Source organism: Aulonocara stuartgranti (genome assembly GCF_965226115.1).
Source record: "Aulonocara stuartgranti genome assembly, chromosome: 4".
Classification (NCBI taxonomy): Eukaryota; Metazoa; Chordata; class Actinopteri; order Cichliformes; family Cichlidae; genus Aulonocara; species Aulonocara stuartgranti.
The window spans coordinates 32,797,369-32,912,695 of NC_138942.1; the positions used below are offsets into that span (position 1 = coordinate 32,797,369).

Consider the following 115,327-nt stretch of genomic DNA (forward strand, 5'->3'; position numbering starts at 1 on the left):
TTCTGTTTTAAGGAGGCCTGCAACAGTGAATAACGGCGCTGAAAATTATCGGGAAGAGCAAATATAAGGGGGGCTTTCCAGATTACAATTGGCTGAGGAGAAAGCTACCTGTAAAAAGGATTTTATGCGAGTCAATCCAGTCCAAAAGCATAAAGAAATATTTTCCTATGGAAAATAAAAAATGACTGAGCTCATTTTGCTGAGGGTGGAGAATCTGACGCGGGAAGCTCCACTATTAGCAAAAATATGGAGTGAATGTGTGAGTGAATGCGAGGATGAATAAATGTGGACAAACAATTTGTTTTTACCAGAGAAAATTTCTGTTTTGTTTTATTAAGTGGGGTTAGATTATGGGATTATAGTATATTGTTGGGAGAATGACAAATGCTAAAGGGGAAATATTTTTTGATGTAACTCAGTTACCATTAATTGAAGAAACACATGACTGATAACTGTTCTGTTTTAAGTTTATTTTTATGACATAGATTGGATCATGAGTGGGGAAACTGAGCATTTTTAAGTTTTGTATAGTATCTTGACACATGAAATGTATCAAGATAAAGGGGGGTTTAGGGTTTAATAATTTAATTGTTTAATAATTTAGGATCATTTTAGGACCTTTTGGGTTTTTGATCATTTGGATATGGTAAAACTGAAACTGTTATTTTTAAGTTAAGGTTAAAGGATTAAAGTGAACTTGTCACGGTTTGCGGGGCAAGCCGTGTGGAGTTGTAGAAAAGGACCCAAAAGGCGGCAGCTCTGGTGCAGGTGAATATTTATTTACAACGGTGGGCACAAAACAGCACTGGTGGAAAAACAAGAAACCGGAAACCTAAACTGGGTAAGCTAATAACACAAACCAGAAACGAGGATGTAGGGAGGTCCGGGGAAATACACAAGAGACGCAGGGAGACCGAGGGGAAACAACACAGACGAACCAGCAACTACCATAACAGAAGACACAACTTAAATACACCCAAAGAACATAGGGAGATTACACACAGGTGGGGAACACAGGTGACACTGATAAACATAACGAGACAGGGCAGGAGTGAACACAACATTACGCATACTGACGAGAGACTGTCAAAGTAAAACAGGAAGTACACAGAGGTTCAGACAGGAGGAGAGAGAGCACGGGGAGAACACAGACATAACAGGCTGGGGGAAACATGGAATAAACACAAAGAGAGACGAGAGCTCATAAATACACAGAGGGGCACAAGGGGGTAAGAGTCACAAAGGGAAAAAAAACACTTAGGGAACACCACAACAGGACACCTCAGAAAACCTGGCCTAAATAAGGAGCGAAAATACAAGGAACCAAGAATACTGGGCCAACATGGCCCAGGACTATGACAGAACTGAATCCTGTTTAGAAGATACAATGCCGGTTTTTCAAAGCTGTGAATAATTCTTAGAGGGAAAATTAGTGAGGGTTGAAGGAGTAGAACAGCTTTGATTTCTTTTTGATTTCTAGAAGTAGTGGTTATAATGTAGGCTTACACATACAGATATTACATAGGAGGTATTTTTAGGATAAAGGGGAGAGCTTGTAAATAGAAATGATTTTTATACATATTGCATTTTTTGATATGAGTTATTGAAGTTATTGAAGGATTGCACACGCTTACAGACACAGAGTTAAGAAACACACATGACAGTATTGATTCCAGGCAAAAGGCCTCAAATTCATTTAGCTTTTTGACTGAACTTAAAGAAGGACCAAAGAGGAAGGAAAGCATATATTTTGGTTAAGTCTGATAAATTAGAATTAGAAGGTATTGTTACATTAAAGGGAGCAAATGAAATAAAAAGGCTATACCAAAAACAGGTGATAACATAGGAAATGTGAGGTTTTAAAATGAAGTTAGTGTTAACACACAGGAGTTGTTTCAAGGCAGCATTTAGCTATGATGAAATGTATACAGGAGTAATTGCTTATATGCTTAAACTTAATTGATTAAAGTCAAACTCAGGATCTAGCAGTAGATATAATCATCAGTAAAACCACTTTTACTCACTCCCAGCAGAGGGCAGTGCAATATAGGTGGAGTTTAAGTGCCTCTCTCGCCTGTTATCTTTACTATGAGGCTTTAATGCTAATTCTACAGTAATTTAATGAAACATGTATCAATGCTAAGCTGTTTAGAACTACTTACAATAATCTCCAAAAAGTTGATTCTGTTCATCTGGACGTAGCGTTTTGTGGGTGAAATGTTTCGTCACTCATCCAAGTGACTTCTTCAGTCTCAGCTGACTGCAGGTTTTCAACCTTATAAACAGGACATTTGCATAATGACTGAAACCAGCCCACTGAAGGAACAATGGGCTGGGAGGTCAGTTCCTTAATTTTAATTATGCAAATTCTCATGACCATTGATCAACAACCACTGACCAAAACCCACTGATCAAAGCCCACTGATCAAAGCCCACTGATCAATGGCCATGAGTACCATTCACAGAGAGTTGGGGAATGGCCACTTGGATGAGTGACGAAACGTTTCTCCCACAAAACGCTACGTCCAGATGAACAGAATCAACTTTTTGGAGATTTACTTTCCTGGATGATTGAGAATGCATCAAGATACTTACAATAATCTATCTACTTGAACTTAAACCTGTTTTGAAGATGAATGGTCCACCTGTGATAACTAGTAACTTAGTAACTAGTAAATTTAAACACATTATTTTAACACATTTTCTGCCAGGTTGATACTTTTTTCCCCCGCCTATCCTGTTTGGTTCTTTTGCCATCAGAATTATTGTCTAAAGGCCGAGAAAGATGCCCAACGGATTTACTTTACCAAATGGACCATCCTGGGCTTGCGGTATTGGTGCATTTGATTGACCTTTGTTTTTATTGTTTGTTTTATTTTATTTTCACTTGCTACACACGGGACAGACATGACTGGGGGAAAGAAAAGGGAGAAAGAAAGAGAGGTAGGGAAAGAAAACAGTGGGGAAGAGGGACGGTGATAAAGGGCAAAAAACAAAAACAAACAAAACAAACAGACAAAAAATACATCTATCAATCACCTGGATCAGCTGTTGAGAAAGACAAAAGAGAAAACATGCAAAAAAAGAGAGCAATATAATAAACAACATCATCGTGACAATCTATGTGAATATAACAGTAAATACTAAATATTGAATATTATTGTGCAGCATGTAAGATCGACTTGATACTTTATTTCTATTGACAACGTTCAAAATCCGGTTGAACTCAGAGCTGCACTTGCACATCCATAGACTCTACAAATTTCATAGAGTTATTCAGAAGTTCTGCGTGGAAGCCCTGCAATCTGTGACATAACGAATGAAACAGTCCCCCCCTTCTCTCTAAGTAGTGAGTATCCGTCAGCTGGCTGTGTGACTGCGTCACTAAACCAAGATTGTCCATGACAATGACGTACGATCCTACGATGTCCATGGGGTAGCAACAGACAGTGTTGGGGAGTAACGGAATACATGTACCGCTGTTACGTATTTAAAATACAAAATATGAGTAACTGTATTCCGTTACAGTTACCATTTAAAAAGGTGGTATTTAGAATATAGTTACTTTGTTGAAATAAATGGATTACATGGCGGTATTTTCCTGTTTCATATTGTCGCGGGTCAGGACTGTTTGACTTTTGTTTGACAGCATGTCCTGTTGTTCCAGGCGGCAGCGTTGCGATTGCCATGGTTACAGGGTGATGCGCGCTCTGCGACTGTGTGTTTCCTGGGTGAGAGAGCACCTTTTTGTTGTTGTTGTTGTGCTAAGCTACAGAATGCTACAGGCATAGCCCTAAAAAAATGTAGCCTCATGGGCAGTGTAGTCCGTGCTGCAGGGAGAATGGACTGCCATACCCGTTATGTGTCTGTGAGCACCAGGGAGGGAGGAAAAAGGAGAGTGGAAAAGTACGAGTTGTCACCGAGCAGAAACGGGAGATGGAAGCATGTAAATATAATAATAACCACTGCAGCCAAACAGAGTGCCTGACGAGCCCAGTTGTAAGTAAGCTATTAAGACTCAAGACTTTCTATGGTGAAAAATTCCATGGGAATGTGACACAGAGAAACCTGCCAAACACAGCAGAATGTGATGAAACGTATTTGTTGATTTCACAGTTCAAGTCAAGTTAATAGGAAACCTTGTCTGTGCAAGTTAGCCAAGTGGAAAAGATACCTGAAATTCATTACTTATGATATATGACTGTCTCTCACTCTCTTCTTCTGCCTCACTGCATCAGGAAGATCCAAACCTGAGCAGTAACTCGACAAGGTGAAAGCAAAATGTGGAAAAACAGTAGTAATGTGATGAAATTATGACTATTAATTATCATGTCACATGATATGATGAGTGACAGTGGTGTAGCACAGACTCTAATGTTCAGTATGTTTCTGTTTGTTAGTTTAATTCATTTCAATTAAGTTCAACTTTCTGTATTTTCTGTATTGTCAGAGAATTCTCAGCTGTATAAATCCAAAATGAAATAAACTCAAAAACAACACTAAATTTTTGCTTCTAACACCTACGAATTGAATCCTCAAAGCTGTCCAGCTCTTACACTGCCCCAATTTAGCATTTGTTGAATTGTTCCTTCAATCCAAAAACCATGGACACTACAGTTTAGAAACCATTTTATGCAAAATACAATTTCTGGAGAATTTTGTTATTTATTTGCTAGTGACATAGAATCACTGCCATTTAATGTTTTGCCCATTTGTTTGTTTACACAGATAGTCCCATTGAGACTCAATGTCTTTTTTATAACAGAGACCTGAAACAACTGTCTGAAACAATTGCATTGTAATTCAATTCAATTCAATTTTATTTGTATAGCGCCAAATCACAACAAAACTCACCTCAAGGTGCTTTATATTGTACAGTAGATACAGAGAAAAGCCCAACAATCATATGACCCCCTATGAGCAAGCACTTTGGCGACAGTGGGAAGGAAAAACTCCCTTTTAACAGGAAGAAACCTCCGGCAGAACCAGGCTCAGGGAGGGGCGGGGCCATCTGCTGCGACCGGTTGGGGTGAGAGAAGGAAAACAGGATAAAGACATGCTGTGAAAGAGAGACAGAGGTTAATAACAGATATGATTCAATGCAGAGAGGTCTGTTAACACATAGTGAGTGAGAAAGGTGACTGGAAAGGAAAAACTCAATGCATCATGGGAATCACCCGGCAGCCTATGTCTATTGCAGCATAACTAAGGGAGGATCCAGGGTCACCTGGTCCAGCCCTAACTATATGCTTTAGAAAAAAAGCTTTAAGCTAAAGTTTGAAGCCTAATCTTGAAAGTAGAGATAGTGTCTGTCTCCTGAATCCAAACTGGAAGCTGGTTCCACAGAAGAGGGGCCTGAAAACTGAAGGCTCTGCCTCCCATTCTACTTTTAAATACTCTAGGAACAACAAGTAGGCCTGCAGAGCGAGAGCGAAGTGCTCTAATAGGGTGATATGGTACTACAAGGTCATCAAGATAAGATGGGGCCTGTAGATTGTATTGTCATTTTAATTAAAAATAATAATTGCAACAATAAAAGAAACATTGAAGGTTAGGTTAATTGAACAATCTAAATTGCCCATAGGTGTGAATGCGGGAGTGAATGTGAGTGCGACTGGTTGTCTGTCTCTGTGTGTTGGCCCTGCGACAGACTGGCGACCTGTCCAGGGAGTACCCGCCCTATGACAGCTGGGATAGGCTTCAGCGCCCCCCGCGACCCTGAAAAGGATAAGCGGAAGCGAATGGATGGATGGATAATTGCAACAATAAAAGAAACAATACTGTCCCTGATGTCCAAGCTTAGTTGAATAAACATTGGGTGCCTTGAGGGTTAAAGGAACTTTAACCATTTTTCAATGGCCAAACCACCCATCTGATCTTAACATAATAAAGCAAGCGTTTCAGTTATGAATTTTAAAAAAAACTTAACTCAGGAAGCATCACACACAAGCAGCTACTCATGGTGGAGAAAACAGCATCTGGTAATGTCCATGTTTTCTAGACTAGACATCATTTTGGACTTCAGTTAAGTTCATTTTTATTTCTATTTTATTTATGTATATCACCATTTGTGTAATCACAGTGGTTGTTCTTTAATAACAATAAGTACTCTGTTGGGATAATATGGTACTATAAAGTCACATTTCACAGAGCGAGAAAATATAAGTTAAAGTGTGACACTCTGTGATGGAGAAAGATGTAAGAAGAAAAGGAGAAGCCAATGAGAGATTATTTTCAAAGGTAAATACTGCTCATCAATGGACATAATACTCATAATATCCCCAAAAGTTATTTGTTTCTGGATTATGATTTTATGAAGTGTCTGAAAAACAAATTTGAAGTAACATAATTAAGTGTTAATTACAGGTTGCATGAAAACTGGGGAGTTTAGTATGCTTACAGGCTGAAGAGGTATAGTGGCTAAGTTTACAGTAATGCACAGCAATGCTGAACTGATGGACAGTAGGCTCTTGTGTTCATGGTCAGTGTGAAGTTACAAGTGTGGAGACATCAAATTCAATTCAAAGGGCTGATGCTCTTAATGTTCAGTCAACCAAATTAGCTATAAGCTTGATGGCGTCTAGAATTCTGTTAACTAAATCCAGAAAGATCATTAAATCTTAGAGAAGCACAGGTCAGAGTCAGGTAGTGGTCAAGTGACCACAGACATTGGGTTTAAAAGGGAGATGAATCACCTGTTCTGCGCTCAAACATTGGTTCCTTCATGTCAGGAGCACCAAAACCTTTGCTTCCGTCAGCCACCGCTCGCCTCAGGTGCCATGAGTGTTTTACTCATTCAGCTTTGTTCATTCTTGCATCCTGGTTCACAGAGGTGGGACCAAGTCATTGTTTTGCAAGTCTCAAGTAAGTCTCAAGTCTTTATCCTCAAGTCTCAAGTCAAGTCTCAAGTAATGTCAGGCAAGTCAGAGTCGAGTCTCAAGTCACTGGTGTAAAAGTCCGAGTAAAGTCACAAGTCTGAAATTTTGAATTTCAAGTCCTTTCAAGTCTTTAAAAAAAAAAACGAAAAAAGAATGTTGCAGTTATGCTAAATGTAAATATTAGACCATGTAATTTTTAAATCTGTGTTTTTCTCAACACATGACGAAATAGTGAACTTAGAAAATATACACAAATTGTGAAATTGCACCTCTTTAGAATGCAGCTCAATTAAACTTAGCTCCAAGAATAATTTTCACCGACAGTTCTGAGATAAGCTGCATGTTATTCTTGGATGCGGTTGTAGGACCGGCTTTAAAATCGCATGACAAACATATCATATACATTAAAAAAACTGCATCACCAACGTAGCCTGGACAACATTTGCTAGTTAGATGAAGTCAGCTATCTCATCGTAGCATATTTATATGCATATTTATAATCATACGGTTCTTGGAGTGAGTGCATACACTCATGAAGTTTAGTAACTTCAGGTCACTGCAACAAGCCCAGGTACAGTTTACCGCCGGATGGGTGCAGGACCTTGAAATGCACCGTGTAGAACGAAAGACCATCGTACGTATCATAAGTTTACCAGTCTCACAAATTGTCTTCATAAATACACATTCATTAACCGTTTATTAATAGGACCTTTGAGCTCAACGGTAATTAATTAGTAGTGGAAATAATTTCTGGTAGCATCACAGAAATGTAGCAGTGACAATAATATTGTATGCTGTAATCGTACTGGGCAATTAGTGATACAAAACAACTGTTTTATCCTGTGAATAAAAGTATATGTTTTTGTCAATGTACCATGGTAATAACAGAAGCGAAACACAATATTGTGTCAGGACAATTCACTATTTATGCACAATAAACAAAGGAGCATAGCGCGACAATTTCTGTTCAGCGCCAGACTTGCTTGTAACCTATATCACCAATTATGTTATGAAAATGACGTATTAACTACAACAGCAGACTGACCTTTGTGGAAATGCTTGGAGCAGACTAACCTGTGAGCTGGAGTGTTCTGGGACGTTATATTTGGTCTTTGAATGGCTGCAATCCAGGCCACCCGTCGCCTCTTTGTTACTTCGGAAACATGGCTCGAACAATTTCTCTTCAACGACGTAATCCGATAAAAACGATCTCTTTACCCGTCGGCTTCCCGTGGCTGTCATGCGACCGGCTATTGCAGTTAATAATACAACAGCTTCTTGACATTTTTGTGTTTCTTTTTATCGCTGTGTGACTGATTTCAATTGAAAGCCTGCGTGCGCTAGTACCTCTTGCCATGAGTTCCCAGAATCCTTTGCGGTTTTACCCCTGAATGACGTCACATTTTCAATCTCTATATAATATGCATGTTAAATTTTATATTTGGGGTGAAATATCAAGTATTTTCAAGTAAACCGGTTCAAGTCCAATTCAAGTCCCAGGTCATTGGTGTAAAAGTCCAAGTCAAGTCACAAGTCTTAGAACATTTTTTCAAGTCAAGTCTAAAGTCATAAAATTAATGACTCGAGTCTGACTCGAGTCCAAGTCATGTGACTCGAGTGCACACCTCTGCTGGTTCAGCCTGTGGACCAGTCGTAACACCGGTTGCGAAGCCGCGGTCAGCGCACCAGGTGTTACTAAAGTAAGTATGTGCCTCTTCCAACCCATCACTAGCCTTTGCCGCATTTTGGTCTAGCCAGCACGCTACATGGGCACGTCGATTTATTAAGAATAATCAGTGTGTGTTTCCCTGATCGTGGCAGTCAGCTGATCAAAACTTGCTTACAAATTAAAATCTAACTCTCACAATAGAAATTATTATGTGACTTATTTCTAATTGTCAGGGGGCGACCGTAGCTCTGGGGGTTGGGAAGCGTATCTGTAACCGGAAGGTTGCCGGTTCGATCCCCGGGCTCTCTGTCCTGGTCGTTGTGTCCTTGGGCAAGACACTTTACCCTACCGCCTACTGGTGTTGGCCAGAAGGGCCGATGGCGCGATATGGCAGCCTCGCTTCTGTCAGTCTGCCCCAGGGCAGCTGTGGCTACAACTGTAGCTTGCCTCCACCAGTGTGTGAATGCGAGAGTGAATGAATAGTGGCATTGTAAAGCGCTTTGGGTGCCTTGAAAAGCGCTATATAAATCCAATCCATTAATTGATTCTTTTCTCCATGCTGTACTACTACTGCTGATCTTAGTGTTCTGCCACCATTACTCTGGGTAATAATTAAATAGATGTGTTCATGAGGTCATACATATAAATGTATTCATGCAGTTACACAGGCAAAAAGTCTCTAGTAATGCAAATTATTACTTTTTTTTAGAGAGTAAAAGCTTATGTTTAGGTTAGCGTAAGGGTCTCCACTAACCTAAACCTCAATTTATAGGCAATAAGGGACCTACAAGTTAATAAAAGAATCCAAGTTAAAATGAGTTAAAGTTCAACATTATTTGTGTGAACGTTAATGAACTGTTAAAGTCAAATTTACGTAAAAAAGTGGGTGGGGAAATGCCACTAACAAAACCAGCCGATCAAGCCGTTGTTTTGAACTTCTGGAAGTTCTCTGCAAGATCTTCACACTGGAGAACATGGACACTACAAAGGAAGGTAAGCCAAAAACTTTATGATCTGATGTGTGAACATGAACATTGGTGTTTGTCTGTGTAGATTCTCTGTCATCCAGATCATGGTAGTCTAAAGAGCTTGGAAAGAAGGTGACTGGAGTTTCTTTAAGATGTTTCACCTAACGCAGCGGTCCCCAACCTTTTTTGCGCCACGGACCGGTTTATGCCCGACAATATTTTCATGGACCAGCCTTTAAGGTGTCGCGGATAAAAACAACTAAATAAAACTAGTACCGGTACCGAAAAAAGAAAATTTATTCATAACACATGTGAAAAGACCCAAGAAAACAGAGTAAACGATAAAAACGATAACAAAATAACACTGAAAACCAATAAAAACCCTGAAAACTATACATTTCACACCTGAGCCTCAACTCTCGCGGCCCGGTACCAAACGACTCACGGACCGGCACTGGTCCGAGGCCCGGGGGTTGGGGACCGCTGACCTAAAGGTAGGAAAGGAGGTCGGAGAACAGAAAATACTGTCATCCATTATGTATGTAGCAGGTTAAGATAGTAAGATGGCGCTGGAGTGACGTCAGCCTTTCCAAGTAACTCTGCAACACCGTACTTGTTTCTTAACTTTTAACTGTTTTAGACTAGTCTTTCAAACTTTTTTTTTTTTACCTTCCTTTAGTCACTTTACTTTCTACCTCTTAGATATACAGTAGTATGGATAACGCACTTTTTAAAACTTCTGGAACCAGCTCCTTCATCTACTCAAGAGCGGAGCTGCTGGCACTTAACACAAAGTAGTTCGATTCGTGAACGAATCGTTCAATACTCGAGAATCACTTTACTGACTTGTGAATCATGATTCACAAGCCCAACTGACTCACTGACTCATCCCTGTTGCTGTTAGCAAACTAATTCCATTAGTAGAAATATATCTAGCTTATAATTAAAATTGTGGGGGGGGGGAAACAACAGCCAGTTTCTTAACAAAAGCATTTCTGCTCTGAACTGGAAGAAAAAACCCTGAGTAGAAGCTCACATCAAGAAAATAGCTCCTCGGTTCACAGTAGCATCACTCTGCTAACATGCTAACAGCACATTTGAGCTACTCACCCCCTCCCTTCCTGTGCTGAATCGTAAGCGTAAGCGAATCACTGGCTGTATCCCAATTCAGGATCTGCAGCCTTAAAGTACGCATTTCAAGGCCGATTACGTCACAGCGGCGCGCCGAAGGCTGTCCCAATTCAAAGGCTGCTCGAAATGCAGCCCTGAAATGTGTCCTTCATTTCCCTGAATTTTAAGGCTGTGGCAGTGTAGTCTTCGTGGCCCAACATATCCCAGAATGCATAGTGCGGCGGTGGGTGTGGATAATTCTGCCGAAAAAAAACGGCGGACGAGGGGCGACCGAAGAGTAACTTAGTAAACTAAGTGCTGAATATTATGTCACTTATTTATGTGCAAATGTTTAATAACGCAGAACATTAAAACATTACTGTTGGCCACATGTCGGCAAAGTTATGTGACATTAGTTACGTTTGTACTAGCTTGGTTTTAAAGCCTTTACTTTAAAATATACGCCGTTCAATAGCTGAGCTTAATCCTACAGAGAATGATCAAAGCTCATGTAGAAAGAAACAAACAAATGAACAAAAGATTTTCTCCTTCATTTATGTTAAACAAAGCTGTATGACACGTTTCCAGCTGTTAGTATCATGGTTGATAGGCAACCTGGGCAGCGCAACGGAGGCTAGACCATCCCATTTCACAAGCCTCGCACTTCCGGCCTTAGCGGTCTTTAAGTACGCGGCCCTTGAGGATCGTTGAGGCTGCGTACTTTAAGGCTGCAGACCCTGAATTGGGATACAGCCACTCACTCACTCACTCACCCCCTCCCTCCTGGCGAACAGCTTCCTCTTCTTCTTGGTTGGCAACCAATGTTAAGGCGCATTACTGCTGCCTGCCTCACAGCTCAGTGGACATTTAGATGAGAAAATATATATTTGACACATTTAAGGAAAATACTAATAAAATACAAATAAACACAATAAATGTTTATTAAGCAATTTTGATAGGAACTTGCTTAATTTTAGAAATGTTTTTGCTCTTTTTTGCTCTATAAAATAGTTTTTTTTAAGAATCATTCATCTTAGCAGTAGTATTTACATGAAAAGAGAAACAAATTTGAGTGAAAATGTACATTTTTTGCACTCTCTGGTCAACTGACTCAGTGAATCAAATGACTCAAAAAACCCGATTCACTTTGGTGAGTGACTCATTAAAACTCGATTCAGTAAAAAGAATCAAATTTACCATCACTAATTGACACTAGCAGTAAATTAAGTGAATAACTCTGTAATTGGCTTATATTCTTCTGGTTTTCTCTTTCAGAAGTGTCAGGCTTGACACATTGAACAAGTAGTCCAGCAGCCAATCTCAAGTGTCAGACTCAGTACCTTTTCTCTCTTTTTTTGTATTTTATTTATTAGCTTACTTTGTTAAGTAGTTGTTAAATAGTGTCGGCTCTATTTCTGCAACACATTGTGCGTTCAGCATATCCACGTTTATGTACAAGCTTGGGAACCTCCAAGCCATACTACATATCAGTTGACTTTTCAAGAGAAAAAGAGCAAATACACACCTACAACAAACAAGCATTAAAATGAGACTTTCTTTACACAAAAAACACTACCAGTTACAGCAAGTTAGGGCCCCATGCTTAGTGTGTCACCTGGTGAGGTACACATGACTAATGCTGCATCACCATCAGTGGTAGCCATCTGAGAGAAATATTTATAAACAGACATGGTGAATTGTACCACTACATGCAGATCATGACCATTTATGATGATCAGAAGTGAAAACATAAGTACAAGTAGACGTATACAAACACTTGGGTAGGACTGCTTGGTATAAATGCACTGGGTACCTCAAACAGCAACGCCTTCCTAAACCTAACGCAAGCATCTAATGAAAGTAAAACTATGCACTGAATGAATCTAGATTCAAAATGTGGCATCAAAGTTCAGTCTCATGATTTATGCTCCCCCACCAGCTTGTTGATAGCCACATTTAAAGCTACTATAAGAAATATAATTTGTACTTTTGAACAGCAATCTAGATCTATTGTGGACTTCCGAGTACAAACTTTTCTGTGTTGATTTTTGCTGGACTGGTCTTTGATAATAATCATCTGAATTTACAGCAAACACGAAGTGTCTTCATAGACTGAATGAAGAACCTGTTGTGTGTAATGAGAGCTTTATTGTTGTGTGACATAAGCTCCACAGTGATTGTCTATCTCTGTAGAGATACTAACAGAACAAACTTAACATATGAATTGTTTGGTGTATTAACAGAAATGGGAAGAAAGAGCATTTTGTGTGTGTGCATGTCATTTACTGAAGTCGCATATGCCAGGGGCCTCTAACCAAATATTGATAGAAAGACTAATATTACTTGTGGTTCCTGGGAAATTTAAAAGTAAAACGGCAGGCAGAGCCTTCATCTTCCAGGCCCATCTTCCATGGAACCAACTCCCAGTTTGGATTCAAGAGACAGACTCTATCTCTATTTTTGAGATTAGGCTTAAAATATTTCTAAAGGTTATAGTTAGCTGGACCCTCCCTTAATTACACTGCAATAGGCTAGGAAGCTATGCTGCTTGAGGTGACTGTTGTTGTGATTTGGCACAAATAAAACTAAACTGAATTCAAAATTCAAAACATCATCCAGTGCCTAATGAGCTGACTTCAACAGCTATTCTTTCTATTGCAGGCACTGTATCCAATAACCAAACAGTTAGAGTTTGGCTTAGATGACTGGGAAAACATCTACGCCAAACAAAGTCAAATGCAGCAAGCTTGTAAAACAGAGACGTTATTAGAGGGTGCAAAGAGAAGTAACCAGCATTTAGACAGAAAATGTCTCTCATGATGTCAGCAGGTACTTTTGACTGATTCAGTCTTTTATTGTGTATTATTTACATGGATAGCATATGATTTATGATTAGCATAATACCGTGTTTTAGCATCATCGATCAGCTGATAAAGCACTAGGTTACTTTTCACATACAGTATACAAGCACTCCTTTCCCATCAGCACTGCTTTGGTGGAGAAGACGTGTGACCAATGTGTAAAATTTTGATTTTATTCACAGCAGAACACAGGAAACATGTTGAATGTTTAAACTGAGAAAATCTGTTTATCCAGCACATCCCACAGATAACTGGGTTGAGTCAACACCTCAATCTCATTGCTGTGCTCCTCAAACCATTCCTGAAGCATTGTGTATTCTGACACCTTTCTATCAGAACCAGCATTATCTTTTTCACCAGCAGCTCGTCTGTTGGATCAGACCACACGGTGCCACTCAAGCCTCGGCCACTCATCACCCTGTCCCTGGTTTACCACTGTTCTTTCCTTGGACCACTTTTCATAGATACTGACCACCGCAGACCGGGAACACCGCACCAGAGGTACAGATTTAGAGATGATCTGACCATTCCAATTTGACCATAATTGAACAAACTCACTCAAATCCTCATGCTTGCCCATTTTTCCCCGCTTCTAACACATTGAGGATAAAATCTTCAGTTGCTCCGCAGTGTGAGATAGTATGACTCAGTTTGAACACTGTTTCTGTGTTCTGTTGTGAATAAACATGGTTTTATGAGAATCATAAATATCTTTACATTGTTTTATTTACATAATACACAGAGTGATGAAGCTATTCTGGCAGATCTTGCAGTGTTAGTGATTCATGAGTCAATCAATTGTCAATAAAGTCAATAAACTCAAAACGTACGGTTACGTTGTAACCTTGGTTCTCTTAGTGAGAGACTATCTCTCCACACCGTTACATATTCCATATGTACGGGGTACGACCCCCCTCTGGTCGTGGCGTGTGGATATTTCTTTAAGACACTCCGGCACGCCCGGCTACGCCCCACAGCTACGTATAAAACAGCTGTGCAGACGTGACACCGGTGATCGTTTGATCGGAACGCGTCTCCGAGTGGCCTCACGGTGGAGAGATAGTCTCTCACTAAGAGAACCAAGGTTACAACGTAACCGTACGTTCTCTAGCATATCGAGACTATCTCTCCACACCGTTACATATTCCATATGTACGGGGTAACTCTGTAAGACACCCCGCGAGGAGACAGTGCAACCGAACCGCCGAGAGTGAAGACCAAAGAACTATATACAAATACACATATGTACACACCACCCCGGTCAGGGCCAAGCCAGACGCGAAGGCCAAGCCGGGGGGTGGAGGTGCAGTCCGCAAGGTGCAAGACTGGCCTGAGCTGGTCCCGCGCAGGAACCGCAACAATCGGCCGCTCCCGGGCAGCCAGCAGGAGCTTGGCAGGCCGGGGCAAGGCTACTGCCGAAAGGCACCCAGCACCCGGTCCCCGAAGGACGGGCTGGAAGCCACTTTCAAGCGGTAGAACCGCGTGAAGGTGGAGGCCGAGGACCACGTCGCTGCCTCACAGACAGAGGAGAGGGAGGCGCCTCTCCACAAAGCCCAGGAAGTGGCCACACTACGCGTAGAGTGGGCCCGAACGCCCAAGGGGAGAGGGACACCGGCTGAGGCATAAGCCTGGCGGATGGCCTCCACGACCCAGCGGGACAACCGGGGCTTGGACAGGGGCCTGCCAAGCAACCCAGGATGGAACGAGACGAACACCTGGTCCGTGGAACAAAACGGCCGAGTACGAGCAATGTACAGCGCCAGTGCACGAATGGGGCACAGGGCCCGGAGACGCTGCGCCGACTCCTGATCCAGACCGCCAGTGGGGGCTGACCGCAACTCAACCGACTGGGAGAGGTGAAAATCGGAGAGGGACTTCGGCAGGAAGGCGGGGTTAGGCCGAAGGACCACCCCTTGACCGTCCGGTAGCCATCTGCAACAGTCACGATGGACCGACAGGGCCTGCAGCTCGCCGATTCGTCTAGCAGACGTAATAGCGAGGAGAAAAGCGGTCTTGAGCGACAGCCACTTCAACCCCGCTTCGTGCAGAGGTTCGAAGGGAGGGTGCGCAAGGGCACCAAGGACCAGGTCCAGATCCCAAGGGGGGACCGCGGACCCTGGCGCACGAGCCGTGAGGCGACGGGCGCCTCTCAGGAATCGGGAAATCAAGACGGCATCGGCGTCACTAATGGCTGAGCGACCGAGGCGAACAGCCTTAATGGCAGCCACCAGGCCACGCAATGTGGCGGCAGCCCTGCCAGCCTCCAGCTGGGACTGCAGGAAGCTCAGGATGACGTCCACCGTCGCGCCATGGGGGTCCTGCCCGCGGGCCGCGCACCAGGCGGCGAACAGTCCCCAGCAGTAGCAGTAAGCAGCCCTGGTGGAAGGCGCCCGAGACTCCTGCATGGTGTCAATGACCGAGGCAGGGAGGCCTAAGGCGCCGAGCCCCTCCCTCTCAGGGGCCAGGCAGTCAGCCGCAGCCCTGCCGGGAAAGGATGGAACAGAGCCCCCTCGGCCTGCGACAGGAGGTCCCTCCGAATCGGGAGCGGCCAGGGCACGCCGTCCAGGAGGGGTGGAATGGCCGAAAACTAGGGCATGTGAGGCCATAGCGGGGCCACCAGAATGAGCCGCATCTCCTCGGTCTGAACTCGATAGAGGACCGAGTGGAGGAGGGAGAAGGGGGGGAAGGCGTACAGGAGGACCCGGGGCCAGGGGTGTGCCAGGGCATCCCAGCCCAGGGGGGGATCGTCGGCCTTCAGGGAAAAGAACAGGGGGCAGTGGGTCAAAGTTCTTGAGGCAAAGAGGTCGACCGCTGCCCTGCCACACCGGCGCCAAATCCCGACCACCACCTGCGGGTGGAGTCGCCACTTCCCAGGGCACGGGCCCCCCCTGGACAGCATGTCCGCTGCCGTGTTCAGGGGTCCAGGCACGTGGACCACCCAGAGGGAGAGAAACCTGGGGTGGGCCCACAACCACAGTCTGGTGGCCATGTTGCAGAGGGGAGGAGAGCCCAACCCACCCTGGCGGTTGATATAGGCAGCCGCCACGGTGCTGTCCGTCCGGACAATAACATGAAACCCCCGCAGCCGAGGCGAAAAAAGCTGAAGTGCCAGGAACGCGGCTCGCAACTCCAGGACATTGATGTGTTGGGACAACCATGGGCCCGACCAGCGGCCGCTGACCCCGCAACCCTCGTGGACCGCCCCCCAGCCGACTGGGGAGGCGTCTGAGAAGACCACGAGCCGGCGAGTCACAGGACCCATCGCCTGACCCTGTCGAAGATTGACAGGGTCCCTCCACCACCGCAGGGCCCGGGCCAGGCCCCGGGAAACCAGCACGGTGGACAGGTGTGACCGCTGCGGGCAGAGGCCGAGAGACAGCAGGCAACGCTGAACCGGTCTCATGTGCAGGAGAGCCAATGGGACCACCTGCACTGTAGCAGCCATCAGGCCCATGAGGCGGAGACACAGTCCCCAGCGCACCCGAGAGTGGAGGCTGAAGGAGGCCAGGCACGCCCTGAGGACCCTCCGGCGATCTGCCGTCAGGGAGACCAAGGCCTTGACGGAGTCCAGGGACATGCCCAGAAAGGTGGTGGTTTGGGACGGCTCCAACCTGGACTTCTTGAGATTCAGGCGGAGTCCCAGAACCTGAATGTGCGAGACCAACAGGGCAACATGGCTGCGACACTGCTCTTCCGAGGAAGCGCAGATAAGCCAGTCGTCCAAATAATTGAGAACCCTGACACCCCGCAGCCTCATAGGAGCAAGGGCGGCATCCATGCACCTGGTAAAGGTACGGGGCGCCAGGGAAATCCCAAAGGGGAGGACGCGGAACTCAAAGATCCGCCCCTCAAACCCAAACCTGAGGAACCGCCAGTGACCCTGCCAGATAGGGATCTGGAAGTAGGCGTCCTTCAGGTCGATGGTGGCAAACCAGTCCCCCGCAGCGATGGCCTGACGCACCCTGGGGACCGTGGGCATCTTGCACTTCAGGGGCCGGAGATAGCGATTGAGGCCCCTGAGGTCCAGAATGGGACGGAGACCCCCATCCCACTTCGGGACCAAAAAGTAACGGGAGAAGAACCCCACCCGGCGGTCCCTGGCGTCCACCTCCCGTATGGTGCCCTTCGATAGAAGGGACCCCAGTTCCTTCCTCCCAAGGGTCTGCCCCCAGGGCCGACCAGGCAACCCTACGCTGTTCTGTAGCCAGGGAGGCGGGCAGGACGGCCTGGCCCGGGGAAACGTCAGGAAGGAGGGGGGCGGCCAGAGGACGACTGGCCCTTGGCACCCCGGCCCCCTCTCCGAGCCTGAGCGCGGCTGCCGCACCTACGAAAGGCCTCCAGCTGGGTCCGGAGATCTTCAGGACCCCAAGTAGGAGCAGCAGGGGCAGGCGACACAGAAGCACGAGCCCGCCCCACCCTGACCGGACGCTTGCGTAAGCCCTGCGACATCTCCTGCGTAGCACGGCGAGTCTCCGTAGCCTGCTGGAGGAGCAGAGCCGCACCGGGGCCAAACATGGCCGCAGGGTCGACCGTGAGCCTCATGAGGCAATCCTGGTCATCCGAACGGAGCCGGGACTGAGACAGCCAGAGATGGCGACGCGCCACCCAAAAAGCAGCCAAGGAAGAGCCCGTGGCAATAGCCTGATGTTTCATGAGTGAGGCTAGGAGAGAGGACGTGGACAGCAACTCACTCACGCCCTCCAGATTGCTCGAGGTAGCCTGCAATCGACGGGCCAAATGCCGCAGATGAAGCGATAATATGGCCGACGAATTAGACAGGCAGGCTTGGGTCGCCATAGACCTATGCAGCCGAGCCAAGAGGCCGTCCATGGTTTTCACATCCCTATTAGGGCACGCCGCCCGCCCCAGGAGGGAGCCCGAAGGGGCAACCAGGGGGGCCAGGGACGGATCAACCGGGTTAAGGGACCCACAGGCAATGCGCTCCCGGCCATGCATGGCCGAAAAGCGCTTACAGGCAAGGGACCAACGGTGCAGGGCCGCGGGGGCCTCAAACTGTGTGCACACCAGGTCCTGAAAATCAGGCAGCAGCGGCACCTGAGATAAGGAGCGCTGAGGCCGTGAAGCGTCATCAAACCGAGAAGGCGCCGAGACCGGCACCTCAGGGAGGGACAGCTCAAGCGCCCGGCACGCCCTCTCCAAAAGCTGAAAGAAACTCAACTGGCCAGACTCCGTGCCAGGGGAACCAGCAGGGGGCACCTCGGGAGACAGGGGGGAGGCATCGGAGGAGAGGACGGAGGCCTGGTCAACGTCCGCCTCCCCATAGTCCACATTCAATGGCACAGGCCCAGGGGCGGAGTCACAGGAGGGAAAGGCATGGGAGGGGCCTGCAGGTCGACAAACGAGGAAGGGGACCCGGCCCATGGAGCTGCGGGACCAGAGTCTACGTCAGCAGCAGCTATCTTCCGCACCTGCGCCTGAGAGGCCTGAGATGAGGGAGGTGCGGGTCGCTTGACAGAAAAATACCAAGCACGAGCGTCCCTAGTCCGTTCGGGCAGAATAAAACAATTCATGCACGAGGCAGGGGCTTCCCTAGCCAGCAAAGCATGCTCAGGACCCAGACACAGCACACAGTGCTCGTGCCCATCCTCCAAAGGCATAGGAATGCCACACTCAAGGCAAGTCGGGGAGGCGTGGCCCGCCATACAGCGTGGCTAGCAAGGGGCGGGGCCACACACCAACGGGGAAGTGCCGCCCTAGCCTGAAACCCAAACCCACTGTTAATTCCCGCAGGGCAGGCAAGCGATCTTCCTTACACACCTCACTGTCAGGGAAGAGTGGGACACAGCCTCTGCTGGCGGCGTTTATGCACACAGCCGCAGCAGAGCCAAGCGAGCAGGCGATGGTGTAACAGCAACGCCGAGCCGCGTGACCCCTATGTAGCGTGCCACAGCAGTTAGCCGATAGCAACACTGAAGCTGTTTACTTCCTGTTAGGTATTTTAGCACCATGGGAGCATTTACTGGATATTGTTTTATAGTGACATTATGCAGGAAAACTCTGTCATTCAATAAGACCCCTTTGTTTTAGTTATTTTTCTCTTTGACCCAAGAATTGATGTGTGAGAATCACAGGCTGGTACAAGGTTGAAATACCACAGAGATCACTCCCTCAGCTACATTAGTTTCTTAATCTTTTAGGAGACGCCTGTTGAGGCCAAATGGTTTGTTTCAGATTTCACTAATGTAAGAACTCTGTTTTGTGCCTTGAAAATATGTCGCTGAGATAATCACAATTGTAGCTGAACTGATACACTACACAAAGGATGCTTCTTCACCCAAGGGCAGGAAGACGCTGCCTTATCTTGGTCTGTACTGGTTTAAACTGATAAATCTGCTGTCTCATGAATTTTACCCTCTATATAAACTGTTGTACTTGTGAATAAAGTTGAGTCACTTTGGGAAGACAATCTAAAGCAGTCTGTTTTCTTGTTCTCCCAAGCTGCTCCCGAGCTCGTACTAACACGCTGAATGGCATGCTTGAATATTACTTGAGAATATATTTGACTGTGTTACAGACTAAGGGACATTCTCTGCTGATAGGTGAAGGTACATTCTCTGCTGATAGACGTCCACGCCTCGGAGGAAGTCGATCCACGGATTAGGCCTTGGAAACCGTTTCCTTTACTTCCCGTGACTGTTTACCCCTATGTGTTATGCTGTCACAGCAGCCTAGCCGACGGCACACGCTAGCGATGCAAAGCAGTGTCCCCACCGGGATCAAGCAACACAGCAGCCCAGCTGACAGTAGTCACACAGCAAGCCGACACCGCGAGCCGCCGCGTAGCCCACAGGCTAAGCTACCCAGCGCCCAGGCGACAGCACCCGCTCCGAGTGCCGAGCCTCCCCGCAAGAGAGGCCAAGGAGAGCGGGCCGCAGCAAGCCGACAGCCGGACCAACAGGCCGGGGACACCAGGGGACCGGGGACACCAGGGGAATACCGGGGACACCAGGGGAATACCGGGGCTACCAGGGGACCTAGAAGGGAGAAATACATCGCCCACGGAGGATGCCGAAGCACGCTCCAAGAGACGCGCACACACACAGCACTCTCAAGGTAAGCACTCCTTCGCACACACACACAACAAGTGGAGATCAACGATCACCGGTGTCACGTCTGCACAGCTGTTTTATACGTAGCTGTGGGGCGTAGCCGGGCGTGCCGGAGTGTCTTAAAGAAATATCCACACGCCACGACCGGGGGGGTCGTACCCCGTACATATGGAATATGTAACGGTGTGGAAAGATAGTCTCGATATGCTAGAGAACAACACTGGTCAGCACAGTCACATCACAGCATGGTTGTGCATGTCATCTACCAGAGCTCTGTGCGTTCTGCATCATCTGATTCTAGGACTACAGTCTTCTCTGATGCTGTGCCTGAAATCTGCCAGAGCCACTCTTTCAGTTTGGGGTTTACAGCTCCTAATTTTCCTATTAACACTGGGATCATATTAGACTAAGGAAACACATTGAATTAAAAAAAAAAAAAGAACTTGATAAAGAGATGAACAATGAAAAAAACAGAAGGTCTGTTTAGACAGAAAAGTTTTTAACTGCAGCTAAACAGAGGAGGTTCTGTTCCTGAACACTAGGGCCACACACTGCAGGCCTCGGTCCTCTCAGTTTTCTGAGGAAAGACAGCGAGCAGCAGTGTATTTAACAGGAAGCTGAAATATTTAGTCTGGAGCTAAGATAAGATAAGATAAGATAACCTTTATTAGTCCCACACGTGGGAAATTTGTTTTGTCACAGCAGGAGTGGACAGTGCAAAAGTTATGAGGCAAAAATTAGAATACAATAAGAATAAATACAGTACACAACTGTACAGAATAGAATAAAATAAAATACTATATACAGTAGAATAAAATAAAATAAATATACAATAAGATAAAAATAGAATACAAATACAAATACTATATACAACTGAGTAAAAATACAACGATGACAGAAAGGATTATTGCACTTAGTATTATTGCATATGTATGGATGTGTGTGCTTGATCAGTTAAAGTCTTTATTATGGAGTCTGACAGCAGTGGGGAGGAAAGACCTGCGAAATCTCTCCGTCCCACACCGTGGGTGCCGCAGTCTCCCACTGAAGGAGCTGCTCAGTGCTGTCACAGTCTGCTGCATGGGGTGGGAGATGTTGTATGCAAGTATGAGAATTTCAAAAGAAATTCTAAAATAAACTGGGAGCCATCATAAAAACAATAAAATCAGCGCAATGTGAACTTGCTTGCTATAGTACGTTTGGTGTCTGGTTGCAACATTTTTTCTAGCTTGTAAAAGCGACAGTTTATCTGAGTTGGTAAACGAAGGATTACAATAATCTTGACACAACGACACAAAGGACCAGTTTTCCCCAGTTCAGAGGGGCAGACTGTAGCTTGCAATCTAGAAATGTTCCTTAAATGAAAGAAACAGGAACATGAGGTAGATTTCATATGTGATTAATGCCCAGAGAGGAAGCATACATTACACTAAGACGATAGTTACACCATTGTGTAACTATCCATCTGCAAATGCTTTGGTTTTTTTATATAAATAGCATTGCGTGTGTAAATTGCATAATATCCTTTTCACCTTTTATCACTTTGATTTGCACCAAAGCAGTTAAAATGTATGATTTTTTTTTCCTAACTGCACAGACTGAGATCCTGGCTTCCTGTTATACTGTGATGATGGATTAACATCAACAATAAACAATGGATTAACCTTAGGGCAAGTCAAAAATTAGCTTGAAGTTATGTGTGCACGGTGTTCTTAGCGATTGGACAGAAGTAGAAGGTATTCTAGCTTGTTTTCATACCTCAGCAGATTCCTATATAAGCCTGTAGGGGGCATCTCTTCCTGGTAAGTCTGCTACCTGCACCGTCACTCAGCGCTAGTGATGTGCGATACCACTGATTTCCTTTCTGATCTGATACCAAGTAATATTCAGGGTGGTATCGACGATACTGATCCGATACCGATACTTTGTACAAAAACTCTTTTTATTTATTGTATCTCAAATTATAGCGTCATAATGATTATATCAGAATCAGAATCAGAATACTTTATTGATCCCTGGGGGAAATTATTTGGACATCATTATTTGGACATAGGTCATCAGATTACTTGTTCTTATCACTTAATAATGCAGAGTTCATCATATAGAAATAAAAAAACTTAAGTTGTGCGCTATTTGAACACCTTGCCTGCCTGCAGCACTAAAGGACTTCGTGAGAGACGTCTGTGTCGCCCTAGCAGCACCTGTCCCTGTCCTCCTCTTCAGTTCGTCTCAACATACACTTGTCATATCCTGTGATATGATTTAGGGGAGACCGGGGATAGCTGTAACATTTTTGACATTTCTGTCTGTAAATTGGAGCTCTTTTAAGGTAGTGGATTCAAAATGTAATGCAAAGTATTTACATGTCTCTGCTATTAAATAGTGCAGCTATTTTCTCTGCAGCACAATTACCCATTGCATGGTATGGTCTCAAACACAAAGAGTGAAATGTTACAATTAACCCCATAGTCTGGGTTAGTTGTAACATATCCTGGGGTAAAATGTAACACAATGAAATAAGGGTACTAACAAAATATTAACAAGTAATCTTTGTTTATTCAACACACGAATGCACTTAGAGCCGTGTGTGTGTGTGTGTGTGTGTGTGTGTGTGTGTGTGTGTGTGTGTGTGTGTGTGTGTGTGTGTGTGTGTGTGTGTGTGTGACAGAATGCAGAAATCTAGCTTTTGAACATATTCCAACCCCCCAAAAAAGACAAGTTATGGAATTTTCTGCAACTGAATATTTCATTAATTTTGGTTGGTCTTCCTTGAGTTTGGCCTCATTGGCTCAGTGGGCATTATAACCTACAACTCTTGCACCAATTTTGAACATAACAATGAAGCTGAAAAAATGTAGTTGTTCACCAGCATCGCAATTCCATTAGTTTTTATCATGGCTTACCTTGGTGTGGTTTGCAAAGTGCTTCAGAAAGATGAGGAAATCTGTTTCTTGCACCCATCCTGATTTATTTCCACTACCAGTACTTCCTACTGGTCCATCTCTGACACAGTGGTCTGCATAATGTATGTGTGGGAACACAAACAGTGGAGGAATTGTGTTGCCAATGGCATTAACCGCATATACAAATGCGACCAGTGAAGCTCTCTCTGCTGATGTCGTTGCCCCAACTTGTTTAATATAAGTTAAAGTAATAGTGTGGTAAGTTGTAACATCTGCATTATTGTTACAACTAACCCAGACTGTTGCTGTTACAACTGACCCAGACTCCTATAGCCATGAACTAACTAACATTACAGCCAACGGCTAAAACATTAGCACTAAAGACCTACACAGAATATATCCCCATAGACATACAAATAACATAATTTAAGTTTGATGAGTTTAACTGCAAAGCAGATAATGCTATTACAAATTGAAATAAAGTAGAAAAACTTACTTTTTGGCATACAAATTACTTTTTTTCGTGTTAAATTGTCTGTGTTTGACAAAATGTGCTGATTTTTCACATGTGATAGCAGAACTGAGTTGGGCATGCACAGGATGAGTCACACCATTTGAAACTTAGCCCTGATTGGAGAAATTGGAAGTGTAACTGACCCACGTTACAACTATCCCCGGTCTCCCCTACTCTGAGGTGTTTGACAAGGTTAGTGATGTTGCCACAACCATACATCCCAACCCTCCTGATTTTTCCGGGAGAATGCCGAATTTCAGTGCCCCTCCCGAAAATCTCCCGGAGCCACCATTCTCCCGAATTTCTCCCGATTTTCCACCCTGTTAGGTATTTTAGTACCATGGGAGCATTTACTGGATATTGTTTTATAGTGACATTATGCAGGAAAACTCTGTCATTCAATAAGGCCCCTTTGTTTTAGTTATTTTTCTCTTTGACCCAAGAATTGATGTGTGAGAATCACAGGCTGGTACAAGGTTGAAATACCACAGAGATCACTCCCTCAGCTACATTAGTTTCTTAATCTTTTAGACGCCTGTTGAAGGCCAAATGGTTTGTTTCAGATTTCACTAATGAAAGAACTCTTCGTTTTGTGCCTTGAAAATATGTCGCTGAGATAATCACAATTGTAGCTGAACTAATAAACTACACAAAGGATGCTTCTTCACCCAAGGGCAGGAAGACGCTGCCTTATCTTGGTCTGTACTGGTTTAAACTGATAAATCTGCTGTCTCATGAATTTTACCCTCTATATAAACTGTTGTACTTGTGAATAAAGTTGAGTCAATTTGGGAAGACAACCTGAAGCAGTCTCTGTTTTCTTGTTCTCCCAAGCTGCTCCCGAGCTCGTACTAACACGCTGAATGGCATGCTTGAATATTACTTGAGAATATATTTGACTGTGTTACAGACTAAGGGACATTCTCTGCTGATAGGTGAAGGTACATTCTCTGCTGATAGACGTCCACGCCTCGAAGGAAGTCGATCCACGGATTAGGCCCTGGAAACCGTTTCCTTCACACCCGGGCAACAAAATTGAAAAACCATATCGAGAATTCATAGCAGGCGCAGCCAATTCCAGTTTCCAACAACGGCGGCAGCTACTTAGTTTTAATATTACTCTTATTTCTCTTTCTGGGTCGCAAAGAAACTTTTTTTCTTTTCTTTTTATTTTTTTTGTGTCCCGTTTGGATCTTTAGCCATCAGAATTGTTGTCTTAAGGCCAAGAAAGATGCCAAGCAGATTTATTTTACCAAGTGGATCATCATGGCCTTGCCATATTGGTCCATTTGATTGAAAACCAAAGGGGAGAAGAGACGGTGAGAAGGGGGGGAAAGAAAAACCCCGCAAAACACCTGGATCACCTGTATGGAGGGAAAAAAACAGAAGAGAAAGCAAACAACAAAGAGCAACATAATAAAAATTTAAAAAAAAACTTTTAACATATTTTCAGGTTTCAGGTTTTCAGAATGTAGCTGTGTAAACTTCAAATATCTGAGCCGACCGACGCATCGTCTTCAAACCCCCGCGGTCTTTCACTACTCGGGTTAAACATGATATATAAGTCACTTTGATAATTTAAAAATGTTCTTGTTTGGCTTTTTCAGTGTTTTATTTGTTCGTGAGTAAATCGGTTTGGCTGAGATTAAAGTTATTAGATTAGATTAAATTAAATTTAACTTTATTAATCCCTCGGGAGGGTTCCTCCGGGGTTTTCACACAGCTGAATAAACATCAAGCAGAAAACTGATTAAACAGAAGAGTTTAAGTCAGCGCCCGGTTATATTTTAGACAGCAAGGAGCAGACGGCAGAGTTTCACTCCACCGAGGGAGCTTGTGACGGCTTTCTTTAGACCATGAAGGCCGGTCCTCAGGCGGAAGCAGCCTCTGAATTTGGACACCCCCGCTGTTTCTGGGCCAGCCAATAATAACGGTGACATTTAACGTATTTTCTCCGATAAACACTGTAAAATTTATTTATCACTCCCCCCCAACAGCCCTTTTGAATGTCTTCCTAATTCTGAGGTCTCAAGGTTGGCAAGTATGGCCACAACACCTCACTTTTTTGCCAAATGTATCGCAAACCACATCTCAGCTGTTTGTGGAGGTAAAATACGTCCGCACAATTACGCTCAGCCATTGTTGTGAGCGCGCACGCCAAGGGGCTGCGAGACATTTATACAGCCGTATTTCGCACATGACTATGAAAGGCGGAAGAGGAAGTAGTTCCTTTGAATGTAGAAAATCCGAATGTTATAGTTTCTTTCCACTGTGTTCCTGTTAATGATAAACTACAATTTACCCTAAATTACTAAAATATCGATATTTTAATGTGAGAATCGATTCTAGAACATAAATGATTGGTATCGGAGGAATCGATATTTCAGGATCGATCCGCACATCACTACTCAGCGCTGGACTTCAGCCTTGTACGACCCAGAGATGAGGCCGCTTCCACATGTCTTTTTCCATCTTCAGGTTAGGTAAATGGTCCAGACAAACACGGGCAATGCACACCTCCACTATACCAGCGGTCAATGTTGCTTTTGTCCGGAAGTAAACAGTGCTTGTAAAAGTCTTAAGCCTTCCCTGTATTTGCTTCCAAGCTCTCCTAAACAGGACTCCTGCAGGCTTTGTGAAGTGCTTTTTCACTCATTTTTGGCCCAGTCCTTTCATTGAACATTTTCCGAGGGATTTGTAAGCCATTTAATGACCTGTGGCTCTTTAAACAAAAAACAAAAAAAGACAAACCAATGGCGTGTCTACACATAACAGACATCTTGGCACAGAACTCATTTTAAATTGTATGTTTAGGCCCTGTTGCAGAAACTCACCTATTCAGTTAAAGCTACAAAAATTCCAAAGATAACAGTTTAACAGGCATAAAGTTGTATTTTACACCAGCAAAGTGATTCTCAACAAGCTATTAGCCCAGATCTCGGTGTTCAGTATGTCCTTTACAGAGCATGTTGCTCTGTAAGGCTGGAAAAGAGTTACTGTATCAATCAAGTTAAGCCTCTCTGTAGTCAGGCAAAAATATAAAAATGTTAATACCACAGTCCTGTCATTAAGACGTGAGAGACTGTTGATGTTTAGAAGTACCAAAGATGGTTTTAGTTTTATTTCTTTCAGCCTCAGTGGTGTATTTAAGACACAGAGAATTGTGACACTTAAAAACTGCAGCCCCTCCTACTTATCAGCACACAGAGGTCTGATGGATGTGATTCATCATTAGTCAGTGATTTCATAGCTGTTAATTAGGCAGCTTTACAGGATGTGTTACCTGGTCTTGTGGTCTCATTCCTCATCTGATGCATTGACTTCAGGCTGAAAAATTGGACTAGCTGACTGAAAACAGCTCAGATTAGTTGCAGCAGCGTTTCCCACTAAATTTTGTCTATTTTGGTCAGGGGAGAGGCATCTGCACACCTGTATGTGTATGCTAGTAATGGAGTGGAACTTCTAATACTATCAGATCCCCACTCTGGGCTACATGGTTTCAATATCTGCAGCTTTGTTTTTACAGGTTTGCTTTTAGTTGGAGTAAAGCATCATCTTACAAGTTGATGTTTTCTGGGGTTTTTTAAGATACAGCCTTTTTTTGTAGAAGCAGATGTATGCAATAGATTAAGTTGTTGCTCCTCATTCACTTACTGTCTCACAAGCACTCTGGACTGAATAGCAGCCTGTTTCTAGAGTAATTTCCTCATTGTTATTCACAGGAAGTGCAATAGCTCTTCCCAGGCAGTTGAGTATTTATTTACTTTTTTGCAACATAATTGGTAATCATTAGTGAGTGTCTCGTCCTGTGGACTGCAGCTGGTTCTTCTGGTGAACTTCGTTCTCTGAGCAGAAGGCGAGGGCTTTGCCTGCTAGTAAAACGAGTCGGAGTGCACTCCAGTTGCTGTAAGCACACACTGTGTCACTGTTACACCCCGGCCTAGGCAACCGGAGTGCAACACGAAAAAAGTAAAAATAAAGGAGAGGAAAAAAAAACCACACACAATGTTACGCCCCGGCCTAGGCAACCGGGGGAGATCGCGACCATGACACACTGAAACACAGGGTTTAAATACCTAGAGGGAGCAATCAGGAAAATGGACAACAAGAGGGAAACACAGCTGGGGCAACTCAGAACTGACGAGACAGGGAAACGTAAACTGAAAAGACTAAGATAACACAGACTTTCAAAGTAAAACAGGAAACACATAACAGTCACGCCAAAAACAACACACTGACAACACCGAAACGTAACAGTCACGTCTCTGTGTGGGAAATGCCGCAGAGACGCGGCTCTTATCACCAGTAACGTCCTTTCACACAGAGAAGAGTTCAATTTGACACAGATTCATATTTGCTCGCTATGCAGGTGCAGGCCTGCGGTGGAGTGGCCAGCGCAGGACTTCTGGGGAGCATAATAAAAATATAGAAACCTGAGAAATGCTGTTTTGCTGTAAGAGCATGCCACTGTTTGTGCCAGGTGCTCAGGGAGTAAGTATGCACCCAGAGGACAGGCCATTGTGGGTCTGGGTGCTCAAGGTCAAAATGTCTTTATTGCACATGTTCACACAGGATTCCCAGCACAAACTTATTTTCACTGCCTGTTTATGCTGGCCTTCTGTGGCATATTTGATGAGTCAGGTAAAGTTGTAAAACATGAGGGGCTCCTGATTTTCATCTCCCAGCGTAGTCATTGCATCATCACTTTTTCATAAAGTTATTGAAGCTCCTGTCTGTGGTACCCAGCAGTCTTCAGATGTCCATTAGCCCATCGCTATTGTACCATTGCAGACGTCAGTGTTATACTACTGTGTATTTATACCTAGCCCAGCAGATGATTTCTCTTGATGATACTTTAAAGATGTAACAGGTTTTCAGGTCACCTTATACAAACATGAAAAGCATAGCTTTAAAAGTAAGACATGAAGATTTTTTTTTATTTGAAGAATAGTTCAAAGGCCAAAATAATGTCATTTTTAACATCCTTGTATCATTCCCTCTATGCCTATGTTGTCATCATACTTATAAGAGTCATAGTTATAAGGCTTTATATTATTTTTTGACTGATAAATCATTCGAGTTGATCTTGATGACCTTGGTGGATTATAATAGATTGCAGGAGTGCTGAGTTGGGTCATGTTAACAAAGTTTTACATTACATTGAAAACTTGCTGCTGTCATGTTTAGAGACAGAATGGCACGCACACATGGAAACACTACTGAAACGTACCCTCACGGGCTGTTCCCTAGTGTAGTTAGTTTAGAGACATATTGACATTGCACAGGAAAAAAAATAGTATTGCAGGTTTTGTAAAGTAAATACTACTGATGTTCTTTGTTTTGGGTTTTTTTGGGGGGGGTTTTTTTGTTTTTTTCCTTAAAGGTAGGTGGAGAAAAGTCTGTTCTCAGCTAATAAAACACAGCACACTGAGTATCTGTTGGACTGAATCCTTGTCAAGTGTGCCTGCATAGCTAGAAAGCCCTGCAAACACACTCGGGCCTGTTTGAAAATAGCTTATATAGCTTTGTTGGTTTCTTTTTTCCACTGTATGGAGAACGTTTCATCCTATGGTAAGAAAACAGGGGGAAAAACTTAATTTGATGTTTTGGTTTTTGTGAATGAAGTTGATTCTTGTTTACGAATCTAGACCTTTTTGCCTTTTCCTGCTCCGTGTCTCCTCCAGCACCTGAAACTACAAATGGATCAGTCATGCATGATTTGTCTCTTGAGAGGAATCCCATTGAAATATTAGAGACTGGAAGGAGCATCAGTGACATCATTGATGGCAAGATTAGACAGCTGTATTCGGTGGTGAGCATCAGAGGCATCGTATCATTCAAATTCCTTAATTTTGTCCAAATGTTCTGAGATGGCTCTCAAAATATTGTATGATTATGAAGAGGTCTCCAAAAAATGCATCTTCTAGGGCAGCGAGGAGCCTTTCTATGTTGTAAATCTTGACAATATATTAGAGAGGCACCTGCAGTGGATCAGTCTGTTGCCTCGGGTGAAACCCTTCTATGCAGTGAAGTGCAACAACACAACAGCAGTTTTGAAGATGCTAAGCGCTCTGGACACCGGATTCGACTGTGCCAGCAAGGTACTGATGGAATATCTTAAAATAATGAGGATTAGTTTGTGTTCTTGAGAGTCAGCTCTTGTATAAATACATCTTGGTCCCACGCAGGCTGAGATCGAGCTGGCCCTATCGCTTGGCGTGAAGCCCGATGACATCATTTACGCCCACACAACCAAACCGCTGTCCCACATCAGATACGCCTGCGCTCACAGAGTGAATCTGATGACTTTTGATAATGAGGAGGAACTCTTAAAAATCTCTCTTGTCCATCCCCAAGCCAAGTAAGTGAGCAACCGCTACTATGTTTCAGCATTTGGTGCAGCTTCCTTTGAGAGGATTGATTTCAGAATCAGAATCAGAATCAGAAAGGGTTTTATTGCCAAATGTTGAGCAGGTTTACAACATTAGGAAATTGCTGCGGTGCTTCAGTGCAAACATACTGTCATAAAAATATAAAAATAAGAATAAGAATTAAAAGTGCTAAGTGGATAGATATATACATGATATATACATGATATATACATGATATATACATGAGTGCAGGTGGTGATCAGTGCCAAACATGGAATGATGCAGTGAACACAGCGTAGGGTCATGTGTTAGTGGTGGGAACAGTCGTACGTTTATTGTTCATGTGTCCGACAGCAGAGGGGAAGAAACTGTTCTTATGGCGAGAGGTTCTGGTGCGAATGGACCGGAGCCTCCTGCCTGAGGGGAGCAGGTCAAACAGACTGTGTCCAGGGTGAGAAGGGTCAGCTGAGATCCGAGCTGCACGCCCCAGTGTCCTGGAGGTGTACAGGTCCTGCAGAGATGGGAGTCTGCAGCCAATCACCTTCTCAGCAGAGCGCACAACACGCTGCAGTCTCTGTTTGTCCCTGATAGTGGCTCCAGCGTACCACACGGTGATGGAGGAGGTGAGGATGGACTCGATGATTGCAGTGTAGAATTGCATCATCGTCCGTGTTGGCAGGTTGAATTTCTTCAGCTGCCTCAGGAAGTACATCCTCTGCTGGGCTTTCTTAATGACGGAAGTGATGGTGGGCTCCCACTTCAGGTCCTGGGTGATGGTGGTACCCAGGAAGCGGAACGAGTCCACAGAGGTGATGGGGGTGTCAGTCAGGATGATGGGGGGGAGTGGGGCTGTGTGCTTCCTGAAGTCCACAATAATCTCCACTGTCTTCTGGGCATTCAGCACCAGGTTGTTGTGGCTGCACCAGGACACCAGACGTTCAACCTCCCTCCTGTAGGCAGACTCATCCCCGTCCGAGATGAGTCCAATAACGGTGGTGTCATCTGCAAACTTGATTAGCTTGACAGACTGGTGGGTGGAGGTGCAGCAGTTGGTGTACAGGGAGAAGAGCAGAGGAGAAAGAACACAGCCCTGAGGGGAGCCGGTGCTGATGGTCCGGGAGTCCGAGACATTCTTTCCCAGCCTCACGTGCTGCTTCCTGTCCGTCAGGAAGTCAGTGATCCACCGGCAGATGGGATCAGGCACATTCATCTGGGAAAGCTTGTCTCGGAGATGGTCTGGAAGGATGGTGTTGAAGGCAGAGCTGAAGTCCACAAACAGGATCCTGGCGTAGGTTCCTGGGGAGTCCAGATGCTGCAGGATGAAGTGTAGGGCCATGTTGATGGCGTCATCTACAGACCTGTTGGCTCTGTATGCAAACTGCAGGGGGTCCAGGAGGGGGGCCGTGAGGGTCTTGAGATAGGAGAGAACCAGGCGCTCAAATGACTTCATGACCACAGATGTCAGAGCCACGGGTCTGTAGTCATTTAGTCCAGTGATCATAGGTTTCTTGGGGACAGGGATTATGGTAGAGGACTTGAAGCAGGCAGGCACATGACATGCCTGCAGTGAGGAGTTGAAAATGCCAGAAAACACTGGGGCCAGCTCGTTTGCACAGTGTCTGAGGGTGGCAGGAGACACACCGTCTGGGCCGGGAGCTTTTCGAGCATTCAGACTCTTAAACTGCTTCCTCACACCTGCTTCATGAATATGAAGAGTTGTGGTCGGAGGAGGTGGTGTGAAATCCTCTTTTGTGTGGGGTGAGGAGGGGGGTGTTGCAGGTGAAGTGATTGAAGGTGGTGATGGCTCTATGGAGGGGGGAGAGGTGGGGGAATGAGTGTCCAAAGTGTCTCTATTGTTGGGGCCGTTGGAGGTGTGAAGGCTGCCTGATGGCTCGTCAAAACGGCAGTAAAAGTCGTTGAGGGTGTTGGCCAAGAGCAAGTCGTCAGTGGAGTGGGGGGTTTTAGGCTTGTAGTTGGTGATATTCCTAAAACCTTTCCACACAGAGGCCGAGTCATTCTCTGAGATCTGCTGCTGCATCTTCTCAGAGTGCTGATGTTTAGCAATGTCCACTTCTTTAGTGAACCTGTACTTGGCCTCTCTGTAGCAGTCCCTGTCTCCGCTTCTGAACGCCTTTCTCTTTTCCAGCCACAGCTTTTTGAGTTTAGGAGTAAACCAGGGTTTGTCATTGTTATAACTCACCCTGGTGCGTGATGGCACAATGCTGTCCTCACAGAAGTGGATATAGGAGGTGACAGTGTCCGTAAACTCGTCCAAGCTGTTAGAAGCAGCCTTCATTGTGTCCCAGTCTGTAGACTCCAAACACGTGCGAAGCTCCTCCACAGCCTCGTTGCTCCACAGTTTTTTGGTCCTCACGACAGGTTTGGAGAGCTTCAGCCTCTGTCTGTACGCGGGGATTAGGTGGATCATGACGTGGTCAGAAAGTCCGAGTGAAGCGCGGGGCACCGCGCGATAGGCCCCGCTGATCGTGCTGTAACAGTGGTCTAATGTCCTCTCCTCTCTGGTCGGGCATTTAATATACTGCTTGTATTTGGAAAGCTCATGGCTCAGATTGGCTTTGTTAAAGCCCCCAAGAGCAATGATGAGAGAGTCCGGGAATGTCCGCTCCATGTGCAGTATCTGCTCCGCGAGTGCGCACTGAGCTGCCTGCGCATCCGCATCTGGCGGGATGTAAACAGCGGCCAGGATGAATGAAGCAAACTCCCGCGGAGAATAAAACGGTTTGCAGTGAATGAAAAGGTATTCCAGAGAGGAAGAGCAGTGCTGAGCAATCACTGTTACATCTGTGCACCAGCCACTATTAATGTAGAAGCAGACACCTCCACCTTTGGTCTTACCAGAGAGAGAGGCCTGCCGGTCAGCGCGCAGCAGATGAAAGCCCTCCAGCCTGAGCGCGCTGTCCGGGATGTCCTCACAGAGCCACGTCTCCGTAAAACATAACACACAGGAGGAGGCAAAGTCTCTGTTCATGCTTCTCATCAGGGCCAGTTCGTCTGTCTTATTCCTGAGTGATCGTACATTGGAAAGGAAGATCCCAGGAAGAGCAGTTCGCAGTCCACGTCTCCTCAGACGCACGAGTGCGCCGGCTCGCTTACCTCTCTTTCGGCGTCTCACTTTCCTGATCAGAGTCTGCAGTAAATCTGCCGCGGATGCGACAAATATTGGAAGTAAATCCACAGGTGTTGTAGTCCTGTGGTTAAGAAGCTCTTCTCTGGTGTAAGAATATCCAGAGGAGTGCCCAGACACAGAAGTTATGCACAAAAACAAGACAGAAGTAACGCACTGAAGCACCAGGGCATCCATACGCGGCGCCATCTTGGATCGAATCGGTGTTATTTGCAATAACACCTTTGAATCACTTTGCAGGCTGGTAATACGAATTGCAGTGGACGACTCCAAATCGATGGTAAGACTCAGTCCAAAGTTTGGAGCCAGACTGCCCACAGTTAGACAGTTGCTGGGCCGTGCCAGAGAGCTGAACTTAGAGGTGGTCGGCGTCAGCTTCCACGTGGGCAGCGGCTGCACCAGAAGCTCGGCCTTCAGGCAGGCCATCGAAGACGCTCGGCGCGTCTTTGACGTAGCGGTGAGCCATTGTGACATAAACGCAACAATAATTCCTGTATTGTTTATTTGCAGCTCCAGTATGCAACACTGATCTCTTTCAGAGTGTTTTGGGGTTCCAGATGAGACTCTTGGATATTGGTGGAGGATTTTCTAAGATTGGGGACTTCCAAGAGAAGTTTGAAGAGGTAAAGTCTCTGCTTTAGCATTGTCTCCACCACATTATATAAGTCCTGTTTCTAATCACCAGCTCTGGCACATTAACTCCCCACAGGTTGAAAGGATTTGTTTCTTAGAGTTGTGTATGAAAAGTCAAAAAATATGCAGTATACAATCAGTTCTCACTCACTTGCAAACAACCACAGCCTCAAACACAGTTTATGATGGATGGATGGTAAACAAGGATCTCTAGCCTGAGATGGCAGTTTGGGAAATGCCTCCTGAGGGTCAGTGAGCTCCCAGCCTGGTGCCAACCAGGGTGACAAAATGTGGGGAAGGAGTGTGGGGCAGTTGCACTTATAAACGCACAGAAACCTTAAAGACGTTCACCTGATGGTCATCCTTTATTTATCCAACTAAAAGTCTCACTGAAATAAAAATGTCTAGAAGAAGTTACAACAAATACAACATGTAACAATATAACAAGCAAAGAAGCGATGCGTGAACACAAACGTGACTCTGATGCTTTCACTATCAGTTGGTTTGCTTGTTTTTCTTGATGGTTCCCGTTGAGAGCATTCACGGTGTTCTTCTCGCTGCAGATGATATTTGGAATCTGTTTTTCTGCCTTTGTAGTTCAAAGCAGAGTGAAAGGAGAGCAGTGGCCACATGATGGTGCTGTTGGTACATTTGAGATTCCCAGGGCGTTCAGAGGAGCTGAAAATTATTCTGTCATATCATTTTTATTGATTATGAAGAAGAAATTTCATTTAAAAGGCTATAGGGAGGAAAAACCACTCTTACACCAGCCAACACACATGTTTGTGTGTTTAGTTTCTCCCCCACGGCGACAGCAGACTGGTATTCAGGGGAGCGTGCTGTCATTCAGCTCTGTCTTTGCTCTACTTGTCTGGATGTCCTGAACCCAGTATCTGCTGGAATGCAGTAACCTGTAGAAGCTCGTCTTCTCTTCTTCTGAATAAAAGTGAATTTTGTCTGTAGCACAAACAGTAACGGCATCACAGTCATTTGAAGACTGCATGTAAAATGGGCTCGCCAATGGTAAATAAAGAGTTGGAGTGTGTATGTGTGTTCTGAGATGAGCTTTTTGTCTGCACTCTCACGCAGACACCGGATCGTTCAAGCATAACTCAAGTTGTGGAGGAGCCTTTAAATATAAGATCTGCCTTATAGTGCAAGTTAACCACTGCAACACTATCCATCCATTTTCTCCCACTTATTCAGTGCAGGGTCGCAGTTGGGCTGGATTCTGTCCCAGCTGTCATGGGTAAAGACACACAGGTACAGGTTGCCTGGATATCGCAGGTTAACACACAGACAGAGACGGGCAACCATTTATTAACCTAACTCGCACATCTTTGGACTGTGGGAGGAACCCACGCTACCACAAAACACCCCCGCCTTTTTTTTAAAGAGTAAGTATTGTGAGCAGAGGCATAAGGCCATGGAGTCAAGTTATTAACCGTGTGTGTTCCTAGTTCTCGGAAGTCATTAACGGATCGCTGGATGAATTCTTCCCACCTGTCAGTGGGTTGGAGGTGATTGCAGAGCCGGGCAGATACTACGTGGAATCGGCCTTCACGCTGGCAGTGAACGTCATCGCCAAAAGAGTCGTCGTGGAGGACAGAGCCAATAAATGCGCAGGTGTTGCAGTGATATGTAACTGTTCGACACACCTTAGCGTACAGGGTTGTAGTTTCTGAGCATCTCAGCTGCTGTTATGCTAACCATCATTCCTCGTTTGTGTTCTCCAGACGGAGCAGGAAGCTGCCCCGAGAGGGTGATGATGTACTACATTAACGACGGTGTGTACGGCTCCATGAGTTGCATCACCTTTGACCCCGCTCACAGCAAACTTGAACCGTACCCTCACAGGGTAAATATCAACAGCATCCCTATAAAAGAATTTCACCGTTTTATTTATTTATTTATTTTCCTCTTCACATCTGGTGAAAAGTGCTAAACATCCATGCTTTCAACAGCAGCAGTTTCTGCATGTTTAGGCCAGTGACATCATGTGCTAAGGTTAGAATCAAGGACTGTGGTAACGCCTGCTGGAACCTTGAGCATAGTGTTAGTTCAGACAGGTTGTGGGTTTTTTTTTTAAAATATATCTCAGTTGATAACCTCTCTGCAGGCTGTTAAGAAGAGCGAACCGAGATATTGCTCCGTCATCTGGGGTCCAACCTGCGACAGCATCGACAAAATAACCGAAAGCTACTGGATTCCTGAGCTGTACGTGGGCGACTGGCTTCTCGTCGACAACATGGGCGCTTACACTGTCAGCGTAACCACCGACTTCAACAGCTTTGAAAAGGCACACATTTATACTGTTGTGACAGCTGAGACTTGGCACAGCCTAAACCTGTCTCCTGCCTACGATATTGTCCATTAATGAGGCGAGCACTTATACTTAACTTCACTGGCCTGTTGTGAATAGCGTGTCTTTTGTCTGTTGCACTGTAGAATGTTTTCCTGCTTTTAAAATAGCCTCTGTGTTAAGTCTATTAACTTAGCAGAAGCAAGCCATCCACTGCAGAGCTTCTATGAATGTATTGTGAGGTTAATGATGTCCTTGTCTCATCAAATTTAAGTGGGGTGAAGACCAATCCGTTACCTAACCTTAATTACAGTGTTATGTGACGCCCTTTTTAAATACGAGACATATGCCAGTTTATTTTGGCCACTTAATGACTGTAACTAGTTAATATGATCTGCTGTCTGCCAAAGGAAGTGAAACTCGGAGCTAAAGTGTTATGAAAAAACTGCATATAAAACTGTATGCTGCTATAAGAAATTATTTATTGTCAGTCTCTTACAGTCTACAAATGTTGCAAGACTAATTGTCATTCTTTATTTTAGCGTGTGTGTGCATCTCTTCCAAAAAAAAAAATGGTGGGAGGAGAAGAGGTGTTTTTATAGAAACAACAAAAAAATACTTTTATTTGCTGGTGTAAATTCTTCTTCTTCTTCTTTTGTTTTTAACATGCAAGTAATATTGATATATTCCTGCTGTGTTTTGCCATATAGGCAGACCTTTACTGATTAGTAGAGTTGTAGAGAGCAGCTGAAATTACCACACCAGTCAAGCATTCTTTGGTAGAGTTTGTTTTTTCTCCAATGCCTCTACTTGATTCTGATGATAATTTGCAGTAAATTTTGCAGAAATTTTAAACCTTGAAACTCAGTGTGGTTTTTTTTTTCCTTCCAGAGGTGTGCCCCTTATTGTTTTTCTTCCAAGGTGCCAGACATGTTTCATATGTAATCAGTTCTTAGCTCTCTGGGCCGTTTGAAGGTTCTTTGAACACTGGCCTGTTTTTCACTCCTTTTTAGTCCAGTACTTGTACCTGACCATTTTCAGAGGAATCGTTTTGTTTGAGCCACTTAAAACTGACCAATGTGTCATTCAAGACAAACAAAACAGGAATCTAACTCAAGGAATGATCAAGTGTTATGTGCAGACACACAGCACTTGCACAGGGCTTGCTGGTTGTTCATCATACAAGGCTGAAAACGACAGGTGACAACTTTTGTAACGGTGCCCCCCAGACTCTGGAACTCTCTCCCTTTGAGCTTGAGGTCTGTGGACTCTGTGGTCTCTGATTCCCAAAGAGGTATTAGATGAAAATGTGGCACATCTCTGCATGTTGTGCAGCATGTACATCATTTGGATGTCTTAAAAATTCCCTCAAAAGCCTTCAGTTGATTGAAGATGCTGCAGCAAGCGTACTGATAGGGTCTAGCTAGAGACAACATATTTTTCCCACACTGGTTTCTCTTTATTGGCTGTCCGTTAAATCCAAAATCACATTTAAGAACCTTTTCCGCACATATACAGTCTTGAATGACCAGGCCCCATCTTACTGTATCACCCCATTACAGCACTTCACTCTCAGACTGCAGGCTTACTTGTGGTTCCTGAGGCATTTAAATGTAGAACAAAAGGAAGAGCCTTTAGCTTTCAGGCCCCTCTTCTATGGAACCAGCTATGGGTTTGGATTCAGGAGAAAGACACCCTCTCTACTTTCAAGCTCAGGTAGAGGCAACATCCTGGGGGTTATTAGATTCAGGATCACCTGATCCAGCCCTAACTATGCGTTGAAAGAAAAGTTTTAAGCCTAATCTTGAAAGTAGAGAGGGCAGTTTTTCCTTCCCACTGTCACCAAAGCCATTGCTCATAGTGAGACGTGATTGTTGGGGTCTTCTCTGTATTATTGTAGGTTCTTTACCTTTGCAAGTGATTTCCTATAGCTCAAGCGTTAGAGCGGGTCCTCTACTATTAGGAAGGCTGGTGTTTTGATCCCTGGTTGCTCCATTCTAGCCAGATATCCTTGGGGATAACCTCAAGTTGTTCTCTGATGGATGCGGTGCAGTGTGAATGTTAGAAAGATGTCTTTGTCCTTATTATGCCTTATAATTGATCCATCCATGGTCTCCATGGAATTGCTAAATTGAAAATCAGTCACAGCAGGTCTTATGGTGTGATGACTCCAAATTTGAAATATTTGGTTCAAACAAGAACTGCATGTTAAATAATGAAGAAGAGGAGGCAAAGTTTTTTGGATTTATGTTTTAGGACACAGCTGTGGAGCATGCATCTAAATCTGCTTAGGTAATGTGGCACCAAGTACCGGTGTACACTGAAACAACAATTGTTGTTATCTCCGTTTATTTGTGACCTCAGTAAGCACCTTCCTGACGACTTGATGGTCTAAACTGCTAGTTTGAAAGTAGGGTATGTTTTACCATGTCATTGCTAGCCTATCAGAGCCAATGTCCCTTGGTTTCTCAGACAAGTTGACACTCTGAAAGACTACATGACCGGGAGTATTCACTGATGTCTTTGTGGCTCTACATTTTTATATTCAGTCTGTGGAAGCATCACACAGAGTAGCTGCTGTTCAATGACAGTTTTGTAAAATGCTAGCAATATTTCACTTAACAAGTAGCTTGAAAATTGTTTGGTTAGCTCTTCATGCATCTAAGGTCATTAGTTATTGAGCAATATTTTGGAAAAGACTACTCAAGAGGAGAAAAAAGAGGTTGTTAATACATCACTGTAACGTCCTGTGAAGGTGCAAAAGATATCCGTGGCTTTCATGAGAAACACCCCGGGAAAGAGGGACTAATATTTCCTCTTTGCTGCATGTGCCAAGGAACACCTGATGAGTGGAAGCATGTAATTTGATCTGATGAGATCATTTTGTTCCGCAAGACATTCAGGATTCATCGTTTAGATTCACCTGTCACTCAACGTGCCCAAATCGTGCAAACTTAAAGCCTTGAGATAACAGGTGAACAGGTCAGCTAAAAACAATAAACAAACAAGCAAAAAACAACCACGTTACAGAGACAAAAAACTGATACAAGCACACTAACACAACAGTGGTCTATTTTCACATGCGGATTAACACGCATTTGTTACTCTACGAATCATATAACGTAACCATGTTGCTCATTGACTTTCTCCAGCAAAATAAATGTGCCTTTTGATTAGATTTATTTCTGCAAATTACCTTTTGGCCGCTAGATGTCGTCGTCGCGAGCGCTTCATCGCGACTACGCTGGTTTAACTGAACCCAGCCCAAGCATTCTGTTGTTTGTAGCACGCGCGCGCACCCAAACACACACACTCCGCGTATTGGCCACGCCCCTCTTATGAATAATGCAGCACCTCCCGTCGACCGGAGGAGACTCGTGCCACCGGAGCTCTTCAGACGTCAGCTCGTGCTCACCGGTGGAAGGAGAATAATGAGCGTAATATAACCAGTCCATCTACTGATAAAAATATATTAATATCCGGTAATGAACGGGGAATTTGGGAAGTGTGGGAATCCGCCTCGCGCACAACAACGGGTCCGCTGGTTTGTACCGGGGTTTTACGGAGAAGGATACACCGAGGGCTGGATATTAACCCGACCGTGACCGACCTATTATCCACCGGTCAGACGGTTGTTATTCTCATCGCCGCTGAATTGAGGAAAAACAACACATAAGGTAGGCCTTGTCTTTCCTGTGTTTCTCTGTGTTTATACGTGTATGTGAGCGAAGGAAGGAGCTAAATATTATAGTAAGGTGGTACGTGTGTGTGTGTGTGTGTGTGTGTGTGTGTGTGTGTGTGTGTGTGTGTGTGTGTGTGGACGTACAGCCATAATATCGTGTGTCATATATATATATATATATATATATATATATATATATATATATATATATATAACGTATTACAGGCCCATTAATCTTAAAAGGTCCATGTTTAGTATTATTGTTACCCCGTGTTTGTGTTTTTATTTAATAATCATTGTATTGTTGGTGCTTGTAAAAAATGTGGTCCTATATTAATGCTGAACTCAGCACGGCAGCTCTTAGTCACTGCAGAAATATTGTGTTGACAGCAAAAAACATCACTATAAAATTATGCTTGAAGACCACATGAGCACATTCTCATATTCTCTGAATCATATTAGAATCATTGCTGTTAATGTAAGGTATAGCTGACACACATTTGAACATCACGTGTAAAATACAAAGCAACAATAACAGCGGGAGACTGTGGCTGTACTGAGATATAAAAAAAAGCAGTTGAAGATAAAAAGGAGAAAATAACAGCAGAGACAGTGAAGGGAGCATCGTGACAGACTGGAAAAGATGACCCTCACCTGGAACTGTGTGCATGTACATGTGTGACACGGGTTTTACTTTTCCCGCCCTGGTGTGGTCTTGTTTTTCTCACACATTTTGGTCACATTTTAGTTTCCCCTGCCTCCACTGCTGGGCCGGATGTGTGATGGAGCCAGCTGGTGGTTTACAGTTGTGTTCGAAGGAAACACAAATCCTTTGTTTGGAAATGAGTGGATTATCTCCCACACTATGTACATGCTACATTATTGTGATGTCTCTGTTGGCTGGAATGGCTAAATCAGATCTGTTTGTCTGTGTGTGTTGTTATTTAGCTAACATGTTACAGGTTGAAATTAATTAGTATAGGTACAAATTACACCTAATTACTAGGGGTGAAGAGAATGCACCATCCAGATATTTGTCTTACTTTCAATTTATACCTTACTGACACCTATATGAGTTGACATTTATTGATGGCAGTGTACCAATATCGACATTCTTCTAGAAGCATATCTCAGCACTTGGAAGCCATCTTGGTAACACATCTTATGAGCAGTTAATCTGAGGCATTTTGTACACTAACTTGCATTTCAGTGGTCACTAGAATAAAGCAGTAACAGTATTATCCAACACCAGTCAAATCACCATTCTTAAGAAATCCTTTTTCTTCTCTGGAAGGTCCCACCGTCTTTGTTCTTACGAAATTCTCCCATATATGTAAATTCAGGAGTCTTTCGAAGACATGTCTTATAATGTGTCTTGTATTAGTGGCAGTTATAGCTAACTATTAGCGGTGTAATACATGGCCAAATGCTGGCGCTGATGCCAGTGGCCAAAGGCCTTCTGGAAGGATCTGGGGCATCACTGAATACACCAGCCTGCATCATATTGGATCATATCTGCACAACCTCATCCAAATAACAACAAAACATAAGCGCTTTGTGAAAAAAAAATTTTTTGCTTCTTTTGGTATGGAAATGGGTATCCTTTTCAGTTTGATAGGATAGTTTGTTGAAAAGATGCAAAAATGGACTAAGGAAAAGAGAACGATAAAATGAGCTGGTGCTTATATAGCACTTTTTACAACATGCCTCCTTCATATAAGTACCTTTCTCTATGCCTAAGTGCTTTTCTACTTAACACTCACACGAATACATCCAGAGGCATCTAGAGCAGCCAGGGATCAAACCACCAACCTTAGTAGATGACCTGCTCTACTTCTTGAGCTACAGAAAACCAGACCAAATGTGGAAAAAAATTATTTGTATTTTGTGACAAAACTGTTGAACTATTTTAACTGATTATTGTTGAATTTGGTCGTATCAGTGGCTTTTTGGAAAACAGCAGAAATTGTATTTTTTGATTGCAAAGTGTTGTAATCAACAGCAAAAATTTAAGGTCCTGGCAGCTGACTCCCTGACAGTTAAAGAATATTAAGGTATAGTCCTAGTTCTGTCACTGTGGCTAAATGATCAAAGATGATATGATGAGGAGCTGTAAGAAAAGAAACTGGTTCTTTATTGAGAATAATGGTGTCGTTTTTTTCCTGGAGTCAAAGAAAATATCAACAAAATTTCAACAGCTTACTGAGACTTACTGGTAAGTTAACGTAACGTTTCAGTGGTAACAAAAAAGGAAAACTGCACCGGTCAAATTTGATTTCACCACCATCAGAATTCTCTCATAGATTCTCTCATGATATCTCTGATGATTCATGCAGTACTCCCTAAAAAGTGTTCAAAAGTCACACATAGAAACTATTGTCAGAGTGTGGGAATACAGAAGTCTGCAGAGTATAAAAAGTCACATTTCATATTATAACCTTTTATCCAAAGTACCGTCCAGACCTCAGCATTCAGCAAATATGAGGTTGCAAGTCAGAATTGCTGAATGAGGGTAGTAATTTGTGAATCTATTCCACTTCCATACTCGAGCAGAGCATAAGTTGATTTGCTTAAAATATTTAAAGAATTTAAGCCATCAAGAATCTTCCCTTTTAGGCCCTGATATGTAAAACAAATCAAATAAAAACCTCTTTTCACACAAGAAATATCTGTAATGGACTGAAATTAAGCATTAGCTTGAATGACCTAAAACTTAAATCGTCCCTAATATAATTTCAGCTCTAGAGTTGTGCAAAGTAATGTAACCTTCCTCTTTTTTTGTCAGTATTCAGGACTCTAATCTTTATCCAATAAACTCTGTTGGATTCCTCCCTATGTTAAAGCTGGTAGGCAACAGCTGCTGAGGCGTGATGGATAGAACTGAAGCTGAGATGGTCTATTTTTCACCAAACTTTATTTTTTCAGGATGCAGTTAAACGTCTCTGTGATGGAGTTGTTTGTCATGTATTGCGCACTCCCAGCCTTTTGCTGGCTTCTGTTCCTAGACAGTGGGAGTGCAGATGGGCATAATCCTGCATTAATCTGCCTAACCCTGTACTTCGTAGTCTGGGTTTAACGGCGCTCTGATTAAAAGCCTCCCCCTCCCCACCATGTCAGTCATTAGTTTAATTAGATCACTTGCGTGGCCTCACTAGTGCCAATTAAAGGAATACAAACTGAAGTGCCCCAGCAATGTAATTTTATTAGGATTTTTTTTAAACACTCTTCGCAAGTTCAACATGAATTCCAAATTCACCCAGCAAATAAAACCCGTTCTCCCAAACCTGATTAATTCTATTTTTGAGCTCAGCGCAGTGTAATCAGTGATATATTTCTCACAAAATGCTATGATGACTGATAGAAGGGAATCCAGAGTGTAAGTGCTTGTATGTGAGCATACCCCACCACTCTGACTCCCTGTGGGAAGAAACTCTCTTGGAAATGGGCATCTTGTGATTTAATGCCCCACCATCATTTTCCACAGAGTGAGTGTGGACCACCTGACCTGTGTCCTTGATGATCTTTTGAGCTTTTCATATTGGCGTGACTAATGCACCTCTCATGGAGCGAGGGATGCCAATATTTTTCTCTTCCGTCCTTCAGCAGCTCGCCATCCAAAGCGGCCCAGTTGTCATAAAGTAGAGTGATGCACCCTATCAGGATGCTTCCAATGATGCAGTCCATTTACATGAAATGCAGCCCTCTGTGTGGTGTTTGCAATGATGTTTCCAGTTGTTCAGTTATTTATTAGTCAGATGAAATTCAGCAGTAATGTGATGGCTATACTATGTCAAGGAGTGGACTAAATATCAGAAACACCTGATTAGGAGAGGTTTATTATTATTACCACCAAAACAAGTTGAAAAACTTCCATGTACAGTAACGGAGTCACTACTTGCTCACTACCGACTTTGTGGCTTGGCATATATTATCTCCCCCTGCTGGTAATGCAATTTCTGCATGCGTGTCACATTTTGCCTTGATACTAGGTTGCTTCGTTGGATGTTGGCTGCTTTTTGTTCTGTTCTATGCCAAGTTGATCCCACCCTGCTTCAATAATGTTGAGGTCTGGGCTGTAGGGAGGCCATGACTGATGTGTTTTGACTGCATTAGCTGAGACTTCTGCAGACAGTATTGAGCAGATGCATCTCTTAGGTCCTTCGTCAGGTCGTTGCTGGATAGTTTCTTATTTCTTAAGGACTTGACTTTCAGATATTGTTTATCTCTTGTAGATAGTGTTTGATCTTTTGTCCAGTTTACTTAAAATTTTTAAGGATGCATTGTAAAGCATGCTAAGATATGACAGATTTTCTTCTTAGAGACCTTTGGGAATCACTTTATTGGTGAAAAAATACAATTGTATACCTGTCAAACTGTGTTATTGTTGATATTTTTCTTGTAGGTTCCACAAATGGGAGCAAATTATATACACACACACAAGAACTTTATTATTCTCATGGTTAATTTTTGTGACATTTATATGCTCAGTGCAATAAAAATAGAAACAGGAGCAGAAACAGAAACATCATGTGTGAAGTCGCACACAGACCAGAACAACAAAAATACATTTAAAACAACATAATAAAGCTCTGTTGCTGAAACAAAGATGCAGGATACAGACACAGGATCGAAACCTTTTAAAACTGATTCTTTGCTAAGTTACCTGTTACATGTAAACACAACACTAGTTTGTCCCTTGAGTTAGGTGCCCTTTATGTGCTGCAGTGATTTATTGGTCAGTTAAATCATTCCCCTGAAAATGTTCAGGAAAAAGGACTGTACTGAAAATGAGAAAAGTTGAAAATGAACCACCAGTCAGTGTCTAAAGAAAAACTTTGACAGACTTATAGAAAGCCTGCAGAACTTTTACTTAAGACCACTTAAAAAAAACTAGCTTGGCTAGCAAGCTGTATCTATAAACTGTATAGGTATAATAGACAGATGTACATATCAGCTAAGTAACAGACTAATAAAATATTCCATCCATCCATTCATTCACGTCCGCTTATCCTTTTCAGGGTCGCTGGAGCCTATCCCAGCTGTCATAGGGCGAGAGGCGGGGTACACCCTGGACAGGTCGCCAGTTGCAGGGCTAACACACAGGGACAGACAACCATTCGCACCTAGTGGCAATTTGGATTATCCAATTAAACTATCCCCACAAGCTGCATGTCTTTGGACGGTGGGAGGAAGCCAGAATAACCGGAGGGAACCCACGCAAACACGGGGAGAACATGCAAACTCCACACAGAAAGCCCCCGGCCTGATGGTGGAATTGAACTCAGGACCTTCTTGCTGTGCAGCAACAGTGCTAACCACTGTGCCACCGTGCTGCCCTAATAAAATAAGATATATAATAGACTCCAATTTGTTCATGTAAATGGAGAGTCCTCTTCACACACTGAGGTTAATTATGGAGTTCCACAGGGTTCAGTGCTAGGACCAATTCTGTTTACATTATACATGCTTCCCTTAGGCAGTATCATTAGAAGACATAGCATACATTTTCACTGCTATGCAGATGACACCCAGCTCTATCTGTCCATGAAGCCAGATAACACACACCAATGAGTTAAACTGCAGGAATGTCTTAAAGACATAAAGACCTGGATGGCCACTAACTTTCTGCTTCTTAATTCAGATAAAACTGAGGTTATTGTACTCGGCCCTGAAAAGCCTAGAAATATGGTATCTAACCAGATTCTTACTCTGGATGGCATTACCTTGGCCTCCAGTAACGCTGTGAGGAACCTTGGAGTCATTTTTGACCAGGACATGTCCTTCAATGCACATATTAAACAAATATGTAAGACTGCGTTCTTCCATTTGCGCAACATCTCTAAAATTAGAAATATCCTGTCTCAGAGTGACGCTGAAAAACTAGTTCATGCATTTATTACTTCCAGGCTGGACGACTGTAATTCATTATTATCAGGATGTCCTAAAAACTCACTGAAAAGCCTTCAGCTAATCCAAAATGCTGCAGCAAGAGTCCTGACAGGGACTAGAAAGAGAGAGCATGTTTCTCGTGTTTTGGCTTCCCTTCATTGGCTTCCTGTTAAATCCAGAATTGAATTCAAAATCCTGCTCCTCACATACAAGGTCTTAAATAATCAGGCCCCATCTTATCTTAATGACCTTGTAGTACCATATCACCCTATTAGAGCACTTCGCTCTCGCTCTGCAGGCCTACTTGTTGTTCCTAGAGTATTTAAAAGTAGAATGGGAGGGCTAGCCTTCAGTTTTCAGGCCCCTCTTCTGTGGAACCAGCTTCCAGTTTGGATTCAGGAGACTGACACTATCTCTACTTTCAAGATTAGGCTTAAAACTTTCCTTTTTGCTAAAGCATATAGTTAGGGCTGGACCAGGTGACCCTGAATCCTCCCTTAGTTATGCTGCAATAGACATAGGCTGCCGGGGGATTCCCATGATGCATTGAGTTTTTCCTTTCCAGTCACCTTTCTCGCTCATTATGTATTAACAGACCTCTCTGAATCATATCTGTTATTAACCTCTGTCTCTCTTTCACAGCATGTCTTTATCCTGTCTTCCTTCTCTCACCCCAACCGGTCGCAGCAGATGGCCGCCCCTCCCTGAGCCTGGTTCTGCTGGAGGTTTCTTCCTGTTAAAAGGGAGTTTTTCCTTCCCACTGTTGCCAAAGTGCTTGCTCATAGGGGGTCATATGATTGTTGGGTTTTTCTCTCTATCTATGAAGCACCTTGAGGCGACTTATGTTGTGATTTGGCGCTATATAAATAAAATTGAATTGAATTGAATAGCATAATAAAATGTTAGACTTTAATTCACTAAAAATGTAGCAACACTTTATTAGATGGCATGTACCAGACCGCAGGGTAGAATATTAATCGGGTAAGGAATTAAAAATGCTCAGTTCAGTTCAGCGACTCTAAATAGTAGAGACAGACACTCAAGAAATGTTTTTGCTAATCTTTGGATTAGCAAAAACATTTCTTGTATCAGCCACAATGCTGTAAAGTGGAACATTATAACATTGGAGTCTATAGGGCCGAACTTTCATACCCATTGGTCATGGAAAATCCCCTCACTCATATTTTTGAAAGTTAAGTGGCTGCTAGCTTCCTCCTGTTTCCGTAGCAGCTGTAGCAGAAGTGGTGCTCTGAAGATTCACTGTAAGCTTGAAGACCACTAACCAGAGCCTGTAGCAGTGGAGTACTGGTTGATGTACTCAGCCAAGCTCCAGGAAGCTTCAAAGCAGTACAAGGACCACCAGTACCAGCTGCAATCCAAGATGGGGGAGTTAGACTTCATCCATGACATCAGATACTCCCTGAAGAAACTGATGGTTACTGCTCTGTTTTTAGTGTCACAAAGTAGGCTCACCTAATTTATTTAAGAAAGGCCCTGCTACCACTACTGTACATACATTTCAAATACTATCTATTCTAGTGAAAGACAGAACTAATGCCCCCAAAAACTGATTCTGTTCAGATGAACAGATCTATTTTGGAGGATTTACTTACTATCATGCTCATATCATTGAGTATGCATCAAGAGAGAAATAATTAATGCTAGCAGAAAATAAATATTTTGTGTACTTTTACAAAAATCACACAAGATGAATCTTTGAATGTTTGGAGAGCAGAGCAACAGCCATTAGCAATAGCGAACATTATCCTGGTAACTTAAGAAGTAAACAAGACTCAATTAGTACAATATGTGACTTCATCACTTTATCACTGAATCAGCATTTTTATGCAAAATGCTGATTAAAGTCTAAACTAAATGTTCTTATGAAATGAATAGTATTTCATAGCATTATTAGCATGCTGCTTTCTCTGTCTGTTTACTTTGCCCCCTTGGACTGACCAGTGTCCCCAGAAAGACTGCTGGAGCTAGACAGTCTGGCTTAGTGGAGCTTAATTACAGTAGATTTGTTTGGTCAAAATGGTTGGCCGATTTTTAGTTATTTCTTACAGAACAGTTATAGGTTGTGTCTGTACATGAGACCGCTTGTTTTTTTCTAAATCACTTTTCACCCCACTGTGGGAGGGCAGTGGTGTGAAGTTGTCTTGTGAAGCTTTAAATTACTTCAAAGAGTGGAAAAGTGATGAAGTGTTTACACCATGAGGAAAGGGTAAAAGGTGAGCATATCACTTAGGCCTTTGTTTGTTTATCTGCAGGAAGCTGTTTTGGGGGCCACACACGCACACACACACTCTCATTCCCTTCCTGTACTGTATGCGGGCAAGCCAAGTGAGTCCTGAGTGATTGCAGGAAGTCAGGATTGGCCTCTCTGGGGAAGAGAGATAAGAGTCTGGCACAGTGCATGTGTGTGTGCATGTACAAGTGGATTCAGTCTAATGCAAGACCATCTGCACTCAGCTATTGCTAATAACAGACACACCTATAGATACACAACTAAAGCTAGTCAAACAAACCTGTGTGCTCTAGGTTCAGTGTGTTTGAAGTTGTGTTTGAGTGTGTGGTGTGAATATCACTGGTGATTTCCTCTGCTTATATAATCAGACACTCTTTGGGTGGTTGATAAAAAGGGAAATCTCTCTGTGGTGTTGGGGGGCTATCGGTGCAACACCCAAGATAACCTAACAGGGAGGCGAGTAGGACTACATCTCCCAGTACACCTTGGGTTATTTTAGACTCCCCACAGAGCTGCTGGAAAAACATGCCCAAAGTTTGTCTTGGAACAAGTAGAGCAGAGGTGGGGCGATTTGAATTAAATTTGCATGCTATGTCAACCCTGCCTGAGAACTGCAGGGTAAATAATGACTCTGTTGTTTAAACCAGGATCCACACTGGATCCATAAAACTTTGAAAATGCCTTTGACCCAGTTTTACTTTGAAAATCTGGCATGACAGAGACTGAGACTTTTGGAAACTATGATGCAGAATCACTGTGTTTTAGTTACCTTCCTTTTAGATTAGCAAAGCTGCGACACCAAGAGTGCAGTGGGTCAGCAACGATCCTCAGTAGTGGCTCTCTGGTTTATGACAACGGGAAAAGTTACACAGAGAAACAATCTCTCTAGCGGTCTCTCTAGTCTCTATAAAAGAAAAAAAAACTGCTCTCCACCATGTCAACAGCATAATGCTGTAAAGTAGATTTAACAAAATAAATTTGGCAATGAAGGAATTCTTTGTACTATATGTGCAAAGAGTCAAGAGTCTTTATGATAAAATATGACAGATTCAACTTGTGATGTAGAGACAAACAGAAATAAAGGGTTATCTACAATACAAGTACAGTTTAAATAAAGACCTATTCACTACATTTCAAATAAAGGCACTTTAGCTGAGTAATTAGTTGTTTTTGTTTTGTTTAAAGCAGCCATAAATTGAATTCTTGATTTACTACTTTACTGTATTCATCCATAGTACCACTGTAGCTCTCTCTGAGCACAAATGTGGTTAGACAGAAAATGTGCAGTTATCTAAAGTAAATCCAGACCATCAGCCACATGTAGCTAAAGGCACACACTTTATTTAGTGTTTGTAAATGTCATCAATATGGTCACCCTGGTTATACTTAAAAAGTGTATCGGGCAGTAATTGAGTCTTTTATCTGTGCTGTCTGTTCATGTGCTTTGTGTCAGTGTATTTCTGGCCCTAAATGTGCTTGCTTGACAGTAGCAAAGATTTTTGTACCAAAGTGTGCTAGTATAACGGCACCAAGGTATTTCTGTCCTTACATCTGGTAGCATGATGGTATATAGCTCATATGGAAATATGCTAGCTAACATATTTCCATGCATAAATGTGGTAGCACGATAAAGAACATAACTACTCAATGTTAAACTTAAATATTTGATAGCGCAAAATAAAGTAAAACCAAAAACAAGCGACACTACTTAATAGTAAGTTATTAAAATATGTTCATATTACTTGATTCCAACTATCAGTTATAGTCTTCGTTCTGTAAGCTGTTAGACATGAATGTATGTGAGTTTGTTAACTGACAACAATACAAGTAACGGAGGGCAAAATTTTTCTTTACACTGGTGTGAACGCACCATTACATGGATGATAGATGGGTGGGATAATAATATGTAACACTTTAGGGTTTTAGGGTGTTTGTTTGGCATCAACAGGTAGCTGTGCTCTACAGCAGTATGCATAGCACCAGCTTTTTCAGGCGCACATTTCATCTGTTCGTGAATGCAACTATCTAATCAGCCAATCACATGGCAGAAAGCAACTGCATTTAGGCAGGTAACCATTTTGAATGTGAAAGAAAGATGATTGACGTGATTGTGAACGTGGCATGGTTTTTGGTGTCAGTTGGGCTGAGCAGCTGACCTGCCCATCAGAAAGTGCTGATCGACTGGGATTTCTCTACACTCCCATTTCTAAGGTTTACAGAGAAAACAGTGACTGACAACAATGTGATGTTAATGTTAGAGGTTTAATAAGAATTGGCAGATTGCTTTGAGCTGATGTGGATGATGTTTTAGTGGCACATTTGGGCCCGTTAGTATTTGAGCGGTATTTAATCGCAGCAGCCTACCTGAGTATTTTTCATTCCCATAAGACCAGAGTGTTCCCGTCTTCCAATGGCTGATTTGACCACGATAATGCACCATGTCACAAAAGCTGAAATCATTCCAAACTGGTTTCTTGAACTTTACAGTGAGTTCACTCCACAGTCACCAGGTCTACATCCAATAGAGCACCTTTGGTGTGTTGTGGTGGTAGGAGATTGGCATCATAGGCGTGCATGCTGACAAATCTGCAGCATCTGCGTGACATGTCAACATGAACCAAAATCTCTGAGGAGTGTTTCCAATACCGTGTTGAATCTACACCATGAAGAGTTCAGGGAGTTTTAAAGGCAAAAGCGTACTAGCAGAGTGTACCTACTAAAGTGTTTGGTGAGTGCATATATGAGCTGAGTTTCTGCAGCTCAGCCGGCTTCACTATTATGTATATTTTGTGCTACAGTTAAATCTGGAGAGAACTCTGTTTTTGTGACACACTCACTAAAAGTTCGAGGAAGTCAGATGGAGGAGGAACTCACGACAGATGGTGTGTTTGTGTGAAAGAGAGAGAGACATGCAAACAGCACGCTTATCTGTGGCTTTGGCACTCACATGAATGAGCGTCTCACCACGTCAGCACTGAGTCACGTTTACTGGCCTCCGTCTGATCAGAGTGACTCACATCAGATTCCTCGTTTCCCGCATGTCTCCTCAGTTCTGCATGTTTTCTGGTGTGTTTGTGGTGATGTAGAGTGCAGATTGTACACATTTGGACAGCAGCAACATTGTTTTGTTGTTCAGTCTCTCCTTCAACACAAAATTTCAAAGGTTGCTGGATACTGCAGCGAGTTTCTTGAACAACTTCCTGACATAATGAATGATCTGTCTTCAAAATGCATTAAATTGTGAATTCCTGTGTTGTTACATTAAATTTTTTTATATTAATGGTTAGCTTAAGTTTCCACTCACATAAGTGTTGTTTCTCAAGCACCACCACTGGATGTTTTTCACAGAAAAAAAATCTGTCGAAACTTACTCAGCCACTAACATTTTGTGGTTGCTAACTTTTGGGGGAGAAAAGTGTAGTCCCTATGGCAGTTAAAGAACACAACTGGTGAATGTCGGGCTGAAATGGCGCAGTTTATCACATTCAACCCCATAATTTTTATTCTTGTACTTTACTAGAGTAGCTTTGCATAATTTATAGTTTAAAATAATCCTTCTTTAGTTCATATCAGGCCTTGATGGAGCTTCTCAGTTCATTCACTGTCTGAAACAAGATATTTCAGCTTCTGACTGTTTAAGAGAACTTCCTGCTGATTGGCTGTCCCTTGGAAAAAAGAGCTGAGATACTCTCTCCTTATGACATCATACAGAGTCGAAAGAAGAAGAAGAAGCTGTTTACAGCAGTTTAAATATGAAGCTTTATCTTGCAGCTGGGACACACTTCGATTGTTTGATAAGAGGATCCACCACAGGAACTCTGTGACTGGAAATAAGAAAAAAAACACAACTTGTTCTGAGGCTGCTTGATTAAAGTAGAAATCATAATTAGGATCATTATGGTCAGTATTATTGATCATAATTATTTATGAAACTAACAATTATCTTGCTGTTATCAGTTATAAGTTAAAAATATCTCTTTTCATGTACATTTTTTATTTAAACTTTAAGAATAATTTGAATGAAAAAGTGTAGAAAAGAGAGAGTTTACATAAAGCCCATCTTACAATTACAACTGGCTTTACCTACTGCTCTGCTTCCACCGTGGGATGTCTGCGAGTGGAGACTGGGATTGAAGAGAGGCCGAAACAGCAGCCGACTCGGGGGGAGTCTGAGAGTAAAGCTAACAAATCTGGGTCTACATCTTCTAGCTTTCACAAGCTGCAGTGAAAGATCCCTGCCACCGCTCCTCCTTCATGGCCCATGCTCCAAGAATTCTGATAGTGTAGCTTGCTGGTGTTGATTCTGTCACTTATTCAATTATTGAATCATCTGCTAACAGGGACTTAGATGAGCTAGACCTAATGCATAATAGTTAACATTTGCCTGACAAAGAGCTAGGCTGGCACGTTGGCTATAAAAGCATTTTTACAGCTCATTCTGTTTACCCAGGTGGCCAAAATAATAGTTACTGTTGCTTTATGATTGTCTGAATCAGTGCACTGGTTTACCGTTCTTTCAGTTTGATAGAAGTACAAAACACAGGCTCCACAGCCTCCTTGTGTAACAAACCATGCGTGTAAGTAGACAAAGTTTATGTTAACTCACTTAACAGAAGTTTGTGTATTTTTCTCTCATTTTTGGCAATTTGATAAACAAAAGTGAGACCAAGCTTTAAAAAACGGATCTAAAATGCTTTTACTACAATCCTGGTGACTTTTCTTATGTGGTAAATACAAAAACAGTTTTCTCATCAAACCCCTGTCTTCTCCTTTTGTTTCATTTGTGTACGTGAACATTTTTATGTTTGTTATTGCTTGCCTTCTCATTTTTCCATCTCAGGCAGACACAAAGGACTCGTGGTCTATTTTCCATTGTCTAATTTGTCTTCAGTGCATTTACATAAGAAGGCCAACATCTCTCATTTCCCAGACACATGCACTGTCATATTAATATATGTGCTGCAGTTCAGTCATGCGCGTGCTGTCGATTGGGGGGGTGTCTGGGTTTTTATTTTTTAGACTCAGTCCCGTCACTCCAGCTTACTTCCCTTCAAGGATTAGCACACTGACACACATTACACACCCATGCAAGGCTGAGCTAGTCACTGCTGTGTGTGCATCATATCTAAAGAGCCAGTAGTCCTCTAGCTGCTGCAGCTAGAAGCTCTTTGTGGGATTCTTTCTCAGACATGGATTAGGCTTATTCCTAAACTCCCCTCGCAGATAGCCATGGGGTTTATTTGCTCAGGTTTTGAAATATCTGCTGCCAAGAGAGGTTGCACTGGGAATGAATGTTATGCTAAATTAATTTCAGCACTATGCTTTTCTTCAAGAATGAAATTAAACATTCGAAAGTGTTATTTACTGACAGCAGTGGCTTATCTGACTGCACACACATGTTCCTCACACACTCACTGAAGAAAGGTTCGTCCTTGTGGAGTCACTTCGCTCTCTTGCTCATAGTGCACCTGGTAGTAGCACCTGATCCACTCTCCCTTGGGCACACAAAAAACACACACACACACACACACACACACACACTAAACACACACACACAAAGGAGAATGTTCCCAAGAGAAAACATAGTCAAACACAAAGGGAGAGGAAAAGAGGAAGAGGCTTGGACAGCATAGAGACTCTGCCACATTCTGCTCACAGTAATGATATGCTGAGTGGTTTCCTCATCCATCATGTACCTTTATGCACGCGTGTGTGTGAGTGTGTGTGTGTTTTTGTGTGTGTGTGTGTGTGTGTGTGTGTGTGTGTGTGTGTGTGTGTGTGTGTGTCTTTCCAGAAAAAACAGAAATCGAAACCATGGAATATGAGACTAACAGTAAAAGAAAAGAAGAAAAAAAGTGGAAATAAAAACAGCCGATGGAGAAAGAGCTGCTCAGACTCAAACTGGCAGCACAAGTTTGGATGGAAATGTGTCATACATATATGTGTGCACATATTTCATAAAGTCTTTTCTTCCATCACGACAGTGTTTGTTGTTGAAATTATTTAGGGCATGCACAGACCGCTGTGGTATTTTTGAATGTCTGTAGTCAATAAGTACAAACTCACTAAGACTGTAAATATGTCCAAAAAGATTTTACTTCAGCAGCTTCACAACGTGATGCAGCTTTGTGAGTCCTGCATGGTGAGGAAAGGGCAGGCAGTCTTCAGTGATGAATGTGAGTTACAGTCATCAGGAAAGGCATAAGGGTGCCCGCTTAGCGGACTACTTGTGCCTTTTATAGCTTAAAGTATAACACAGTTAATAAAGACTGAACTGAAAGTCAATATTTTTTGACTACCTTTATTTTTCTAGCATATCTTTATTTGTCAGCACAAAAGTTTAAAATAAGCCCAATTTTATGGCATTCAGAAGCATTTTTACTGCTTTGCTTACACCATGTGGCTGCTTTGGTTGACAGGTTTGTTCACATGGGTAGTTTTAGATCTGAATGTTTTGAAGAAAAAAAACCATTTTTTGGATCCACTATAAATACTTTCTGATGTGTGTCAGTTAGAATGATTCTTTTCTTCTTCTCCTTCCAAAAAACGTTTTTATTATTACATTTCTGGTTGTATAAGTATAATGTAGCTTATTACCTATGGTGACTTAATCCTAACAGGGTTCATGTAGGACTGTTAAAAGCAGGAAAATATTTGAAATTTCAACTTTAAATTGTTGATGTAGTGAAGTCTCCCAGCATACATTGGATTCATTTTAGATTATATCAGGAAACAGGTAGTGCTGTGTCAGTCATTTGAATTAAATTTGCTTGTCATGTGGATCCCACCTCATAATTGCAGGAAGCCTACATTTCCATTATTAAATAATGTGTGTGTTAAAGATTGTGCAGTTTAAACCTAAGGTTTACCTCCAGTGTAACTCCAACACCCCAACAAAAAGAACTGGACAAAAAGAACTGAAAAACAGTGATGCTCTTTTTTGTTAAGCTTTATATTTGAGTAGCACACCTGTGACACTACGAGTGCAGTTGGTTTACTTTACTGTAACTTAGGGTCGGTAAAAGCAGAAAAAAATGTTAATGGAAGAAAATCAGAATTACAGATGACTTCTTGTGATCACTTGGTAGTTTTGATGTTGTACAGCACACTACAGTTAACCATCCTGGTAAGACAATGACATAGCTTTTATTTTCGTAACACTATTCACCTTATCAGACATCTAGATTTCTTTGCTAATGTTATGCTCACATATTGTGACATAGCGTTCAACCAAAAATCAAACTTCAAATGTATCTATTTTACCTCCAGTCTGTAGTCCTGTTCATCTGTCTGTAATGTTTTGGAGTAATCTCAGCTTTGGAGATGTCAGCTATCTAGGTATCTGGCTTATTGTCATGGTCCTGCGGCCATGACTCAGTGACTTTGTGTTTGTGTTCCTTATTGTTATTATTCTCTTTATTATTCTTGGGCTGTTTTGGGATGGTTTGTGTTTTGGGATTTTAGATACTGGGTTTTGGGTTTGTGCTCCCTCTATTGGTCCCTGGTGTTAGTGTTCCCCTGTCTCGTCAGGTTAATCAGGTCCAGCTGTGTCTCCCACCTGTGTGTGATTTCCCAGTGTCTCTTTGTGTACTTTAGTGTGTGTTTTCCTCTGCTCCTCGTCGCGTCGTCTGTGTTCATACCTGGTGTAATCCCCTGCGTGCTCTCCCTGCTGTTCTCCCTTCATGCTCAGGTTTGCTATTTCTTTGTGTAGTTTCTCCCAGTTAGTTCGTCCTTAGTTCTCCACTTTATGTCTGGTATTGTTAATAAATCACCCTTCACGTCTGAATAAGTGCTGCATTTGAGTCCTCCTTCCACTCTTCACACGGCCGCTGCCCCGAACCGTGACACTTATTATGAATATAATGAAACTAAAGGGGCATGTGGCTCCACACAGTGTCTAAGTAGCAGTGTTGCTTGTGATCTTCTTGTGATTAAAATATTCCTGCCAATACGGCTGGGCCATATCATACCGTTCACGTTAATACCGGTATAATGTTGGGCAACGATAAGAAAATAAAATATCACGATAGAATATGGATAAAACGCGCATGCGCAGTGCTTTTGTTTTACACACATGGCGGAAAAAGCACGGCGGCGGCGATGGAGAATGAGAAGGGCGAAAGCGGATCGTTGAATGAAACGGATGAACCAGAGTTGGTTTGTTGTTGGTTTCTAAAACTGCTGCAACTTCAGTGGTGTGGAACTGGTTCAGCTTTCGTCCGTCAGATACACAACAAAGCACTATTTTTGGTAGAGCATGCTAGCGGGCCGTCGTTATTACCGTGTTTTTTGGAAAATACGGCACACTTAAAATCAGTCCTTTGATTTTTCTGAAAATCGACAGCGTCCCTTATAATCCCGTGTGCCTTGTGTATGAATTCTGGTTGTGTTTACTGACCTCAAAACGATTTTATGTACACGGCGCTCGAAAATCTGTCAAATGTTTCAGTACGACTTTGCTAACCTACGAAGCCGCACCGCTTGATGGATTGCCGGAGCATTACGGCTATCGTAGGCGGAGCCTCGCGGGGTGATACATACTGTGCTTCAACATAATATTACCGTATTGTGTGTGTATAACCTCTTTAAGTTTTGTGGATATTATACATGGTTATGCTGAGGATATGTCGGCCAATTTCCACTGGAAATGCCTTTTGGTTAAACTGTCAGCGAGGAATTTGCATTTGCACTGTTAAATTTTTATATAACTTTAATGCACATAAAAAACAGCTGCTTGTTTAAGTGAAAATACATTGTTTTTTTTTGTTTTTTTGCACTAATAAAGTTGTGGAGTTGTAAAGTTTTTTGTCTCGTGTCAATTATATCGTCAGTTATATCATTATCGCAAATTTTCAAATGTATATCGTGATATATATTTTTGGTCTTATATTTGGACTTATGGTTGTCAGACATATCCAGTAAAAAGAAAACACGATAATGAATCATATAGAAACCTTATGCCATATGTCGTATTTCGAACTGGAATAAGCCAGCAGTAACATGACAGAAATTAGTGTGTGTGTAAAAGCCTAATTAATATGCACTGTTGCTGACACGAGTCACACTGGTAGTTTAATAAAGCTGAATGAGAGTACAGTTATTAAATTGCTGTGCTGTGAAAACATCAGTTTCCCAGTGGAAACTATATCTATGCTGCTGTTATCAGCAATGGTCAACAGAGGGGGCCAGAGGTCAGTGCTTCCTTAAACTGTTTAAACTGTAAACCCCTGGTGTGGTTTCAGTGCCAGTCCTAAAACTATTCAGTGCATGTTGTACATGGATTTTTTTCAGAGTGTAAATCCTGAAGCAGAGACATTTTCTTAGTAAAACAGTGAGGAAGCAATGCCACTGCGACTCGGGCTTCCTGTGTTATTTAAACGTCCCTCTTGCCATGTAGGCTCTCTCACACAAGACACAATTTGGTTTTGTTATGTAGCAATACTTTGAACCAACTGAGATTAACCCTGTGAGGTCTAAGTCAGCATTGGGTTCCCTAACTGTAACCCTAACTCTATGCTATCAGGAAATATAACTTTTGTTTTTATTTGCATTATTCTCCCACATTTTGGAAATCAGGGAACAAAGAAAATAATCCCTCTAACTGACATCACAAACTATTTAAATTTTTTACAAGGAAGTACATTTACTTTCCTCCACTCCACTTATTCATAGTACCGCATTTGTTTCTGTTTGCAGAGGTATTTGCCTAAAAACCGAACAGTATGTAGCTCGACGTAGATCACGCTCTGTGTAGATTGAGTGCTGATTGGAAGAAAAGTGAGCTGGAACAGGAAAGGGATCACCAGCAGAGTTCAGAACACAGGGAGAGCGAAAAGGCACGAGGCATGAGCTAAAATTGACAGCAGCACCGTGCACCACGCTTTGGCGTCATTTTGCCTTGGATACTCTCAATTTTTGAAACCAGCATGGCCAGTGTGGTCAGGTTAAAGATGTGCATGTACAATTGCGCCTGTATTTACCATTAATGATATATCAGTATAAGAGCTCAGAGATTCCCAGATTATACAGAGAGAAAAACAGCAGCATCTTGAAAAGATGAGTTTTTCAGAGTTTTTTCGGAGTGGCGATAATGTCATTCAGGAGAAGACCGAAGGGATTTCAGCTTCCCCCCACATTGATAGTGCAAACAACACTGTGTCGTCTGATGAAGTTACAGCTGGAACACAACAAAACTAATGCAGCGCGTATTCGCTACCACATGGCTAACCCCAAATCTGAAGTCAACACTAAAACACATCTTTTGTTCCCAGATGTCAGGTACCCATACGTGTAATCAAATCAGTGCCCTTGAAATGTAGAGTACATCTTCTTTATCTTCTTACCCCTCTGAGATCTAAGAAGTAGGTGGTAGCCCTAACCTATCCCTATATTTTGGAAAAATATAGTTAGAATGAATAAATTTTTTTTTCCTGCTGACTTAGGCGAACAGTTTAATAAAACACAAATGAGGTATTCATTAGATTGCCCAAGGTCGGTTAGGGTTTGACAGCTTAGACGTCACAAGGTTAAAGATGTGCATTTGCCATCTTCAGTTTTAGGATATATGTCAGAAATCTGTTTTTTAAATCAAACTATCTTTCAATTGAATAGTTTCACATATTTGTCCTGAGTGTCTTTCACGTTAAGTTAAAGTTGTGTAAAGTCTCATGGAGTTGCTTATTTGCTCAAAATCAATAACCTCACACTGACACAGTGACCCACATCTGAAGTTCTGTAGCCTTCATACGGCACAGATAAACCAGAGAAGCATACACCACCAGGCAAAAAGGGTTACATCAATATGAATTATCATTAGGGGATTGCTTAGCAACCGCAGATGGTTGCCTAGCAACAGCATTGCCAGGCAGCAGTATGGGTGTGTTCAAAAGTCACACTGTAGTAAAGCAAAAGAGCAAAGAAGGGAAATGTTGTGTGATGTGTGATTCTGTGTAGAATCAACTCTTAAATGTAATACAGCTTTTTAGTTTTCCATGGATAGACCCCACCTCCACCATCTTGGACTGCAGCTGCTGACAGTGGTCCTTGTTCAGCTTTGGAAATGTGCTCTGAAAAGACTGAATTCCCAACTAAAACTTGGAGGCTGGAGAGTAGAAAAAGGATTTTAGTCCGCAGCTACAGTCGTAGACAGTGGTCATAAAGGTTCATAGAGGGTGCACCACACACAACCCTCTGCTAACACCAAAAGTGGGTTGGTGAGCTTATTGCTATAACACTAGCTAACTGGCCATGGTATATCTGTAACATACTTCTGGTTATTTCAGCACGTGTTTAGACCCCATTATGAGCAAATGACTGATTAGAATGAAGTTCTGAGCTCATATATGTTTAGCTGTGGGTCAGGAGGTAGAGCATACAGCTCCTTTGGTTTGTATATTTAAGTATCTTTAGGCGAGATGCTGAACCCCAAGTTGCCCCTGATGTATCCATTGGTCTGTGAATTCTCCAGGGGAATGTGTGAATGTTAACCCTATAATGCCATTTGTATCATATTTCCTACATTAGTTTCTGAGACCTCTATCTCATGAACATGATCAATACTTGCCATAATTTCAAAATGTTATGGACAAAACTCTTTTTTGTCTAAAATTAACATTGTTGTTAACAAAAAGTTGCCAAAAATGCCCAATGTATCAAATGCCATACAAAAAATATATAATAAATATTAGTGCTGTCAGCGTTAACGGGTTAACGCAGGCTGATCTGCATTAACGCGTTAAAACGGGCTAATTCGCGTTAATGAGTTAACGCAGATCAATCCATGTAAGGGGTTACTCAGCATCCAGCGTTAATGCAGCTTAAACATGTTAACGCCATCATCACGACTAATGCGATGAACAATTAACCCGTCTGGAGCGCAGACTGACTCAAAATCCCTGAAATGACTCTGCTAACGCATTTCAGGAAGTTTGTCCAACGTGTGTCCATTCTGCGCTCCAGATGGGTTGAGCCCTTTAAAAATTGTAATCGTGTTAATCGTGATGACAGCATTAATGCGTTAACACTGACAGCACTAATAAATATATAATAAAGATATACCATAAACAACATGCTATAGCAAATATATACATGATATAGCATTTTGTTATAAGGTTTATTAAACATCTCAGTTCCAAAAAAACAGAATTTTCTGGCTGTTTTTTGATGGGTTGGGTCTTACGGGGTTAAGTCAAAATTGATAGTATGAATGTATGTGAATGAGGCATGTAGTAAGAAACTGAGTAATCAAACAGAAAAGAACGGGGCTGTGTAAGTAACAGTCCATTTATGTATGTATTAAAGCATCGCAGCGGTATGACGCCTTTGCTAGCTTCACGGAGCTTTCAACTGGATGTGATGAATCAACACATCTGACAAAAAAATGATGAGCTTAAATCCTCCCTTACTTTGCTGCAAAAGGTCTAGGCTGCTGGAGGATTCCCATGATGCACTGAGGCTATGACCACACTAGCCCGAAAACGCCGTCTCAGTGTGGACGGGAGGCCAAAACGGAGAGAAAACGATGCATTTTCAAACGAAAAGTGTGCCTGAGTGTTTCACTCACTATGTGTTTATACACCTCGTGTTATTATTAATCTCTGGTTCTCTTCCACAGCATTTCTTTGTCCTGTCTTCATCCACTCTTCCCTAGCCGATCACGGCAGACAGCCGCCCCTCCCTGAGGGTGGTTCTCCATGAGCCTTCTTCCTGTTAAAAGCCACCAAAGTTCTTCTAGAAACAAGTCATGCTCCTTTTTATAATGCCAGAATAAATGGAAATCTGATTCATCTTCTACCTGACAGAACCTATATAATGCACATAATCCTATAACAGATGTATTTCCTTATCCTTTTATTAGTCCTCCGTGCTTATCACTGATGCAATGCACAACAACAGAATTCTTACATATATTTCTATTCAGGATTCTCAGGCATTCAGGAGTGCCACGTCTCCTCCCTGTTTTCTGTTTCTGCCACCCAAGCTACATAAGTGTCCTTTCAGATACTCTGGGGACCTGCTGCTATTGATGTTATAGCACTATAGCAGTATACTGAGTTCGGTCAGAGACATTTACACAAGGAAATGACATTCACTGCAGATGATTAAACTGTTAGAGCAATGAGATTCTGTTAAGGAACACATATGGATCATAACATGACTGGACATAAGGAGTCAGCTGGAAAAGGAAGTGATTAGTTCTAATGGTTTACTGACACACTCTCTCTCTGTCTCCATCTCTGTAGGAGTGTTGACAGGAAGTGTGCTCATGTGTGTTTGCTGACATCGTGAGCAATCATGTTCCGGAACAGCCTGAAGATGCTACTGGGCGGCAAAGGTCGCAAGAACAATACCAGTGGTCAGTAAATTCATATTATATGTGTTTTTCACCCGTCGTTTTGTGCTCCGACCAGAAGCTGTGCCTCTAGTCTGTGTGTTTCAATGAAGCCATGTCATGGATGTGTAAATAGATAGATATGTTAATGCTATATTACACAAAATATTTTCGTCTAATATTGTTGTAAAACACGCAGATCATGGGTGGCTGTTTGTTTGGGCACATACAGATGAGTTCTTCTTATGTACACCACTGTTTCATGCAGCAGTGTCTCTCTCTTGCTCTTTGTCACTTTTCCAATAGGTAACACGGACTCAGAGGCATCAGAAGTCAGGATGATCGAAGGATTCACTCGTTCACTCCCCTCCTCTCCTCTCCTTAACCTTCGCCTGGGCAAGAGACCTGGTAGGACTGTCTATTTATCTCAGTGCGTGCTCAATGAAAGGTTTCTCCCACTGAAAACGTTACGTCCAGATGAACAGAATCAACCTTTTGGGGCTGTCTGTGTAGCTCAGTATGTTGGTCGATCACTCATGTTTAGTATTTGATTGTGTGACGTAGGGCTGGGCCATATTATACCGTTCACGGTAATACCGGTATAATGTTAGGCAACGATAGGAAAATGAAATATCGCGATAGAATGGGAGTAAAACGCGCATGCGCAGTGCCTTTGTTTTCATACGCACATGGCCGATTGTTGAGTGAAACAGATGAACCAGAATTGGTTTGTAAAAATGGTGCAACTTCCGTGATGTGGAACTGGTTTGGTGTTTGTCCGTCAGATACACAACAAAGCACATTTTTTTTGCAGAACATGCAAGCGGCCGTTGTTATTGTCGTATTTGTCGGACTAAGATGCTCTTAAATCTGGGAGTAATCTGGGTCCTAAACTCCGTATGTTTCAGGTCAAACAACACTGCAGCATCACTTAGAGTTAAAAACTGTCTAAATTCTTTCATCTTTAATAAAACGATCAGCATTGCTGCTTTACCAGGTGTAACTATAAAGTTTAACTTCCAGGCATCCATGAAAACAAAAGTTATTACATTTAACGGAGTTAGAAGTTAGCAGGAAGCTAGCGGAAGTTAGCTCGCTAGTTTCGCTAGTTACCTAAGCATGATATTGCATGTTCTGACTGAGAGATTTCTGAAAAAAATCAAACGTACAGCTCTGCTATCACTTCCAACATAAATGAAGACAGGAAACTAAACAGCAGTGACGTTTGTAGGGTTACTGAAGTTGGGCTAGCTGCTATATAATGATGTGCTACGTGATCGCTAGCGACACAGCTATGTTAGCATAACATAAACAGTGAAGCTGGAGGACGAACACTAACACTTTTCCACTTATAAAAGTTAACGTGAAGGTTCTTCATGGTTAGAGACAAATGCAATCGCATGGCAGGATGCTGTAAACGGACCAAACTTCAGTCAGGAGAACAACTGAGATAATCCATCCACAATACGAGGTTAGTCATTAATATACTGCAACAACATGGGAATAGAGCCGCTGCCAGAGAATTCAACATTAATGAATCAATGGTACAGAAGTGGAGGAAGCAAGAAGAATGAGTTTAATAAAGTTTGATTTATCTGACTGCTTTGTTTCGCTTAATGTGCCTTATAATCCCGTGCACCTTATGGTCCGAAAAATACGTACTGCACACTGCAGTTTAATGTTGCAAAGCACCTCTTTTTAACTTCAGTGGATATTATACATGGTTATGCTCAGGATATGTCAGCCCATTTCTACTGGAAATGCCTTTTGGTTAAACTTTCAGCAAGGAATTTGCATTTGCACTGTTACATTTTTATAAAGCTTTAATGTACATAAAAACCAGCTTCTTGTTTAAGTGAAAATAAATGGAAGGTTGTCTTTTTGCGCTAGTAATGTTGTGGAGTTGTATTTTGTCTCGCATCAATTATATCGTCGGTTATATCGTTATCGCAAATTTTCAAATATATATCGTGATAAATATTTTTGGCCATATCGCCCTGCTCTAGTGTGACGTTTATGTGGTCTTATAAAAACAACAAGTAGTGCTGGAAATATGTGTGCAAATATTAGTCACAGTATCTGTGTATATATTTCTGCATCTTATAAATAGAACGTGATTGTAATTATTTGTTGACATTTTTATTTGCATTTAAAACGGTTGATAAAAAATATTTTTGTTGATATGGCATAGGACTCAGAAATAACTACCAGTAGTGATGGCTACTGTGATATTTTAAAACCAAAACTTTAAATTGTCTTTAAATATAATATATAAACTGTACTGCACTCCTTCCTTGATTTTCTTTGTTCCTGTGGCTTCTTCTCCCCGTAAATGCACTGATCCAATTCCTTTCCTGTTCTGATCCAATGTACATACCTTGATTTTATTTTACCTTACTAATGTGATACTCATGTTAACCATCTGAGGTCTAAATAATGCTGGGAGTTAACCCTAACCTGTACATTTTGACCTGGGAGCACAGTTTTTGAAAAGAACAGAAACATCATGTTCTGAAAGCACAGGATTAGGGCAAACTCATCAATGATAACGACTTAGACCAAAAAGGGTTAATACCTGCAGTGTTTCATTCATTAGTAACCAAGTGTCCACTGTCAGAGCCACAGCCCTGGTTCTTTTTAATGGACAAGACCTACTTTTTTATGTTGTAACCCAATGAAAATATGAACACACTGGTAGGATATACAAATATTTATAAATCTGCCCTTAAATCTTACATCAGAGCTGTACTTCCTGAACATGTTTATGATGTTATCAGTATCAGCGTCACTGAGTGATAGTCGAAGGACTTGGAAAGAAAAGCAGCTGGACTTCTTTAAAAAGTTGTGCCAAATGATCTCAATGGGTCACATGATTGGTGAGGGAAGGTCTCACAACGGTTTCACTCGAAACCTCTGCTGATAATGACCCATACCCTTTTTCACACCTTGGCTTACATCATAGGCGTCAAACTCCAGGCCTCGAGGGCCGGTGTCCTGCAGGTCTTAGATGTGCCCTTGATCCAACACAGCTGATTTAAATGGCTAAACATGTCTTGAAGTTCTCCAGAGGCCTGGTAATGAACTAATCATTTGATTCAGGTGTGTTGACCCAGCTTGAGATCTAGTCGCTTTTCTTTTTTTCAAGCTCCATCCATGACCTGGATGACTGAACCTGCACAGACACACTGAGTGATAGGTATGTTTACATTCACAGGTGCACTAGAAGCAAGAATAACTACCAGACAATTCTGCATGCCTTTAGTTGTTTAAAATAACAAAAATGCCAACAAATAGTCTCAATTCATACCTCATAATGCCGCTCACTACATGATATTGTAGATTTTAGATACTAACTCACCACGCTAAATGCCATCTTATCCCCCAGCTTGTGTTAGCTTGTTTAACTGCTACAGTGCTGCTGGTGCCACCACTTAGTACAGGACGAAGCTGTAAGTCTTGGGGGGTTGTTGTATTTGTGAACCACACACAGGGAAAATACTTCAAAAAATCTTAACTCACATTATACTAGATTACTTCATCGTTTCGTAGCTAGTAGTTAATGTTTGCTAACTTCAGTTAGCTTACCCTTTGCTTTTCCCGTTGCTGTAAAGTGAGCCTATATAAAAAATAACCAACCAAAACACTATGTCAGCTCTTTCTCACTAGTATTTTAGTAGTTCATTTTTACTTACCATCAACTTCTAGAAATCCATACCTGGAGTAATGTTTATAAGGCAAAACTAAAATAGTTTCTAGAGGGTGAAGCTCAACTCCTTCGAAGAAAAAGTCCTTCAAGAATAAATGAAAGGTACAAGACTAAAATACATTTGTGTGAGAGATGTAATAAACATGTTGGATATACATGTATACATATGAAATGCATCCTTGCAAATTCAAGAAACCTGCCCGTTGTTGTGAAGCGTCGACTCACGTTTATCATGTGAGTACACTTATACAGTGGAAACCCACAAATGTTTGCCAAAGGAGGAGAAGGAGGACAACCAGTTAGTGTAACATATTGTCAGGATTTCAGGAAAGTCCGTATGGCTGTTAATGCAAAGTTAAATCATAACCCTCCAGCTGCACACAGACAATGGCAGTAAGCTGGGGAATCCTTCTGGAACAGTCTGAGCTGATAAGCTCTGTCATTAAGCGAACGTTTCAATGAAGATGAAACATTGTCAACTGACAACATATTCATATCTGTCTGTGTCGTTTCATCAGTTGATCTTTGCAAATGCTTTGCTGCTTAAAACGTCATGTTTGGTGTGAAACATGCTGAAACAACAGGATTCAAGCTGCTGGGAGGGTCTGTGTCCTCTTCTGTGTGCATAATGAATCTATATCATAAGAAATCTATACGCGCAATTTATGCAAATCTTCTTGTAACCATGGTAACACAAGCCTGTTCCTCATTAAGGCACTCGAAGGCAGTTAAAACTGCAGACTGTTTGTGTCATCTGCGCACTATGTGTTTTCTTCCTCCCTCAGACACACAAACACACACACACACACAGAGCTGTGACCTGTTACACAGCGTATGGTAGCAGATGGGGGTGGGTTGGCCTTTGACCCTGTATTTGATCGTCCCACTGTGCCTGAGTGAGAGAGAAAACACTGAAATATTACACCCAGCCCCCTGCCAAGCTCTCCAATCCTCTCCTCACCTAAACTCTTCTCCCGCTGCTCCTCTTCCTCCTCCTCGGGGCTGATTTGACACACTTGTCTTAAACATTACCATGTGGAGTTTATCTCTCTGCCCTTTATAAAGTACGGCACTAAAGAAGGGAGACTTCTTTAGTTATTGCACAACGTCTACACACACAAACACAGACAATCTCAGATTTGGCTTATTTCTCTTAACCCTTTTTTTTTCTTCCCATTGTGTTTTTCCCCCTGTGCTTATACTCTTTTTCACCACCCCGGCATATCCCTGTCCTTTGTTTTGTCCTGCTCCTTTCCGTGACTTCTACACATCATTAGTTGCTGACATGGATCCACAGTTTGATCCTGGGAAGAGATACAAATACCTTTGAGGTTGTGTCAGGAACAAGCAACACAGAGAGTTGTTGCCTGTACTGATCTCAGATAGAGGCAGTGTGCAAAGTATGTTGTGGTATGTAGCTTGGGCTATAGCAGTAATTAAGTGTAAGCTAGCTTTTTAATAGCTAATAGTAATTTAATTGGAAATTAAGTTGTTGCTTTGTACAAAAACATTTTTTATTGTGCCAAATATTTAGTTTTTTAGTAATTTCATAATAAATAAATTATATGTCCTCAATCCAGAAAAAGGAGCTAATGCCTGCTTAACATTTCAACTCACAGTTATGCTTTTTTTAAGCCACAGATGAACTTTTTGTCAACAGTAGTCTAAGGAGCTTGGAAAGAAAAGCGTCTGGACTCCTTTAAGTTGCTTGAAGATGTTTCACCTTTCATCTGAGAAGCTTCTTCTAGGGTCAAATGGTGGAGAGTCCTAGATTTAAGCCGATTTAAGCAGATTTTTGTGAACAGTAAAATCTTTTGGCCACCAACATTTAGCATCTTTCATTTTAAGAGCAGTGAATGGATATCTCTTGCTAAAATACAATTTGGGACTTGTATTTTGCTTAGTAAACACTATAATCTGATGAATTATTATAAAACTATAATAATTCACCATAATTAAAGCCTTTGCAGTTAAATTCAGTCATTAAAAAACAAAAAACACAAGCTAACTCTAGCTCAAGATTGACTAGAGCTTATCATATCTGAGCTTAACTGCAAGGTTAGCTTTTAGCCTTTTTTCAGTTTACAATATTTGATAAACTTTCTTTGAATAACATGTTTAAACCTCCCGTTATTAACTATGTACGTGCTGTGTAAATAAGCTGCAAAGACATTATTAACATATAATCAGATTTTATGCTGGTATTTTACACTAACTAGCAAAAATTTACTAATAAGTCCAACAGTGTAAAAGATGGATGTAGTTCGGGGGTCAGAAAAGTTCATTCAAAACTGAAGTTGCTTAAATCTGAATTCTTTTTAATGAACACGGAGGGATCCTTCAACCTGAAAACACTTTGTGTTGGATACAATTCTATCTGTGTCTGGTAGACTCTTTATTAATGAGTTTATAGACTCAGAAAGGAGGATTGTTTAACATATTGTCATTTGCTAATAAGGTTGGGCGATTGGATGAATATATCGACTATTGACGATAGGCCGAGCCTTTCGCCGATCGTTTACACAAGAGCGGTGTATTTATTTATTTGCCCACGAGTAAGTTTGCTAATATTGTTTATTGAAGCTAAGAGAAGCGGTCAACCAAAAAAATAATAGCGCTGTTTTAATGGCACACTCTTCCAGCTGTGAACAAATGCACATTCCTCAGAGTGCGCAAAATGCAGCGACTCCTTTACTCAAACTCAAAAAGAACGAAAGGCAGCGGCCTGTGTTCAGAAAAAACACAAAAACATTTTATTTGAATAAAAAAACAACAACAATGGTGGGGAGGGAAACAACGAGAAACTGCATCTTTTTTCTACTATAACCGTGTTTACAGGCTGTTCCAGTGTTTGTCTTACAGACTCGACCAAACTACAAATACAAATTAAACAAAAAGTAATTAAAAAATCAAAATGTCTCTTCCAGCCAGCACAAAAAAAAAATCTCAGACGTAATGTTAAGTCTTTTGTATGATTTGGCGAATCTCAAACAAAGAAATAAATGAATGAATAATCCAAAAAGTAGCTATATTAATACTGAAACAAACAAGAAAAGAAGGTAAAATATTCCCTCAACAAACAAAACGTATAAATTCTAAACGCGAAAATCAGTCCATGCATGATTACATGGCTCCGCCCATCAAAATGTCTGTGCCTGCGCGAATATATCGCCTGTCATCGGTTGTTGGACTGCCAACATATCGCCCAAGCTTATTTGCTAATGACTATTCAATCAGAGGAGGTTATTGTTTCACAGTCAGCTCCACTTTTCTATTATCACATCTGGCTTTCAAAGAGATGCTCATGGTAAAAATGTTTGACTCGAGCCTTTATAGCAGGACCTCACAGTCCAGTGGGTGACATCACAGAGGCTTTAAACTGTGGCTTTACAAAAGGTTCTTACTCTGTATGTTTTTAGAAAACTAAATAAAAAAATAAATAGTGTAATAACGTTCTAAGATGAGTGGATAATGCTTTAGATACATTATCTCTAGTAGTTTCATTTTTCTGTACATCTATATGTTACCTATAAGGTATTAATGTAGCCTGTTAAATGTTTTAGGTTGCACTAAAACTATTTTTAGGTGAACAACAAAAGGTCAAAGGTAAAAGTTGGAGACATTATAGAATCATAAACCAGCTTTTTGTGTTTTTTCTTCGTTCTTCCACAAATTTCAGCCTAAATCTTTCCTTCAAGTCTTAAATTTAAACCCGTTTTTTCTGCACTCTTTCATAAAATCACATTTTAAATAATATTTGTTTCAATTTAACTAGTTTTTTTTTAGTTCATATACATTTTCCACATTTCTTGGTCTAAAGTGGATTACAGTCTTCCATGTTCACTGTGATTTGTGGTCGCACTCTCCTCTGTTCTTGGAAAGAGTTTCACTTTAATTGCAGCATTTCTTTGCTCTGCTGCTTTTCAGAAATTGTTCTGTCTCTGCGCGTTTTTTCTTCTTTTAGAAGAGACAAGGCTGAACTGTTTTTCTAAACTTTCCTCGTGCTTCTCGACATGTAACAGATTACGCTCTCGGTTCAGCTCCTCCTGCAGGCTTTCTGTTTCTCGCCTGTGTGGGGTTTTTTTTCTTTTTGGGGGTTGGAGGAGGGGAGGTTTTAATTTGCGGTGCAGTCGGACGAGGGAGGTCGTCTTTCAGAACAGATATGGAGGCTCTGCTGGTGGAGAAAGAGGCTTTGCACACTTAGAAGTGTTCTTTTTTGTGTGTTCTGACCTAAGAGCGTACCGTATGTGAGAGGATTGTTGTGGGCTTTTTTGCTTGTTTTTGCACTGGATGCTTTAGTTGTTACTCTGTTTTCTGGGACTCTACCTGTGAATGAGAAAGGCTTTCATTTTTCTGGCTACAAAGGACAATAACCAGTGGAAATGCATTTCCCAGGTTTGTGTGAGTTGCAGTCAACTTTAGAGCACTTCTCATGTATGCAGATTGCTGTTTCACCTCTGAAGAGTAACAAAGAAGTTCATCTGTTACCACTGGATTTGCATGTTTTATTGTCCCGCAGTCACTCAGCCTGAAAAGTCGGAGCACCTCTGGTATGTTTTTTTTCTTTTTCCGGAGAGTCTCTTCCTCTTCTTATCACTTCACTTCTACCTCCTTCATCTTTTTCTCCCCCTCTCCTTTGTGTACTCTGGAGAAGGAGGAGCTCGATACCAAAGTGAAGAAGACGGGATCATGATGTCATCACATTTTCACCAACAAAACTTAATGGAGAGGGAGAAGAGCACAACTTCAGCTGACTTAGTTTACTCTGCCGCCTACATGGAAGTACTGTGAACCAATCAGAGTCCTGCTGACAGCTAGCCATGGACTGCACGGCGGCTATTTTGAAAGCATGCGCCCGCTCCAGAGCCAAGTGGTGTTGCCACGGGCGCTCCAGTGTCCGTCACCCGTGGGGGCCGGCGAATGGCTGCGGTTGTGGTCGAGGTGTGTTTGCGGGGGGCTTCGTCAACCACACCTCGTCCCTCCTGCGGCGCTTGCTGTTGCACGTTTGCTGTTGTCACTCTCACGAGGAGAGTTCGCAGTTGTGTCGCGATTGGGGGGATTGTCCGATCCAAGGAGTGGAGAGAGATCGAAGAGGAAGGAGACAGGAGGAAGGTGAGAGTGATGGATCTCTCTATGGCCAGAAATTCTTGTTTTATCAGTCAAATACCATATTTTTTTAATTTACTCTAATCTGTTATCTCTAATTGTGTTTGATTTTTTTCAGATTTTGTACAAATAGTATGCGAAAATATCTTTTTTCCCTTTAAATTTAGCTAAAAAAAGTGGATTCTACATTTCCCCCCAAAAATGAGTCGAGCTGCTCAAGCTGGCAAAAACCTGGTGATGCCATTTAATGTCTGATTAGTATGTTGTTCCAAGCGTGTAAGCAAATGAATCTAAAAAAGTTTGTTTTTTATGAACAGAAAGGTTAGAAAAAAACTCGCCTGTAAACATGTTTACCTGTGCTATGATTTTACAGTCAGCCCCAAGTGGCTGTTTGAAGAACTGCAGTTTTGTTATTTTTTCAGCTATGCAGGTGTCCACAAGGCTCACATGTCTTTCTTGCCAGAGCAGGAAAGTTTGTCCTTTTAGTTAAGGAACGTGATTATCTGCATTTTTGACAAAGTATTACATCGCTATATATCGATATGTGGTGACTCCTCCTCTTCAGCAGCTTGTGTCCTAGCCTCAGGTTGTTCACTGTTGGTTTTGTGTACTCCAGCGTATACACTCAGCTGCTGCTTTCATTTCTCTTTTGTATTTTCACTTTGTAAGAGGTTTTTTTTCTGAAATAAGGGAGAGAAACTTGTGTCTTATGTCTTCGCAAAGAACTAAAGCAAGATCATATTGGTTTCCAAACAGATGTTACAATGTAGAAATGAGTTAAGTTATATACTAATGGCCTTTAGAAAACCCAAGGTACTTACTGTGACACTGAATGATGTTGTTAAAATGAAGTCAGGACCTCTCACAAGGCTGTTTGGTTAAGTAATGTTAGCTGATGTAGTCACAGCTAACTCCTTAGACTGAGTTTGCCCTCAGGACTTTGTGTCAGGCTCTCTGTGAGGTGGTTAATAGTCTTGTTCACAGCCTCGTTACCTCCCACATTGACTATTGTAATTCTCTCTTACATCGTCTCCCCTAAAAATCCCTCCATAAGCTTCATCTGGTTCAAAACTCATGCATTATTACCAGAACCCCCTCCTACCAGCACATCACCCCCGATCTTCAGGAGCTTCACTGGCTCCTTGTGAAATTCAAGAGAGTGTGCAAAGTTCTTCTGCTCACCTTCAAGGCCCTTCATAACCTTGCTCTTCCTTACCTTTCTGACCTGTTAAGCACTACTTCTTCTGCTCGCGCACTTCAATCTTCTTCTATCCAGCTCGCTGTGGCTTCTGTCCGCCTCACCACCATGGGAAGCAGAGCTTTCAGCTGCTCTGCTCTCAGGCTGTGGAACTTTCTACCCCCAAATATAGGAAACACTGGTTCTCTCCCCCAGTTTAAATCCCAACTCAAAACCCATCTGTTCAAATCTGCATATTCACTGTGAACTAATTTTTTGTTTATCTTGTGCCTTTTTTATTGTTCTTTGTTGTCATTGTTCTATTGTGTGTTTTATTCTATTGGTAAGTGTCCTTAGGTGTCTTCAAAGGCCCTTTTAAATAAAATTTCTTATCATTATTATTATTATTATTCTTCAGAGAGTTCACAGGGTCTATTTTAGCCACCATACTTTCCCAAAAATATAACCAGCTTGTTCTGTTGCTTTCACTTACAGTATCTAAACCATAACTGAAAACAGAAAATAACATCAAAGAAAGGACGTCTTTCTTCATTTAAAAATGCATTATGTGACCAAAATGATCTGACCAATCAGATCTCAAGTATGTGGACTGCATTTGCACCTTTACCTGTATCCAGTCACTTGTGCTTAGATCAGCTAAAACGCACGCTAATCCCAGTTTACAAAGCTCTGAGTTTCTAATTTATCTAAACGTCCTTGCCCCAGGATTATGCTCTTGATGCTGTTCATCATTTTATTCACTGAATGTTACAGGAAGTCAGAGGTGCAGTTAACAAGCAGAATCATAGTGACACTTTCAGACTGCTCCAGAACTTCAGAAATGATTGCATCATTTTACTGACAGAAACATGTTAGAGTTTCTATATCAGGATTCTGTTATAGCAGAAAGTCCTTCTGGTTCAGGAAGAAAGGAAGTAAAGAGAGTACATGAGGGCAAAAGAAAGAAATCTGGGAGGGAAGAGATAAAAGAAATAAGAAAGAAAAGAAAAAACGGAGGAAGGAAAAACAAAAGAAAGATGGGACCAGAGAAAACACAAAGGGTGCAAAGAAAGTCGGAAGAGATAAAGGAACAAAAGAAGGAAGACTAATGAGGGAAAGTAAGGAAAGAAACTGGAGGAGAGATGAAAAACAAATGGTTAGAAGAAGAGAGAAACTATGACAGAAAGAAAAGCTGAACGTAAGAATGGAAAGGAGGAAAGAAAAAAGAAGAAATACACAAAGAAAGAAGAGAAGAAGGGACGGCAAAGGGAGAGGAAGGCTCCTAAGGAAGGGAGGAAAGACAGGAGAAGCAATCAGAAGCTGAACTAGTTAAGAAAGCAGAAATGGAAATGTCTGCGCGCTCTGTATCTGATCTTTCCATTTTATTTTTCTTCTGCTAAAAACGACTCACAACCCTGTCATTGACTGACCACACATACGCATGTATGTGCACACGTACACACACACACGTGCTTTGTGTTGGATGGCTTTTTTTTGGTGTGTGTGTGTGTGTGTGTGTGTCTGATTCTTCACCAGCAGTCAGCAGTTTAAAGCTGTAATTACAGAGAGAGAGAAACAGAGTCGGAGCTTTCGTGCTGCGGCTTACATTCTTGTCTTGGTGTGTGTGTGTGTGTGTGTGTGTGTGTGTGTGTGTGTGTGTGTGTGTGTGTGTGTGTGTGTGTGTGTGTGTGTGTGTGTGCAGTGCTCTTGGCATATTTAGGTCATGATAGTGAATACATTAATAGCAACATCAATCACTGTTTTGCATGTGCTTTGAGTGAGTTGCAGCGTGTGTGAGATTCTCTGAATTGTTCTATTTTCATAATTTCTTCTGATTGGATGGACTTATAACAGTGTCTGCTCTTGAAGCCAGCACATCAAATTGGGACTTTTTAGCAGGTTGCCAGTGGATGTCTGTAGAAAACTGTGATTGAGGCAGCTTTATGCTGAGCATATGCTGACCCCAGCCCAGCAGCCAGACACTGAACTTCAACAGATAACAATCTGATGAGCAGTCAGGCTACAGCCTGCATTTCTATCTGTTCATGTTTTAAAGTCTCTTTGTGCTGGTTTTCATCTTTGCTTTGTGTTCTTACCTACGTACTTAGAGAAAGATTTGTGTTGGTGTGTGGGGCTGTAGCCTGTGGGTTTATATTGTTAAATGGTAATCATGAGACAGTGTGTTTCAGGTCATTTTATGGAGAAACATGAAATTAATGTAACGTGTGCTGGATTAGAAAAGTGTTCTGTGTAATACAGAACACTTTTTTTTGAGTAATGACTCCAACCCAGATGGCAAGAAAGAGGGGACATACCTCCAACATGCAAAAAAATGTAATCACCCAGCATGCAATTCATTTGCACAAATGTAATGTGTTTGATAAGCTGCTTGGCGATGGCGGTGACTCTCAAAGTGACGCCATTGAGAATCAATAAGGAATGGACTCGATAAGTGATGGAAGTGGAATCACTACAGTCCCACACACCAACACAAATCCCCATATGGACACAAATACGGACGGTGGACACACATGGAATATGTATGAGCGTATGAGAGACCTGAAAACAATCATCACAGTGATTCTACTATGAACAGGTAGAAACAGAGGCTGACTGCTCATCACTGCTTTGTCTTGTGTTGAAGCTCATCCTCTCCCTGCTCATCACGCTAGGTTTTTCGCTAGCCCTGCGTTAGCATGTTGTCCGTGCTTGCAAAAAGCTCAAATCTTGCCACCAGTATAATCCAGTTGTTTCTGTCCTGCATGCAGATTCAACGTTATCATCACGCTCTCGTCCCTTTGTGCCATAAAAATAAAATGAATGTCCATATCTCATTCCTGACAAGCTGTAGACTTCATCGTTCTCCTTCTGCTGCACACAAGCTGAAATCTTTGTAACACAAGTACTGGCATAATTGCAACTGGAATTACATTTTTCACTAATGGTTTATGTTACTGCATTACTGAAAAAATGTAATGTGATTATAATACATGAAGGTATACGGTCTCCATTGCTTAACATGTCACAGTCAACAGTCAGATGACATCATCAGCATAGTATTTTTTTTTAATTCCCTTTTCTTCACTCATTAGGTGAAGATGAGGAGTTAGGACCACCCCCCTCAGTAGATGAGGCAGCTGATGCCCTGATGACGAGGCTTGGTTTTCTACTTGGAGAAAAGGTCATCAGTGGAGAGCCAGGCTCCCCTTACCATGCTCAGGATGGGCAGGTAAGTAACACACACGCTTTTGTTCCACCTAAATCATCGAATGCTCTTAGGTTCAGAGATTTAACTGTGAATCTGCCATACGATGTTTTATCGAGGTCGTGGAAAGTCTCGTTCCACTGACAAATCTATTTCATCCATCCACTGTGTTTCTATTTGAATATTTAAAGATGTTTTGCCAAAAAATGCTAACTTATACAGACACATGATAACTATAAGAATGAGAACTGTACGATATAACATTAATACCTATAATGCACAATAATAGAAGAATATTTCTATTTTTCTTTTGCCTTTCCCACAGAGGATGTCTCCTTCTTCCAGTCTGGCTAGTAGCAACACCTCGCCCAGTTCCACACTGCACCCTCCCACTGGTGCTGAAGGCAGTAGTAACAACAAGCACGCTTCCCCGAACCACGCCTCCGTCACCTCCCCCACCTCAACACTGGAGAGCAGAGACAGTGGGATCATAGGTAAGGGGCAGTTGTCTTCAAATGGGCCATTAAACAACCAGCTCTTGTTGCTAATGCCCCCTGTTTCCCCTTCTCTCTAATTTTCAGCCACGCTGACTAGCTATTCTGCTGACTCAGCTGCAGAGAGGGATGACGGCGCTAAGTATGCAGGAGAATGTTACCATGGCAGCAGTCTCAACCTGTGGCAGCAGGGGGGTCGACCAGTGGTGGCGTCCACTTCGTCTACCAGTGTGGTAGCGTCAGGAAGCAGAAATGAGGGTTTTCTGTATAGGGTGGACGACAGCATGGCTGCCTCCACTTACAGCCTAAACAAACTCCATCCAGATCGAGGCACTGGCCTCACCCAGTCATCAGGTTCCACCTATTCCATCCCCCTCTACTTCATGCCTCGCCCTAATTCGGTTGCTGGTAAGATGGCAGATGAATGCGATGTGGCCTTTTTTGCCTTTCAGCACAGTGTGAGGTTCTGTTGCATTTTACCAGATATTTATAGTCAGTGTGGTCTAGAAAAGTCACAACTAACTGGCTGACACCAACCAACCATAAAAGTCCAGCTTAACAAGCTCCACATATAAAAGAATCTATAATTTTGCAGATTGCTTACAGATAATTTCATTTTAGACCAAATCGTAAAAGAAAACCTGGTAAAAAGAGAGCCAGCGGCAGGACAGGGAACTCAGTTTAAACTCAGCACAGCTCACTAAGCCCATAATCTGGCTTCATAGTGCATCCCTCTGCTCTGCAAAAGTGAATTCAGAGTGTGTCCCAGTGCATACGCAACACACTTGTATTCAAATTTGTATACAAATATACAAACAATTGCAGTGAATTGTGGGGGCGACAGTTAGGAAAAGATTCCTATATTATTAATAAGTGACACGGAGGACTTTATGGGCACGTTCATTCATTTTGCATCAAACTGAATAAAACATGAAATTTGTTTTTTAATGTTGCTGTTATTGTAAAAACCTGCCAGGACACTTTGCAGTGTGATTGGATCACATGCACGCAGTAGTGAGGAATTAAAACACAGCTTGTTCTCTAGTTTATAATCTGTCTTTAAAAAAAACCCTCACCTTTATGTAAAAACATAAATATAATAATAAATATATATATATAAATATATAATAATCATACAGGTTAGGGCTACAGTTAGACACAGAGAGTTAAAGACAGTGTTTCAGAAGCACACATAGAAAATCACAGTCCTGGATCCAGGCCATACTTCACCAGAGACATAACTGAGGCACGGGCAGATGTTAATACAGAATCCTTAACACCTTAAAAAGAGCACCTATTAAGACTGTCTGGTTTCTTTCAAGTTTCTGGTTTATTTCATGTGTACACAGGCAGGTGTGTTAACAAGCTCGTCATTGGTAGTTTATAAACTGCTGATAAAAGGCAACAAGCTGAAAAATGGAGATGGTGCCTGGGTAACGTGTTCAGAGCCCATTCTCCTTTTCCTCTTCTCCTTCTCCTGTTTCAATAAAAGCTAAAAGTCATGAGCACTTTGGGGAAGGAAGGAAGTGACACACAGGATACAAGGCACAGCCTGCACTCGTATTCTCTGCAGTGCAACAGGATTGTTACTGGAGTCATTAAGACAAAAGTTCTGGTAGGTTTCTCACAGCTTTGTGTTTGCAGCCAGGGAAAGTTAAAGTTTTTAACTTGTATTAGTCCTTTGTTAGGTTTTATATCAACTTTTTAGGAACTGTCAAGATGCTGAAATCCTAGTAATCCTGCCTGTTTGCTTTGCTAACAACAGATACGGAAATCTGTTCTAAAACTATAAACACGTTTGTCTTCATACAAGCTAGAAGACACATGAGTACTTTTGCTTGGTTGGTGTTATGTTAAGATTAACTTGTTAAATTGTTCATACAGCAATTTATAACATATTTGTTACTGAGAGTTTTTAAATATTTCTCACTGTTGTGGAGCGTATTTGTGGAGGTATGTTAATGGTAAATGAACAATAAGAACAGTTTTAAAAGAGATTTAAAGTCTAGGAGCTATATGAGTCCATAGAATGTAAAACAAGAGTCTCGCTGATGAAGGTGACTCTACATATATATAGCTCTAGGCTACATAAAAAGACTTCACAAAGCAGATGGTGACATCATGTTGGCTACATCCATCTTTTATACTGACTAATTTCTCCTAGCTGTGTCCTCCTTTAACAGAAACAAGAATTATAAGAATATTCTCGTCTAACCTTTGGCAAGAACGTGAATGCATCGGTTTACCAAAGTGCCAGACCTGTTTGTACCAAGTAGTAAGGACACATTCACCATAGCTAACTTAAACTTTGGAGTTTCTTCAGTGGAAAAAAATATATCTACAAACGGCTCTAATTTAGTTTTCTATAACCAACTTAGCATCTGTATAAAGCACATTATGTCAGTTATTTTGCAGCAGTCTTATTACAGCATTTTTTTTTTTTATTTCTCTTTAGCCACTAGTTCAGCCCACCTTGAAGACCTGGCTTATCTTGATGAGCAGCAGAGACACATCCCTTCAAGGACATCCCTCAGAATGCCTAGACAGAATTCTGGGATTCGTAGTCAACAGGACCACAGAGGTAAATGCACACATGGTGCCAAACATCCTGAGATGCAGTTATAATAAATGGCAGCATTACACGCGCTCCTCTCTTCCCTCTCTTCCAGCAGTTCGTTTCACTCCCTCTCTGAACCTGAAGCCGCTTCACTTTGAGGTTCCTGGTCTCTCATCTGATTGGCTCTTCACCGGCAGGGAGTGGCTCTTCCAAGAAATGGACACCTGCCTCCGCAGTGATGATCCAGCAACCAGCCGGGGCGCGGTTATCATCGGCAACATGGGATTTGGCAAAACGGCCATCATTGCTCGCTTGGTGGCACTTAGTTGTCATGGAAACCGTATGTGGCCAAATGCTTCTAGCAGCCAGACCATAAACAAACGTAAGAGGAAAAGATCCCTCCTGTTTCACAGCTCTGTAAACTGTGTCGTACAAGAGACATTATGTGGATATTAGCAGAACCCTAGAAAAAACGTATGCAAGAGTTAAACTGTCTTCTGGTTGCGTTTGCATATCAGAAAGTTCATTTCTTGTGTAGCCTCTCACCACTGACACTGGAAAAGAGGTTCAGCAAGATAAAGAGCCAAAGCACACAGCCAAGACGAGGCTCTGAGTGTCTTTGACCAGTTTAGACAAAAATGTTTATGTACTTAAATTCACTCAGAGTAACAGAGTCATCATATGTAACCCAATAAAATCCACAGGGCCAGTAGCCAGACCCATAGCTGAGCCAGGCATCAGAAAAACAGTGTAAAATCATGCAGTTAATGAATTCAATTCAATTCAATTCAATTCAATTTTATTTATATAGCGCCAAATCACAACAAAAGTCGCCTCAAGGCGCTTCATAGATACAGAGAAAAACCCAACAATCATATGACCCCCTATGAGCAAGCACTTTGGCGACAGTGGGAAGGAAAAACTCCCTTTTAACAGGAAGAAACCTCCAGCAGAACCAGGCTCAGGGAGGGGCGGCCATCTGCTGCGACCGGTTGGGGTGAGAGAAGGAAGACAGGATAAAGACATGCTGTGGAAGAGAGACAGAGGTTAATAACAGATATGATTCAATGCAGAGAGGTCTGTTAATACATAGTGAGTGAGAAAGGTGACTGGAAAGGAAAAACTCAATGCATCATGGGAATCCCCCGGCAGCCTACATCTATTGCAGCATAACAAAGGGAGGATTCAGGGTCACCTGGTCCAGCCCTAACTATATGCTTTAGAAAAAAGGAAAGTTTTAAGCCTAATCTTAAAAGTAGAGATAGTGTCTGTCTCCCGAATCCAAACTGGAAGCTGGTTCCACAGAAGAGGGGCCTGAAAACTGAAGGCTCTGCCTCCCATTCTACTTTTAAATACTCTAGGAACAACAAGTAGGCCTGCAGAGCGAGAGCGGAGCGCTCTAATAGGGTGATATGGTACTACAAGGTCATTAAGATAAGATGGGGCCTGATTATTTAAGACCTTGTATGTGAGAAGCAGGATTTTGAATTCAATTCTGGATTTAACAGGAAGCCAATGAAGGGAAGCCAAAACAGGAGAAATATGCTCTCTCTTTCTAGTCCCTGTCAGGACTCTTGCTGCAGCATTTTGGATTAGCTGAAGGCTTTTCAGTGAGTTTTTTGGACATCCTGATAATAATGAATTACAGTAGTCCAGCCTGGAAGTAATAAATGCATGAACTAGTTTTTCAGCGTCACTCTGAGACAGGATATTTCTAATTTTAGAGATGTTGCGCAAATGGAAGAAAGCAGTCTTACATATTTGTTTAATATGTGCGTTGAAGGACATGTCCTGGTCAAAAATGACTCCAAGGTTCCTCACAGCGTTACTGGAGGCCAAGGTAATGCCATCCAGAGTAAGAATCTGATTAGATACCATATTTCTAAGATTTTCAGGGCCGAGTACAATAACCTCAGTTTTATCTGAATTAAGAAGCAGAAAGTTAGCGGCCATCCAGGTCTTTATGTCTTTAAGACATTCCTGCAGTTTAACTAATTGGTGTGTGTTATCTGGCTTCATGGACAGATAGAGCTGGGTGTCATCTGCATAGCAGTGAAAATGTATGCTATGTCTTCTAATGATGCTGCCTAAGGGAAGCATGTATAATGTAAACAGAATTGGTCCTAGCACTGAACCCTGTGGAACTCCATAATTAACCTCAGTGTGTGAAGAGGACTCTCCATTTACATGCACGAATTGGAGTCTATTAGATAGATATGATACAAACCACTGCTGTGCAGTACCTGTAATACCTACAGCATGTTCTAATCGCTCTAATAGGATATTATGATCAACAGTATCGAACGCTGCACTGAGGTCTAGCAGGACAAGCACAGAGATGAGTCCACTGTCAGAGGCCATAAGAAGATCATTTGTAACCTTCACTAAAGCTGTTTCTGTGCTGTGCTGAGCTCTGAAACCTGACTGAAACTCTTCAAATAAACCATTCCTCTGCAGATGATCTGTTAGCTGTTTGACAACTACTCTTTCAAGGATTTTTGATATGAAAGGAAGGTTGGAGATTGGCCTATAATTAGCTAAGACTGCTGGGTCTAGAGATGGCTTTTTGAGTAAAGGTTTAACTACAGCCAGCTTGAAGGCCTGTGGTACATAGCCGATTATTAGAGATAGGTTGATCATATTTAAGATCGAAGAATTAATTAATGGCAGGACTTCTTTGAGCAGTTTTGTAGGAATGGGGTCTAAAAGACACGTTGATGGTTTGGAGGAAGTAATTATTGAAGTTAACTCAGAAAGATCAATTGGAGAAAAAGAGTCAATGGTACTAAGAGTAGCTGTAGATAATATTACATCTGTGGGATGATTATTGGTAATTTTTTCTCTAATGATAAAAATTTTATTTGTGAAGAAGTTCATGAAGTCATTACTAGTTAACGTTAAAGGGATGGTTGGCTCAAAAGAGCTCTGACTTTTTGTCAGCCTGGCTACAGTGCTGAAGAGAAACCTGGGGTTGTTCTTATTTTCTTCAATCAGTGATGAATAGTAAGATGTTCTGGCTTTGCGGAGGGCTTTCTTATAAAGCAGCAAACTATTTCTCCAGGCTAAATGATGATCCTCTAGATTTGTGACACGCCATTTCCTCTCCAGATTACGAGTCATCTGCTTTAGGGTACGTGTTTCAGAATTATACCACGGAGTCAGGTACTTCTGATTTGAGGCCTTAGTTTTCACAGGAGCTACAGTATCCAGAGTCGTACGTAGTGAGGAGGTGAAATTATTAACAAGATGAAGGCAACAGCTGCTCAGAAAGAATGACACGTTTGCATGTTTGAATTTCCCAGATGTGGAGACTTTTTCCCACGACTCCCTGGGAAGAGGTGGAGGAGGAGATGAAGGGGGGTCAGGAGAAAGCTGTCCAGGCACACCAGAAATGAGGAGGAGACAGGAGGAGGCGCTGAGGAGGCTCGCGGGACAGGTAGTGTCCCTACTTCATTCCTCTTTCTACTTTTTAATCAAAGATGACCTGTTGTGCTTCTCATAATTTTCTGTAGGCTGCTTGTGTACAGCAGTGGAAATGACCATAAAAGACCCACATGAATTAGACTGCTGTAATACCAACCAGTGTAATGAATGATCACTTAGTCTCTCAAGCTAAAAGGCCAGCGTGTGAATCCACCTTAGCAAAGTTTTACTGAAAATCTACAGATGATTCACCGACTTTCTTCTGCCTCTGTTTTGTAGGTAGTCTCATATCATTTCTGTCAGGCCGATAACTGCCACACCTGTCTCGTTCCGGAGTTTGTCCACAACATGGCGGCTACATTAAGCAGCGCGCCTCAGCTGGCCGCCTATCGTGAACTACTGCACCGGGCGCCACAGCTCCAGAGCATGCTCAGTCTGCGCTCCTGTATCCAGGATCCGATCTCTGCCCTTCAGAAAGGAATACTAGAACCGCTCGATGCTCTCTACAGAGGTACAGCTTCTACTACATTCTGCTGTGGCACATTAACTGATGTGCAGTGATGCAATGTGAGTTTGTTTTGTTTGTTTTCCAGAAAATAAACTGCATGTAGAAGGGGCGGGCCTTATTGTACTGATTGATGGGCTAAACGAGGCAGAGTTCCACCGGCCGGACTACGGCGACACGCTGACCTCCTTTCTATCCCGAACCATCCAGAGATTTCCTTCCTGGCTGAAGGTCATTACCACTGTCAGGACCAGTCAGCAGGTAAACACAAGTCACAAACACACAGAAGTGTAAAATCACAAAGGTGGCCGTGAAATGGGAACAAAAGAGCACACAGGTGCGTTAGAGGGGCAACAATGAGGCAACCCCCAAAACAGGAATGGTTTTACAACTGGAGGACACAGACATTTTTCCCTCCTCATCTTTTCCGACTGTTTTTTCACTACTTCTGCATTTGTTTGCATTTGACTGGGGTCACCTGGTAGCATGAGAATCAGAATCAGAAAGGTTTTATTGCCAAATGTTGAGCAGGTTTACAACATTAGGAAATTGCTGCGGTGCTTCAGTGCAAACATACTGTCATAAATTACGCTAAAATAGACATGAAAAATAAATAAATAAATAAAAATAAGAATAAGAATTAAAAGTGCTAAGTAGATAGATATATACATGATATATACATGAGTGCAGGTGGTGATCAGTGACAAACATGGAATGATGCAGTGAACACAGCGTAGGGTCATGTGTTAGTGGTGGGAACAGTCGTACGTTTATTGTTCATGTGTCCGACAGCAGAGGGGAAGAAACTGTTCTTATGGCGAGAGGTTCTGGTGCGAATGGACCGGAGCCTCCTGCCTGAGGGGAGCAGGTCAAACAGACTGTGTCCAGGGTGAGAAGGGTCAGCTGAGATCCGAGCTGCACGCCCCAGTGTCCTGGAGGTGTACAGGTCCTGCAGAGATGGGAGTCTGCAGCCAATCACCTTCTCAGCAGAGCGCACAACACGCTGCAGTCTCTGTTTGTCCCTGATAGTGGCTCCAGCGTACCACACGGTGATGGAGGAGGTGAGGATGGACTCGATGATTGCAGTGTAGAACTGCATCATCGTCCGTGTTGGCAGGTTGAATTTCTTCAGCTGCCTCAGGAAGTACATCCTCTGCTGGGCTTTCTTGATGACGGAGGTGATGGTGGGCTCCCACTTCAGGTCCTGGGTGATGGTGGTACCCAGGAAGCGGAATGAGTCCACAGAGGTGATGGGGGTGTCAGTCAGGATGATGGGGGGGAGTGGGGCTGTGTGCTTCCTGAAGTCCACAATAATCTCCACTGTCTTCTGGGCATTCAGCACCAGGTTGTTGTGGCTGCACCAGGACACCAGATGTTCAACCTCCCTCCTGTAGGCAGACTCGTCCCCGTCCGAGATGAGTCCGATAACGGTGGTGTCATCTGCAAACTTGATTAGCTTGACAGACTGGTGGGTGGAGGTGCAGCAGTTGGTGTACAGGGAGAAGAGCAGAGGAGAAAGAACACAGCCCTGAGGGGAGCCGGTGCTGATGGTCCGGGAGTCCGGGACATTCTTTCCCAGCCTCACATGCTGCTTCCTGTCCGTCAGGAAGTCAGTGATCCACCGGCAGATGGGATCAGGCACATTCATCTGGGAAAGCTTGTCTCGGAGATGGTCTGGAAGGATGGTGTTGAAGGCAGAGCTGAAGTCCACAAACAGGATCCTGGCGTAGGTTCCTGGGGAGTCCAGATGCTGCAGGATGAAGTGTAGGGCCATGTTGATGGCGTCATCTACAGACCTGTTGGCTCTATATGCAAACTGCAGGGGGTCCAGGAGGGGGGCCGTGAGGGTCTTGAGATAGGAGAGAACTAGGCGCTCAAATGACTTCATGACCACAGATGTCAGAGCCACGGGTCTGTAGTCATTTAGTCCAGTGATCCTAGGTTTCTTGGGGACAGGGATTATGGTAGAGGACTTGAAGCAGGCAGGCACATGACATGCCTGCAGTGAGGAGTTGAAAATGCCAGAAAACACTGGGGCCAGCTCGTTTGCACAGTGTCTGAGGGTGGCAGGAGACACACCGTCTGGGCCGGGAGCTTTCCGAGCATTCAGACTCTTAAACTGCTTCCTCACATCTGCTTCATGAATATGAAGAGTTGTGGTGGGAGGAGGTGGTGTGAAATCCTCCTTTGTGTGGGGTGAGGAGGGGGGTGTTGCAGGTGAAGTGATTGAAGGTGGTGATGGCTCTATGGAGGGGGGAGAGGTGGGGGAATGAGTGTCCAAAGTGTCTCTATTGTTGGGGCCGTTGGAGGTGTGAAGGCTGCCTGATGGCTCGTCAAAACGGCAGTAGAAGTCGTTGAGGGTGTTGGCCAAGAGCAAGTCATCAGTGGAGTGGGGGGTTTTAGGCTTGTAGTTGGTGATATTCCTAAAACCTTTCCACACAGAGGCCGAGTCATTCTCTGAGATCTGCTGCTGCATCTTCTCAGAGTGCTGATGTTTAGCAATGTCCACTTCTTTAGTGAACCTGTACTTGGCCTCTCTGTAGCAGTCCCTGTCTCCGCTTCTGAACGCCTTTCTCTTTTCCAGCCACAGCTTTTTGAGTTTAGGAGTAAACCAGGGTTTGTCATTGTTATAACTCACCCTGGTGCGTGATGGCACAATGCTGTCCTCACAGAAGTGGATATAGGAGGTGACAGTGTCCGTGAACTCGTCCAAGCTGTTAGAAGCAGCCTTCATTGTGTCCCAGTCTGTAGACTCCAAACACGTGCGAAGCTCCTCCACAGCCTCGTTGCTCCACAGTTTTTTGGTCCTCACGACAGGTTTGGAGAGCTTCAGCCTCTGTCTGTACGCGGGGATTAGGTGGATCATGACGTGGTCAGAAAGTCCGAGTGAAGCGCGGGGCACCGCACGATAGGCCCCCCTGATCGTGCTGTAACAGTGGTCTAATGTCCTCTAATGTCCATTAACAGTGGTCTAATGAGGTGATACCTGGACCCTACAGAGGTCACACGGGTAGTCCGGCTCCTGCCAATGCGTGCCATTCCTGCAAGGCTTGCTGTGTCTTTCAGCACAGTCTCAAGAACATCGAAGAGATTCCAGGAGACTGTAGGAGACCTGGACAGGGTTGAAGAGGATGAGAACATGTGTGAATGATTCTGACCAAACAATCAGAAACAGACTTCATGAGGGTGGTCTCAGGGCCCGATGTCCTCTAGTGGGCCTTTTGGTCACAGCCCAGCACTGTGGAGCCTGATAGACATCTGCCATACAAATCCAGAACTAGCAGCTCCATAGATGAGAGCAGGTTCACCCTGAACACATTAAAGGAGAAAGACTCTATGCTAGTGCAGTGGGTCCTAGGTTCCCGGCATTGTGAAGAGAGCATAAACATACAAACAAGCACATGGGGACTATTTTGAGTTGTGTTGGTTTCTGCCATTGTTACCAGTGTTAACTGAATATCTCTTATCAGTTTGGAACCTTCTGAATATGATTAAAATCATATTATTCTGAAGCAAATACTGTCTGTGCTGCCAAATTACTGTGAGCAGCACACACGGCTAATAAACACAACTTTTTCTGAACTAACAAAATCTGTTTCTTTGTGTTTTTATTCAATCAGGACATCACTCATTCTCTGCCCTTTCACCGCATCTCTTTAGACCGAATGGATGAGAATAGCGCCATAGACCAGGACCTGCAGGTAAGGTGTAAATAGATTTCTATTTCTCTGTCTGTCTGCACATCTGTACTGCATCGGTCTGTCTTTTCTCAGGGTTACCTGATGCAGCGTATCCACAGCAGCACTGAGATCCAAAGCAATGTGTCACTGAGCAATGGCCGCCTCGATAACACTGCACTGTCCAAACTGATCAGCCACCTGAAGAGCCTGAGCAGAGGCTCATATCTCTATTTAAAACTGATCCTGGACCTGATAGAGGGGGGATACCTCGTTCTGAAGAGCTCCAGCTTCAAGGTGAGATGGAGAAAGAAGGTAAAGGTCAAATAAAGTCCTGAAGAAAGTCGAGACTGCTACAAACTAGACTAAAGAAGTAACTGACAGTTGAAGTATAATCGACACAGATTAAAGCACTTTCATTTAAACACGGATGAAATAAATCAAGCAGTATTCATAGTTTCCACATGACATCACATTGTTACAGGAACTCCACATGGACGGCAAAAATTATTTTCTCTACTGTCTGCTTGTCATTTTTACCAGATTTGTTTAGCCAAAATACAGGACAGTTACTAATCTTCCCCATACTGGAAATATTTAGTGTGTGCTACTGTTTAAAAAGCTATAGACACATTCAGTCAGTTACCGTGCCATACCGCTGGAAAAATGTCCGTCACAGTTGGCTCTTGGAGATTATATCAGCATTTGAGTAAATGTATTTAAAGGGACTGACTGTTCTGACTACATTTTATTTTAAAATTAGTTTCAGTCATTGAATTTTATGTCAAACAACTTTGTGAAAGGGACAGTCTCTGAAACTCAGCAACATATTTTCCACTGAAAATCACCAACATCAGTTTCAGTTGACCCTGAACTTAATCTGTATTTGAAATGTGCATGCCAAAAAGTTTACTAGCAGCGATTCTGTGACTTGTTTAAGTTTCAGTGTAAACATAATATAAACAAATGTCAGCTGAAATAACTGAAGCGTACAAGAGCGAGAGCATGTTAGTTTAAATAATTGGACACTGCGGAAAATAGTGGGCGTGGCATTTTCAATGTAAACAAAGAGATACTGATGTGTAACCATAAAGCACAAATGTGTGCACTCTTTGTAGCTCATCTGATATACCGAAAAGGCTTTTAATGGGTGTGTGTGTGTGTGTGTGTGTGTGTGTGTGTGTGCGTGCGTGCGTGCGTGCGTACGTGCGTGTGTGTGTGTGTGTGTGTGTGTGTGCGTGCAGGTGGTTCCTGTGAGTCTAGCAGAGGTTTACCTGCTGCAGCTCAACATGCGCTTTCCCACCCAGTCGTCCTTCCAGAGAGTTCTACCTTTACTCAACGTTACTGTGGCATCGCTGCACCCGCTGACTGACCAGCAGGTAAAGGCTCAGTCGCAGTAGAGTAAAAACAGGACAGCAGCTTCCTTGCAACTAGGAAAAATCAGTAATTGACTGCAGGTAGTACATTTATCATAGTTATTCGTTTTAGCATCACAAAAACATTGCATATAATTGCTGACTTGACGCCAATCAGTTGTAGACTGATTCTGTCTTATTGCTGTTATTCTGCCATCTTGACACAGCAAAGTTGTTTTGAGGATGGCAGCTGACTGAGCTGACAGGCCTGGTCACCGTCTCAAAACAACCATTTCAAAGGCAACAAGTTTGTAGTAATTTAGTAATTTGTGGGCTGTGGTCCCCAGTGTGATTGTAGCATAGCACACCAGCATTTTCACGTTGGTAAACTTTATGTAGTATACTGTGGACTCGGAACATGATGAGTTTACTGGAAGTAACGTTTGTAACACTACTGAATTTTGTGAGCACACATACACGAGATACTTTTTTCTTCAGTGAAGATGACTGTTTAACAAATATACACACCGAATAACTCTAGTGAGCATTAGCAATACTGACAACATATTCTTCCCCCGCTGGCTCAAAATTGATTGTTGGTCCCTCCTTCAGGGAACTGTACAATGTTCCTCTGTCATCTTTATCACCGTTTGTGGTGGGGCGTGGTCTGCGGTGTTGTGCAGGGAGGGCGGACGCACCTGCACGGCATCCTTCATCACGCCCGCCTAGTTATAAACACGGGGACTCAGGGGTTGGTGTGTTGTGGTGTGAATATTGAATAAAATGGCTCAAACCTATGATCCCTGGACCCGCCGTGTCTCATTCACACCACACCGTTATAATTAGACCATGATATTACTCACAGAGCCATATTTGATATTGCAAATAGATTTAAGCCCTCAAAGTAATGACTTGAAATGCATCGATTGTGTGTATAATTGTGTCACCTTGTAAGAACCGTCCTTTGAAATCAGTGACCTTATCAGGATATTTTTTTATGAACAAATATCATCAAACTTCCTGATGTGCCTTTCAGACTCAGCTGTGCTTCAGTTAGTGCTAGCATGCTAATAGTTGCTAACAGTGGATACAATACTGTCAATGCACAGCTGTTTGAGGTGGTAAATGCGGGCACCCTGGCCGGAGGTTCGCTGGAGTGGGCGGAGTTCTCACAGCGCCTGGAGCAGCTCTCCTCGTTCCTTTTGCGGCGCAGCGACGGCAGTCGGATGCTAAACCACACCTCCTTCAGGGAGTGGCTCATGTGGAGGGAGGAGGGCCAGGATGACCGGTTCCTCTGCGATCCCAGGTATAGTCAGAGGGCCAGAGGGCATGAGTGACAAATGGAGAGAGAAGAAAACAGGGACAGATGTTTCTCACTGAGCTGTGTGTCTCTGTTTCCAGGAGTGGCCACACTCTCCTGTCCTTCTGGCTCTGCAGACAGGCAGGAAAGCTGACCCGACAGCAGACACTGGAGCTCGGGCATCACATCCTGAAGGCGCACATCTACAAGGCGAGCTCTCACACACAAAGTTAGACACGCATACGCAGATACATGGGGCTGGAAACCACACCAGTAGATTTTTTTTACAGATCACAAACCAATGAGATGCCACTGTTTTATGTCTAACTGTTGGTTTCTGTCGCATTTGTTCTCCTCATCCAGGGCCTGAGTAGGAAGCTAGGGGTTTCCTCCTCAGTTCTGCAAGGGCTGTGGCTGTCATACAGCACCCAGAGCCTGAGCCCTGTTCTTGCGTCACTGCGCAACCTCTACACCCCCAATATCAAGGTAACAATGCATACTCACACACACACGAGTGTATTTCCCACCACAGTTCTGCTGTAACTTTCCTCTTTTCCTTTTGCAGGTGAGCAGATTGCTGATTATGGCTGGGGCTGATGTGGATTACTGTAGCGATGTCCTGAACAACGCCCCCCTGCTGTGTGTCCACGCTCACCTGGGCCACACTGATGCTGTAGCACTGCTGCTTGATCATGGAGCACAGGTAAGGAAAAAGAAAAGGCCGTGGAGCTTTTTAAACATCATGTGAGTTCATAGAGACGCGTCATTGGGTGTTAACAAGAGCAGATTTACTCCAACCACAATTCCACCTTCAATTTTTAGCTGGATGCTTGGTCACATGACGGTTTGACTGCACTGGGATTCGCTGCTGCAGCTGGTCACCTGGATATCGTCACAATGCTGAGTCAGCACAGAGCCAAGGTAGCTACCAGTTCTACTCCACATGTGCAGTTTGGTGTCAGACAGATGTTTGCAGCTAATGTAAAGAATGACAACAGCAGGATTTTCACAGGCTTCTGTGCAGTACATCCCATAATTCAGTAGCTTGTAGATCCACCATTTGCTGAAAAAAGTAATAGTTTTCTGTCCCTCGCGTTGTTCCAAGGTAATTGTGCACAAAACAATATCACCGTGGTATGCAAGGGGCCAACCTTATACATACAGTGAAATATGTTAAATAAGGAAAATTGAGATTGTTGCAGTTCAGTTGCTCTTTTTCTTTTGATTCTTGGTCTCATAACCTTTTCTGATAGTCAGTGGCATCACTGCAATTTAACCTAGAAAGAGTCCCAACCCTGTTTTTGAGTGTCTGTCTCCCCTTGGGTGCAGGTGGGTCACGTGGACGGCTCCGGTCGGTGCGTGCTGGTTCACGCAGCCCAGCGAGGCCACCTCGAGGTGCTGCGCTTTCTCCTAAAGAGGGCGGAGTGGAGTTGTACTACCTGCTGTGGACAGAAGGGGGCAAGCAGGAGCCAAGCAGTGCAGCAGGCTTTGATTGCTGCAGCCAGCATGGGACACACAGAGGTGATACAAACACACACACACACACACATACACACCTTTAATGTATAACACTGTGTGGTACAGAATATACAATCACATAGTCGGGTGTGTGTGTGTGTGTGTGTAGATGGTGTCATACCTATTGGACCTTCCAGAGGAAGATGAAGAAGGGGAGGAGAGACCTGAGATCAACACATATGACAGTCTATGGGGAGAGACAGGTAATGACCATGTAACTACTATTGTGTAACTACTTTGTCACGGCAGGCTTTGTTTTTCTGTCAACCAGACGCCATCAGTGTGATAAATTCACGTGGAACATGGTGGGAAACAATGTTTTCATAAACATGCTTTGGTTTGCTTAAAAGGTCATTTACAATAACAGATGATGTAGCAGGATCATTTTCCCACCACAACCTCATAATTAATGAGAGGCAAACAGGAGACAACATGACTGATCACTATACTTTACATTAGTAGCATCTAGTGGACGAAAATGTTCACTTCAGTAAAAACAGAAAAAATAAGTATTTAGACTCTTCTACATGTTTGGTTCCTCTGGCCAAGATTATTATATTTATATTATATAAGAGTAAAAAACCAACACAATAAAATAAGTCTTTGAAAAATATAATTAAAATGAGACAAAAAATAAATAAATAAAAATAAAAACATACAGTAAATGTGAAAAACAAGCTGATACAATAACAACTATACTGAAGCAATAAAAACGAAATGGAAACGAGCAAATACACAATAGAAAACTACACTGAAAACAAAAGGTTCTCCTAAGAAATACAGAAGTTTTATTTATGTAGTCATCTCGAGGTCCTTTATGTTGTAAGATAAAGACCCTAAAGTAGTACAGTGAAAATCCCAACATCAGACGTCCCCTCGGTGAGAAAGCGCTTGGTGACAGTGGGAAGGAAAAACCTCCAGCAGAGCCAGGATCAGACCTGGGTGATTCTGTCTCATTGCAAACTTTTCTTACCAAAGCTCAGACGTGGATTCATTTAATATCCGTCGCGTCATTTCAAAGTAAACTCTGGTTTCTATATTTAATGTTTGTTCTCTAACACCTACCACAGCTTTATAATGCCATGTGTTCAGTTACAGAGCTGAAGTTTGTAATCGTCTGGTTTCCCTTGTCTCACTCTGTGTGTTTGCGTCAGCTCTGACAGCAGCAGCAGGATGTGGCTGTCTGTCTGTCTGCAGGCTGTTGTTGGATCAGGGGGCAGCTGTGGAGCAAGGAAACAAGCAGGGTGTCACTCCACTTTTCAGCGCCGTGAGACGGGGTCACTGGCAGGTATGGTGGAACCAGAAAGCAAACAGGCACATGATCACACGATACCTGCAGCAGATAACTGCAGTCTTCCTCCTCCTGCATCCTTCGGTCAGGTGGTGGAGTTGTTTCTGAATCAGGGGGTGGAGGTGAACATGGTGGACCAGCAGGGGCGAACATCTCTGATGACTGCAGCCTCAGAGGGACACATGAGCACTGCCCAGCTGCTGCTGGATCATGGTAATCACACACTGCACTCTGCAGCCAGAAAAACAGCAAGAGTTGCTGCAGCAATGCAATTAAACCAGCAGTAACATTGTTTATGTCCAACTTCAGTGCAGTCAGAAAGTATTTTTTACTTTTTCTTTTATCAGGAGATTCCGATGTTAAAAAACCCTTGAAAACGAGATTGGTCCTAATCAATAATACTTTAACTACAAACGCTAATCTTAGAGGACAGCTGTGATACTGTACAGTATTCTCAGCGTGTACACTGCTGTAAAAACGTGTTTTCTTCTTTCCTAACACTGACAAAAAAGTAGAAGAAATATGAAATGAATCTGTTGTCCTCGTGATCAAACACTCCACTGTAGGAATTGACGGTTTTAACAGAAATGGCATGTGTGCTGAGACTAGTGAGGCCATGTTTGTAGCCATTATTTATAAGGTCGTCCTTAGAGCCCCCATTCTAATCACTCTGACCCTGACAATAGCTCCGACCCTAATGAATCTGTCTGTTTCCAGGAGCCTCCCTCGAACAGACCGACAGAGAAGGGCTAACGGCACTGAGCTGGGCGTGTCTAAAAGGCCAGCTCTCATTGGTCAGAGAGCTTGTGGAGAGAGGAGCAGCCACAACTCATGCAGACCGCAATGGACGCACGCCTCTGGATCTGGCTGCATTCTGCGGAGACCCAGATGTGGTGTGTACAGCCAGAGTAACCATGATTGTGTTAGTTAATTTAGAACAGTTACCTGTCCTACCTGTTCTGCAGCCGCTGCAGAGGGCAATGTAATGTAGCCGGAGGAGAATTTATAAAAGTGGTGAAAAATGTCGCTTTGATCCGTGTCCAGGTGCAGTACCTTGTGGATCACGGTGCATCAGTGGAGCATGTGGACTGCAGCGGGATGCGCCCTCTGGATCGAGCAGTCGGCTGCAGAAACACTTCTGCAGTCATCGCTCTACTGAAAAAGGGAGCCAAAATAGGTAGAAGCATGAAGCATGTTCAGTTTAACAGCAAGAATTAAACCATGGATGTTGTAGTTATGCAGTAAGCATCTTCACTGCTGCATGGCCGGACTCCCATATAGTTCATTTCCATTAGCAATACATCACCCTGCAGAATGAACCTTCATGAATTCTAAATCATCCTTCATATATCCCTAAACTAAACTTGCATGTGTGTGTGTGTGTGTGTGTGTGTGTGTGCGTGTGTGTGTGTGTGTGTGTGCGCGTGTGTGTGTGTGTGTGTGTGTGTGTGTGTGTGTAGGACCTGCAACCTGGGCCATGGCGACCTCTAAGCCAGATATCTTAATGGTTCTGCTCAGTAAATTGATCCAAGAAGGAGATAAATTGTACAAGGTAGCGCACATTTCCATCTTGATGAGATTTGATTTGATTGACTCGATATCGATTTGATTCGATATTCCAAAGTTCTTTCTGAAAGAGTTTCTTTTTTTTTCTTTCCAGCAAGGTAAAGTGAGGGAAGCCGCTCACTCCTATCAGTCAGCTCTCCAGAAGTTTCCAGGAGACGAGCTGAAGACGTTCAAACAGCTCAGGGTGTGCGTGCTGCTCAACCTCTCACGCTGCCGCCGCAAGATGAACGTGAGGCTTCTTCTTACACACACACATGTTGAGAATATTTTGCTTATTATTTTGAAACAAATCTCATCTCGAAAACTTTATTTCAGTATTGATATATCGTTAATCTTCCTTACAGGACTTCAGCCTTGCTGAGGAGTTTGCTACCAAGGCCCTGGAGCTAAAAGCCAAATCTTATGAAGCCTTTTATGCCAGAGCCCGTGCCAAACGCAGCCGCAGGTAAACAGTGTCGTGAGAAATTGAATAAAACTAACTGATCGTCATCTTCTGAGAGTTTGGGTTCTTTGGATCTTCAGTAGTAGAACTGTGATGATTTTATTGTTTGACATTTTTAAACTATTTGAAACTTAGACACGAGATTGCAGTGAGAAAGAGTTGAGTAGTTTTAGGCTCACTACCATGTAAAGAAAACCTGAGAGATAGAGTGACCTGAACTGTAAGAAGTAGAAGACATATGTGCTGTCAGGTAAGGGTCTCATGTGTTTTAACTTGGCGGGGTGTTGTCAGTTTCCAGTTACCTCCATGCTAAGGCTCTACACAGTTTGCTAAGGCCTCAGTTACACAGGCCCAGAGACCAGCTGGCAATCCCCTGTTAACCTCCAATCACTAGGAAAGCAAAAAGGGTGCTGGACCAAAAACCATCTTGTGATTGCTTTCATTGCTAGAAGATTACTGCGGTCACTCATAGTTTGCATAGAAGATGCCAGCTTGTCTGCACTCAGTCACTAACTAACCACCATGTAGTGGTGAAGCATGAAAAAGTACAGCACAAACCAGAAACGGAGACCATTTCCCTTCAAAGTAAAAGTATTCCACTCTGTGACCACATGCAACTTCCTGCAACCGCTTGCCAACCAGACACACTTTCCACTAGTGACGAGTGGTTACCGTGGGGTCACTGACTGGCACCGTTCACCAGAGAGTAAAGACCTAAAGCTTTGACCTAGCATTGCCTTACAGTCACAGTGACTGAAGGCATAGATTTCAGATGGAGGGACACATTTTTAAGCCTGTTTTTTCTTTGTGAATGTGATTGCAGCAAATTTCAGGTAACCAGACATCGAAAGATTGGAACAGACCTTCTAAACACTGACAATATGAAACCTATAATTCCGGAAACATTCTGATATACACATTCTCTGTCATCTTCTGAAGTTTGTCCTGTTTTCACTCCTTGTCACTATCACAACCCAGACAATTCCACGCTGCTTTGGAGGACCTGATTGAAGCCAGCCGTTTGTGCCCATCCAACCGGGAGATTCAGCGCCTGCTGTCACGGGTCAAAGAAGAGTGTCGGCAGGCTGCACAGCAAAAGGACATTCATCCTCCATCATCTAATCACGTCTATCAGCAGAACATGTCCATCAGCGAGGCCAGGTCTAGAGATTCAGGTTGTTTGCAGGTACAGGATAGAGAGGGGCTTACAGAGGAAGAGGAGGAAGAGGAGAAAGCAGAGAGCAGTTTCAGGGAAAGAGACTCCTCTCCCTGTCACCTTCAACCTGCGGTTCAAAGTCTTGACACCCGCTGCCACTCTGGGGTACCATCGCCCTCCTCCCTTTCCCCCACTCATCTGTATCATCACCTCCCCAGTCCCACCCACGCAGCCTCCCTTTCTTCACCTAGTCACTCTGCACCTCCCCCTCCTTCCACATCTTATCACGATTTCAGCCCTACTTCCTCCCTAATCCAGCATCAGCAGCGAGGTGGCATAGTGTCTGAAAGTATGCCTACATTGTCCGAAAGTGGAGGTGTACAAAACTATCCACAGTCTGACTTAGATCAGAACCAGGGAGTCCAGCGTCACCCCCATCTGGCTGGTCAGAGGTTCCAGAAGCAGAACCCCGTCCAAGGCCACTGGCTCCAACCAGCCAAAGCACAGGTGGTCCGAACCAATCAGCCCAGTTCTTCTACCCACTCCAGCATGGTTTTGGGAAGTTCTGCCTATTCCCAGTTCGCCCATCTGCCCAAAGAACTAGCAGAGCTTGGGGAAGGCTTTTGCTCAAATCCTATGGATGTCAGGCCTAGCCCATTGGCTCAGCCTGGTCTGAGCTCTGGAGCTTCTTATGTACAGGATGAAGAAGAAGAAGTTGACCTGGTTAGCCAGGCCAGAGGCACATCTGGCTATGGGAAAGCAGCAGGAGCCGAGTGGGCGGGGGTAAACCGTTTTGGCCAGTCCCGTCAGTTCAGCCGTAACCAATCCAAAGCAGCCTACTACCCTTTGGAAGTTACAGAGGCAGCAATGGGGTCTTCAGATAGGCTTCAGTCATCGCACGATTATCAGTATCAACACCAGGGTGGTCTTCGACGTCCACTCAGTGCTCACCCAACCTCCTCCTCTGGTCATTCCCCTAGGCCTCTCATCCATTCCCAGAGTGTCAGCGTCCGTTTCTCCCCCAGCAGTGGTAGTCTTGCTACTGGACAGCCAGCTAATCTTGGGCCAGGCTTTAGGACATCGGCCTCTGTTCAGCACATGGATCTACCTTCAGATCTGGCCTCTGCTAGAAGCATTAGTGGTTACCATGATGATAACTTCCTGATCGCCTCTCCCCAGTCAGAAATATGCATGTCAGGAGGCGGGACTTACCCTGGAGAGGTGGGACGTTCATCTAGGAACACTCCTTTTATGGGAGTAATCGACAAGACGGCAAGGGTGCACCAGCAGTATCAGCAACAGGCTCCGTCCAGCTCAGCGTCCTGTCTCAGTCCGTCTCGCTCCTGGGCCGTGTCTTCAGTGGACACAGTTGTCACTTCGCCCAGCAAAAACCCCCCTCCACCCCAGCTCTCATCCTTTGCCTACCACAACCGCAGCAACAACAATGCCCACAATGGTCACGCCTCTTATGATAACCAGCTGGACTTCTATGACGTGACGCCAGGAAATGTTCATCAGGGTGAGGGCTCAGTGCAGGTTGCCTGTCAGAATCTCTCCTACATGGATGTGAAGGTGGCTCGGACGCTGCCCATGATCCACAGCTGCTCGGACAGACCGACTGAGAGACGTACGGGTCCTACGTCTCCGGTTAAACCAAAAAGACCCTTTGTAGAGTCCAATGTGTAAAGACAATACAAGAACATTAATGAAAAGTGGTATAAATGAAGTCACTGTACCGATATACTGGAAGACTGTTCTTGAAACAAAGTAATGTCAAGTTCCTACATTTAGTACTTGGAATGTTTATAAGAGCAAGACACACCAAGTTCAGACTGGGTAAAAGCTTTTGTTTTCATTTGGTTGTATTTGTTAGTATGCTTCAGAGAACTCCACCTCACTTGCTAGGTTAAGTGATTGCTCTATGTTGTTTTTGGAAAGAGTGCCACTTCATCTTAGGCATACTGACTCCTTCATGGTGAAGATGCCTAACCTATAAGAACGGCATGGAACATATTCACCAATAATGAACTGGTTCTGCCATTTGGAAGTGAAACATTAACAGGTGTTCACCTCACAAAGCACAAGAACGAAGAAGATAATTATGGAATAAGACTGTATTCTTCTTCTTGCACAATTCTGGCTTGAATTACATTTTAAAACTGCAGTTCAAGTCTAAATGGTGACGTCCAGACAGGAGAGAAAAAGCACCGCAATTACCTTTGCCTGCTGCCGACGCCTTTAATAAAGATCTCATTTCAAGATTGAAGCGCTTAAATAACACTGACTTGAAAGAAATGGACGAATCCAGGCTCGCGTCATTGTACCAGTCAAACGCTTGTTAGTGACCCAGACCCAAGCCATAGTTTGAGAAACTCGAAAATACTGTCATTGAATAAACACTGAGTTAAAAAAAAAAGGAGAAAAAATTGTATTTATCTTTTTAAGTTATGTCTGTATCAAACTGTAAAGTTTCTTTTTGTTTTTTTCTTAAAACGGTATTCCTTTGGGATTTGCCATCGTGTTTATTTTGGGGGATCGTCTGTGAGAACACGTAAACTGAAACTTTAGAGTTTTAGTTTACATGAAGCAGAAACTCTAAAGATGTTGGGTTAACATTGGTCTCTTTCTGGGTTCAATTAGAACGATATAGCGCATTTGTAAAAATTGGATTTTTTGGAAGGGTCATCCATTCAGCCTTTTTCTGTGCTCTCTGAAGGCCTTTTATATTCTGTAGTCCTAATGGTCTAATTATGCAAACCATATGATTCCAAGTGATACACCAGGGCTCTTCATACTGTATTATGTTGGAAACATTTTGCTTGTATGTGCCTCGGTTGTCAGTATTGTCAGTCACTCTCACTCTGACCATTAACTAGGCTTGACATGTAATTTCTGGATATTTGTCCTCAACAATGTGCATTTGAACTCTTTGGATGGTGTTGTATGTTTTTCTTGCCTTTCCAAAGATAACTGTGTAAAATTCCAATGAAACAATCTATTTATCTGCGCGAAACCAGCTTAATTTATGACCATGCCAAGCTAACTATCTTACCACCAACAGCAGCCACAGAGCCTTACCAATGAGGCCCAAAAATGTACCACTATTCAACTACATTCATTTACTGTGTTGAGGTTTGTTTGTTTTTCAAAAACTAAAGTTCAGTTCACTCTTTTCATCTTATCATCCACTGTGTATTTCACAGTCAGATCAGAATCGTAGCCTCACAAACATTAGCATACGTAGCCGTGTGTTTACTTACTCTTCAGATGGTTCCTCCAACTTTGGTGTGTTTCTGTGCTTGTTATAAACGCCTGCGCTCAGAAAAAGTTTAAAATCTTCAAACAAAATGTGAAGAAACAACTTCTCCAAAACATGTACATTGTACTGTGTTGGAGTAACACCATCTTAAGTTGTACTAGAGCCAGGCAGGACTTTTCATGTGAAATCGGTTTGTACCATGAGCTGGTGCAGTGAATCAATATAACCTTTATTTAATAATGTTCTTATTTATAGTGCTGTTCTGGGAAAAGGCAAATTCTCTTGAGGCAACAAGGGCAGAAATAAAAAGAGACAAGAAAAGTTTTTTTAAAAGTGGTGAAAGTTTTTGTTAGAATTTGCAAAGTATAATTAAAAAAAGGAAGTTTAGGTCAGAACATAGACCTAAATTTGGATGTTAAATAGGAAAAAAACTGTCGTAATCAAAGATGATAATTAAAATGTTTGTCTGCAACAAATGATTTTAAGTCATTAATCAAAAGTCTTATTATATAACAAACATTTATAGTTGTCGACAGTGTTTCTGCTTATGTGATATCAAAGACTAGGCGTCAGTAACAGTAACTGTGACATAAAAAAAGTTTTCCTCATTGTGCCACGTTACTGGGTTTTAAAAGTCGTTACTTTGAATGGAAAATGCGTTTTTCTTATCGTACCTTAGATGCTAGGGCTAACAAACATCTGCTGCAATACAGAAATTACGCTGTTTCTTTTTTGCGTTTCCCAAAGTGATCACCATCTACTTGGGATTTTGAATGTTACCAATTTTTAGCACACTATCGTTTATGAATCCATCAAGCACATGCTTATTTATGTCTTTACAAGGTTTTCCTTTCAAACCAGTAGTTTGCCTAGCTTGCTAAAACAGATAAAACAGACAACATATTTATGGCAAAAGACACGGTTTACTGCTCAAAATGCTTTTGTCTATGTCAGCAAGGAATGATTTAACTTTTCCATCTTAACCTTGTTAACGACAAGGGGAGGTGGCTAGCTGAATATTTAAAAGAGGGACAAGTTTCACTTTAATGATATATTAAGATCAGGCTTCTTTAAAACTGTCTTTTATAAACATGAATGCCAGTTTTTGTACATTTGTAGTGCTTTTTCCCCCCAAACTTCTCACTTTCAGTTGCTGTTGCTGATGAAACAAGTGATGTCTGACACAGCACACACAGTACAGTCTCTGACCACTGCCATCATCTCGTACTGCTCAGGGGACTGCAGCTGTGAGATGATATTAGCAATTTGATGTTCAAAGTGAAAACGTGGAAAATCTGTTAGCAAAACTGTGTGTTGTGCATCACATGTAGGATGTTTACCTTCTGTCTGCATTGGTGCCTGACTGTGAAATATCCCGTCAGAACAGAGCCAAGTCAGTGTGTACTTTGGGCTCTTTCACAGTGTGTAAGATGAGCTTACATTTAAAACCAAGGATGGTGACGAGAAGAGCTTCATTATCAAACATTTCAAGCAACATGAATGTGTTTTTGGCTCATGTGGAATCACTGAGTTAGAAAGAGGAATAAAGCTGAATAAAAGACTGAACTGTAAGTCTGTCTCTCATTGTGTGACCCAACAAGGAAAAGCTTTTTTGGGTATAATCTTACATTAGAACAAGAACATTACCTTCTTGTTGTGTTGATCTTATATGCAGTGCTCTTACAATAACTGATTGTTTTTTGGCCACTTGGGGGCAGCAGAAGCAATCTAAATAGAATATTGATTTTAACATAAAGCACCAGTCAGTGGGCTATCGGGCCTTTTATGATTGCTTTGTAAGAATGAGCCAGACTGCTCCTTCGGCCATCCTAAACTTTTTGCTGTGGAAAACTTTAGGAGTGGCAAGCGCAGCTCTCAGGGTGAACTACAGATCTTTTATCTGTTTAACCTTTCAGGAAATAAAGCGGGAACAGACCTGAACTGGCCATCAAACTGCTTTTCAGTTCCATGTCCAGTTACATTTGAGCGTTAGAAAATGTAAACCCTGAACAGTTAACGTGATCCCCACTTAGATTATTACTGAATGTCTGCACTTCAATGACATCTTGCCTGTGTGATTTAAAATCCACTATGTTGGTGTACAAAGGCAAAACGACAAAACTGGTGCAGCTTAATGCGCATAAAGGTGACGTGAACAGCTTGTTACGTACAGTAAAAATGTTTGTTTTAGAATGTTCATTTTAAAACAATCTACAATTCAAATATGTTTTCTTGCTGCTTTCACATCCAATGTTAAAAATCTGGGGAAAATAATTTCAAACACTTTATTTCAGGTTGTCCTGATGAGATCGCGACTTCCTGTGAACAACGACACTGTCACAACTTACAGAAAAATGAACAACCTCCACCAAGCTCTCTCTGAGGCACAAAGACTGAAGTCCGAGCCGAAGGCGAGCAAAACAAAAATAAGTAGATTTAAAACATACATGTAGGTATTTGAATACACACAACAGGTTATTGAAGCATTTAAACAGGAACAGTTAATGATAGGATTCGGTCAGAAAACAGGACTTTATGGTACTGCAGGTCACGAAGACGGAGCAACAGCAGAGGAAATTTTATCATACAACCAATTCACACCACCTTTAATGCCACATATTGACCCCAAAATGAACGTGGACCTGTGGCTCTTTAGTTACGCAGAGAGGAACATGAGGGGAACTCAACCAATGTTCACAGACAGAAAAGCAGCACGGAGAGTAGACAGCGGCTGCGGAGAACAGTTTTTGAACACGTGGTTCTCCAGCAGAGCACCAGCGCACCACCCTGCACCACCATGCTCCACCCTGCTCACAGAAAGGCTACGTTTGCAGGATTTGTACAATTGTTCTGAGGGTAGTGTAGCTTCTTTTTGAGCGTCAAAGTAGAAATTTGTGTTTGTGGTTTCTTTCTTTAGTCAAATTTAATTCCCCTGATAAGGTGCCAGATTTACTAAAAAGGATAGCATCAGCACAATCACCAAATAACGCCCATGGCAGCCATCTGCTGTGACTTTCTGGAAGGTACAACTTGAATCTTCTCACACCGCTGTCTGTCTGAGGGTTAAGACCTGGTTTTAGAGTTATGTTAGGTGTGAGATTTACTGTAGTTAATATGGTTAAAATTGGGGGTGAGACGCTGGGAGTGCATTAATGTCAATAACTGTCCTCACAAAGCCGACACAGAGCAGAGCTGAGGAGGAAAGGACGGGAGAGGAGAACACTGCAGCTACTCCGGTCGGCTGATGCTACATCTTTAATATAGTTAAGACACAATGATAAAACACAAGTGAAGGAATCCAAGACACATTTAAGCAAAACGAGAATCCCAACCTAACCATGAACACTGCACAACAGGAAACAATAAAATATAAACTGCGCCCTTCAACTACACAAACATGACGTACACAAACATCCATATCACAATGTGTAGTGAAACAGTACATTTTTAACTATGTTTGTATAAATGTTTTTCGTGACAAAGCTGACAGAGCTGGTTGGTATAATAACATGAGAAGGACAGTTATTACAGATTTCTGTTCTTACTTCACTGAACCTAAAGCTGAACTCATTTTCTGACAGGTATGCAGGTACTAACAGAGACTGGTAGCACAGGTGGTCTGTTGGCTCTGTAGATGTAGATCACAGAGAGGCTTCAGAGTGAGATTAAGGCGTGGTTGGTGATCCCCCGTCAGTCAGTGTCTTGAAATGGACGGACAGAGCTTCTTCCTCTGGGTTTGGTGGGCGTCTGTACTCCTCCCTCGTCATCAGGTGTCCCAGCACCAATCCAAAGCACACCAACAGGATACCCAAGACGTTGGCCAGCACTCCCTCTGGGGTGAACTTAGAGTAGGTCGGCCTGGCCCCAAGGAAGCAAGGAGACATCATAAGTGGGTAAGGGCATAGTAAAATTTAAGGTTAGTTGAGATAAATCAGGAGCAGATGGTGGTTATTGAGGATTTGCAGACATGTGACCACAAACCATGTGATGTTAACTTGTCTGACATTCTGCACTTGTGACATTGTGGGATCAATGAATGTAGGTCACTCAGTGACCATCCCTCAACCAGCAGTTGTGAGGGAAAATTTAGTACTCCCCGACTTTACTGCGAGTGGTTGGTGGAGTTTGCTGGGAAATGATTGCTTAAGGATCACACAGACCTACAGACTGGTCAGTGATCAACCTGGCAACCACGTGTCACCAGGGAAAAACTTATTCCGGTTGGCAATGACCTTCTTCCGATTGCTTTGGTCACTATCATATTGCTGTGTTTGTAGTTTGAATGGAAATGACAAACTTGCATTTTGGAAAGTTTTGCTACCTCTTAGCATGTCATTAGCAAGTATTTACAGACAACGGTTTTTAAAAATTGCTCACAACCTCAGCAGCCTGCTAGGAGGTCTTTGGTGTAACGCCTTCTTTGCAACCAATTTCATGCAGCCAACAACCTCCAGGAACCACTACACATTTTCCTTAGCAACTGGTGATTGTACCATGTCCACCATGGTAGGCAACAAGAGCAGTGTGCGGATGTACTGGATTAGAGTGGTGGATTTCTTTTTATCAGAGCCATCTGACTTCTGAGATCCAAGCTGTAATCAGCGATGACCCTAACTAAAAAGGCCTTTACGCACCAGACTCGTAATATCTGATATGAAGCCATTAAAACCGGCCATGTTATATTCCCTGGACAAATGTCCAGCTTTATATTTTCAGATCAAACCACTGGTGCTGACTATACAATAATGTGGAAATAGTCAAATAAATGTAGTTACTTAAGCAAGAAATGATTTCAAAAAGAAATGACAAAAACACAACGACCTTCACAAGCCACTCGTGTGATGTCATATTGTCTGTGGTTTATGCCTAAAGAACATCACTAATGAAATGAAGAGGGGGCAGATACTCGAGTACAGACATACATGATGTTGAAGAGGAGCGTCTCCGTGATGCCCAGCAGGCTGGTCCCTACGGACATTACCAGCAGAGCCAGGCCACAGAACACGTGGACAGGCAAGTATGAGGCTCGTAACCATGCCGACGCAACAGGAAACAGGAAGAACATCAAACCCATCACCCACTGGCAAAAATGGAGGGATAAAAAGTTTAGTGTTGTAATGTGTTACATTTGCTGCAGAGATTCAGTCTGTGTGTGTGTACCTGTAAGCAGAACAGGATTAGGGTAGTCATACCGCACCAGCTGTGTAGAGAGTACATGTCAGGAATCTTGGCTGCCCTGTGGTAGTCAAACACAGCCACAAAACCTGCACGCACGCATAGAGCAACATGTCAGACGGACACACACATGGTTATTTTAAAAAAACAAACATCTGCAGCAGTCAGACGCCGGCTGATGTAGCTCCCTTACCTACAATACTCATGATGAGAGCGAGCAGGTGAATAATGCCGTGAAGCAGCTTTACGTTCTTCTTCGGCTCATTGTGAAACACTCTGTAGACCAGGATGGCTGGAGAGGCAGACAGACAGAGACATGGAGACAGAGGGAAGACTATAGAATCCATTAAGTGCATTTAACACTGATCAAACATTACACACATGTTAATTGCTGTTTGTTCTTTTTTAGACTTTTGTTTTTTCATCCAATGCAGTCTGAAACAGCAAAACATGATTCATACTCATATTTCATAACCTCAGGGTCGGTGGTTCGATCCCAGGCTGCCTCCTGGCTGCATGCCAAATATCCTTGGGCAAGATACTAACCTCATGTTTGCCTACTGGTGGTGGTCAGAGGGCCCAGTGGCGCCAGTGTCCGGCAGCCTCGCCTCTGACAGTGCGCCCCAGGGCAGCTGTAGCTACAATGTAGCTGCCATCACCTGTGTGGACCCATTGTCCATCATTTTTAAAGGTGCCTGGCAGAATGTGACACGTTACTAATGAATGAAGATGTCTGCAATCAGTCTTTAACACGGTGCACGCCTGTAAGCTGTTTGCATTGACCACTGGGCAACAAAATTAGAAGACCATGTAAAGTATGGAAGGAATCACAAGTAAAAAGAAACAATTGTTATTTTGAGGTCTATCTTTACTTTGCTAGAAACATAATCTGTATTTTATTCAGAATTCAAGGCAACACAACTAAACAGCATGATTGTGTGTCACTTCCTGCAGTGACACCATTATTGGAGCTAACATTTGATTTTCTATAAAATAAAGCAATTACAGATTCCTTCCTTCATTCCTTCTATCCAGTATAAGGTCACAGTGGGGCTGGAGCTTATCTCAATGGTTATGGCTCCAGAGGCAGAGTACACCCAAAACAAACTGCCAGCCTGTTCCAGGGTACCAGATACAGACAGAAAATCTGTCAAGCTCACAGCCACACACTAATTTAGAATGAACAATCACACGACCCCCTATAAGCAAGCATTTGACAACAGTGGGAAGGAAAAACTCCTTTTTAACAGGAAGAAACCTCCAGCAGAACCAGAGTCAGGACGGTCCAGCTGGAAGTGAGGGGACACTGTGGTAAAAGGTCAGCATTAATACTGTGCAGCAACTGAGCCTCCAGCTCTACCACACACACTCTCTAATTGTTCTCAGCATAAATCCTTCATTCACCCACCTGAGCCAACAGCTTTGTTTAATTTCCACTTCACAGCGTCACAGAGATTTAAGCCACCTCATGGGGGTGCAAGATACTCAAAAGAACCCAATATTAAAGGCGAAGGAGGGGGGCATGAGCTGAAGTGTAACAGCATTAGTGTGGACATGTGTTTGTTTCTGTGTGAGGAACACCCCCAGGAGGTTTCCATTTCACATCAAGATCCTTCCTCAATCTCATTCTAATGTCCAGTTAACCTTTGTTTTTATTGCTCTAATGCAATCTAGCACTGAACCAGTTGAGCTAATGTGGTTACTCTCATTAGAACGGTACCCAGGGCTGCGGACACAAAGCAAAGTCTGCTGCAGCATGAGCAGGTGGCAGCAATACGTCAAAAACAGTGACGGTGTGTCCAAAACAAATCAAGTTGAGCTGGATGACTGACGGCACCATCAAAAGGGAAAATCTGCATTAAAAAGAAACTGAACACGGGAATTGGAAAGAATGGCCTAACCAAGCTGCTATATAGTGTCATTTAGAAACAATGAATGAATGAATACATTTAGACGTATTAATGGCTTGTGTGGCACAGTAATTGCTGGTGGGCAGTCTCTCCACATCATGTCCACATACCAAGCGTCTGGATCAAATGAACATGTGACATCTGAAGTTCAAGTCAGATTTGACAAAATTCCTACAATTTTTATGCTGTTTAAGTATTTAGGTCACCTCACAAAACATTTGTGTGTGACAGAGCAACTTCACCTCAGCTGTCATTTGCACTTCCTTTAATCTGGCTGTGTGGATGTGTATGTCGTGTGGGCGTGTCATCCAACTGTCTTAATGTGTGGGGTCAAGTGTGTTCTGCATTTTTCACTGTTGTAACGTTGTATTGTGGTGATCTGAGTTCAGTCTTGAATGATGTTCATCGTGCTGTTGCAGAGTGACTAAGACTAAAGCTACATGAAGACTACATACAAAAGCATGCAGTGCTGTGCAGACATCTTAAGCCACTCTTCATTTTCTTATATTTTCCGTTTTCAGCAGTCAGACTTTCATTATGTTTTTCTTAAGTCTTCTTGAGCAGAAACTCTTCCAGCTTTCTGAAGGTCTTACATTGACTGCATTTTCACCCATTTTCAGTCCAGTCCTTGTACCTGACAGTTTGAAGAGGAATGTTTTTTTGTTTTTTGAGCCACTTAACACTGGCCTAAAAAAAAATCAACAATACAGTGTGACAGATATAGAATAATATTCCTGCACCAACAAGGTGATTTCCCGAGTTACTAGCAGTAACCCAAGTTTCTGGCAATCCGTCCAAGGATTTCTTTTTGACACCCAATGGCCGTCAGGATGGTGTCGACTAGCCTGTAGAGGTCAGTGTGTCCCATCATGGGGATGCCTCCCCACACCATCACTGACCCACCACCAGAGATGTCAGTCTGAACAATGCTAAAGGCCGCATCCCATTCTCCAGAGCTTCTCCAGGGTCACGTGTGTCACTCAAGGTGAACATGCTCTCAATGGTGGACCGGCCAGTTCTGGTATTTGATGGCATACAGGGCTCTACGGTACCAGACGGTTCTACCCTCATAAAGTCTGTTTATGATTTTTTTGGGTCAGAAACATTCACACCAGTGGTCTGCTGGAGTTCATTTTGTCGCTCTGGTAGTGCACACCTTGTTCCTCCTTGCACAAAGGAACAGATACTAGTCCCAGTGATGGATTGAGGGCCTTCTACCACCCTGTCCAGCTCTCCTACAGTAAATGCCTGTCCCCCAGAACCTCCTTGTGGCAGTGTTGGGCAGCTGATGATATACTCTGATTAAAAAGTGTTGCTTTATTTTTTTTTGTAGAGCCTCATCCTTTTGTTTTCATCGAGTTATAACTAGCTACATTTGTGCATAAAGGATGACAAAAGGCAGAGTAAATACATGAAAAAGCTGAGTCAAAAATATTATTTCACTTTCATCTAACAAACTAACTTCCTTCTTAATGTCAGGTATCAAATTAACTGGTAATCTGGTAATTAGCATGAAGGTCAATTGCAACTAACCTGAACTCTAACACAAGAATATTTGATTTTGTTTATACAATTTTGACAGTCAGGGTGCAAATAACATAATAATTCCAACTGACACATTTTAAAACTGGTGGAGTGCAGCTAGCAGCGGTTAGCTCAATATATCCAGCACAGGGAGGCTACAGCATGAACAAACAAGAAGACCCAGTTCTGAGAAATACCATAATTGGACAAGAGAATTTAAAGACCAATAGAGTGGAGGCCCTCTGCTGTCAGTGAAAAATATGCTGTTGTTTGCTGACTGGTGCTTTTTTTGTGCCACTTTTCCCTTTAGAGTCATCCTGTCAAACCTTTACTGGATGCGTGACAAAAACACACACGCAAGCTGTTTACATTCATTCAGTGATGCAAACCATTCCCCCTTTCCTCTGTTTGTCTCAGTCCTGCTGGGTCAGGTTAGGGAGGATTGATGGGTGTCTGGCCAGCGTTAGCTTAATGTAACAAGTCAGCAAAACAGTGGCTTGAGGCTACGATGCACTGGTGCACACTCATAAGCTCAGACACACACACACCAACAGTCCTGCTAATTTAGAGCAGCCATTTTCTGTTGAGCATTTTGCAAGGAAAAAAAGAGAGAGGAACAATCACTGACTGCAAGTTTTTCAAATTATTCTAACATTTTCAGCTGAGCTCTGGCTAACTGGTCAGCTGGATAGCACTTTGATATTTCAGCAAGAACTCTCTGCTCTGCTTCTATAAAGCATTTATGGTGCTCAATGGAAACAAGCCCACGATTGGGAGCAGGGCTGGCTTGTGTTTTAGCCACATGCTCAATAAACAAATATCAGTATCAGCTACGAGATGTTACATTTTAAATTAAGTCGCCTATTTCTACCCCAGGTGGTGCAAGTTAAGAGTTTAACTTGAATAACATTGAAACACTTACCAAAATGCTCAACTTGTTTTAAATTGAACATGATGTCTTTGTTTGATTTCATGTTGATTCTGGGTTTTGTGTGTGTGTGTGTGTGTGTGTGTGTGTGTGTGTGTGTGTGTGTGTGTGTGTGTGTGTGTGTTAGCACTTGTTTGCATTAATAACCTCCTGTCTCTATCTTTATTCTTCATACAATGTGTTCTGTTCAATAAATCTTTTATAGATGATACAGATGATATTTCATGACTTCCCTGGATTATTGCTTAACACTAACATTAGGGATCTAAAATGTTTGACAGTAGCACGGTCGGTATGTCTGCTGGAAAAAAACCAAATACATAATAAACAAACATTTTATATCAATTTTATTTTATTTATGCAGAGTAAATTTGCAAAAGCAGTCGCCTCAGGTACTTTATCTTGTAAGGTAGAAACCCGACAACAATACAGAGAAATCCTCAACAATCAGCCGACCCCTTTTGAACAAGCACTTGGCCACAGTGGGAAAGAAAAGCTCCCTTTTAACAGGAAGAAACTTCCAGCAGAGCCAGGCTCAGGGAGGGGCGGCGATCTAGCCTGACCTGATGGGGAGTGATGGGTGAGGAAAGTAAAGCCTTTTTTTAACAATGAAAAAAGTATAATACAATCACAGAGATGCATCACTCAGTTTGAGCCACATCCTGATTAGGCTGAGGTTCTACCTGTACACTCATTGATCAGTGTGGACTCACCATCTCCATGCAGAAAGACCAGGCCCAGCACCATACACAGAGGGTGGATGTTAAACTCCTGCTTTGAGCCATTCCAGGCAAAACCTCCACGGAAGTGACCCATCCACACACCGGTTAGCACCACCGATGCCAAACCCAGCACCTGGGACACTCCCACCAGCCCCGCAAACGCAGCGCGACTACGACGGGGGGCAGAGTCCTCCATGATCTGAGAGACAGGAACAGAGCAGTTAGAACCGATGCCTTAGGCTGCACCATTTGCTGAATAAAATCAAAGTAAATTCAATTAGAAGGATGGGTTAGACAAAGATAAACACAGAGCATCAACAAAGTACCTCATAAACATTATTTTTCATCATGTCACATTATAAAGAGTTTGACTTATTTGAGCTTTTGAGAGGAAAGAAAGCTAAAATAACTCATATTTGCTTCAGGAAATTTTGCAGTACGAGAAAATCTGTACCCATGAAACATAACATCAGCCAACATCACTCCTGCATTTGTATTCCATCTTTAGGGTCTGTCTTTCACCAGCCAGTGTCAAAGACTGGGCAGTGAAAAGACTCACCAAGGGGCCGTCTACCATGCTAAAAGGATTTAGCTGAACAGTCTTCCATCTATAAAAAGAAATATAAATATCTAAAAACAGATATACTGAATGCCCTCTGTGACTGATTCAGGATTCAGGCCTGCTAGAACATAAAATCAGGCTCTAAACCCTTCATACACTGGTAACAAAAAGCACTACACATACATCATGACATGTCTGTTATCGTGTGCTAATATCCGGCAACGACACTCTTCTCATTCCTTACAATAAGGAATGAGAAGAGTTATGGGTTAGTTTCAGTTTCTTGGGTAAGTTTTTCATAAGATGCCGTATTAGTGTATAAAATAAGCATAGAGCATGTCAATTATATTAACATGCAAGTACCACATGCACTCTGATCAGGCATAACATTAGGTCTGATCATGCCTATTGTGTTGGTCCCATTTTGCTGCCAAAGCAGCCCTGACCCACTAAAGCATGGACCAAGTAGTTAGCAACAGATCCTTTAGACTTGGAAGTTGCGAGGTGGGGCTTCCAGAGACTGGAATTGTTTGTCCAGCGCGTCCCACAGATATTCACTTTGTGGAAGGGCATATTTTCCTGCTGAGAGAAGCTACAGCCATCAAGGAATACCGTTACCATGAAAGGGTGTTCATGGTCAACGCAATGCAACAATGAACCTCCATTTAGCAGCAATAACAAGGTTAAAAAAAAGGTTTACTGCTGCTAAAGGAGACCGTTCTTGCTCTCTGAACTTCCAGTTTCTTAATGGATGTCCACCAAGGGAAGGAAATCACCTGCTGTGCTCTACTTTGTCACTGATAGTCGGTTGTTTATGGCCATTCCAGGCTCTGGTTGCCTGAATTAATGAATTTGCTATCCTGACATAGATCTGTTATCCTTTGCTCTCATGTTAGTAGTCGCATTAGTCAAAATAGCTGTTGGTCCCAAGTTTAATTATTCTCAACTCTGAGGCAAGCGATTAAAGGAACAGCCAATGGGAATGCAGAACACTGTTGATTGACATAGGACAGCGAATAGGCAACAGGTGTTCTTCTTCTGTTTCACAGGAAGTAGTTTGCCTGGAAGTTTAGAAAATGTTGTTCTGGTGCCAGCACTTATTTCACCCATAGTCACTTGAACGTCATTGACTTTCTATGGTCTCTGCTCACCTTGTGGTTGTTGCTCTTAACCTCTCACTGAAATTCTGCTAAACATCAGCTGGACAAGCCTAAATCCTGATGCCACTGCCACCGTGCTTCTTCTTTGGGTTGATGTTTTCATGCTGTTAGGCATTCCCTAATGTGCGTCTAAGAAATGCATTAAAAGGTATAAAAATAGCATAAAATGGAATAACCTATTTGTAATGGCTCCTTCATGTACTTACACGTCTTTGGCTCTGAACTGCGCTAAACTACTGACGCATAAAAGGAGCAAAAAGTCTGTTTCGTTTCACAACAGGATCTTAAAGTTCCTGATGTCACTGTTACAGAACAGAATCACGATGGCACGAACACAGCCAGCACCACACTGGCTTGAAGCGGAAGATTTAAAAATAAAAACACACAGGAGCCTGTGTCTGCTGTGTTTTATCATGTTTCATATCAACCCAAAAGGCACAAGATATCAATGACGCTCCCAATGCATAACAGGAAGTGTGTCACAGCTGTTACATGAGGACTGGAGCACAGAACAGCCGAATCCAACGGATTTCCACGACTGCAGCTCAAACTCCATTATCAGCTCCTCTTTGTTACAATTCACCTTCCACGCACACGGCGCGCGCGCACACACACGGGAAGAATGACAGCAAGTCAAACAGTCGTGTTCACGCTCCCACGGTGCGCTGTTACCTGTGGGATCAACGGGACTCTCCAGCCTGCTTTAGCTGTGTCTGAGTTATGTTCACAGTGACTGTGGAAAGGCACAGAGCATAAGGTTGACAGGAAGCGTGGAGTACTTACTGCGCTCCACGGTCTGCTCGGCTGTAGCGAGGAAGTCCTGCAGAGTGGACTTTACAGATCCGCCTTCCTCCTCCTCCCCTGCCTGCCACCGGGCTCAAGTGCGCCTGTGTGTGGGTGTGTGTGTTTGTTTTGGGTGGCCTTATTAGACCAAAAAAAAAAAAGCCCACGTGACTTTAGGACGGCGATGAGCAGTGGAAAGCATACTTATGTTTATATATGTATGTGATCGTGTTAATAATATTAATATTATTATGAGGATGATGATATGGGGATCAAACTCTGATGTACACACAGCTCACACAGAGGATTCCAAGAAAAATGAATCATGAAAATGAGATTTTACGTGATAAAACGTCACGACAGCGTCAAGGGAGGGGTGGGAGGGGGTTGTCTGCGTGGACTTATGACTAACAGCTTCGATGTAAAGGTTTGTTGCCTTGACAACGCTGGAGTGGGAAAGATGGAGGTGGGTGCGTGAGCGAGAAGAAGAGGAGGAGGAAGATGGGAGCGCTCGTCTTTGAATGAGAGCAGCTCGTTAGTGGAGACGCAGACAGTCATAGCCACCAGTGCTTTTAAAGGCACTACCCACTCGTGTGGATTCTCAGTTTGCGTTACCTTCCAGAAAGCAAGTTTCACTCAGAGTAATGAAGACAATGGACGCAGGGGCGGAAGGGGGCGGGGGTGTTGATGTGGCACAGTAATCGGAAAAATTCACCAGTGTATCGCTGTAAATGTATAACTATGAAACACTATCGATGAAATATGTTGGGTTAATAGATGGAAGCAGCACTACATCTTATTATTAGCTCTAGCCCTATTAAGTCACCATTAAACCTTCTTTTTTATGTTTACGGAATTCTGGTGGGTCTGTGCACATTAAAATCATTATAATTCATTGAATTATCAGATGCTTTTGTTTGTTTAAAAAAAATTTCTGATAGAATTTCCCAACTTCTTAAAACAATCACGGATACAGATCTACGTTCTGCGCATCATTTCCTGCATTCTCTTAAACCTTTAAGCATCAATATGTGCATGACAGCAGAAATATATTTATTCCAGTAAAGGAAAGCACACACACACACACACACACACACACACACACACACACACACACACACAAGAAAAGCAAATCATGCAGGTAATAACATCAGCTACAATATAACAGTGAGGCTCTGTGGCACTCTGTGTCGCTGTCAAATTTTTCCTGTTAGCTGTTGTTGGACGGCTGTGGCTCAGGAGCAAATGCTGCTGTTTCAATGTGATCATGAGTCATTGCTCTTGTCTTGTAAATTTTATCAGGAGTGAATATACGTTCTTGATAAACATCAGGAAAAGAGATTGAAATTTACTTCAAAGAGCCGAGCGTCACTCTGAAGCCTTATCCGTGTTGTCAGTTGTCAGTTGGGAAAAGTGTCAACCTGTGGAGCTGCTGAAGTACAGTTTTACTCATGAAAAAAAAGGTTTAACATAGCTTTGATTTTTAGTAGTCATCTTCATCTCCTCAGTGTTACTGAGGCTGACTGAAGACAAGAAGGTCAGGCCAATAAATCCTTAGGATTAGTCACCACCAACACTCCTAAACTTCATAAATAGTAGACTAATAGAATAGGAGACTTTGTACTCAGACTAAAAAAACCCAACATTATATGTTCTAATAATTTCCTGCAAAAATCACAGCATGATTTTGCTGTGTTGTTTTGTTTTGTTTTAACACAGTAATATTCTGTAAATAACAATGCATTCTGGGAGCTTGTGGCTGTTTGGCCTTTAAATCACAATTACAAGCTCCACTGTAAATTTCACATTTACAGATGCACTCATTTCTAGTGGACTTGGACAAGCAGAAAAAAGGGTGAAAAAACAAAAACTATCGATTGAAGTGCACTTAAAAATACTGCGTTTACTCCTAAAATGTAGTAAAAGTACTGCGTTATTGCAATCACAGTAACATCCCTGCACTCTGCCTTCTTCTCCTCTTGAGGGCGCTGCTGTCTCGGATAATTCACCTCGTGATCGTGTGTTTAATGAGCAGCAGCCAAATCCTTGATGGTGTTGATCTTGGGGTTCTGGGGAGTTGTTAAGGGACAACAACAGATGACAGAAAATATACATCCTCCACGACGAGGTCTAATATCTGCATATACTCAATATTATCCAAACGTCCAGCTGCACTGTAACACAGGATGTGTTAAACTCACGTGTTTCTCAGGTGTGTGTGTGCCTAAAGCCTTACGCTGTCACCTTTTTTTAGAAGAAGGAAAGAGAACAGTTTGTCAAGGATATCTTCATTAATGTCAGAAATGGGTGGCTACAGCCCTGTGTGTGTGTGTGTGTGTGTCTGTGTGTGTGTGTGTGTGTGTGTGTGTGTGTGTGTGTGTGTGTGTGTGTGCGCGCGCTCTCTTTTTCAGTCTGACATTTCTGATTTCTCCTGTGACTCACTGGAGGCTGACTCACCACTGCTCCTTTTGCGTAAGTGTGTGTGTGTGTGTGTGTGTGTGTGTGTGTGTGCGCGCGCCACATATTGACATGCTGTTTATTAATCTGTCCTCAACAGCCTCCATCCCCTTCCTTTCTTTTCATCTTTTAATGTCTTCTAACTTTTAATGACACCCATGTGCCCAGTTCTCCCCCTCTTCTTTCACTCTAATAATGAAGTCTCTTTGACCCTCCTTCAGTATGAATAGATTTTTTCTTTTTTTCCTACGGCTGTGGGTTTGAACCTGTCACATTTCTATTACTCTAAGATTGTACTTCCACCCACTGGTGCTGTATGATGTCACAATTAAAGAAACACTCGCACGTAAAGCTCGCTTTTTCATTTTATAAAACTATGTTAAATACTTTTAGTTGCTAATGAGTATATTAATACCACTGGAGCATTGTACTCATTTAAAGCTTTGGATATTTACTCATGGACTCTACTGGATTATGTTTAATGATTCAGAGTTGAAAATAATCCTCATTCAAGCTCTCAGCTGTATTTAGTAATTCTGGTTCTTGACAAAGACTTACATTGTATCTCTTCTTCTCTGCTGCAGATTTCTCCCGTGTGTGTCACATCTCTGCTGTGTATTTTTGGATATTACGCCTGCCCCTGACCTTTGCAACACTCACCTGGATACCTCTGTCAAACTTGTTCTCTGTTTGTTGTAAATAAACCCATTACCTTTTACCTGTTGTCCTCTCCTGCATTTTGGTCTAGTGAAACTTAGCAGGCCTTGGTGCAGTCCCTCAATTTATTGCTGTCTGAACAAGCTGTTTCGTTTACCTTTGCCTTTGGCTAGCTTTCTTCTGATTAGTTACCCCCTGTAAACAGAAAGTTTGAACAGTATGTGGGTGGGGCTTCTGTTCTCATAAATGACTGTATTAGGGTCAAAAGTAAAAAAACAAACAAACAAACTCTTAACCCAATACTACTTTTACCCTTTCAGTAACTATATTGAATGAGTAAATGTAAATACGCAGAGCTTTTTACTCTATCTGAGCACTCAAAGCATTTTCTACAAAATGCCTCATTCACCCATTCTTACAAGCATTTTTTTCTATGCCAAAGTCCTTTCTGAAGTGTGGACTGGAGCAGCCAGGTATTGATCTAAGGCCCTGCATTAGAGATGGGATGAGGACCTTGGTAATTTGGGAGGGGCTCAGAGTACAGCCAGTTAAGGTCATTCAGGCAACAAGTATGCCTCCTTCACAGCTCCTAGGTGGGGTTTTTCAGGCATGCCCAACTGAGAGAAGGCCGAAGGCTCGACCTGGGACCCGCTGCAGATGTTACATCAATTGACTGGCTCAGTCCTCCACCTTAGTGTCCTCTAGTAAGAGCTGGAGGAGCTGGTCGGGTGAGAGGGATCTCCGCTTAGACTGCTGCCCTTGTGACCCCAACCCTGATAAATAATTCTTGTACTCTATATTGCCAAAAGAATTTGCTCATCTGCCTTCACATGCATATGAATTTGAGTGACATCCCATTTTAATCCATTGGATTCAATATGCTGTTGGCCCACCATTTGCAGCTATAACAGCTTCAACTCTTCTGGAAAGATTTTCCACAAGGTTTAGAAGAATGTTCATGGGCGTTTTCTTCTTCCAGAAAGTGAGGTTACACACTGATAATGGATGAGAAGGCCTGGCTCAGTTTCCGCTCTAAATCATCTCAAAGGTGTTCTATTGGGTAGCGGTCACTGTGCAGTCAAGTTCTTCTACACCAAACTTGCTCATTAAAGGTTCCAACAAAGTTGGGACATGAAACTGTCCAAAATGTTCTGGTGTACTGACGTATAAAGAGTTCCTTTAACTGGAATTAAGGGGCCAAGCCCAACTCCCGAGAAACAACCCCACACCATAATCCCCTCTCCACCAAACTTCACACTTGGCACAGTGCAGTCAGGTAAGTAACATTCTCCTGGCAACCACCAAATCTAGACTTGTCCATTGGATTGCCAGACAAAGAAGTGTGATTTGTCACTCCAGAGAACAAATCTCCAATGCTCTAGAGTCCAATGGTGGCAAGCTCTTGGGTGAAGCTGCTTGGCCATGGAAACCCTTTCATTAAGCGCTCTACGCACTTGTAATTTACTACATAACAGTGTGTAGGTGTGATACACATTTTACTATCACTGATGCACCTCATTCATTTTAGCTTTATTTCAATTCATTTCATGACTCGTCAGAGGGAGAACATAAAAGGAGGGGATAAGAAAATATGTGGAGAGTAATCGGAAGCAATGACACGACCTTTGACATCCATGTACACCAACCAATCCATAGCCTTCTCTTCCATAAACCCCTCCAATCAGCACAGTTCCTTAGAAATACCCACGAGGCACCTGTGGAGTAGCCTGAGCGAGGACAGCATCTCCATGGCAACAACATCATTACCAGAATAGCTCTTTACTTCTCTATTTCTGTCTCTCCATTTTCTCCGACCTTTCATTGCAACCCATCCTTTCTCCTCTTTTTGGCTTAATGCACATTGTTTCTCCTCTCCTCCTCATGTCCTCCTTCTCAACCCTCTCCTCCATTTCCCACCTTCTTTCCTTTTTTGTCCTTTCTACCCCATCTCTCTCCAAACCTTTCCTCCCTCATTTTTTTCCCAGTCTCCATTTTTTATTCCGTCCACCTCCTCCGCATGTATCTATTTAGCATTTTCACATTGTGCAAAGAGAGAATATATTTATAGCCTCAGCTATGATTCCTCCTCTCCTCTCTTTTTGTTTACTGTGAATGAAAGTGAGATTCTGCAGCGTT

At 42.8% G+C, this 115,327-nt stretch overlaps 3 protein-coding genes across 8 annotated transcripts in view; 2 read left to right on the forward strand and 1 right to left on the reverse strand.

Moving 5' to 3' along the window:
- Window positions 1-37,278, forward strand: part of LOC309704553 (ornithine decarboxylase-like) — a 37,748-nt gene extending 470 nt beyond the window's left edge. Inside the window, exons 2-9 of the mRNA XM_082529773.1 lie at window positions 29,658-29,785; window positions 29,901-30,074; window positions 30,162-30,334; window positions 33,730-33,946; window positions 34,029-34,112; window positions 35,583-35,748; window positions 35,859-35,980; window positions 36,242-37,278. Coding sequence (XP_082385899.1) covers window positions 29,658-29,785; window positions 29,901-30,074; window positions 30,162-30,334; window positions 33,730-33,946; window positions 34,029-34,112; window positions 35,583-35,748; window positions 35,859-35,980; window positions 36,242-36,499 — 1,322 coding nt within the window. The 3' untranslated portion in view covers window positions 36,500-37,278. The remainder of the gene's footprint in view (window positions 1-29,657; window positions 29,786-29,900; window positions 30,075-30,161; window positions 30,335-33,729; window positions 33,947-34,028; window positions 34,113-35,582; window positions 35,749-35,858; window positions 35,981-36,241) is intronic.
- A 2,477-nt stretch (window positions 37,279-39,755) lies between these two features.
- tanc2a (tetratricopeptide repeat, ankyrin repeat and coiled-coil containing 2a) lies at window positions 39,756-98,885 on the forward strand. 6 transcript variants are annotated; one of them, XM_082530015.1, is made up of 29 exons: window positions 39,756-40,101; window positions 61,488-61,600; window positions 61,883-61,984; window positions 74,658-74,794; window positions 75,096-75,264; window positions 75,352-75,672; window positions 77,720-77,845; window positions 77,934-78,203; window positions 81,124-81,257; window positions 81,524-81,755; window positions 81,838-82,010; window positions 85,370-85,450; window positions 85,523-85,723; window positions 86,671-86,805; window positions 87,891-88,087; window positions 88,183-88,291; window positions 88,445-88,567; window positions 88,647-88,784; window positions 88,904-89,002; window positions 89,411-89,602; window positions 89,709-89,802; window positions 90,754-90,887; window positions 90,980-91,103; window positions 91,608-91,783; window positions 91,935-92,067; window positions 92,351-92,442; window positions 92,551-92,685; window positions 92,801-92,901; window positions 93,877-98,885. In XM_082530015.1, the coding sequence occupies exons 2-29, from the start codon at window positions 61,540-61,542 to the stop codon at window positions 95,738-95,740; spliced, it is 5,853 nt and encodes a 1,950-aa protein (XP_082386141.1). In that variant the 5' UTR covers window positions 39,756-40,101; window positions 61,488-61,539; the 3' UTR covers window positions 95,741-98,885. The 6 variants fall into 6 exon arrangements, with proteins under 6 accessions (XP_082386141.1, XP_082386143.1, XP_082386142.1 ...); XM_082530017.1 differs by having other exon boundaries at window positions 77,937-78,203; XM_082530016.1 differs by lacking the exon at window positions 39,756-40,101 and adding an exon at window positions 59,617-60,985.
- Window positions 98,886-99,584: 699 nt separating this feature from the next.
- cyb561 (cytochrome b561) lies at window positions 99,585-110,202 on the reverse strand. Its single transcript, XM_082530118.1, has 6 exons — window positions 110,078-110,202; window positions 107,564-107,771; window positions 102,682-102,780; window positions 102,474-102,577; window positions 102,236-102,393; window positions 99,585-101,171 (listed from the first exon to the last, which is right to left on the reverse strand). Exons 2-6 carry the CDS (start codon window positions 107,766-107,768, stop codon window positions 100,979-100,981), a joined length of 759 nt encoding a protein of 252 aa, XP_082386244.1. The 5' UTR covers window positions 107,769-107,771; window positions 110,078-110,202; the 3' UTR covers window positions 99,585-100,978.
- Between the last annotated feature and the right edge of the window lie 5,125 nt (window positions 110,203-115,327).

Coding starts and splice junctions, on each gene's coding strand:
- tanc2a (XM_082530013.1), top strand. CDS start 70,103: ATGGACTGCACGGCGGCTATTTTGAAAGCATGCGCCCGCTCCAGAGCC. Junction 78,204..81,123: donor CAGCCAGACCATAAACAAAC/GTAAGAGGAAAA, acceptor TGAATTTCCCAG/ATGTGGAGACTTTTTCCCAC. Junction 88,785..88,903: donor TGCTTGATCATGGAGCACAG/GTAAGGAAAAAG, acceptor TTCAATTTTTAG/CTGGATGCTTGGTCACATGA.
- cyb561 (XM_082530118.1), bottom strand. CDS start 107,768: ATGGAGGACTCTGCCCCCCGTCGTAGTCGCGCTGCGTTTGCGGGGCTG. Junction 102,578..102,681: donor TCTCATCATGAGTATTGTAG/GTAAGGGAGCTA, acceptor GCGTGCGTGCAG/GTTTTGTGGCTGTGTTTGAC. Junction 101,172..102,235: donor ACGCTCCTCTTCAACATCAT/GTATGTCTGTAC, acceptor CCTTGGGGCCAG/GCCGACCTACTCTAAGTTCA.